Consider the following 130,243-nt stretch of genomic DNA (forward strand, 5'->3'; position numbering starts at 1 on the left):
CGGCTTAACAGTCAAGAGGCACAGGCCATTCTTCCAGAGGATCTGGTTCGAATGCCAATACCCACATGGCAACTCGTAACTGCCTATAACTTCAGTTTCAGGGGATCAGACACCTTCACACAAACATACATGCAAGCAAAACACCAATGTGCGTGAGAAAATTAGATAAGTTATTTTTAAAAATTAAAAGAGTTATAATACGGTTATGTTCAAGATACCACGGAAGTTACCCAGGTAATTTCTAGGAATTATGTCTTAGAGAGTGAGTGTGTGATTCTGAAGCTCCTTATCTGACATGAAAGTGTAGATAGCGGTTTACACAGGATTCCAAACATCAGAAACAGTACAATCAACATTGTAAACAATTGGTTTTGTATTTGATCATCTTTTGAAAAAGAAAATCAGGGATGATCTTCTACAATTCGCAGCCTGTGGTCTGATGGCTAGTGGTGTCACTCTATTTAAATACCCATCAAGAGTGGGGGCATCATGGCAGTCTCACTTCATTGTATGTTGGGCTGGCTTTAAACATCTGAGCTGCTGCTGTTCCAGTTGCTGTCATACCAAGGCATTGTTGGCCATCATTATATGGTATGTCAGCTAGTTTTTGTCAATTTGACACAAAGTAGAGTCACTTGTTAAGAGTGACTATTAGGAATATTTATTAAGAGTATCTATTTAGGAATCGCTTCCAAGAGGATTGGCCTGTACACAAGTCTGTGGGAGCATTTTCTTGATTAATGATTCATGTATGAGGCAGTCCACTGTGGGCATCATCCCTGTGATAACAAATGTTGTTCCACTGGGGTATCGCATCCCTCATAACAAAGTGGCTGGGGTGATATGGTCAGGCTGACAGGCGCCCTGTTAGCTTCTGATGTCAAGGTAGAACATAATTATAAAATGACAGAGATTATTTCAACACACAGTTTGGGCAAGGAGTCTCCTTGTCTGTGTAGCACACTGGCTAGAGCGATATCACCTATCTCCTTTTAATCTGGTCTGAAGTCAAACAAACAAACAAACAAAAACAAAACAAAAAAAAACATCTTTCAAAGCCTGAGACAAATTTGGGAATGCTGAAAGCATAGCTGGGCCTGTTCCAGCCTTTCTCTCTTATTAAGAATTGGGAAGAAGGGCCCTCCTTGGCAGCCTATGGTTTGTGGCTGTCTCCAGGCTAAGATCTAGGCTTCCTACCTATACTGCCCCCAGTGGCCTTTTAAGTAACTGCATCTGTCACTTAGAAAAATAGTCACTACTGAAAGGAGGCGTCTCTAGCTGCGTGTGGAAAACAACTCGATAGAACCTTGTAATTAGAAACACACAGTACAATGCCATTGTGACACGTTTTAACAATCTTTGTGTCATGATGTCTGCTGTATTTACATACCCCGAATGAATATAAAACAATGTAAATAAACAAAATCCTTTTTTTTTTTGCATGCTTTCATGTTCAATGGCGCTTCTTACAGTCTTCGTGCCCCTTTACATGACATCAATTCGTTGGTTATGTGTTATGCACTTTTTGGGGTGCATTTGAAGATTTTTGAACACACCCAATTAATTTTGTTTCACAAATATATTTCTTTATGTAGGAGCAGTCTTGTTTTACTACTTGGAGAGCTAGCCTTCGGGGAAATAATTTAGACTCTGCACATGAACACCCCTTGGTAAGAAAGGAAAAAAAAAAACATAAACAAAAGTAGCAACTCCTAAGTTTTAGAGAAAACTCTAGATGATCTGATAAGAAGCTAATGAGTACAGACTTCTTTATCCATTCACTTTTTTTTTTCTTTTTCTGTTTGATGTTGTACAGACATAGAGCTAGGCAATAAATTGTATCCCAATCATAGGATTTGAAAACATGAAAAACATTTGGAGCCAGGTGTGGTGGGAAACACCTGAAATCCACACCACTTAAGAGGCAGGGACAAGGGGAGCTCAAGTTCAAGCCCAGCCTCAGCTACTTAGCCAGTTCCAGCTCATACTGAGATCTAGTCTTAAACAAACAAACAAACAAACAAAAAAAAAAAAAACCAAAAAGTCAGACATGCTGGTGGCACTCTGGGGTGTGGAGCCAAGGCATGTGTCCTATGCTGCTGGCATCCAAGTACCCATGTCATCCCCTCTAGGTGTCAGTACTCTGAAAAATGCCAGAATTAATTCAGTTCATTTCTAGAAAATCCTACAATGGTAGCCACTTGCTTTTCCCAAAGAGAATCAGCATTTCATACTCAGTACCAAAGTTATAAGCAATTCCTAGATGTATTCAGAATCATGGATTCAACTGGATGTGATTTTTCAAGTCTCTCCACGTATGATGCCCACACCTTGAGGGTCAGGGCCGAGTTTGTAGATGTGCATTTGGATGGGTAAGTATCACCTGCCGTGCTGAGGATGGCACCATTGTCAGACCTCCTGGGGTGTAAATAGAAATGCTTGCTGATTCCTTACATATGTGATCCCCACAAATTGAGAATAACCCTGAAACATGGACCACAAAGAACATTTATAACTCACCGGCTCATAGTGAGAAGTATTGGAAAAGTGGAGCTGATAAGTTTCAAGTTTCTTCTCGGTATGACTTTGACAGCCTCAGAGACCTGGAGCCATGGTCAATTTAACTGCACTGCAGGCTTTCTTCTTGATCAGAATAGAGCTGGAGAAGGGAGTGAATCTGCCTGTGAGCAGACTGTGATAATGATGGAGCAAATTCATAGTGTCCATCATCCTCACAGCTTTGGTCTTCATGGACTTCCTGGCTCCTCGGCTGCTTTGCCTCATGCTTCATGTCTAAAAAGATCAAGTGCATCTTCCCCTCTGGGAATTCTCCACAACCTGAGAGAGTAGGAGGACCACGTTCATCATGGCACACATTTTGCTTTTCTCTGTGCCACTCTCTAATAAGTGTGAAGTTTCAGACAAACTAAGTATCACAATTATGGGAGGCTCCAAATGCCATAAACACTGTCTTCATGATAGGTATAGCTTTGGGATCCTGAGTGGACTTGGACCTCCAGCTCTGCATTCCAACTAAGAAACCTACTCAGCTGAGTACAGCAGCAGCCTCCTGCCTTTGACATTTTCCTCTGGAGAGTGATGGTAGAACTCACTGTGTGGGTTAGTACAGCCTTGGGAGAAAGAGCAAAAGAGATGGGGGAGGGCAGAGAGCAAGCTGTGTAGACAAGGGCAGAATAAATCTCTATTAATTTTTTTCCTCATCACTGACAAAAATGCTTGACAGAAACAACTTAAGATTGTGGTTCATTGTTTTGGGTCCCATCTGTTTTGGTGTGGAGGGCATGGTGACATGAATGGTCCAGCCCTTGGCATCAGAAGATTGTGGTGCGGCTTATTTACATTTTGATGGGTCAGAAACAGAGACAAGGCAAGAAGGAGAGCTAGGCTGTAATTCTCAATGTCTCCATTGACTTCACTTCTACCATCTTGGGCCACAATCTCCCAAAACTGCACCGTCAACTGGGAACCAAGTATTCAAACACACGGTATCATGGGGAGAGTGGGGAAGACTCTGTGACAAACATACCCATGTAGATTGAGGCCTTTGGAATTGATTGGTAGGGATTAGGTGGAGGAGTTTGAACATGTAAGCTGGGGAAGTCCTTGAATGTTGTAAGCAGAGTTTAATGGTTCATTTCTACTGAAAGCTAAGGTAACTGGAATGGCCACAGAAAGGTGAACAGCAAAAGCATGCGCACAAAGTTCTCAGAGGGAGGAAAAGACTCTTCTCTGGACTAGAGGTTGCTCATGTTACATTCTTCTTACCTTATCAAAATGTGAGTGAAGCTGAATTTAAAGGTAATGGAATAATTTATTTGACAAAGAAACTTTTAAGATGGCAGAACAGAATAATAACACCCCAAGTGGTACGTATGGGATTGCTCGTTGTACTTAGCTGGATTTATAATGACTGTTCATGGGGGGAAAGTGCAACAGAATTAGATATAATACATTTGCAACTTGTCAAGGAAATAAAAAGCTCCGATGTATTGAAAGTTGGGAGCTGGTAGACAAGCAAGGGGAAGGAGTACTGGGGGCATTAAAAGAAAAAATAAAGACATTTTTACTCTCCATGTTTGTGTCAAACAAGGTCAGGAATGATCAAACCTGATGGAGCTGATCTCATACCACTGTAGGAAAGCTACTCTGAGGGCCAGAGTCTAACTTACCAAGCATGTAATGAAAATGCAAGCATAGTTATAGGACCTTCAATAAAAGAGGAAGACCTGGACAAAGCGCGCTGTGACAACAGTACTCTGATCAAATAGGGTCACCTAGGGAAATATTTTCCAAACTTCAGCTATGTAGACACAGAGAAGCCGCTGTAAGCGGTAGTAAAATGGGGTCAGGTTACATCAGAACTGGCAGCAGAACTTGGCAGCATCCAAACAGAAAGCAAGAGTTGCAAGGTCATGGAAGCTTGCACCAAGGTTACAGAAGAGTACCAGTGAGGCCCAGTGATGTGTGGTAGGGTTAGAGTCTCTGTATGGAACTTCTCTGAGCGAGCTAAGTGTGACGCTGTAAGGATGAAGCCTACATTGCAGAGGAGACTACTGGATATCAGAGATGTTAAAATCTGTTAGGCATTCTGTCACAAAACCAAGATGACCAATAAGACGATCTAGAGGGAACTTACAGTAGACAAGCTAAGCTTTTGCTGGTATCTACTTTGACGCCAGCATAACTACATGTTCTCTGTTCCCCTGACTGGGCCTATTTCTGGAGTTTCGTCAGTTCCTCAAGTGCACACAGTGCTCTCACTGGGATCTTTGTCTGTTAGCTTCCCTCAGAGTACGTGAGGCCTCACCTCCTCTTTGTTTCAGAGAAACAGGGTCACTGCAGGAGTATACATCTTACTGCCCATATTCTGTCTTCTGTGGATGTCCACAGTGTTCCTCAGACCTCACAGTGAGTACTTTGTTCTGGGTTTCATGAAGAAATGAAGGAAATGCCTGTCTCCTGGACTCAGTATTAACTGATCCTGGATGTCATGCCAACAATCTCATAAGTAAGGCAAAGCCCCTTAAAGCCAGCCTTATTTTAGGTCTTCTCTCCATTGACCAGACTGGAGACCAGCCAGTGGTGACTGCACACACACACACACACACACACACACACACACACACACACACACCATGCCACAGTATAAACCATTCTCAGACTTTGACTTCCCCTTAGCTGTAGGCTCAATCCTGCTGTGTTTCCACATATAAAACTTCTTTTTATCTTCATCTAAGAAACAGAATCTTTGATAGACTTTTCTCCCTCTGATTACTACTACTGTAACTCTCCTTTTTCAAAGCCACTTTTTAAAAAGATGTAATCACAGAATCCTATTGACGTGTACTTTAAATGTATCAGCATTTTTTTTACTTTTTATATAGGATATAAACTAAGCATATCCAAAAATGTTGGGATTGAATTATGCCTCCAAAAACGATCTACTTGAGTCCTGAACTCTAATTACTCAGAATGGAGTACTACATCGAAACAGGGAAGTCCAGATAAAATGAACTCACTAGGGTAAATTATTTTACAAAAAAAAAAAAAAAAAGATGAAATTTGAACATAAACATGAGCAAAGAGAAATGCCATGTTGAGATGAAGAAAAAAAATTACAGTGATGCCTTGGCAAGGGCAGGCACCCAACAATGCTTAACAGCTCATTAGAAATCAGAGGGCTAAGACATAGAGCAATTTCACCTTGGCACTCCAAAGATGGAGCCCACCTGCTGACTTAACCTCGGAATTGTGAAGCAACCTGTCTCCCTCACTCAAACCACCCAGCTTCTGGTACTTTGTTATAGGATCTCTCAGACATAAAAATTATCTCTGTCCAATACTATGGTTTTGTTTTGGGTGTCGAGGATTGATGTTAGGGTCTTGCACACACCAGGCAAGTGCTCTAGCTCTGAGTTACATGCTCAGCTCATCTGTCGATAAGTTTGGTGGATATGACCACCCATCTCCGTACTGCCTCCCCCTCTCACTTGGTTATCATCAGCACACAGAGCATTTAATACATGAGTCTTTTGAGCTGTGGTTCCCAACCTGCGGATATCTAACATCCGGCATATCAGGTATTTCTATTAGGATTCATAACAGTAGCAAAATTACAGCTATGAAATAGCAACAAAGTAATTTTATGATTGGGTCACCACAACATGAGGAGCTGTGTCGAAGTGTCACAATGTTATGAAGGTCGAGCACCGTTGCTATCGAGGGACAGTCCTGAATCCACTTATCTCTACTCTATAGGTCTGAACTGTTCTTCTGGGTTTGGAGCCCTTTACACACTTACTTCTCTATTTCAGGCACCCACAGAATGTATCATTTATGTACATTGTTTTATGGTTTTGATTAAGCTCGAACCATTTCAACACACTAAATCACTACACGCTAGTTAAACATCACAGAAACTCTCTTGAACTCATCCAGGTCAGTGCCAGCTTCACAACTATGGACATTTTGGACTAGATAATTCCCGAGGGAGCTCTCTGGTATGTCACAGGATGTTTAACAGCATCCTTACCCTTGACCCACTAGATGTTAGTCACACATAATCTTTCAAGCACTTTACAAGTGTCTCCAGGTGCCGTGGAGTGACCTGAGAGCAAACTTGCTCCCCGTTGAAAGCCACGGTTTTAGGAACGCAAAAAGCACGCTTCTAGTATGCCCTAAAATCTAAACAGAGGAGTGAAAGATGCCCATGAATTAGGTGCCCGAGAAGTGTGCTGGTTTTGAAATACAGTGAATAATGTGCAGATGCTGGGAGCTGAAATCTAGAGATGAGGCAGGAGTGCTGGGAAGTCACATGGTAGAGAAGAACCCTAACCTTTGGATGTGGACCGGAAGTGATGCAGTGATCGAAGATGCGGTCTTGTGAACGAGAAGTCTGGACTGTCCATTACACAGCCGCGAGGAAGGCTTATGATCGGCTGGAGGAGGTTAGTGTCTACATCGAGGCAAGTTGCTACTCCTTTCCTCTATTCTTAATAATGCTTTGATACTCTTCCAACTTGACAAATTGTTTCTTTTTATAGAACTAAAGATCCAAATAAAATGAAAGAAAGTAGGGTGTTCTACTAATTGCTATGCTAGTGTGGAAGAACAAAGAAGTGACTGAGATGCAGGGGAGAAGCATGGTCCTTAAAGTGTAAAAAGAACAATTTGGATTCACATGTGCTTTGCGGCTGTGAAGTATTTTCTCACATGCCCTTGCCTTGATGCCCTTGGGAGGCGAGGTGGGACTCCTAAATGTCCCTTGACACAGTTCTCTTCTTCCTTTAACAGAGGAGTTCTGAATTTTTATTTTATTTTTTATTGGATATTTTATGTGTTTACATTTCAGATGCTATCCCCTTTCCCAGTTTCCCATTCACAAACTCCCCTATCCCATCCCTCTCCCCCTGCCTCTATGAGGGTGCTCCCCCACCCACCCACCCACTATCACTTCCTGCCCTGACATTCCCCTACACTGGGACATCAAGCCTTCACAGGACCAAGGGCCTCTCCTCCTATTGATGCCAGACAAGGCCATCCTCTGTTACATATGCGGCTGGAGCCATGGATCACTCCATGTGTACTCTTTGGTTGGTGGTTTAGTCCCTGGGAGCTCTGAGGGGTCTGGTTGGTTGATATTGTTGTTCTTCCTATGGGGTTACAAACCCCTTCAGCTCCTTCAATTCTTTCTCCAACTCCTCCATTGGGGTCCCCATGCTCAGTCCAATGATTGCTTGAGAGCATCCACATCTGTATTTGTCAGGATCTGGCAGAGTCTCTCAGGAGACAACTATAACAGGCTCCTGTCAGCAAGCACTTGTTTGCATCTGCAATAGTGTCTGGGTTTGGTGTGAATTTTTGTTTTTTGCATCAAGGTTTACAGATATGATAAGGATAGTGGCTATGATATGGGGACTAACTTCTGGCCAGATGAAACCTATGTGAAGTTATTTTTAGAGGGGGAAAGTAATTTCTTCTTGCTTGCTTCTCTTTTGCCAGGACTTGAGTGCAGACCTGGCAAAAGGGTAAGGAGCTATTTGGCCTGGACTGGAAACCCACACTGAAGATGGTCGATCAGGAAAGTAAAAGAAGCTTCTATAATACCAAAGAGCAGGAACCATTTGTTTGTTTGTTTGGTTGGTTGGTTTGGTTTTTTTGTTTGTTTGTTTGTTTGTTTTTGTTTTGTTTTGTTTTGTTTTGTTTTTTTTGACAAAGGAATGTATAAGAACAAATTTCTGTCTTGTAGACTTAGAGGCCTTTGCCACAACTAATCGATTCTGTCATTCCGAGTGATAATAACCATAAAGAATTGGTGAGTTCTAGTATGTTTCAATTCCTGTCCCACTGTGATTTGATAGATAGGAAATAGGAATTCCTTTTGAGACAGAGTCCCATGTGTGTCCCAGGTTGGCCTCAAATTTGCTAGGTAGCTAAAAATGACCTTGAATTTCTAATCCTTCAGTCTTTGCTTCTTGTGTGCTCTGTGTAAGGGCTTCCACGTCCAGTGTAAACTATGCTGACGAGTGAACCCAAGGCTTTGGGCATGCTCCACGAACACTCTACCAACTCAGCCACAGCCCAACCCTGAAATGTGGATTTCTAATAATTGTCCTACATCGACCCCCAATTACACTGCTTTCACCTTATCACTTTATTTTATGTTTTTGCTGTCTTAGGAATTGCTCCCAGGGCTTTGACCATGCTAGGCAAAGAGCCCTACACCCGAGCCAGTTATTACTGATATTTTTTCAACTCCTTAGAAACGATGTACAGTTCTTAGTTGTATAGCCACACAAAAGTAGACCGACAATGACTGCTTTCGGTAGGCTCTGTGTTGGCTATCCCCAACTGTGGAGCACCGTCCTAGTCCTATCTCTGATAGCTTTACTGTAGGCTTTATTTACAGAGGAGAGGCATTTCTGTGTTGGTTAGGATGAGGCTGCCTGTGACTCAGCAGAACTGAACCCAGATGTGCAGAAATTCAATGCAGTAGCTTCTGAGGGTGCTCCACCCATGAACAATCAGGAACAATCCTGTCTGGGTTGGTCCTCTGGCTTCTCTGGTTTTCTCCCTAAGGCTCAAAGTTGCAACTGTCATTTCGGATCTGATTCGGGCTACTCGAGGTTGGAAATAAAGTGTTGAGAATTTACTTGTAAATATTCACTGCAATGAGCCTGGTTCAAGGCCTCTGGCGTCTGCTGTACCATCAATACTGGATCAGACTCCTCTTGGTTATCCTGTTGTTGCCCTGTTGCCATGGAGATCCTGCAGCTCTGGATCTGCAGGACCGGCCCCTTCATACACTCCAGCAGTTCATAGATGAGGTAGATGTTGGCGTGGACCAACTTAGATAGAGCCCTGGATATAAGCCTGCATGGTTATATCCGCTTACGTGTGCACATGCATTTGCGCACATAGAAACACACACCAAATAACTACAAAAAAGGGTTGCTTTGGATCTGTATAGACTTATCAGCACTTCCATACCATCCAATATACAATAAAGATTGTGAAATATCTGTTTACATTAATGCAATAAAATATTACTGGTGTTTTTTATTTCTATTACCACATTCCTTTGTAAATAATAGAAGAACAAATGCTCTCTGCTATTTAAGAAGCTAAAGGAAAGTCAAATATGGATTTCTGACTTGTAGATAGCATTTGGTTATTAATCCTAGCTCTGCTTTCTTGGTTTGATAAAGACCTCAGTATTGATTTATTCAATGGAGTTGCTGATATGTACCACCTAAGGTAAACAGTGCAATACGAAACATTGCCCACTGCTTATTAAGAACCTGATGTCCCAGGCACAAGGCTGTTGTTGTCCATTGGCTGACAGGGTGGAAGAGCAGGGAAAAGATTCCAAACATCACTAAGCTGCTTCTGCCCCAGTGACAAATACATCGATGGTGCCAATTCCCCGAATATAATCTTCCGTAAGATAATAATCACCTGTGTCTTTCCTTAGCTATGGACTCAACTTTCTTGAGTCAGTTTGCTAGAAACCCATCCCAGCAGAGAAACACCAAAGGAACTTGTTCTGTAGTGTTCTCCCACGCCTGATTCAAGCTAGTCTCCATCTGATGGATGCTTACCAGGTCGGTATGGCTGCCTGCCAAGGTCTGGCATCTCCCTGGTAAAGACTGTAATCACCATATTCAAGTCTAGAGCTCCAGCCTGGGCAGGCAGTGTATCAGAGCTTCAAGAAAAAAAATCTCTTTTGTGAAGGCCTTGAAAATGCTGGCTGGAGAGGAAAGAAAAGATAAAAGCAAAAAATCACATAATCTAGGGACATAGTAAATATGTACAGCCTGTCCAACTCACCAGCTTGACTTGACCAATTAAAATTCCTCTTATGTAAATACTTAATAAATGATAAATAGGAGGATTGTATTTCCATGAGTTATAGTTCTCATTTAGGGGCACAGTTTCTTTTTTTTTTTAATTCAAATTTTTAATTTTTTTCTCCTTCACATTCAGCAGTCACCATCTGTTGCTGTATGTCTGAGGCCACATGCCCAGCTTCCTGTTTATAAACGAGCAAGCACTGTTTTCACTGAGTCAGCAGATTGTGTTCAGCACAGAAGTGCAATAAATTGTGTCAAGGCCCAGGAAGTCCAGGGGGCTTTGTGAATGGCCTAAGAATGTTGGGCCTTCCAGTGGAAGGGAACCAGATTTCACAGCAAGTGACTACTCAGCGAGTAGCTGGCAGTTTCTCACCTAGTTAAAGGCTGGAACACTGCCAAAGATCAACAAAGCCAGCCACTGTTTGATTAAGGTGTTAAAGACAGATTTTATGAAGGAGCAATTACAGCAATAGGGGAAAAAATGTTTGTATAGAAAGGCTGTGAGGGTTTTCTCCCTGTGTGGAGAGGAGACTCAGCAGCATTGACCATCTTCTAAGGTCTCAGTAATAAAAGAAAGTTCAGTTCCATCTGTTTCCACTAAGGAAACAACAATTTACAGAGTATAGGAAACAGGTTACTGACAGGAGCATGGGTGCCCCTGCCCCAAAGCAGCCATGATGGAATGACATCACTGCATGGGTGATGGCTTTGAAGAGATACTTCCTATTTCTTAGACATGGCAGCTCTGGTCTTCAAGCACACACTTGCTCCTGTGACAAGACACGATCACACCCACTTTTAGACTTCTGTGAGAAGGCTCCCAGTGTCCCACTCTGTTATCCCAATACACCACTACCTTATCTAGGTTCAAAGGGAGGACAGTCGCCGTTTCTTCATAAGGGAGGGGGAAGGGCATGCTGCAGAAGACCTTGTGACATTGAAGATGTCATTGTGGTCTGCATTAGTCACTTGTGCATCACTGTGTCCCAAACCTGACTGAAACAATTTCAGGGAGGAAAGATTAATTTTGGCTCACAGTTTCACAATAGAGTCTGAAGTGGAAATTTCTGGTTTCCTCGGAAACTCGGTTATGTCATATGATGTTTTGTAGGAACAGACAGGTAAAAAGATGTTTTGCTGAAGTAGACATGTGAGAAGATATGTGATGTTTAGAAAGGATATAAATATGACCCCACCGACAATGGGAGGAGACTCTGGCATGGCTCACCTTGCTCTGCCTCACTAGTCTTCACTAAGGATGCTCTGGCATGGGTTTGCCTTGCATTGTGTTGCTGGGTTCTCTTGTCATGACTTTGTAGAGAGTAACTTACCAAAGAACTGGCAGCTTCTTACCACTTAGGAGAACTCAGGGAAATTGGTGAAGCCTGGTAGTTTCTTCTGGATTGAATTGCCTGCCGTTCCTGATTTTTGACTGGTGGTTGTCAAGTGGACTGGACTGCAGCTGCTGATTTTTGTTGGTGTTTTGCTAGAGGACTGGACTGCTGACAACAAAGACTGGAATAGCCCCCAAAGAACTATTTCTAAACAGGTTTACTTCACCCATTTCTTATTAACCTTTCTTTTCCACTATCTCTGGTGGGTGGTGAGCTAGAAGGGAGGTTGAAGGGTTTAGAAACCCTTATTAGAGTAGACTTTTAGAAGTATAAGCAAGCCTACGGCAGTCTGTCATGAAGTGGGCAGCCTCATGTTTGGTGGCGGGAGCATGGGGTAGCATCTTGTTCACATGGTAGCTGGTAGAAGGCAGAGAGGGCTAGATGGAAACAAGGCCTAGGCTACACCCTCAACAAATCTACCTCTAGTGAACCACATCACAAGCTGGGTTCTACCTCCTGATGGCTGCATGACCTCCCGAAAATAGTTTTACATGCTGAACACTAAGCTTGTACATGCAGGGGACAGAAATGGGGTTCTAGTATCTCCTTCAAGGACCCACACTCAGTGACCTGACTTCCTTCTATTAGGCCCAGCCTCGTAAAGGTTCCACCCAGCAGCACCACAGGCTGAAGACTCTGGAGGGACCTTCGACATTATAGCTGGAAGAGCTGATGGCAGGAGGGACCAGGGTAGTTGCTTTTTCTGGCGGGTTCAATATGTATTTCCAGGGATTCTATAGGGTAAGTACAGGTCCTGATGGGGATTGCAGAGAAGCCAATAATGAAACAGCTTACTTAATGGCATTAACCACTGGGTCCACATAGCCTTTGAACAGTTCAGAAAATAAGTTTTGGCCCAAACTGATTAAAATAGAAATTGGTTCAAAGATGTTACTATACTTCATGGAAATGGGGGGGTCTGGGGGGAGGAATGTTTATATACATACATATATATGCATATATATACACATTCGTATATATATATGTATATATACACATTCATATAAACATGCATATATAATTATACATATACATACACACTCCATTATGGAGTACATACATGAATATTTGAGTTAATAGGATAATAAATAAAATTAATATCAATGAAGATCCTTTTATGAAAGCTTCATTTACTTCCTCCACACAATTACTGAGCTTCCCCTTAGTTCTCCTCCATCCTGCTCATTCTGAGTGATGCCACATGCTCCGCTGTGTTCCAGGTCACCCTCAGATCACTTCACTCTAGACAATGTCCTCTGGTGTTATACGAGGCCTACACCCAGGCAGGTTGGCACCGTGAGTTCCTCCAGCTTCCATTTACAGCGGAGCATCATGAAAGGGCAAGCAGTGGAATGTTGCTCTCTCCCCCTACAGCTTTCTGCAGGCCACTGGGCCAGTCTTCCTGCTGAGGGTCCCAGGCAGAGGCGCCTCAGAGAAGAAAACCTTTACTCCAACCATCTACCAGAACTGCCTCTGTTCAATGCCAAGACACAGGTCACATATGAGTCACCAGCTCCTCTGGAGCATGAACCCGTCCTGCAGAGATTACAGACAGATCAACTGAGGTGTGTCAGCTTCTCAGTCATAGAAAGAACCTAGCCTACAAGATTAAATGGGCCACATTGTGCAGATAGCAGTTTCCAGCCTTTTGATGCCGTTCTTTAATGTCTTTATTGAATTCCTCCTGAGGAAAAGAGAAGGGTTTCCTCACCACTTCTGATTTGCCCTTTACAGCTTTATGATCTGCTCTAATCTCAGAGCTTCTTTGCAGCCCCAGTGAGATTAGACAGGCAGGCTTGTCAAGACTATTTTTGTACTTTCTTCCCAGTCCCCTTTGTATGAGGACAAGGACAACTTCAGAAAGGCCAGCGTTGTTTGGTATAAAGATGCCATGTCAGAGTCAAAAGTAGGAGAAGAAATATTTTGAGCATAGAACTGTCACTCAAGTTGACCCACAAAACTAATTGCCTGTGACAAAGACCTGTGTCCCATGGAGAAGAGGCCCGGGGCTAAGCTTTGTGGAGTTGGGTGGGTGGTGCCAGGTAGCCTGGGAAGTGGTGGTGCCATCCTGCGGCTACCACAGATGAGACCAGAATCTAGGAAGTAATGTTAATATTTATTAAATACCTGTTAGGCAGACCTAGGCACAGCAGTGGATGTCAAGTAAATATTGTCTTTCTTAACCATGGCTTCTTTTTGTCGGTCCTCACAATGAAATGTCATTATCACAATAAGAAAATCAATATTATTACTTCCAGTTTATAGATAGCATCAATAGGTCATATGACCTACCCATGGTGATGCAGCTGGGGATGGGGTGTGGTAGAGCTGAAAATCCACATGTGAGTGTGAGTATGGGGGTGGGGGGGGCTAGATTGGCTGGCTAGTTTTCAGGACCTGCCTGTCTCTTCCCCCACTGCCCAACACCAAGGATACAAGCAAACACCACCATTCCTGGCTTTATGTGGATACCAAAGGTCAAACTGAGATGCTCTGGGGCAAGCACTTTCCCAACTGACCTATCTCATCAGCTCCCCTGTTTTTCCCTTGTGGTTCTGGGATTGAAGCAAGGATATCACACCTTTGAGGCAAGGACTACACCATCAACTACACATAGCCTCTGCCCTTGTCGCTGTGCTCTTGTCTTCCTGAGATCCTGTGGATGTGACAACAGCCTGAATAGCAAACACTGTTCTTCATTAAAGCACAAAACTTCAGTGGTTAAAAATCACTAGACATCAATGTGGGCAATGTGGTTGCTCTTGAGAAGCTTCTAGAATGCACTAGAAAGGAAATAGATAAAACATGGGATCATGTGATGTTTTTTGTATCAGTTAAGACTAAATTGAGCTGAAAGTTCGAAAGCATAAAAATATCTGTGGCTTGTGCAGTCCAGGTGAGTGGTCCAAAGCTGTCAGGGACCAGGTCCTGAGTCTTGTCTTATTGTATCGTTCTTGGTATAGTTTCTGTCTTCCCGGGGAAGTACAAAACAAGAGAAAATGGTTGCTGGGAAAGATAGCCATCCCACCTTACAACAGCCCAAGATCAAAGCTAATGTTTTCATCCTGTGTCTCATCTTCAGAAAGTAACCTGGCTTCTCAGTCCAAAACAAATACTAACCAGCAGCAGATGAATAACAAAAGGAGCCTTAAAAGAGTTGCAAATAAGACTCCATCCAGCCTGACCGAATCTTTTGACATCAAAAGACCCATCCTGAGCCTGGGCCACACCTTCTGGTGGCAGCCCACATAAAAGGAAGTAGAAGATGGAAGGTTTTGATTTTTGCCTGCTTGCCCTCACTCTTGCTGGTCAGTTCATCTATCCCATCCCCAAAGCATTCCTTTGAAGGTGTTAGAGCCTACACCTTTGAGATTCTAGGTAGACTGGCAATCGATGGTTCTCTAAGACAACCCTGGAACTCTGCATCAGAGTGACACTACTGAGACATCCAGTCTCTTTGCTGAACTTCTCCTGGATGCTTGGCCTTTACAACCATTATTGGACTACTCCAATTACAACCTGCAAGCCACTCTAATAAATCCCTTTTAACACACACACACACACACACAGATCGAGAGAGAGAGAGAGAGAGAGAGAGAGAGAGAGAGAGAGAGGCAGACAGACAGATACACACACACACAGACACCAACTTGAGATCTGATGGACCAAATATAAATATTTGGAATATATATATATCCAGTTATACATTTATATATATATCCCAGTTATACATTTCATTTCATCATTTCTGTTCTTTCAGAGAGCCCTGACTAATATATTCCTCTTGTATCTATTGCATTCTCAGCAGTGGAGTCAATTTCAGAGAAGTGCCATAGTGTGTTAATTCTTCTTGCTTCTAATATTAGTATGTTTTACCCATCTTATTCCCTGCATCCTTTCCAGGTTTACCTTATGTGGGAAGGACTGAAACTTCACCCTGACTTTTCTAGCCAGAGACACTATCAGAACGAAGGCTCAAGGGCGTAAAGGTATGAATCAAAGTGTGTTGGCTGAGTCTAAACCAGGAGTTGGTCCGAGAATGAGGCCAAAAGGACAGTAACTAATGGTTCTCAACCTGTGGATAGCGACTCCTCAGGGGTAGGATACCAGATTTCCTGCATATCAGGTATTTATATTATGATACATAACTAGTAAAATTACAGTTATAAAGTAGCAATAAAATAATTTTATGGATGAAGGTCACCACAACTTTCTCTGGATCTCAATTTTATTTAGTTTTCACTTGTTCAAGAAAGCAATTTCTATACCTAGTCAGGCAACACTGGCCCAAAGTATCAGGCAAGGTGGCACAGGTCTATAATCCCAGCATTTAGGAGGCTGAGGCAGGGGAATTATAATGTCAGTCTAGGCTTCATAATGGGACCCTGTATCGAAATTAAAAAAAAAAAAAGAAAGAAAACAAAAAATGGACCAAAGTAAGATTAAACCCAAACAATGGAATGGTGTCAAGACATAGGATAAGATGGCTGAACTATCCAATGGCAGAGGTCACTTCCAATGTAATCCATTGAATGGATTGGGCTGGTTCAGTTATGTATAATGCAGTGTTCCCTGGGACATTGCTTTGCTCTATCACAAAATTGCAAATGATAGGGAAATAGGAGGAGTAGTTGGGGGTGTTCTTATCTGATCCCAGAATCCTTTGAGGCTTTGGACTTTGTTCCCTGCCTGGAACACTCTCTGCCCCCTCCCTCAGTTGTTCACTGGACAACTCTACTTCATAAGCAGCCCTCCCGAGTAAAGCAAAGGTCACAACACGACCGACCTGAAGCAATCTGAATAGTCACATGAGTAAGTCTTTGTTAGTAGGGTGATTTATCCCTCCAGAAGGAGACAGTGGGTACCACGTCAGTTTCCATGAAAGTGTTAACAGATTTCCTAAAGGATGCAGGTTTCCAGCAGGACATCCGAAACCGGCTGCAGAATGAGGGTGTGCTGCGTGCAGTTCCATCTGCTTCAAATTATGTTTTCCAGGAGACAAAATACACAGCCCTCTGACTCCAAAAGTATGTGTTGGTCTTAGCCAAAAATACATTTGTTCTTGGATTCATAAAAATGCAGGCCATGTGAAATATGTGAGGAGCATGCACTCTCATGAAAAATAATAACCGAAGACAAGAAAAGATCTCTTTAAGAGCTTTACTGAGAAGTAGCAAAGATGGTTCGGCTTTGAGCACAGGTAGGGAAGCAGAATGGGAAATAAGAAAACTTTGCCCTTGGGGGAAAATGTATATGGACCACTCTCCTAACATCCCAGAAAGGCCCTGAACAGCCTTAGGTCAGGCTCTACCCACTCCTGCGTGGGGTGACTCATAAAGCCAGAGGCAAGACCTATCACAACTCTGGACTCTTGGTTTTGGTTTCTGTCTTAGTTGGGGTTTCTATTCCTGCACAAACATCATGACCAAGAAGCAAGTTGGGGAGGAATGGGTTTATTCAGCTTACACTTCCACATCATTGTTGATCACCAAAGGAAGTCAGGACTGGAACTCAAGCAGGTCAGGAAGCAGGAACTGATGCAGAGGCCATGGAGAGATGTTACTTACTGGCTTGCTTCCCCTGGCTCGATCAACTTGCTTTCTTATAGAACCCAGGACCACCAGCCCAGGGATGGCACTGCCCAAAATGGAGGCATTTCCTCAAGGGAGGCTCCTTTCTCTGTGATAACTCCAGCTTGTGTCAAGTTGGTACACAAAACCAGCCAGTACAATATATGTGAAGGGTTTTCAACATGTCTATGCTCAGGAGCCAGTTTGACTTTTCTTTTTCTCCAGTTCATAATGGGCCAATGCTCTTATAAAATTATAGTAGGAATGGATTACTAAAAACAAAGGAAATAAAAATAATATATAATGTGAGCCTCTATTCTGAAATTGCGCCAGATTCAACACACATAAAGTTATATTTGCAAATTGTAGCCAGAGGACATTTTGACAGAGTGACCATCAGAACAGGAGCCAAAGCAGAAATATATAGAAATATATGTCTTTCAGGGCTGCCTATACTATATGGTTTGGGTCCCACCATGTCCCAGAAGCAAGAAGAGAAGACCCTTGTAGAGGAACTGGCCAGGAGACACAAAATATAGAGGAGAAAGAATCTTCCAGAAAAGCCTCAAAGTAAAGAGAGGACAAAGGCCTAGCTCCAACTTCTTCATGACAAGACTCAAAGGCCAAAAGTACTTTGACTGAGGACACAACAGTGTCACCAAAGCCAAGATGAACAGCAGCTGCTATATGCAGGATCAGACAAGAAGCTGGTGACTGGTGACCACATACCTGCCTTCCCAGAGCATGTGTCCCAGAGAATATCCTCCTCACTCAACAGCAGCAAGCTCTCAGGTAACCTGTCTCTCTCTTCACCCATTGGATTCTCTGTGTCACAGGCAGGGATGAACTAGGCATGTTGTCAGGCCTCAGTTTACTAGCCTGGAAAAAACAATGCTTTTTCTGGGGATTGCTGAAAAGACAAAGTGGGTCAAGAGGGGCTCTGAGTTCATTTCTTTAGTTAGCTTGAGAGTCATTCCCACAATCCCACTGAGCCCAGGGAGGTACCTAGAAGTAGAAAACTAATTCTTTCTCTTTTGTACACTGGGGAATCGAATGTTCCAGAATTGGCTGGGCACAATCTAAGGATAATATGGCAAGTTTATCACCCCAACGGTAACCCGACATGGCTGGGAAAGGCAAAGTGAAGGTGATGTGTTTATTGCGTTTCTAATAATTTTATCCCTTCAACTGCTACAGGTGTAAAACCATGCTTAGAGACCCCTCCAAAAGGAAAGTTTAAAGGATAGCTACTTGACAACTCTAATGCCATCTGCAACCTCGATTCTCCCTCACCATGCAATACAGAAGAGGCAAACATATCTTCAAATTCCTGGGAACCAGGATGTGGACATGTTTGGAGAAAGGATCAATATCCAGATTAGATCATCGCCTAATGTCATTCATTCAGTTGGCATTCATTGAACACTGGTTCCACGCAAGGCATAGTTTTAAACTCAAAGAATTCAACCGTGTGAAAGGTGGAGATGGGTCCTAAGTTTGTACTTGAGTGGAGCAAGCCAACAGTACAGGAATTATTACTAAGTACTAACAAGAACTGTAGACTATATGAAGGACTCGCTGGGAATCCTGATGACAATGGAGGTGGAAGTATTTAACATACAGATATTATGCTAACGTGCAGAGAGAATGTGCCAGAGCCCTGATGGAACAGAAGAGATATTCTACATTCCAAAGCAAGACACTGTGTCCTCCATGACCTAAGTCTTCTTTAGCAAGCTCTAAACTCAAGGATCTACCTTTGTAATACCCAGTCAACATAAGCCATTGTTTTGGGTTGTATCAATGAATACAATGGTCATTTATTAGATTTATATTCTTTTTTATTACAATTGATTTAATCTACATTAAAAAAAATTCTTATCAGAGCCATAAGATGGCTCACAAGATCAAGATGATCCAAGCCTGATGCCCTGGGTTCAATTCCTGGCCTGCACATGAGCAGAAAACTGATGCCTTACTTCTTCATGTGTGATGTGGCACATCCTCTAACTCCAAACACACAATTATAAAGAATTGTTTGTTTGTTTGTTTGTTTTGAGACAGGGTTCTGTTGTGTAGCTTTGGCTGTCCTGGAACTTACTCTCTAGAACAGGCTAACCTCAATCTCAGATCTGCCTGCCTCTGCTTCCCTAGTGCTGGATCTAAAGGCCCAGCAACAAACAATTTGTAATGAATTTTTTTTTTTAATCTTTTTTGCCTAAGGCCTAACTAACAGCTACTCAGCTTTTAGGCTATATCGCCCAGTGCATATCTGGATCTTTTATCTCTCAGCTGCAGAATTAATATGTTTGATAGGAAGGAGTCCAAACTTGAAGCTGATTTCCAAAGAAGAGAGACAAAAGTTTCTGCCCTCCACTTCTCAGAGAAAGAGGCCTTGGGACAGAGAACTCTGCCAGACCGAAGACAGCAGTAACCTTATCCCATCATCCCATGAAGCACCTTCAGACTTTTCTTCTTAAAAAACAAACAAACAGGAACATTTGCTTAATTTCTCTCAAGTGTAAACTAAAATTTACAAAAACGTCTCTATAAGCAGAGAAACAAAGAGAATGGAGAGAAATGGGACCAGGTTTCCCTATTCTCAGGAAAGGACTGGGTAAAATGTCTCACCACCGAGTCTATATTTTTTTTTGGGGGGGGTGGAGAATTTTCCTCATGCTTTTCTATAATTTATAAGTCAGCTATATACAGGTAGGAAGGAATTGAATGCTTTCTTTCTTGGTTAAATTGTAAATAAACATTCATTTTCTTTACCAGTTTCTGTTTCCTGGCTACTTTTGAAATATGGAGAAACTGAGGTAGTGGGTTTGTGGGCCTGAGTGAGTATTGTAATACTTGGGGGAGATCACATGTATCCACAGAGCTTGGGACACTTACTAAAGTGCTTGAGCACTTGGAGTGGGGCGCCGGAGAGACGGTTCAGTAGGTAAGCATGCTGGGTGCTCTTCTCAAAAGATTGGAGTTGAGTTCCTGGCACCATGTCAGGTAGTTGACAATTGCCTGTAACTCCAGCCCCAGGGTATCGGACACCTTCTTCCAGCCTCTTCCAGCAACTGCACACACACACACATACACACACACACACACACACACACACACACACACACACACAAATCTATAAAAAAAAAATCTCAGAATGGAAGGTTCAAGAGCTTAGAATTTATACATACACATTTCATTTTATATGTTCTGATGTCCCCTCCACACACAGCACTAGATGCACAGTGAGCCATCTTTCTCTTTCGGGCTGAGAATTGGTGTTAACATGCAGTGCGTAAGCTCACTGGATGAAGAGCATTACTGAAGACATAGCCAAAGCTCCCTCTATCAGCCATACTGACATACTGAACAGAAATCTTCAGCAGAGGGACAGGGACCTGCATTTAATGATGCTTGGTACTTATGATCATGCATGTTTGCAAAGTACAATATAAGCGGCGCCATGACATGGGTATCTGGGAATCAGAACGTTTAGCTTGTAACCCTACATCTTCTTCAGCAAGCTATAAAACTATGGATTTACATTTGTAATATTCAAGCGACCTAATTTTTGAGTTGCATATTTATAAGCCAATGAACATTTATTATATTTGGATTGCTTTAAGTAGAGCTGATTTAATCTACATTAAAAAAGAAAAAGACATAAGTAAAAAAGAAAGAAAGAAAGAAAGAAACATTGTCTTCCAAATTAGTTTTGCTTCAGCTTCTAGATAGGGTCTTACTATGTAACCCAGCTGACCCAGAACTCATATGTAGACAAGGGTCATCCCTCTGCTTTGCAAGTGCTATAAAAGACACCATGCTTTGCTAACGACTTAATTTGGTGTGACACTGAGATACAAGCAAATGCTCAGGTTACTTGGGATTCTGAGAAGTTTTATGGACCCCCCCCCCCAAGGAACAAAAGAATCTGTTTCACCCATAGAATATTCAAGGCATAGTATGGTGGGATACAATGGGCCCATTCCACCATCTAATAATAACATTTATTACTATTAACCATTTAAAAATATGTGACAACCCGATTCTTATGCAATAGAGCAGTGGTTCCATGTCTGGAGACATCTTTGCTTGTCATGACTAGGCAGACATGCAAACTGCCATTTAGTGGATAAAGTTTGATAACATCATACAGTGCAGAGGACAGCTTCTTACAACATAGAATTTTGCAACCTACAATATAAACAGTGACCAGGCTGATAAACCCACATTAAAGTGCTCATCAGAGCGCTAAGCCCTATATTAAAAGGCACAAGGGAGCAGGAAAGAGTAAAGGGCCAAACAAAGGTGCCAGGGCTAGTTCCTGGGAGGCTCTGGAAACTTGAGGTTCTCACACGTCAACATGGTGTTGGTGGGGGACAAGGGAGAAGAACTATTTTTGCCTCTGTGCAGATCAGTTCCTGATGACATTGTCCTTGTCCCAGTTCTCTATGGGCAGACAAAGCAGGCTCTGGCATCAGCTTGATCTGCCTTCTGCTCCAGACTCAGACTATCAGAGTAGAAAAGCCCAGGGAGACCATGAGAGGAAAACAGGAGCTCCCAAGACAAGGTGACAGTGGGGTCATCCACAGTAGGATAGTGATTACCACAAAAATGTTTTGTGTTAGCCCATCTTCTCTCAGTACAACTGAATACCACAGACTAGATAATTTATGAAATGAAGTTCACATAGCTCATGGCTTTGAGCTATGGGCCAAAGTTCAATGATTGCAGCTATGAGGGCTTCCTGTTACATTATAACATGAAGAGACAGAACAAGCCAGAGAGAGGCTGCCTCAATATGGGAGCCACTTGGCTCTAATTTGTGAATACACTAATCCATTAATCCATGGATAAGTTAATTCATTAATAAGTGGCTGGCCCATGCAAATGCCCACCACACACACACACACACACACACACACACACACACACACACACACACAAAGGCTCTGCTTTCAAGTTCCATAAGTTGACTAGGGATTAAGCTCCAAATACATGAAATTTGAAGGACACACTGAAACCACAGCACTATGCCCCTGCGGCCCCTTCCCAAATTATGACTTTTTAGTATTCAAAATACATTCGTTTCCTACCAATAACACCCACGTTTTAAATCATCCCAGCATCAGCTCAGTAATCTAGATTCTCACTGGGATCAGCTATGAGTATGAGTATGACTCCAAGCATATTTGAGACAAACTTCTCACAGCCTATGAAATCTAGCTATCTACTTCCAAAACATGCAGAACAGGCATTCCCATTTCAGAAGAGACATGGTTTAGAGAGAGAAAGAGAGGGAGGGAGGGAGGGAGGGAGAGAGAGAGAGAGAGAGAGAGAGAGAGAGAGAGAGAGAGCGCTCAGGTAAATCTAGAACCCAACAGGAAAAGTCCACAGTATCAGCACTTCACAAGACTCTTCCTTGATTCCATACCCCAGTCCCTGAACTCATTGGTGTAATGGTTGGGTCCCCAGAACCTGGACAGCACCAGCCATATGGCTTTCCTGGGTTCAGTATATATTTCAGTTCTGGCAGGCTTGAGTGTTTTCTCCCCAACTCTTCCAGTCTGGTATTGCAGTGATAGCTACAGGTCAAGGGGTTGGACATGAGTCTTCCTGTAGCTCCACTAGGCATTAGCCTGGTGAGCGCTCTGGCCCAAGACAGGTTTCTTCTTGGGGCTTGTCCAAGACATTTTTTGAATTCTCCACGGCTCTTCCACTGATGTGCTTACAGAATTAAAACCACATGGACATCATCAAAATGTAGAGTTTATGTCCTCCAGCTTGGTGGAGGGTCCCCTGGAATCACATCTGGGACCTTTATAGAACTCAGGACTGAAATGAGAAAATAGAATTCTTTGGTACCTTTAGCAGCAAGCCCTTGGAGGGCACGAGGGGCCTCCCCTCCCCCCGAAAAAAAACCTACTCTGTTTTCTGAAGCCTTAGGCCTATGATGGGAAAGGCAACCTTTAGAGAAGATTTTGAGGTCCTGTCTGTTGGTCTAGCCTTAGTGAACAACACCCCTCTTGCCTTTCCTTAAAAGTGTGTTTTTCCCTGTCACATGGCCAGACTGAGACTGTTTTCTAAATGTTTCCACTCTGTCTTTTAACCATAAACTCAGCCCTTTTAGTCATTTTCTGAAAGCAATCAGAAGTAGTCATGCAACAGCCTGAATGCTTTGCTTATAAATTCCTTCTGTGCGATGTCAGTTCTGCATTCCAGAAAGTCCTACACCATGGACACTGTGCCTCCAAGCTTACTGTAGCAGATCCATGACAATGGTGGCCTTTGACCTGGTCCTAAGTCCTTGCTCTTTATTTCTGTCTTAGGCCTTCTCAGAATGACCTACACTGTTCATATTTCTATAGCCATTCCAGTGACAATTGTCAGAATCCAGACCATACCTCTGTTCAGAACATGTCTATCTGTAGTAGTCTCTTCCATAAAGAAAATGGCATATTCTTGGGAATTAGTAATCCCAAGATAATGGTAGGCAACATTCTTACTTTTCCAAATTCCTAGCTCTCAGGTTGCCAGACTCCTTGGACAGCAGAAGGCTATCAGTGTAACACATCCTTCAAGCAGCACATTCCTATCTGAGAATTTCCTCTTCTCTTCCTGCCACTCTAGAATTATGGCCAATATGACTTGTGAAGCCTCTCACCCCTTTCTCTAAGACAACTAAAGGACCTGCACTCTGTCCTGTTGGCCTGAACTCTCATCAGATCCCCTACTGTGCTCTTGATCCGGGGCATTTGGCCTGAAGAGTCCCCACCATGTTATCTGTATTTATGGATGTTCATGGCATTAACAATTCTTCTAATAAAATTCTTACTTGAAGGGACAGTGCTTGTCATTGTTACCCTTAAACCCTAGACTCGAGATCTTTCTACGATTCCATAAGAAATATCTACAGCCTCCCATCCAAGTTCTAACCAGGACTGACCTTGCTTAGCTTTCAAGATCAAACAAGATTTGGCTGAGAAAAGGAGATGTGGGTCTGATGGAAAGGAGAAGCATGGGAGGAGAGACTGGGAGGAGAGGAGGGAGGGGACACCACTGTAGTCTGGATGCAATATGAGAAAAGAAGGAAAGAAGGAAGGAAGAAAGGAAGGAAGGAAGGAAGGAAGGAAGGAAGAAAGGAGAAAGAAAAGAAATAGAAAGGAAAAGAAAGGAAGAAAGAAAGAAAGAAAGAAAGAAAGAAAAGGAAGAAAGGAAGGAAGGAAGGAAGGAAGGAAGGAAGGAAGGAAGAAAGGAAATTCTATGGCGTTTCAGACATTCCCTCTTCCTCCTGTCTTCTGAGCCCTTAAAGCTCCACTCTCAGCAATGCAGGCTTTATCTAGTCTGTTCCTTTAGATTTCATCATCCTGTGACCGTTACCCATTTCCCAAACTATTTTACATTTTCAGGTGTTTGCTGTCTAGATGCATTTTCAGTGGCTGTAACTGGACACCACAGACTGATGAAATTATAGACAATAACTTTTTAGTCAGCTTATGGTTCTGGGACCCTGGCAATTCAAGGTCAGGGAATCCTTACACAAATGAGCTCTTTCTTCAGAGTCCCAAGGTAGCACAAAGTGCTATCACGTGGTGTGGTAAAGTAAGCAAGCCAGAAAGGTCACTTTTAAAACAAAGGCACTTTTATAATAATTCACTGATTCATCATTTTTTTAATACTCTATTCATCAGAGCATAAGCCCTCAAGATTGTATCACTTCTCAAAGTATTCCTCCTCAGCATCATTTTCTCCTCATGTGGCCACACTGAGTTCCTTCTGCATACCTTTGCTCAGAGCTCCTGTTCTTGTCCAGATGAAAGCTCACCTAACAAGCATATTTTAGCTCACTTATTCTTCGAAGGTTCAATCTCCAAAACATAGTCTTATTTGAAATACTAAGGATTAAGACTTAACTGTGATTAGGGATAAAACAATTTAGCTGATAACAGGAACAATTCCCCAAACCGCTTGCATCATTAGACGTCAGTGTCTAGCAGTTGGTTCTGTATCAGATGCTTAATCATTTTTCAGTATTTTTTTTAAACATGTGGTGTGTGAAGATTAAGCGAGTTGAGCACCACCCTGGGGAACTTACTACCTGTCGTTGAACTCAAGGACATCTCAAAGAGTCACATCATTTACTTACAACCAGGAATAAAGCAAGAGGCCCTTGAGTCACACACAGACTGGGAGGAGCACAGTCATGTCACAGAGAAGAGCCTTTTCACAGCCATTCCCCTGTGTTTTTTGAAAACCACTTGGGGGATGATCCATTGGCAGATGAGGGAAACAAAGGCCAGCATGGACATCTAAGGACTCATGGGATTTAGCTTTCCATCGCTTACTAGCCAGCCCTGGGACTTTTCCTTCAGAACTGTTTGACCTGATCTGTTCCAGGAAGTGACTTCCAGAGAGCAAAATACTTGGCCAAGAAGCAGGAAGAGATGACATAATATTTTGACTCTAAGTTGTCCTGTACTGAAAAGGTTGTTTACAGATTTATGATTTGGTCAAAGAAACTTTAGTTTAAGTTGAAAGCAACCAGATGTTACAGCAGGCTTATCCTCTACTGAAAACTCTTCTAAGGAGTTTGCATATCATTACTCTTGCAAAGGCCAATGGGGTAAATGCAATTATTGTTCCTGTCTTATGGGTGAGGAATCAGAGGTACAAGGGGAAGGGGCAGCTTACCTTACAGCAAGGGAATGGTCTAGAAGGCACTTCTGAGAATTAACTAATGAAATTTGTAATAGCCTTTTCATTTGCTTTGGATTTTTTCCCCACTCCATGGTTTAAGAAAGGTCATTCTCACTGTAGTTCTAGGATTTCTAGGAGTTCCAGGATTGGGCAACTTTTTGGTTTCCTTAAACTATGTGTATGGTATTTTTGCATGTGAGTTAATTGAAATAAAGCAATCCAGACTTTCATGTATGTTTCATGTAGTTTTCACACTCAGACCTCATGAAACCCTGAAAGTGTAGGGCCATGAAAGGGAGTCTTGGTTTCGACTGAACCACTGACTGGAAAGCCCTGAGACCCAACAGGTGTCCATTGCTTGTAAGGAACGGACATCTATTCTGCCGCGCTCCCAGAATCCAGGCTCCTAACACGTGGCGTTGAACTCTATTGACCTGCACTGTTCAGTCACATTCAGGGCAATGCAGCCCCACCCAAAGAGCACAGATAGAGGGTGTGACTACAGGCCTCAGGCCCTAGAGAGATTTACATACTAATGAGATGCCTGATGGCCAGAGGGCAGAGCCAATTAAGCATTCTTCCCCAGCCCCTTCCCCTCTCTCCCTCCCTATTTAACTCAGGTCTGCCCTGTGTTTCACAGGGCTGCACATCCACATTCAACCATCATCCGTCATGCCAATAAAGCCCTTTTGGAAACCCATGGACTTTCTCGTGTCATTGGGGCCATGCTGTGAGGAACTGTGGAGAAGGTTTCTAATGAGCCGCTGTAGCCACAGCCACTTCCCCCTGGAGGAACTTTCAGCATTCCCAGCCACCCTACCCACATGAAAGGTATTTTTCTCTCTCATTTGATGGACAGATACATGAGGCTCAGTTCGAAGGGTAGGGACACGGAGAGCAGAGAGGTGGGCGATACAGATTTTTGGCTTATTTCTGCACTCTTCCATACAGCTGTCTAGAGGAAAGTTCTCTTTACGTTTAGGTTAGGATTTCTAGGTAATAGATGTCAGTTAGCTCTAAGCTTCAAGTAATAAAATAAGCAATTCATTCCTTTCCCAGAACTACAAGATCCCAAGGGATGGGCATTGTGACTAGTTATGCCCATGCTTTCTAGAATGCATGAGTCACGAGCAATTTTCTAGATTATTTTTTCTTTTTAGACAAAGTCTTACTGTGTACTTCTGTCTGCTCTAGAATTCACAGAGATCCACTTGCCGTTTTCTCCTGAGTGCTGATATTAAAGTTCTGGCTAGCATGGAATTTGCTATGTAAACCAAATTGCCCTGGAACTCACAGAGGTCCACCTGCCCCTGTCTCTAGAGTACTGGGATCAAAGACTGTCACAATGCCTAGCTATGATTCCAAACATTGTAATTCAGTGCCATTCTATTAAATCTGAAATATCAAATTAGCATCTAAGAAAATCTAAAAAAAAATGCTTGTGTCATAATTAACTGAATTATAAGCAAAAGCTATTAATTGATGAATTTGAATATATTCTGATGGAAATGATAACGTAGCAATTGCCATAACACAAAACAGTAACGAATAGAACAATTTCTACTGCAGAATATTTATCCAGTAAGAGATATCCAAGGGTTATTAACTGGTTTTATTAAATGTGTGTACTAAAAAAATATGACTCTTTGTTCTTCATTCTTTTCTTGTTTCTCTACTCATGGTAGATTTAAAGTTTATGTATTTGTAAGTTCTTTTACATTTTTATATATATTTAATTTTTTATCCATATGGATGTTTTAGCTTCAAGTGTGAGTGTGTGTGTGTGTGTGTGTGTGTGTGTGTGTGTGTAGTATCTGAGGAGACCAGAAGAGGCATTGGATCTCTTCAGAGAAACTGGAGTAACAAGTGACTGTGAGCTGTCCTGTGGCTGGGACGTCTCTTCACCTCCTGACATGTCCATTTACCAGTCAGCAAGAGCATGTTGAATAAGATACCGGATAAGTGGATATGGGTAGAGAGAGAAAGGTCTTTGTCTTCATGTCTTTATGGAAGACGTAAGTAACTAGTTTATATGTTTTACATGTTAGTCATGGGCTGCTTAGGGACAATGAATGCAAATAGTTTAGGACATAACTTCTCCATCAAAAAACATTGGCTCAAAACATTTTTTAAAGGTCTGTTAGCCAAAAGCAAGCAAGTTGGCTCAAAGATATGGTCAAATGACAGCGCAGTAGAGAGTGAGTACTTGCCCATTCAAAGCAGGTTCACTTGGTAGAGCACTGAATCCATCCTTAAGAAAAAGGAGATCCCAAGTGTCTCTGCGACAAGAACCATTCTGTTGAGTGGCTATGGGCCCAAGAGATGAATACCTAGCACTTCTAAAGCACATTGTCCCCTGTCTCGTCCCTGCTAATTAATCTGACAACTCTGTAATGTGCTAACTGCAATAAGCCAGGCCAGTTCTGTATGAACTCTACTCATATGGGTATCTTGAAGAATGAAATTCATAGAAATAGCAAGTAGGTGGTGGTTGCCAGGGAGCAGGAAGAGGGGACAGAGAGTTATTAATAGGTAGAAGACTTCAGTTTTACAAGAGTTCTGGAACTGAGTGCTAAGGACACAGCAGCACTAATGTACTTAACATCATGGAAATGTAAAGCAGGCTGCCATCCCAATGAATTATGGGATGGGCTGTGTCTTCTCTGCTTTCAAATGGGCTTAGATGTACAATTTAACTAAAAGAAGTAAAGATACATGTTTGCCTTCATTGGCAAGTGCTTTGATTGAAAGGAAACAGAGACAGAGAATGTTCTAGTGTTGTGCCCTAACCGCTGTGGTGGCAGTGAGCTCCTTACTACCTGCCTCAATGTTCTGGATTCTTGAATGAAAGATACACACACACATACACACACACGAGAGAGAGAGAGAGAGAGAGAGAGAGAGAGAGAGAGAGAGAGAGAGAGAGAACCTTTTGTTTAAAAACAGCTCAATGGTTGGTGCTTCCAAACTTCCACTTTGCTAATGCCGCCTCTGATACTCCTGAGTTATTACTAAAATCTATATTCCATCTTTGCTACCCGAGATCCAGTGGGGGGGGGGGCACTGGGACTGCTCCTCCCCGGCTCTTACATGATCAGTATGCCTCTTCTCCTGCCATTCTCAAGCCAGGATCTTATTCCTTTCATGGCATGGTGATTCTGTCTTTCTCTCTCTCTGGAGCTTCTTGCCCAGCGATCTGAAAAGTCCCATTTCTGTCTCCCTGTCCAGCCATTGGCTGCTGGTAACTTTATTTACCAATCAAAGCCAACTGGGGGCAAGGTCTCTCAGAGTCTTACAGTGCATGCAGACATGCACATTCCTGTGTAATTTCGAGAATGCACAACATTCTGGTTCTGTTACCTTCACACAACCAGAGCTAGGGTGGAGAGGAAAAAGCTTTACCCTTTCCTCTTCCTCTGCATCCAGTGTTTCTTGGATGAAGCCTTCAAGGGCCCATGTTTTAGATTCTTCTCTATCAGTGGATTTTGATGCATGAAGCTTTACTGTTTTGATTGAACTCAGAAAGTCAGACTTGGCGACAAGTACCCTTACCTACAGAGACAACTTGCTGGCCCTGTGGATAATGAGTAATTATCCACCTGTATCAGCTGGAATGAGATCAAGGATAATTATACCAGGAAACGAGTCTTAGAAATATTCTTTCACCCAATCTCCGCAGCTAAGCTTTTCTTGAAAATTACCGTCTCTTGTTCAAAAAGAGTTCTGAAGCTCACAGCTATTAATAGATCTGAAATCAATCCCTGAAGAAAACTTTCTTTTTAAAACGCCCAAAATCTTACTTTCTAATCCTTGCTAGATTGTGATTAGTTCCTAAAAATAAACCTGGCTGGGTGTGGTGACACTCACCTTTAATTCTAGTATGACCTCCAGGAGTTTGGTTTGCATAATGATTCCAGACCAGTCAGGGCTACACAGCGAGACTGTCTCAGAAAGAAGGAGGAGGAGGAGGAAGAAGAAGAAGAGGAGGAAGAGGAAGTGAAGGAAGAAAGAAAGACAGACCTAAACCAAAACAAAACAACTCACAAGCAACAAATAAGTACACACACACACACACACACACGTATATCAGAGAAATTAATATGTATTATGTCAACAATAATGAATTGTGATGTAACAAGTGGAAGCAAAGCTAAATACTAAGTTCAAAATATTTTTCCATTTACTGCTGATAAAGATTCTGGCTTCAGTGACACACATGGAAACATACGCATAAAATTTGAAAATACATTCAAATTAACATCTCATGCATGTCCATATACCTGTAATTTCTCTTCTCCTCTTGAAGGCACTTAAGGCAAATGAACTAACTTATCCCTGGATAGTTCCAGTAGACTGAACGGATGGTTATCTTGCCCACTATTCTCTTCTAAGGAGCACGCTTGCTTCCCTGCTCTGTGGGGTCAGTATTTCCTCCTACCACATAGGGAACCTTGAACTTTCAGAGCATATATTATTTATTCTGGTTGCTCACAGGTGTTGTGGGTCAGTGATTCAGAGAGGGCAGGAAATGATTGTTCGCTCGTCGTTGTCACACAAGGCCTGGAACTACTACTGGGAACTGCTGAAGGCTGGGGCCTAAAATCATGTGAAGTTCCATTAACTGCCACGTCTGCTGGCTTCAGATCATCATCTGCACATTAACTTTTTATGTGGTCTGAGTTTCCCCATGATGCAGAAGCTGGGGTGTTGAAGATCACGATCACAAAAGGAGAGTTTGCATGGCACAGTCACAGCCTCAAAAAATTACACATCACCGGTTCACAGTACTCTGTTAGTTGAGTTGAGGTCCCACAACCCCAGACTCAAGGGAAAGAGCGTCTCTTAGTGAGAGAGGTGTCAGGAACACTGTAGAAGAACATATGGGATGGAACGAGAACACCAATGTGGAGCCGTTGGAAGGCAGAGCTAGACTCAGGACCCAAGTGAAGCTGATGTACGTTTCCTACAGCACGATGGATGGATGGACCCAGGAGAAGAGAGTTTGGGTTAGCTTAGAGCAGTGGTTCTCAACCCGTGGGTCGCGACCCTTTGGGGGGGGATGATCCCCTGAGACCATCTGCATACCATCTGCATATCAGATATTTGCATTACAATTTCTTAACAGCAGCATATAAAGATATAAAAAAGTAACGAAAAATTTTACAATGGTGGGGGGGGGGTAACCGCAACTGTGTCTTACATCTGTACTGACCTCCTTAGGGTCACAGCATTAGGAAGGGTGAGAACCACTTGCTCAGGACTTTGAAAGCAAAGCAAGCTGAGTTGGAGAGCTCTTCCGGTAGCACAGCCCTGTCCCTCCCGCCCTGGCAAAGGGTGAGTGCTTAAGCGGAGGGAAGCATGAGAAGCACGAGTTCCGGTGGTCTTCACAACTACAGAGATTTCAATTAAAGTTCTCAAAGTGAGAACAAGATCCTGGGAGTGCTACAGCCCTGGTCCTCCTTGGGGCAGGTCCTGTTTGTAGTCTCGCCCTTTGGGTTGAATATCTCCCCCCTACCCCTGTTTCTATGGTGAATATTGACTCTTCCTCCTTAGCGGGAGCCTCTCAGCTGCTAGCACTGACTAATTTTATTGGTTATGGTTGAGGTTAATCTTCCTGGAAACAAAAGTCCTACTTGATTTTTCTATACATACTGCAACTCTGCTTGGTTTTATTTCTTCCTTTTTTTAAATATCCATTACCTCTGTGAGGTAGGGTTATACTTAAAAGATTTTCTCCAGTAATTTTTTTCACACCATTAAGGAACCATTAGGATTTTTAGGGTACTTGGGATTAGAAGTAACTGGAGGGTCCCGCTGCCGCTCAAATCTCTGTTCTATTCTTGGTGAAAAACTCTTAGTGTGCAGTTCAGAACCATTTAGAAGACGTCTTTTCTTGGCTTCCCACTGGTGCCTGCAATAGAAAGTATGGGCCCATTGCTCATGCCCATTTTCCCTGTCGCCTACAGTATGTGACAGGGTCTTGACCAGTGGGGACAATATGGGGTTAATCTGATTAACAGTCTCCTTTCTTGTTTCTGTACAGGAAAGCTTACAGATTAAATTTCAAATATGCCACACACTCTACTGAGGAGGGCGAAGAGGCAGGCCGGAAGCCAGAAGTGGATGCATGTGTGGTAGAAACAGCCAGGGAGCCAATTTTCCAGGGTTGGTCCCTTAGGAGAGAGGAGGAGCAGCTCTCTGTGGCCAGCTCACTGCACCCAGGCTGAGGCAGAACTCCTGGGCAGAAAGGAAAAGCAGTGTGTTTGAACTTCCGGCCACCTTTCAGTTTTGTGAGACTGAAAAACAAAAAACAAAACAAAACAAAAACGCCAACTGGGAAATAGTTTCATATTTCCCTATGAATATGACAATGAAGCTGAAGTTTAAGAGAAACTCTCGGGGACAGTGGGCCAGTTGCAGTCCTGCATCTACAGTTTGCACAGCTGCAAAAGGGAGTTTCTGTGTAGGCTCCAGAGCCAGAGGAGGCAGGCGGGGCCTGACATCAGCACCGCTTCTAAATATGAAGAGAGGTCCCACACCCTCTCCCAGGACTCACAGATCCCCTTACCACCACACCCTGGTTTTCCAGTCCCTCCTGGAAAGTGCCAGCCTTCTGCCTATGAAAGAGAAACCGTCTCTCTGGAAGGATGGAGCCTAGCATTTTGGGCCGGGATGGATGGACATATACATCCCTGCTTAGCTGATGTGGAGGCAGTTGAACAGACTTTGCGGTGGCTTGAGTTTTGGCATAGGACTTTTGTTTCCATCTTTGCTTTGAGCTGATTTAGGGAGTTTCTCTTTTTTTTAAGTAGGAATATATTTTAGATGTGTAAAGCCTGGGTACCAGACTCTTGGCCTGGTTGTTTCCAACAAACTTTGTTTTTTTTGTTTTTGTTTTTGTTTTTTTTGTTGTTTTTTGTTTTTTCGAGACAGGGTTTCTCTGTGTAGCCCTGGCTGTCCTGGAACTCACTCTGTAGACCAGGCTGGCCTCGAACTCAGAAATCCGCCTGCCTCTGCCTCCCAAGTGCTGGGATTATAGGCGTGCGCCACCATTGCCCGGCCTCCAACAAACTTTGAAAAACCACTTTGTTCTAGTTGTGCCAACTTATAGGCCACCCAAAATGTCCAGTTTCCAAAAAGGTCACCACTTGAGATGAAAAGATTAGATCCAAAACATATTTGTTGTAGATTTTCATAGCAAGTGGATATGAGTTCACTGGGATAATGTGATTCTAACTGGGAAGTGTGCACAGTGGTAGACTCACAGAACCTTATTAGTGGGTTGAGTGTACATTTGTCAGCCCAGGATCTTAGTTCCCATTCATTGCTTTTCTGTTATGTTTCTGGCTCTAATGTCAGTTATTGTATCTAATATTAGAAAATGATTTGATCTGTTAGACACTCCATTTCCTCTCTTGTAAAATGAAAAGGATAATTCCCGTCCCATCAGCAAGTTGTGATGTTGATATGAAAGTTAATCGTGCCAGACAAATGTTTTTAAATACTCAGGGATAGATAGATGGAGACGGCCAGGAAATGCCAAGTGGTGGAACCGCTTTAAAGGTGCTAAGGATGGGCCTAGTACAGGTGATTTCAAACTCCCCTGTCCTGTGGAGAAACAAAGCCCCATCTATGTAAGTTAAACGGGGCAAAGGAAAGATGCTAAACATCTGGACAGATACCATTGTTTCAGTAATTTGTATCATACCGGGCTCCGGACTGAGCACTGTAACACCTCCTTGTCTCTAGATCTTGCTCACTTCAGTTCACCCTCTTCTCGAATCACGTACGATAGGAGAAGCTGACTTACAAGTATAGTCCAGCGGCACCAGGAGAACCCTCTAACAGGGCCTCTAGCTATCAGCCATGTGAGTGAGCACAGAAAATAATTAGTTCACCCTAGTCTCTGCACGACTACCTCCCAGGTCAGCATCTTAGCAGCAATCTTAACAGAGCTCGTGAGTCACAACATCTTGCTACTGAAGTTGGGGTGGAAAGGTTAGACCTCTGGTGAGTGGGAACTTACTTTATGATTCATAGAGTCGGGGCTAATACATGCTTGTTGTGTTAAGCCACTCATATTGGGGATGGTTGGTTACTCAGAAATAACTAATACAGATAGCTCCGTGGCCTGATAGAAAAGACTCTATGTTAGGAATATGACCAGAGTGATACGGAATTTTTTTTTTAAGGAAAATAAAGGCTGGGCTATAACTTAGTTGAGAGAGTGATTTCCTAGTGTGCACAAAGGCCTGGGTCCAATCTCCAGCATGCCTGAAATCTCAGCATTCAGCAGGTAGAGGAAGGATCAGAAGTGCAAAGTTATCCTGGGCTACACAGTGTGTTGAAAGCCAGACTAAGATATATGAATCTCCATCTCTAAAAATGGGCGGTGGTTTGAATGAGAATGGCTCCCATTGGCTCATACAGTCAAATGCTTGGTCCCCAGCTGCTGAAACTGCTTGGGAAGGATGAGGAGGTGTGGCCTTATTGGAGGAGATGTGTCACTGCAAGTGGACTTGGTGGTTTCGAAAGCCCAAGCCTTTCCCTATTAGCTACCTCTGCCTCTTGCTTGTGGACCAGATGCAAGCTCTCAGCTTCTTCTCCAGTGCCATATCACCTGTCTGCTGCCCCACTTCCTGCCATGAAGGTCATGGACTCTAACCCTTTGGAGCCATGAGCTCCAAATTAAATGCTTTCTTTTATAAGTTTCCTTGATCATGGTGTTTTGTCACAACAATAGAAACTAAGGTAACTAAGACAGATTGGGTGGGGGAATTTGGGGAATTATCTAAAAACCAGAATGATCTCCATCCTAAAATCTGACAAAAATAACACTTTGGAAATACAGAAAAATTCCACTTAAAAATTCATAGGGAGCTGGGCGGTGATGGCACACGCCTTTAATCCCAGCACTTGGGAGGCAGAGGCAGGCGGATTTCTGAGTTCAAGGCCAGCCTGGTCTACAGAATGAGTTCCAGGGACAGCCAGGACTACACAGAGAAACCCTGTCTCAAAAAACAAAAAACAAAAAAACAAACAAAAAATTCATAGGGAAATGATATATGTGCTATGCATAAAAGTTCTAATTAGTTTTTTCAAAGAATACTAGAAAAATACATAGTTTCCCCAATTATTTATTTAAAATAATTTATTCAGTTAGTGGAAGGTGTTTTAATATTACTTTAAAAAGCCTCTATGTGATCATCTTGGGAAGACATCAAAAGATAGTAAAAAACCCTAACATTCCTTTCTAACATACACCTAAAAATTAAAAGATGTATAAAAGAAATCTGCTTATCTTGTGAAAGTAATTTTGTCAAACAAATGACACATGCTTACTTCATAATAAATAAACTTACTTAAAGGATTTGTACATTGCACAAAAAAGGGTAAATATAACCAGACATTGTTATTTGAACATTCTATCACTATGTGTATGTTATTTGACATTTTCTGAAGTCTTAGCAAACTCAGTACGACTGTACACATGCAGTAAAGAAAGAGATGACATCATTTGTAATACAATTGTGCTATAAAACAACTAGAATAACAAGCAAGAGTTTAGGGAGAGATGTTCGTATAAGACATAAATCAGACATTTGGGTATACACAAGCATATACTAGCGGTAGTTTAGAGATTTTCAGGTGTTTCACAAAGTTTCAAAATTAGTTTTACACTACTATTAATAGCATGAATTATATTTTTCTAAGATTTTCATGAGATAACATTTTCTTTAAAAACATAAATAAATGGATGTTTTATTGTTGAGATGATTAAATCCTAGGAATTACAAGTTTTCCTTGGTCAGATTTTTAAATTTCCTCTATTTTGTTGATGGCACGTTATCTGACAACTTCATTCATGCATTTTGTGCCTTCCATTTACTCTCTCTATTTTGCCGTCTTTAGTCTCCCTCCTACTTGTCTCAGAACAAGTCCCCTCCCCCACATCCATACTTTCTTTTGTTTGTGACGTATAGACTTTAACCAAAACAGTGTATATGGCTACAAGTTTGGACCTATCCGGGAGGCCTCATTACTTAGTATAAAACTGAAGGCAGTGACAGTTCTCCCCTGCCCCAGAATTCATCAGTTCAATGCCAATATTTCAGAAAGCAGGGGTCAGGTTCCATGAGCCCTTCTGCAGTTTGTGATTGGCTGTTGGCAGACCCAGTGCTGTGCCAGTCTAATGCAGGCAGCTTCAGCTGCTGTGTGGTCACATCTTCAATAGTTAGGGAAGTATTAGTTCTTATCCCTATCTGCAGCTCCTACATTCTTAAGCTCACCTTTCCATGGTGTTCCCTTACATCAGGCTGTATAAATGACATGGTTAGGGCTGGCAACTCAACTATCATTTATGTAAGCATCTTGAACAAGCATGGGTCTATGTGTTCATTGCCTGGAGATGGTTTTCTGATTAAGAAACCTTCTTAATATTTAGATATTTAGATTGCAGTGTGGTGCCATGTCAATTTATCTAAACAACAGTAATAAGTTCCCCCTGAGAGATGTTCCTCAAAATGCTAGGAATAGAGCTACCATATGACCATGTATGCCACTCACTGGTGTGTCCCACCATAGTGATTCTATATCCATCCTATTACAGAGACACTTGTTCATCCGTAGTCATCTTTGCTATATTCACAATAGCTATGAAATGAAATCAGTCTAGATGTCTATCAGTATATGAATAGGTAATGAGAATGTGGCACATTCTATTCATCTGTAAAAAAAAAAAAATGAAAATTTCAGATAAACAGACGGATCTGGAAATATACATTGAGTGAGGTAAGCCAGGCCTGGAGAGACAAATGCCACATGGTATCTACCCACATGTGTGTGGAGGCTACCTCAAATCTTGTTAACTTGCAGCACCCATAGAAGCCAGCATATTAGAAAGAGGTTGTTGGAAGGAAGGATGTCTTTAAGGAGAGAGATTGATAGAATTTAAGAGATCTTAACGTAGAGAGAAGACCCTAGAGGTGGAGGAATTCAAGCAGGTAAGCAAGTAGGAGGTCAGAGAGATGAGGGAGCAGGGAAGGAGGGAAGCAAAAAGCACATAAAAAGCCATCTGTAAGAAAATTTTAAAGGCCAGGCGGTGGTGGCGCACGCCTTTAATCCCAGCACTTGGGAGGCAGAGACAGGCGCATTTCTGAGTTTGAGGCCAGCCTGGTCTACAAAGTGAGTGCCAGGACAGCCAGGACTACACAGAGAAACCCTGTCTCGAAAAAAACCAAAAAAAAAAAAAAAAAAAGCTGCGTTAAAGCCGGGAGTGGCAGTGTACTCAGGAGGTAGAGGCGGTTGGCTCTCTGTTGAGTTCGAGGCCAGACTGGTCTAATATAATGAGTTCCAGGACAGCCAGTGCTATGTATAGGGACCTTGTAACAAAAACAAAACAAAACGACAATAACAACTGTGATGGTTTGTATATGCTTGGCCCAGGGAGTGCCACTATTAGGAGGTGTAGCCTTGTTAGAGTAGGTGTGTCACTGGCTGTCCGTGTTGTGGCTGTCTAAAAGCCAATCTTCTCCTAGCTGCCTTCTCATCCTTTGAGGGCCCTGAGTGAAGCAAAAAGAGAAAAGAAGAGTGAATTCACTTGCTCAGCTTGCACTGAGATATCTCCCTTCTTCTTTCCTTGGACATTGGTGATTTTGTTCTTAGACTTATGAATTTGCACTAGATCATGTGACTGGCTTTCCGTGTTCTCCAGCTTGAGATGGTAGATTATGGGACCCTAAGTTGCTTAAACCAAAATCAAACAGCCCATTTCCATAATATACTCCTTCACCTTCCCTACATGTATATCACTAGAGAAGTAGGGAATAAATCATGAATCTAGCTCCTATATTTTGCATCATCAATGTCTTTTTCTAGACTTATGTAAAATCTGAAGTGTTTTAATTATGAGAAAGCAGGGTTCCATTCACTACTAATGTTTTTATGTATTTCTTTTTCAAGTCATAAATTTTGTTATGAATCTTAAAATTTTTATTGAAAATAAAGTTATTTTCATACAATGTACTCTGATCATAATTTCGCCTCCCTCATCTCTTCCTAGATTCTCCCTACCTCCCCACCCTTCCAACTCATCCTTCATTTTCTCTCTCTTAAGAAAACAAACAGGCAAATAAAAAAGACAAACAAACAAGGTTAAAGCAAAACAAACAAACTAATGAATCAGAAGAAAAGAAAGAAAGCATGAGAAATACATACACTTGCAGAGACACATACAAACAAACCCCATAAAAAGACAAAATTAGAAAACAAAATGCACAAGCAAAAAACCAGTAAGGTTAAAAAACAAATTCCCAAACAAAGAAATAGGAGACAAAAATCCCTAAAAAACACCTTTGATTTCATTTTGTGTTGGCTATCACTCACTGCTGTGCATAGGGCCTGCCCTTAAGTGTGGCTTGTTTGCCAAGTGAGACTACCTTGGAGAAACTACTTTTCCCTTTGATAGTGGTTGTTAATGGGAGATATCTTTTGGTTGGGGATGGGAGCTCGTGTGTACTTCTGAATCTCAGAGCTGGGACCCATCTGGTTTGTATATGTACAGGCCTTATTCATGCTGCCACAGTCTCTGAATTCATGTATATGTCCCGTCCTGTCAGAAAGACACTGTTTTCTTGGTATCATCCATCCCCTTTGGCTCTTACTATCTTTCTACCTCTTTCTGCATAGTTCTCTGTGCCCTGAGGGGAGGGCATTTGTTTTTTCCAAGTTAGAAGAAATGGAATTCCCTACCACCAAAACAAACAATTAGTAAAACAAGGAAATGAGGAAGCAAGTATGCTAGCTATTAGAGCTTAACAGGATTCTGCAGAGCAACAGAACCAATAGGAAACACACACAGAAGCCAATAAGGCTTACCTCATCTTTTAAAGCATCTATACAGTCTTCAACATAAGTCTAGAAAAAGACATTGATGATGCAAAATATAGGAGCTAGATTCATATATCTATGTATATGTATATGCATATGTACATATCTACATATGCATATATTTTAATATAAAACATAAAGATAGAACATTAATGTACTAGAATATTTCTACATGTAACAATATTCAACTTTTCAGGGAGTAACATTGAATTGGTTATTAAATTATAAAAAAGTAAGTTCAATCCTTTTGGGTAGAACTTATTTTTGTGAAAGATGTGAGACTGTCTTAGGTTTGTTGCTTCATTTTTAGATCATCTAGAATAGTGTCACACAGTTGAGGTAGAGAAGGCTTGCGAGCATGTGTCTAAACCGTCTTGGCACTTTTGCCTCTGCAGAAGCATGTAACACCTAAAACCAAATCTCCCAATATGAGGAGGCTGACAAACAGTATTATGGAACATTAATGAATATTGTCAGTTTATATCATAAACTTAAACTCATGTATATGTATATATCTGTGCTTATCAGTTGGAAAGCATAAACAAAAAGAAAATGAAAGAAAGACAAATAATCACTTGGCAAGTAAACTACAAATAAATGGCTGTTATTACGTGCAGAAATGTCATTTCAAACACAAAGCAATACAAATTCAGAAAAGCAAGGTTTATTGTAGCCTGTCAACCTAATAGGAGTAGTGCTGATAGACAACAAGACAGTCATCCATGCTAGAAATATACATTCTTCCACTCTCTCCATGAGATAGTCTACTCACAGTTTGGAAACTTTAATGTATATGTGTTTTGATCTACGGCTTCTGTTTATTCTAAGGAAATTGTAGTGTAATAAATTACAGCATAATAAAATTGTGCTGCATAAAGATATTCTTAACATAATCAAAATGATAATTAAAAATAAATGTGAAAAACCTAGTGTGGTGGTTTGAATAAGAATGACCCCATAGGGTCCTATATTTGAATGTGTAGTCATCAGGGAATGACACTGCTTGAGAAGGATTAGGAGGTGTGGCCTTGTTGAAGTAGGTGTGGCCCTGTGGAAGGAAGTGTGTAACTGTGGGTGGACTTTCAGGTTTCAAAAGCCCACATCAAGCCCAGTGTTGCTCTCTTCTTGCTGCCTTCGGTTTTGGATGTAGAAGTCTCAGCTACTTCTCCTGCATCATGTCTGCTCGTGTACTTCCATGCTTTCACCAAGCAAACACCAATTAAATGTGTTATAAGAGTTGCTAAGTTCATGCTATGAAGTAGATATTTCTGGTTTCTTTGGAGACTCAGTTGTGTCATGTGATGTTTTTCTAGAAACTGTCTTATGAGAGGATGTTTTGCTGAAGCAGACAGACATGTGGGATGATGTTTTATTGAAGCAGACACATGAAAGAATGTGCTTTACTGAGAACCAACACATGGTATTTTCCTGGAAGCTGACTGGAAAAAGGGCATTTCATGTTTTGCTAGAGGGAATGCTTGAGAGGACATGGGATGCTTGGAGAGGGTATAAGGATAGCCCAACAGCCAGTGGAAGGCACTGGCATTGGATTGCCTTGCCACTCTTTGCTAGTCTTCATTGAGCTTTGCTGATGCTGGTCTTTGCTGACAATGCTGAGGTATTGGCTTGCTTTGCCTTCTTTGGTGATCATCATTTATCATGACTTTGTAGAAAGAAACACACTAAAGAACTTTTTGTGATATTCTGATGGCTTCTTGCTGCTTCTGTGGACTCGGAATGATTGGCTGAGCCTTGCAGTTTCTACTGGACTGAACTTCTGTTGTTGATTCATGAATGGTGTTTAAAAGTGAATGGAGCTGCTGCTGCTGCTGATTCCTGTGAACTGAACTGCTGGCATCCTGACAATGAAATTGGAATCACCCCAAAGAATTATTTGTAAACAGGTCCACATCCCCCTTTGTCCTATTAACCTCTCCTTTCCACTACTTCTGATGGGTGGTGGGCTAGAAGGGAGGTTAAAACATTTAAAAAGAAGGTCAAAAGATCTAAGCCTACAATAAGATCTCTTCACAACAATAGAACATTAATTAAGACATCTAATGAACTAGTGGAGAACTGAAATATAAGGCATGGGTGATCTTCAAGGCACCAATCATCTTCAAAGCTGAGTACTGTGTAGACATCTTAAAAGATGAAGTAGATACTGTTGACACAGATGTTTTTCTAACAATGTTGGGTGTCGTGACACATGCCTGTTAAGCCAGCATTCAGAAAGCAGAGGCAAGAAACCACTGAAAGTCTGAAGTTAGCCTAATATATATCTAAAATTACAGAGTAAGCCCTTGTTTCAGAAAAAATAATAATAAAGTAAATAATTATGGCTATAGCTACAAAAGACGGAAAATGTTCTAATACCTTGAAATATAATTAAAAGATTAAAGGCTATATGTCAAGCTATTACATGTTAGAAAGATTTATACTTTTTAAAATTGTACCTTTCTTGTTCTGTTGCTTTAATTTAGTAACTATATATATCTTTTCGAAGTGAAATATAAGGAAAAAAAGTCTTTGCAGAAGAGTACCTTTGTTTTATATGTAGCACAATAAATCTTTATCTTGCCATGCATTTTGATATAGACAGAAACCCAGGGCCAACTGTCTAGCTACTTGTGAAAACAAAAGAGGTCACTAACTTATGGGAATATCTCATTTTATCAATAGCCACAGAACCAAACCGCTTCATATCCTATCTTCTGAAGAGTCCACATGCAACAAAACCACTAATAACAACCTTAAACAGAGAGCCTGTCTGGAGCTCTGTGAGGCACACATGTGACACTGGGATGTGTCAGTGGCTGTGACTATGTAGTCTGTCTGAAATCAGTCACCACCAGCAGGAGAAAGACTCAGCCACCCAACCTCCATTAGTTGAGTTGCTATGGTTACACCAGGCTTAGTGCCAGGAAGTCCAATGACATCAGAGCCCATTAGCAAGAATTCAGCATAGACTTAGTAGTCCACATAGTATTTCAAGGCTACAGAGCCAAGAATCACTCAGTGATAGCTCCCCCCCCCCAACCCCCACCCCCACTGAATACACACAAAAGTCCACAGAACATGCCCTGTCTTCCTTCTGTTTAACTTCAGAGTCTTGTCTGGAGTCACAGTTGTACCCACCAGGGGGAAGTGGTGTGGGCTGTCAGTTCAGAGCTGGGTCCTGACAGGCCCACCACAGATGGGGCCCTGAGGTGGGGTCTTGAGCAAAGGTTTCACAGAGAAGTAGCACTGGGTCAGTTCCTCCTATCAGTTCCTAGTGAACTTGTGAGAGGGGATGCAGCTGTGCTTGGGCTGAGAGAGCCACGTGGCCATGGCCTGCTCATCTTTGGGAAGAGAACCAGGTTAGAGCATGTGAGTCCTGCCTTGCCCTAGGCTTCTCTGAATCCCCAGGGAAGTCACTTTTTGAAGAAGAATGAAAGGGACATTCAACCACCAGCAGCAATTGTCTCTTCCAATATGGATAATTAAACATTGCTTGATTTTTCAACAGAACACAGCAGTTAAGAACTCAAAGAACCAGGCTGGAGAGACGACTCAGTGGTTAAGAGCACTGACTGCTCTTCCAGAGGTCCTGAGTTCAAACCCCAGAAACCACACAGTGGCTCACGACCATCTGATGCCCTCTTGTGGGTATCTGAAGACAGCTATGGTGTCCTTACAAGAGGGACAGAGTGAGTGGGGGCTGGAGCAAGAGGGAGAAGGGAAGGGAGAAAAAAAGAACTCAAAGAACCAAATGGCTCAAGCTGAGGTCATAGTTCTAGCAGTGTCAAGACGTGTTCCTGGGCAGCAGACCCCATGCCAAGGTTCAGAGGGCATAAGATTTACTAAAGAGGGCCCCTGGAATGAGCTACTTATGGAGACTAAAGGAAAATCACAGGGTGAGGCATCATGGGAAGCAAGGCTGCTGTCAGTCTCATCAAAGCCAAACCATCCAAGGACTGGGAAGCTGAGATGGACCTTCAGGAGTTTATTCTAATGGAAGAATGTGTTGATCAATCAATGGGTGTGAGATGTCCTGGGAAATAAGCATGACCCTCTTCAGCTAAGATGAGTCTTGTACTTGTGGTCTTGTGGTCTGTCTTCTAGACATGCCCATTGGGTCTGAAGCCATATGGTCTTCCGTTTAGAAAGGTGATCCGAGCCGCTCATGGAAACATTTCTATAAGCTTACCATGAATAAGCCATGTTCCAAGTACCTGTCTACCACTCTAGATCAGTCAGCATCCTTGTGCCTTCCCACAATGATAAACAGTGGTTTTAGAAACCACACACCAAAGAAGTCCTTCCTTGGAATGTATTATTTCCATGGGTGTCCTGCTACAGTGATGAGAAAATAACTTAAAACAACCTGTAAAACATTTATTAAGTGCTTACTGAATGCCTGCCATTGCTCAAAGTGGTAGCTTTTATGTGACTACCATAAGCTTCATGAGATCAATAATGCTGTGGAAACTTTACAGTAGACTGGAAAGGAGGTCTGGACTATGCTTGCTTCCCCAGAGGCCCGGATTTCTAGCTAAAATGTCTAACCCAAAGGGCTCTCTATCACCCCATATTTCTTTTAAATATTAAACTAGAAAAGGCTCTATGAGGTGCTTTCTATAACACATTTGTCCAAGATGTCCTTTTTAGTGTAATTAAGTCACACTGATATAATGGGGGAAATATTTTGTCTCATATGAAAAATGGCATTTAAATGTCTTGGCTTCTGAAATTTGTTCTTAAATTCTCTATGTTCTCCAAGGCTCTGGGGAATGTATCTTCACATCTCCTCCTGCAGGACCAGAGCATTCACGTCAGGGAAGGACAGGGACCAAGAATCACTAGGCATTGCACTCGGGATGGGCTGTTCACTGGGAACAAAATTAGGGTTCATGAAGAAAGCTTAGGGTACAGAATATGCGATTCACAGGAAATAAGGGAAAGGTTACATTAATTTGAATCGTGTGTGTGTGTGTGTGTGTGTGTGTGTGTGTGTGTGAATTTACATGTGTTTAGGTACACATGTGTGTATTGGGGGCGGGGCAGTGTATTGGGGGCGGGGCAGTATACTTACGTTGACCTGTCAGCCTTGGGTATTGTTCCTCAGTGCTATCCATCCTGTTTTTGAAACAATCTTTCTCCCTGGCCTAGACGTCAGCAATCAAGCTAGGCTGACTGGCCAGAAAGCCCCAGAAATCCACCTATCTCCACAATGCTGGAATTGACAAGTGAGTCACCATAGGTAGCTTTTGTTTTGTGGGGGTTTAGAGGATTAAACTTAGCTTGCACAGCTTGCAATTTACCAGCTGAGCTATTTCTCCAGCCCTGTGAGAGACTGAATATTCTAATCCTCATAGCTGAAGCTGCACTGCAATGGTTAACAGATTACTCCATCTGAAGCCCAGAGTGTGTCACCCACTTCCCACCTCATATTTTTTTTTGGGGGGGGGTCGAGACAGGGTTTCTCTGTGTAGTCCTGGCTGTCCTGGAACTCAGTCTGTAGACCAGGCTGGCCTCGAACTCAGAAATCCACCTGCCTCTGCCTCCCAAGTGCTGGGATTAAAGGTGTGCACCACCACTGCCTGGCCCATCTCATCTTCTTAAAAGAGAGATGGTGATGGCTGTTTGCTGCTGACTTGCTCTTAGACCGGACAGTCTAGTCTTGCTCCAAACTAGCTAGCCTCACTCACTGCCTGGACCCCACACTATGCACTCACTTGTCTCCTAGCTTTTCTAACCCTCTGTTTACTTTACCATCAGAGCAGCTCAGGTGGAAGTCTATTTTATTTATATGGAAAGCTCCCTTTCTTCTAAACTATAAACCTTGTTGCTCCCCTGTCCCAGCCCAGCTCCTGACTTGCCACCCCTTGCCCACACCACCCCCCCCCCCCCATTAGCTGGGCCAGCTCCCTGAATGTTTTGCTTGAAGGTGAACTGTAGTTTCCAATTCTATTCGAAAGCTCAGAAGAGATTTCTGAGAACAGCTTCCACGTTTTCAATTGACCGTGCTAATAGCAGCCTCAAAGAAATCGCTTTTCTGAAAACATGAACCTCATTCAGAAAGTAAAGTGAGATTTTTTTTTTTCCACATTGCATATGGAATCAAAAACTGTGGGGGACTTTCCTGTGCCCATCAGGAGCTGCTCCCCAAAGCCCACTATGGAAATGCAAGACCGCCAGGGATCAGATGGAGAGACTGCAAAATGGACTCTGGGCTTCTAGACCTGGGAGAAACCCCAAGAAAGGCAGGAGAAAAGTCTTTCTCTCCAAAACAGTGTGAAAGGCAGGCCAAAATGGGCCCCTTACTGTTTATATAATTATAAGCTGTTCCTCCTGTCTGTAATGCTCAAGGGGCCTTGGAGCTGCTCAGGGTAAGACAGTATGAGAAAGCTGCAGAGTGAGGAAGTAAAAAGAAGACAGTGATTGGGGTTAGAAGGGGGCGAGGCCCTTCAGCTACAACGCTGCTGTCTGGCTTGTGCTAGACACCTGCTGAAGGCACCTCTAGCCATACTGCCCACTCTCCCCCTGGCACCTTCCCTGAGTGGCTGCTTGCAGTGGACTGGATCAGAAGCAAGCAACCCCCTGACTTCTGAACTGAGTCAGTGAGTGAAAGTATTTGGCAGGGGGATTGGAGGGGACCAGAAAGGAGGGCAAGATAAGAGTATCAGTTCCCCAATCCCTCCCACTCCTTCTCTCTGAGGTTGGCTGCCTCTTTCTATGAAGGTCACAGCTCCCAGCAGGTGACCATGTAGCTTAGCTCAGGAGAGTAGCTCTTCCTTTGTTCTCTCTGACAAGAGGGGTTGCAACAACTCCCTCTGTGGCTAGCCCATGTGACACCAAGCCATACTTACTTTTCCCAGCTCTGCTCCCATCTCTACCCACTCTCTTATTTTGGTGTGCCTCAACTACTCAATTTGGACTTTTCTTGTTTCCTGCTGCCACATTCAAGGTCTGGATCAAGGAATCTGAATTTCTCAGAGTCCCTCAGTGTAATCTTGAGGAGGAAGCTAACTTGGAAACTTACCTGGTCCACCTCCCTGAAGCTACATACTTGACAGCCTCGGGGACAACAGCCCCAGGGACAAGAGGCAGGATAGGAAAAGACACAAGCCTGTGACTAACCTGTGGGTGGAGTAGCTCCACTGTGCCTGCTTTACTGAGTTTGGGAAAGCAATGTCAAGACACTAGAAAATGAAGAAGGGCCTGGAACTTGTGGGGCAGAGGAATTCATGTGCCTGCTTTGACACAATGCAGTCTCTGCTGCTATTTTAGAAACAAGACTGTTATTTCAGGGAGAAGGCACAGGAGGAGCACTCTGCAGTGCCAGCCTGCCATCCTCCCCTTTTTCAGAGTTGACTTCTCCCTAGAATCCTGATAAGGAGGAAGTACCTCACGCTACTTCTGGCCACACTGATGGACACAAGGGGACAACTAGTCCAAGAAGAATGAAGCGAAAGTCCAGGCTGAAAAAAGGAGTTTCAATCTCTTGAGAATTTGGGCCAGGTGACCTTCAGTCATGCTTGCATGGTGGTATGTATGCCCTGAGTTATACAGAGCCATGGAGCACAGGATGGAGACAACCAGACCACCAGAGGCAGCAGCCATTTCAATCTATGAGGAAATCAAAATGAAGAACCTGGTGGCAGAAGCCAGTCCTCTGCCAAGGGGGAGAACAGGCCACCATGCCCACTCATGTTTCTCACACGTGGGTTCTTGTCTTAGTTTCTAATACTTCTTCAGGCCCTGCCATGCTTTTTCATGTTCTAAGAATAGCTGTAATTTTTTCCTTGGTCAACAAACATCTTTTTCTTGTGCTATACTAAGGACTGCATAAGAAGTAGAGAGGACAGGAATTCTTTTTCAGGAAAATTCACAAACAATACCTGTCCCTTTTCAGGAGATAGAAATTAATTCCACTCCTTCAAATGGACTGGACCAGCAACACCCTGTAACAACCAGAGGGGAAACAAAGGTGGTGGTGGTGGTGGTGGTGGTGGTGGTGGTGGTGGTGGTGGTGGTGGTGGTGGGAAATAATAACTTCAAAGTGGATAGGCCTGGGAAATGCCACTAATCAACTAGTTAAGGTAACAATGGTATCTTAGGTCACGTGGGTATCATTTACCTGGTATCATAGAATTCAAGCACTTGGTCTGTATGGTAGTTCCTCCTCAAATCCATTATCTCCAGTCCAATGATGAGAGTCTAGATCAAGGGACACTGTACAAAATAAGTGACCCGTACTATCTATTTAAAACACAGATAGAGACAGGATGACTAAGGAGAAGTAGCAACTAAAAGCAACAGGTATCTTGAGTTAGGTTTTAAAGTATAAAGGGAGCATTGGTAGGAAAATTGGTGAACTTCGAAGAACAAGGCACAGTCAGCTAATGATGCTGCACCAAGGATAGGGATGGGTATTTTGTTTTTAATAACAGCATCGTGCTTACAAACATGTTATGTTAGAACAAGCATGAGGGTGTCTTTGCAGCTGGGGCAAGTTCGAAATTATTTTTAAGGACTACTGAGGGGCACACTGACTCTCTAGAAGCATTAGAGAGCCAGCCAGTCTTGGCAGCTATGGAGGCTCAATTCACCCTATGGAACTGGTCCATCCAAGATGGCCACAGTTGTTGCAGGCTCACCCTCACATCACTGTACGCCATTCCCACCTCTGAGAACTCCACAGAGCTCCTGCTACTCCAACGCTGCTACTTGTCACCATAATAGCTTGCAGACTCCTCCTGCTTTTACCTGCCATCAGCTTCTGTGTTTAGAAACAACTTGCTCATTGGCTGGAAGGAGGCTGGGTCCTGGCACTTGCTTTTATCCCTGAGTGGCAGCTGGGCCTAGGAAAGAAGGGAGTCCCAAACATAGGAAGGGGCTTCCAACGCTGTGCCAGAATCAGGGGTGAATGTCTGTAGTGGTGAAAGAGGCAGCGACTAACTGGAACAGTCACAGCGGACATCTCAGAGGAAAGAGATTGAAGATAGACTGGTTTTCTGAAAATAAATTAGAATTGAAAATATAGGGACAGCATCTGGTCTTCACCCCTGTAAGAAGAGTCAGGGTTGTGACAAATGAAAATAATTGATCTATGTAAACATTACATTGGGAAAAAGCAGGCCATGGCATGTACACAGAAGACTTACACCTTGTCTCCTATTGCCCTTCGATCAGCTCTGCAAGCTATTTTCTGTCAGGGTCAGCTGATCACGTGTGAAATACAGTTTTAGGGTTTCTTAATTAACAATGTGAAATTAGCCTTAAGATGTCCAGGCTTGGATACCAGTCAAAATTTCAAATTTTCCTTCAAACCAAAGGACCCCCTCCAGGCCACTCCCATACAGTTTGGGCCTGAAGTCAAGACAGGCAAATCTCTCCTTGCTTACACTCCTCCCCAGATCATCCTGACTTCAGCTCCTTCACGGATGGAAGATAGAATTGGTAGACTGGGGAACAGAAAAGCTGCTTTCTGATTGGTGCTTCTGACAGGGCTTAGAATCTTTGATCTCCTTTGTAAATACTTCAGGCTATGTAAGAGCTCATGGCTCTCCTGAAACCATAACATCTTTCATCTATTAATTTCCATGTGGATGCATGTTCTCTTTGTAGAACCAGAGGGTAAGGGCACCTTCCACCCCCATCCAATTAATACCACACTGTGAAGAAGACATGTATCTGGGTGTTTGAAGATGGACCCCTAAAGGTCAGAGTGTGTCACAGAATCTTCTTAGGAAAAGGTAATTGTGGGAGTCTGGGCTGGACTAGGTGGGGAGAAGCAAGGAAGAAAAGGAAAGGAAAGGAAAGGGAAGGGAAGGGAAGGGAAGGGAAGGAAAGGAAAGGGAAAGGAAGGGAAAATCTTCCATTCCCCGCCTATCCCAGAATATCCTGTTCTTAAGCAGAAATCAGCCATTCTTCTGCTATTTCTCTCAGCGTATACTTATGATCTTCCCAGTCACCTGTTTAGAAATATTAGACTCATAATGACAGAATTGTAATTATTCAGTTATAGCCCTCCTATGGGGTGGGGGGGGGGAGCCATTTCAACCGATTTTCCATTCCCAGAACTTCAATTTTCAATGCTGAACAAAACTGTGCCAATTTTTTTTCATTTTATGCTTTCTTTGAGCCAGCACCAAATGGTAGACATTGTTTCCTCTTAATTGACTCCATCTGCAAACCAGACTGTTCCAGAGCCTCTGGAGGAGGGGGGAAAACTTTCTAAACTCTGTACTAATTACTTGATTAATCAATGCCCTCTGACATCTGGATCTCACACTGTCCTGGCTCTGGCAGGTGTGCTTGTGTACAAGAATGTGACTTACTGCTTTAAGTGTCTCTGCATCTCTTTCCAATATGGAAACAAACTGTCCATGTTTGGAGTCGCACGATTAGCAGGACAACGGGATGAGGAACAGATTCTGTGTTTGGCCAGGCTGGCAAGCCTAGTTCCAAAGAGCTTATGGCTGAACTAAAGCAGCAGCCAATAGGCTCGCTGAGCCAAGGACATCTGGCGCTTCCACAAAGAGCAGGCATTGACCAGTCAAGGGAGAGAGAAACCCACCTAATGGATGCAGATGTTCTTCAGCCTCCGCCTTGTGTGTGCTGTATGCAGTGCCACAGTCCTGAAGGGTGCTTGGGTTAGACTGGGGCTAAGAACAATTCTGAGTTACACCAGGATCAAACCAGCCCTGGATTAAGACTTCTTATCTTCCTCCTTCCTAACACAAACATGCTAGGAAGAGGAAATTTATGAGTGAAACACATGGAAACATGAGGGGAAGCACTTTTAGAAGGAGAGCAGAGAAGTGTTTTTAACATTAGGGTGACAGCCCTGGCAGGAATAGACACTGTGAGGAGACATTTGGGTCCCTCCTTTTAAACACCCTCAGCAACTGGACATTTACCCAGGAAGCTCACGCTGGGCAAAGGAAAAGGCTGAATCTGGAGCCAGTCAGAGGGGAGTATCCCTCCCAGAGATTCCCGATGGTTCTGACAATCCGTCAGACCAATTGTAGGAGAGACAGGTCCCATACACTATGCGGGGAGTGTCAATGCTGGGCAGTCACTCTTGGCTTCTTTTTAAGCCTACGTCCCATGGCAGGACCTAGGAGATGGACTGGTAAGACCATCTTGCTGGACCTAATTAGCCCACTGCAGGGAGGTGGCACAGTCCCACTTCTTAGGGCCTCCAGGGCCCAGGCTCGGACCCTAGACAGCACCAGAAACATTAGTTTCTATGACCAGCAGTGAGAGGCAAGAATTGAAATAAGACACAGTGGTTATCATTTTGGCCAAGTGTGCCATGTTGCCATTTGGTCTGGAGACTGTGAAATTGTTTCTGAAGGAGCAGTTAAAATTGGGCTGGGAGGGAAGCGACCCTTCAAGGAGCAGAGGGAGATGAGACCAAAAGCATTTATCGTAAAAGGTAGACCAGACGCAACAGGCTCTGCGCCTTGACTGACACTTACCAGCCTGACACTTAACCCCACATCTTGTGGTCCCCTCCCCCCATCTCATTTACCTTTTAATAGACGGTATAATAGTTTCCTTAAGCAAACAATGAATACATATTATTTGGCTGTGAGGTTTTGTTTTTTTTTTTTTTAAATATATCCTTTAAGTAAGAATGCCCACACATGACATTAACCAGAGTTTCAAAGATATTATGCACCCCCCATTCTGTTTTTAGAACACACTTTTTACCTAGGCTTAGTGATGAGTTTATTAATCCTCCACTGGGTACACAAGAAGCTGCTTCATGCTGGCTCACCTGGACATTTGTCTCAGCCATGCTGACATCTGGGACTGGATCCAGATGATTCTTTGGGGTAGGGGTTTGTTGACTATTTGGCCTCTACTGATTAAATGCAAAAAGCACACTTTTCTCCAACCATTTTCAAATGTCCCCTCATACAGATTTGTTCACAGCCCCATCATCCTGTAATGGAAACTCAGAAATCACTTTTGCTAAGAAGTGATGACCCCTCCCTTGGACTCAGGTAGTAAATTGTGGCGTAGTTTTACCACCACCACACGCTCCTCCTTCATTTTGCATCTGCATCTTTAGACTGTGGGTCAGACTCCTGCTTAATCCCCTACGTAGGCATGTTGACCACTCAAGCAGTGTCCAAATGCCAAAGAGACTTTTCCTCTCTCTCCCCTTCAAGGCTAAAGGCACATAAAGAGCGCCTAGGATACACACACACACTATATAGTCCTGGCTGGCTTTGAACTCACAGAGATCAAAGTCTTGGCGATCATACCATCAACTTTGACAGACTCCCATGAAGATGCCTGGAAGTCTCCAGTCTATGCCTTAGACCTGCACTCCCCCTTGCATTCCAGGGACAGACGGATATCCCCTGACGTCAGCAGTGGCAACCATCTCATGGTAACCAGATATTCACTTCAAGCAATAAGAATGTCTCAGAGTCAGCTTGCAGAACCAGTACCGGGATAAGGACCAACCAGGCCACACTCTGAGCAGGACTGCTTCTTTATGCAGACGTTTTGTTCCCTGCCTCAATTCTTCCTCTGTTAAAACCATGGAGACAGACTTGGGGGATGGGTGACACCCACCCCTTATCTGTTCTTCCCAGTGTAGCCGTGCTGATTAAATCTTTCTCTGTCTCCTGCTTGGTTTTTGGTTCTATCTTTATTGTTGTTTGATAGGTTGTTGTTGTTGTGCTCTATATCACAGGCTGGCCCAGAATTTTCCATGTAGCCTAGGCTGGCCTCAAAACTGCAGTGATCCTTCTGCCTCTGCCTTCCAAGGGCTGAGATTGCAGGCATGGGCCACCATACCCAGATGTGTTTATATCTTTTGTTGGTATACTGGGACAAGTATAAAGTCTAAGCTTTGTTGGGACTCTTATACCTGGGACTTTTGTCCTAAAACTGGTAGTCCCTTTATCCCTCAAACATGGGCTCCAGCTTTAAGAAAACCATTCGACAGGAAAAAGCAACAGACACCTACATGAAAAAGCTTGGTGTCCTATGGATTACAATACGTGAAGATTATCTTAGTATTTTAGTAAGCCCATTACTGTTTACCTGTAGTTACTCCTTCATCCTCCTATCTGCACAGCGGGCAGATAGGTGACCTCGGGAGACAGCGTCAGTCATGAGATCCCATTCAGTCAGTGGAAGGACACAAAGGATGCTGCTTGGTTTAGACAGTAAGAGATAAAAGTGCATAAAATGGAAGAAAGTCTTATGAGAAAATAACAAATACAAATAGAACAAGTCTCTCAAACAAGAAGCCACTGTGAGTGTGATTCTGCCTTGAATATGTCCACTCTGCTGGGCGCTTTGGCAGGCATCTCATAACCATAAAGAACCATAAAGAATGATTCAGCACACTTCAATTGCCTAAAACAAAAACCGGCAAAGACTACATAATGTATAAGTCAAGTTCAAGAGTTAAGGATATCTTTTTTGTTTACAGTTTCTTAAAACAAACTTTGTTTTAGGAAGGAAGAACAAAAGAAAAACAAATGACAGAGACCATGAGTGGCCCACAAACCTAACTAAAAACTTTACTGTGTTACTCTTCACAGAAAAATCTAAACCATTTGTGCAAGCCTCAGTCTAAATCATCTGTGCGTTTTCTGTACTTTGCAGCCCCAGGCATTCTTAGTATAAGTACTAAAAGGTTCATTTTACACTTACAGAAACTAATGTTGGCCAATGGTTTGAGTAAACAATTCAAATACAAATTTGTCATTATTTCCATTTATTGTAAAAAGATGCCAAACTGAGGCATCAAAAAAATAAAAAGCTTTTAACACACCTTTCTATACCTCAGCGCTTCAGATATTTCTTGATTTTACAAATCCTTCTGTAAACAATGCTTCTGGATGAAATACAATGTATTTAATGACTATCCTCAAAGGAGGTCAGTTTGCCCTGCGATCTGAACAAGGCATTTCCTGCATGAGGAAACCTACCCGAGGAGACTTTACAGAGGAAAATGATGACACATAAGTATTACATAAACAAACTCACTGAGGTAATAAAAGAGATCTTCTGTGGACAGCGAACTGGCACCTCCTGCTGACTCACCGAGAGGGTGAATCTCCCATGAAGGGCACCCAAACCTTCCTCCCTTAACTCCAAGCCCCAAATTCATGGCACTGCTTCCAATGGGCCCCCACTGCTCAGCAGTACCTTGTGCAGTTTAATTCTTGACAGAACCACACTTACTGAGAATGCCAGGTCCTGGAAAGGGACCATTGTGGAAGGCCTGGGACTACGGGGTACATCACTCACCAACAGCACCAGGCTGTGAGTGAGCCCTGTGTATAACTACACCTAATGGGCGGCCTTCCTTGGTCCTACCCGCATCCCTTCATCATAGCCCAGTGCCGATCTTAGTACCTATACACAGCAAGGTGATCAGACCAATCCCCCCAGGAAAGACAGAGACGGGGAAGGGGAGGAGAGAGGAAGAGAAGGAGAGAGATGAGGAAATGGAGAGGAGTGAAGGGGGAGAGGTAGGGGGAGGGGAGGAGAGAGAGTGAGTGTGAGGTGGTGTGGAAGGGGCTTCCCATTTATACCCAGTACTGGTTGTGTTTCAGTGCTGGGTTGGTTTGTCGACAAAGCTTGGCCATGTCAGGATCCAGGTTCACCCACGCCTCCCAAGGAGCACATCTCTCTACAGGCTCAGCTCCCAGAGGGGCGGGCCGATCATATGGTTGGGGCTGGAACATTCTGCTAGCAGGGCTACTGGAACTTCTAATAAGGGGTGTCACCGTGACCGTGGGGATGGCTCCACTCCTCTCTGCTTTAGAACTTGGCGATGGGGATTTGAGGTTTGTCTTTGGCTGGATAAGAGGTTTGGGCTTGTCCTCCTTTCGGCTCAGTAGCCAAACACACAGAGCCACCACAGTCGCTATCAGGAGGAGGAACACAGCAGCCAAAGGTATGATGACTATCAGAGGGTGACGGCTCATTTCTGGCTGCATGGCTCCCCCAGAAAGGGAGTCCCCCACTTTGGTGACAGCATATGGCCAAATTACCTTGGTGGGGGAGACCTTGGCATCTATGTTTGGCTCTCTGCCACTGAGGTGACCCCAGGAATCTGTCCCCTGCCATTTGCTCTGGGTCAGGTTCCCTGGAGTTTCTGTCTGTTTTATAATAGAAGCGCTAAGTTTTTTCTGAGAGAAAACAGAGGTCACAAGGGTCTCCACAGTGACAAATAAAGGCACATCTGGTGTAAATGTCTGTAAAGGTAAGGGGTCTGGTGGCACTATGGTAAAGGCCAGATAACCTGTTGCTGGCTGCACATGGTCTGCACTGAGCAAGAAGGTGAAGGAGTCATTTAGTGTATAGGTGCCTGTTAGATTAGCACATGGCTCAAGCACCAGCTGCCCTCGGTTGATGTCTGCCTGGGTGAACTGAGTGACCTCTTCCATCACAGGGCTGTCAACTGCCCTTCGAACAAGTCGTCCATGGACAGGGGGTTGTAGCACTTCAAACGTGGGGTCACTATTAGTCTTGTTAGCAAGCTCGGTTGCGTCTAGATCCTCCTTCCTAAGCTGGTGAGCCACTCTGTTGGTAATTTTCAGGTTTGATATAGCCCACAACAAAGGCTGCACTCTGATGCCCAGTGTCTGTTCTGTCAAGTTACACTCTGTGGTAAACAGTGAGAACCTCAGCTGATCTTCTGCGGCTGTGAGATTGGTCATGTGGTAAGAGAGTCTTCCAGAATCCAAATCCTCCTGCACAAAGCTGCTGACCACCTGGTTTTCAATCAGCAAGTGGCCACTCTGGAGGGGCTGTGTTATTCTGTAGATGATCTGGAGGCTCCTACCATTGGTCACTGCTGAAAGATGAGTACTGGTGATGGGGACAGTTGTCTGGCCTTGTGGGAGAATCAGGTCTGTGAGGTTCACAAGAGTGATGGCGATAGGGATGACATCCAGGTGGAAGAGCTTGTAGAGGGGTCGGTGTTCTCCATCAGTCACACTAAAGTAAAACACTCCAGAGGATGGGCTTCCATCTTGTATAAACCACACCTGAGCGTTATTGATGTCAGCCTGTGTAAAATGGTGAGCAGTGGCGTCTGGATCGTGAACCATTGCTAAAAAGCCATTGTTGGGATGACGAATGATCACGTATTGGATTTCATTTGGAGGACTGTCTATATCTTCTATGTTGAGGATTTCAGGGCCCACAACCAACCTACCGCCCTGCAGAACTGTCAACCGAAGCCCTTTGGTCTTTACCTCTGGAGGATGATCATTCACAGGGATGATGGTGATATTGAACATCTCCTCCAGAACATCAGCCTCTGGCTTGCTGGTGGACTTACTCTTTGGGTTTGGCCAAACAGCGAAGGTAAAATTATCAGCCAGTGATTCAGAGTCATCATGAAGATACGTGACTCCAAATGCATTAACTATGTGCTGGGAGAAGTAGGGTTTGCCTGTGGTAATGTTTCTCTCTCCAACCATAATAGTGCCATGGCGAGGAAGAGCCGTAACCTGGAACCAGATTTCGTGGGAAGAACGCTGAGGTTGCGGTAGCTGAAGTAAGAGGTTGGAAGCATCTAATTTAGATTGGTCAATGAGAACTTTATCTCCTTCCTTGACAGAGGCTCCTATGGAAACAAAGAACAAAGAGACATTTAATCAGACATTTAATGAAGGTCATAAACCTTTCTCTCCTAAGTATAGCTCTCAGAGGATTATTCTAAACACATAGGTTGTTCAAGTATCTGAATTAGCATACAAAATAAAATTTAAACACAAACACATTTCTATGGGAATCAATACAGAGGTCCTTCAAAAAAACCAAACCAAACCAAACCAAACTAACAATAGAACTACTATAGAAGTCAGCTATACACACTTGGGTATATACTTAAAGGATGACACTCAGCAGTCCACAGAGATACCTGCACATCTATATTGACTGTTGCACAATTCACAGTAGACAGGAAGTAATATCAGGCTAGATGTCCATCCATAGATGAATGACAAAGAAACTGTGGTACATATATACACTGGAATCTTACACTGCCATAAAGAGAAGAAGGGAAATGGTGATATTTTGGGGGAAAATGAGTGCAATTGGAGATGATTTTCTTAGGTTAAATTAGTGAAACTCAGAAAGACAAATGTCACATGTTTTACTTGCAGAACTGAGATTTACGTGTGTGTGTGTGTGTGTGTGTGTGTGTTTGTGTATGTGTGTGTACATGTGTATGTGTGCATGTTTATATGCGTTTGGAGGTCCTCACAGTTCAGAAGTGTCTTCCTGATGGGGCTGGGAATGATAACACTATCCAGGTGGCAGGAAGGCAGAGGTGGGAACTACACTGAGGGAAGAAAGGAAATGGCTAGAGCAGAGGTGGGACACAGGAAAGAGGAGGAACGGTAGTTGGGAAATGAATGCAAACAACCATTAAGTCAACATTTCAGGCAAGCGAGTTTTAAAACCTGTACATCCACGTATAAGATGTTACCTTCCTAACTTCCCCACGGCTGAAGCTCTCCTGCTCTAGAGACAGGCCCGGCTCTAGTAATTCTTTTCTACTCATCATTTTCATTTGTATCAACAACTTTCAGCCATGGGCATGATAAAGCTCCCAGTGAAGGCATAAAGAGACTCTTTAAAGCCAACTGGCTTTCCTTGCCAGTAGACTTACGATAGAGTAACTACCACTGGCTGTAACTGTGTCTGTCTTATTGCAGAGGATAAATGTGTAGCATGGACACAAAGGGAAAGACAGATTCCCACATTTTCCTCTCTTCTATAGACAGAACACTGGCCACAGCTTGTTGGCAGTACCTGTGTTTGCACGCAGCCGGCTCTGTCGGCCTGACTCATTCGTGTCATATGAAATGGTAATCCGGAAATCCTCAGGGCCCAGCTCCGCTGGAGGGGAGGATGCTGTGAATGAGAAGGAGTCTTCTGAGGCCCACCCTGTGTTCTCAAGGTCCACATGCTGGTAGAGTATTAGCCCTTCACTGACCTGGACAGAAGGAAGTACAGTTAGGACCAAGCTTCCGGAATGATACAACGGTCAACACACATTCTTTGTGGGGCTTTCTAGCCATCAAAGAGAAGCCTTGTGACTCTGAGATGGCCATTGCCCTGTTGTGCTTTTCTTATGGAAAGGATATACCAAACCCTCCTTACTTGACAGACAGTGTCAGCCATTATCGGCTCATATGACAGGTCTTAGGTAGTACTGTCCACTTCCTGTCCAACAGTCTGTGATCAAATCCTAGACATTATACAGTCTTATCTATACATACTTTAGGAAGTACTCATGCGATGTGACTTTCAGAAACATTACGATTTGGGAATATGGAGGAAGAAAACATGAACTCCTTATACTTTTTGTAATTATCTTATAACTTATTTCAAAATACAAAATTAAATACATTAAGTGATTCTCATTTTTCAACGAGCTTTAGGAAGGAGACACCACTCCCTTTTATGATGACCAGTACAGGCAGAATGAGGGCAAGGAACCCACCCACAAAAGCCTTGTACACTAAAAAAGAGGCCTTCTCCTGTGCTGACACACTGGTGTGTCCCCACCCTCCCAATTCCCATCTCTATCCCCATGACTCCCAACTTGGTCCTTCTTAGAACTTTTAACAAGGCTGTGATACAATCAATATTACATTAGAAGTGTATATACTTCCGAAGCTTAATTATTTTTACTCATTATCTGACAGTTTCACACATGTATATAATGCATTTCAATCATATTCTCTCTCTCTTGGTTTTTCAAGACTGGGATTCTCTGTGTAGCCCTGGCTGTCCTGGATCTCACTCTATAGTCCAGGCTGGCCTTTATCTCATAGATCTGCCTGCCTCTGTCTCCCAAGTGCTGGGATTAAAGTCATGAGCAACCATGCCCAGCTCCATTATCATCTTTTATCCCCTTCCACTCCCAGTGAACTCCTTGATCTTCCCAACAAACTTCCCTCCTACTCTGAGGTGTGTGTGGAGGGGGGATAGGGGGATGGGGAAAGAAAGGGGTATGGGGAGAGGGAGAGAGACACTCAGAGTTTAAGGCTTTTGCTTACTGGAGCATGGGTAACTTACCAGTGGCTACACCACTGAAGAAAATGACTCCTTCCCTCAGCATTGGTTTGAAATTTTAAAACTCTTCACAAGTAGCTTTTGTTTGAAGGGAAGATAAAGCATTTTTTTGGGTTTCTGTGATCAAACTTCTATCTCATAGCCTTGATTTCTATATGACCTCAAAGAATTGTCAAACGCTAAGGAGAAAGATTTGGCTCTCAGTAGGCCAGAGGTCCTACTGCGCTTTCTGCAATGGGCTACAGTTTCCAGCTGAGAGTCTGCTGGGAAGGTTAGAAAGATGAACATCTGGAGAACTCTGCCCTTCCTCCAATTTAGGGTGTGGCAATTAATCCCAATTGCAATTTGATAGGCTTTAGAATTACCATGGAGATAAATCTCTTTGATTTGTCTAAGAGGGATTTTCTAGATTAGGTCAATGGAGGTGCAAAAGCCTCCCTAAATGTTGGTGGCACCGTTCCACTTGCTGGGGTTTGGAAAAAGGAAGAAAAGCTCTGGACACCAGTGTTCACTTCTTTCTGCTTCCTGACTCTGTACCCCATGACTTCCTTCTCATGACCGACTGTTTCACCATGAACTGAAACTCCAAGTAAACCCTTCTTTTCTTAGGTTGCTTTTTGTCAGGCATTTGGGATAGCAATATGACAAGTAATGAATACACAAGGCTAATTGAGAGCAGAGCTGGGAACAGCCCAAGATTGCCTTGTTTATCTAGGAGCTTTGTCCTCAGTCCTTTTCTGGGGTTCCTTTGTCCACAACTGCCTGAATTCCTTCTCTTCTTCTGCCATGAAGAAAATAGATATTAATATAAAACTGGATGCAACAAAATGCAGTGGATTTTGAAACTTGGATTGGTCAGGCTAAAATTCAAATGTATATAGTACTAGTTTTCAGCTCTGCTTGTGCAAATCAGCTAGCTTCTCTAAGCCCTATTTTTATATTGAAATGTAAAATAATATCTTATTTGTGGATCTGTATTTCCCTTTCGTAGTGTGTTACCATTTCGGTGATCAAAATGCCAGGTCCTGGGCATTTCTAGGTCTTTCCACAGAGCATTCTACTTCCCACTAGTGGATTAATCACTGGGTTCTGATTTGGGTGAAAGGCTATACACAGTTTTTACACTGAATTGCAACATAATATTAAACAACCAGAGACTTCTAGCCCATGCTTCTTATGGTAAATATTTTCTAGGACATATCTGGAAAGCTCATTTCCAGTTACTTTATAAATATTTGTTTACCATCTAGAATAAACATTCAAATAAACACATGTTTAATGAGCAAATAATCTACATTGAAATTGCTTTACAACATTTACTTGTCAAGTATATATGCTTATAACTGTATATAGATAGAAATAAGGCAACTCGGCATGTTTCTTACATGTGTATGTATTGAACACCAACAGAGAAAATACCTAATTTTGATTAGAATTCTACAGCTAGCAGGCTCTGCAGTTTCATACCTAGTTCTATAAAACTCCCGAGTTCAAGCTAGCTATTTCCACAATCTAAGGGCTGCTTCCCCACTGTAGAACTGTGGAACACTGAGATTAGAGGCTATAAAGAAATTCATATGGCATGTTCTGCAACTCCAGGAGCCCAGGAATGGGGAGAGTCCACTACAAAGTGTGACCAGAGTAAATAAATGCCACTTCATTGTGTGGTCTGGCCAAGGCCACCAGTTATTAACCAGAACTTGTATTGATTTGCAGTGATTCTGAGGACTAACTCATCCGGCAGCCTGTGCTTATCATGACTTATGACTTAAAGAAAGGCAGTATTGGATGGATGACTACATGACAATACAATAATCTCCTCAGATGGAACAGTCTTCACATAACTCAGAGAAGTGTGATGCAAAATAAAACTGCTGAAAGAAAAATATAGGTGGAAAATGTCCACAAAGACAAGTAGGCCTGGATGCCACTGAACCAGCGAGTCCAAAGAGGCACACAATGGGTGGGTGGGCAGGAATGTAGATGACAGGAAGTCTGGTCCCTCTTACTCTGCAGATTCAAAGACAAAGCCTAGTGAGACATTAAGCTGATTTTACTCTCCATTAAATTATAACAAATTAATTTCCAGCCTTTGAGAAATGTGTCTATAATTCTCTAAAATATGTATATATTATGAAAGCAGTAAGTCCAGATTTGGGGAGAAGTAATTGGGCAAAATTAATAGCCCAGAATGGCTTTGTGATTTTTCTCAATGTGGTCCTGGAAAATTGTTATCTGTGCTGTGGAAGCAGCAGAGAACAAGACGGATGGCATCCGGCCCATAAAAGTACAATAGCTGAGATGCAATTACTGGCTTTGTCTAAAAGAAAAGAGGCTGACTGTCATAAACCTCAAAGCCAGCACACTTCGCTGTTTTAATGACTCTAAACTATCTCAACAAGCACTGGAATGAAAATCACTCAATTAGCTGTGAGCTTGACTTAGAAGCCATTAGTGTGTTTTGTGGAATTTGAAGCCTACTTTGTTCATGGGTCCTTGGAAATGGACAGTAACATCTCCAGTGTATAAGAGAGCTTTCATGGTTGTCTTCTCTGTGGGTGCCTATGCTTAATTTCTGTGGGTTAGTTTAACCACCTTAGGATTTGACATCGAAAAACAAAGTGGCCACTTGCTCTCTTGGTAGGCTGACATGGCGTGGAAAACATAGCAAACTTATACTGGGCTAAAAAACTAATGTTGGGCAATGACATCACAAATATTTCCTTAGAGTTATTTTGTCAAAGTATGTTACGCACAATGCAGCCAAGGTTTTTATAAGCTATTTTCTTTATAAGTACTGATTTTAAATGGTCGTTTCTTCACAAGCAAGAAAAGTGTATGTTTTACATGCAATTGATGCAGTACTTTTAATCTCCATCTTCGACCTCCCTGAAGGTAGAGAGCCAAGGACAAATTAATTCCCTCAGTTAAAGGGCGAAAGAGCACTCAGCCATCAACTGCCTACAATGTCCCTATTGAATGCTTTAGCAGGTCACTTGGCTAGAACTGACTCTTGAGAAGAAAAGCTGGTCTAGAAAGTCTACTGGTAATTAGCTATTTGTAAGTTACACAGGGCTAAATAGCTCTGAACTCTTTACATAGCTGAAATTACTTCCTGAGTGCTTCTCTCTCTCTCTCTCTCTCTCTCTCTCTCTCTCTCTCTCTCTCTCTCTCTCTCTCTTATTCTCCCCATCACATTGAAGAGGCCCCATAAATGTGTTAATCAGGATCCTCAGGGGGGATTTCAGAGGAAAGCTTCCCACTCCCTTGAACACACAGCCTCAGGCAAGGACAGACTGCTGCTTGACTAAGCAAACCCCAGTCCAAAAGAAAGGCCTCCTGTCCTCTCCTCCACCAACTCAACCTGTAACCACCATTTCTTTTACTTCCCAAATGTTCTAAAGCTGACTGATGGTAATATCTGAGCTGGCATAAAAGATGACTGGGAACTGACCAGGGTGCCATTTGATAGAAGTCATAAACTTCAGGCTGTGCCAACGCCCCCTGTCCATCTGCATGTGGAAAAGAAGGGAGTGTGTAGAAGAGGCAAGAAGGAAGGCTAATTTCTTTCTGTTCTTAAACCACACATAAAAATGTCCATTTCTGAATATATATGCTAACCAGGATTGGAATGTTTTCAGTGTTGTTTAATGTGTATACATGGTACAGTCTGTCTGTCTGTGTTTGTGTGTGTGTGTGAGAGAGAGAGAGAGAGAGAGAGAGAGAGAGAGAGAGAGAGAGAGAGAGAGAGACAGACAGACAGAGAGAGACAGAGAGAGAGAGATGAACACTAAAATACCAAAGTAAGCTATGACCCTGAAAGAACCAGAGTTCATATTTTGGTTTGTATTCTTCCTTGGATTTCTCTGTGCTCTTCCTCTTTTACCCACATTATTGACTTTCTTTATGAGGGTTTAGGTGGAAAGAAAGACAAGGTATTCAAAAGTGACAAACATAGATGTTAGAAAACCCTGAAACTCGTCAGCAGCAGCTCTCAGCTGCTCCCTTCCCTCCACCACATCCCTCTTGCCCTGACTGTCAGAACAAGTCCTTAGAGATGCCCATCCTCAGGTCTCTTTGTTCTTCCAGCCTGGGCTCTGGCCAGGAATGGAAACCTTGGTCTTTGCATGAGACCTCTTATATTTCCTTAGCTCTGTTCTCTCACCATCCCGAGGGAAATGTATTTGAGAACACCAGGGACTCTCTAAAGGAAACAATGAGTAGGTCATAGGTGAAGCAAATGCCATTCTCCTCTGACGACCTCATCTCCATTCATTAAATGACTGCTGCATATTAGGGCAAACACCAGCCAGTTCCAGTGTAGCAGAAAATTGCCTTCCCCTGGGAAACTCCTTTTAAATATGAGGAGTAGAAAGGGACTTTTCACATTTCCAAGAACAAAAGGCATCAGCTTCAAAACCCATCTAATTAGTGCTTGTAATCCTTAGGATGTCCGGTCACCTCAGCACCCATCTTGAATAGTTGGATCTTCTCAGTCATCTTGATGCTGTTTGCTGCTCTCCTCATTGAAATTCTTCAGTGTGGCCCACACTGGTAGTCACCTTAAGCAACTGCTCTGTGGTGTCCCCCTAGGGGACAGCTAATGTAGCCTATGTGACTGAGCCCACTGAAGCTCAGACCCGCCTGGACAGTGAGGGTAGGTCACATGACTACCTCTAAGTTTCCATGTGGCCTCCTGGAACAAGTACTTGTCTGATTTAATCTCACCCACTCAAACGCCCCCTTTGAAAAGGTGCTTAGATAACACTCTGGGTCCAATAGAAGCTTGGCCTCTGAGTCTACCTTTCTCCATGTGCTTCCTGACTCTGTATGTACATGGCCTTTGGGTATGCCAGGTACCCCTATGATGTATAAGTAATATAATATTTCTAGATTGTGTCTCTCCTGATCATTAGAAGAATGCTTTCCATCTCAATGAACCTCAATTAAGTGTGGGAAACATGCTATACACTTTACATCTATTACCCACTTAGCCATATTTAACCACTTAGGGGAAAGCCCCGGCTAATTTCACAGGAGCCTGACCTAGAATCCAGAGGCCTGGGCTCAGGTCCTGGCTCTGCTCTCAATAGGCTGTGTAACCATGTGAACACATGTGCTTTAGGTCTGAGTCTGCAGGCGGACAGGCACAATACAATACAAAGCTAAGAACAGTGCTTCATATATGTCGTACATGAATATGGTTTCAATAACCACTGCTATGACTCTTCCCATTTTAAATACAACAAATCAGGTTTAATGCCTATGTGATTTGCTGAGTCACAGAGGTAACCTAGATCTCCTGGTGTTATGCCAAGTCACTTCTGCACCGTCCCAATAGTTACCAGTAGGTCTCAGATATCTAAATTATAAAATATCTCCACATACCACACAACAAAGGCACCAGATGGCTGTTGTGTGGAAATTCTATGAACTACAAATACACCTGAAATGAGGTTTTAGGGAGAAAAAATTATTATATTAGGGGTGTGCCTTATGTACAAAGCCAGAAATACAGTCTTTTACACAACCTTCCAGATGGTAAAATATTTCTTCTTTGCCCTTTGATTTTTAAGTATCCAACCAAACCTCTGGAATGGCAGTCCATGTTCAGCAGAGGAAAGGAGGATGGGAGGGAAGAGCCCCCCCCCCATGTGTATCCCCTGATCTGTGGATTGGACAGGTTGTTTCCAAATTGGAGCCTGCCTCTGTTTCCATAGGGAACAACACCCTTGTTCAGCACTGAGCTCCCATAAGTATCTCTCCTGCTCTGCCTCATACCTGCCATTGCTGACATGTTTCCTAGATAACTCCTATCTGTTCACAAAGGCAGAAGAAATCAGAAGGGGCAGGGAAACATTAAAATCTGGAAGTAACTGAATTTTATTTAATCAAGTCTTTGCTTGCCTGGGACCTTATATTTTTTGGCTTGGTGTGTTAATTTCCTATTTACAAATATTTTCTATTTTAAAAGTGGTTTGTTTTCTTAGAAAAATGTACTGTGGCTTCCAGTATTATACACAGTTTTCAGTTTGCATGTTAGTGCACCATAGCAGTTAGAACACTGCTCCAAATATTCAATTTATCCACCACCCTGGTAACAAGCTACCTCGTGTGGTATGTGACTACAAATAACATTCTAGAACACAAGCTGCAGTTTCCCATGGTCCACCTCACACTGCCCTTTGCTGTCATCTGCATGTGACTAGCATGAGGCTGTTCCAATAACTAGATGCTGAAAGAATGAAGACATGAAAAACAGACCACAGGCAGCCCACAGTTGTCAGACAGTGCAAATGAGAAGGCAATTGGTTATCATAAGCCTCTGGGACTTAGGGATTTCTTGTTATTACAGCAAAAGCTACTGAGTTCTAGTTACTATATTCACTAACATTTATTTTCAATATATTGATCTTAATCTAAAATGCCACATATTTGCAATCAAAAGCTGTTGGAAATAATTGTCAAAATGTTTTGTTTTTTAAAAGAACCCAGGCTAGAGCCAGTATACTCTTATAGGAATCGCATCATTCTTGTTAGTATTCAAAAGGCAAACTGACCCTGGGTATGTGTTGATGCTTCTGGGTACATCTTAATTCCCTACACAATGGAGTTTTCATTTCAAGTTTTTGTCCTGTGTCCTGGAAAACCCTGCAAACGACAGACATTGTACTTCTTCTCTTCAGTGTTTTTCACTCGAAGCTTCCACTAGCCTCATGAGCCACTCTCTCAAGCTCGCACAGACAACTGAGAAGCTAGAGCCATGTCCACTCTCCTCACATCATACAGAAAGAGCTCAAAGGTTAAGAACTCTTTCTATTTCCTTAACACTTGACTTGAGATTTAAAAAAAATTCTTCAGTTACAAAAAAACTATAGCCAAATAAATTGTCAGACCCCGGTATTCTAGGACAGATTACCAACCAAAGGAATGCTTAAATTAAAGAATTATATTTGGGAACGTCATCTTTAGGAAATGAAATAACACATAAACAAACATGTTTTGGTTCACCTAATTCCTGGCTGGGAGACAAAAAAAAAAAAATTGAGTGCTTATTCATTTTAATAAGAAGATATGTAAACCAGCAAAATTACAAACATCCTGGGTGTAAATTACATATACATGCAATTATAATATATTACATAATGAGTACATGTCATGTTAGATATAAATATACACTTTGGATTTCATTTTAAAGGACCCCCTTACAAAGGTTTACTTATTTTTAAGTGCGTGTGTGCATGTGTGTGCAGTGCATGTGTAGTACATGTGAGTGTGTGTACATGCAGAATCCAAAAGAGAGGAAGTTAGGGAGCTCTTGGAGCTGGAGCTACAGAATGTGAACCACCCAACATGGTGAGACTTGAACTTGGGTATTCTGCAAGAGCAGTATTTACTTTCAATCGCTGAGCCATCTTTCCAGCTCTAAGTACTTTTGTTATTTGTTACTTTCAGAACTAGCATGGTATTTTCTGACATCTGTCTCATGTTGTGTTCCCTACAAAGAACCCCATTTTAAATGATGTAGGAGTTGCCTGGGCTGTGGCCCTTTGGTAGTTGGTTTAGCAGAATGAAGACAAACGAGAGTTCCTCTCCGCTCAGACTTGAATCCCCACTCAGTGACAGAAAATGGATGTCAGGACTCACCAGACATTGGGTAAAGATGGAAACGTCCTCTGTGTGGTTGTCCGAGTTTATCTTCAGCAGTCTCCCGAGTCTAGGGGACCTGACAACTGTGAATGTTACAGTTCTGTTTTCTGCTCTGTCATCATCATTGGTCACAGCTCTCAGGTCATGAGATGAAAGTGGCTTTGTGGAACCTAAAATTGAAATATGAATATAACTACAATGTACAAAAAGGGGGTCAGCTCCTCAGTCTTTCTAGACTTCTGAAAACTGCCTAGAGAGTGCATAGATATGAATGGGGGAGCTAGTGATGCCTGGGACATTTTCTCATGGGCATGATTTGCTTCTGAGCCACAAAAAAAAAAAAAAAAAAAAAAAAAAAAAAAAAAAAAAAAAAAAAGTGCTTCTTCTCCAGCTATGGCCTCGATTCTGTTTGGTTCTCTAGAGAAAAGAGTTCGTGCCAAATAAGGCCTCTATGGCTCAGCCCTGAGTATGTAAAAACTCTGATTGTGTGGTACTGGGAAGACAAGAGACTGTGGTTCCTAGGAGAGTGGGTGTTGGCTCCTAAGCAAACCCAAGGAGCCTCCCAGGCCTGTCTCCCAGGTCATGTGAATGCCAGGGTTTGGGGTATTGAACGATCATCCTCGGCTCATAGGATCTGAGTCCTATGAACTCTTCTCCTTTCTTTCAATTCCTACGATGAGGAATAGGTAGGCTTAATGCCATTTCCTCTCAGTCCTGCCTGAAGTGCAGGATTCAGGACAATGATTCTTTGTTGATGAACTGCTTATCTCTGGACCTACAGAGCTGCTTCTATAGCCTTGCAACAGAACTTTCCGGGAAATTCCCTCCAACACTCAAGATCAACATTCCTTGAAAAAGAGCCAAGCACAATTGGGTAAGCAAAAAGCCTACAGCCCAAGGCCACAGTATATTCCCACATGCCATCACTAAAGCTAAACAAACAAAATCTATGCTAAATTTTAATGTAAAAAACTCTTACAAAACCTTTTCTTGGAGAATAAATCACAGAGAAGGAAACAGAACACATGTCGATTACAAATATACAAATACCTACTATATATACATATGTGTATATACATATACACACTTATGCTATAATACATATTTGCAATAAGATAAGACAAAATGAAAAATCAAAAATATAATAAAAATATACTTTAAATCCATTAGTTCACACACACAAAAATTTTTATTTAGAAGTACAGTCCTTAGAGTAACCATGTTAAAAACTGATACATTTGGCAAAATATGGAAGCTATAAATTCTTAAAACATTCACACACTATGTATTCTAATAATTATTTGGCTTGCCATGCAAATTTTGTAAGCATCAAGCCAGGGCTGAGTACACAAAGGAGTCAAAGCAGAAACTTCCAAAGTCTGATGAACCACAGAGGAAATTCAAATGGTATGGTATGGACCAAATGTGAATAAAATTCTTAAAGGTTTGATTTCCTTTGGTTATTATTAACTTATGCCTGGCTGCAATACTTCCCCAAGTAAAGAGATTAAAACATGTAACAGCAACATTGCTACATAATTGGTGTGGCTACTAACCTATTAATGTGGCTACTAACCTATTAACTTGCTGTGCTTTGTCCGTGTGTGTGTGTGTGTGTGTGTGTGTGTGTGTGTGTGAAGCTTAGGAGACAAAATAAACATCTACCCTGTTTTCTCGGTCTTAGGGAAGAGACATTCTATAATAAAGACATCCTGGGATGCTGGCCTATACCTAAAGGAGATGGGAGGCTTGATAAAAGTTCTAGATTGAGGATCAGAATTGCCACATTGCCTGAAGGGCTTAAGACTCTTATTAAATATTAGACATTGAGAGTTCCCAAGCCTCCATATCTGACATTACCTGACAATGGGGATATCCAAAAGTTGTGGAGGTTTCAGGGTGTGGGGGTGTTTTGAGACAGGGTCTCTCTGTGTAGCCTTGGCTGTCCTGGAACTCACTGTGTAGACCAGGCTGGCCTCAAACTCAGAGATCCATCTGCCTCTGTCTCCCAAATGCTGAGATTAAAAGTATGAACCACCACTGTCTAAATAAAAGTTGTTTATTCATACACTATTTCATTTAAACTTTTTATAAAAACATAATGTGGTAATTAAAAATATAAACTGCTATAAATATATAAATACAAAGAAAGTATCAGTATCTGAATGCCCGGTCTGTAATAGGACTAGATTTTCTACTCCTGCAACAGCACTAAAACAAATTATACTTTCACAAAAACAATAGACTGTTCCCTGGTATTTTAAAAATCTAGAAGTTCTGAAGACACCGGTCTGCAACAGCTGACACTGAACGCACAACTTACATCACACCCTGAGGCAGGATGCAGCATGCCTCCTTGACCTTCATGGAACATCACACAGCAAGACAGAGATGGAGACTCTCAAGGAAGGATACAGAATATGGCATCTACTGTCACCTTCCAGCCTCACACAGTAACAGGGACAGAGTCCTCGGGTGACTGCTGAAGAAGCCATGCTGAACAAGGTTCAGGTGGGTCCCTGAAAGGGCACAATGTGACAAGAGCCACAGGAGTCGTGCTCATGTCTACATAACTCTGATATACAACTGGTGGCCCCTGCTACTTGGGAAAGCACAGGAAAATACAGGAAAACAGTCAGAAGAATGGGACCAGGTGGCCAATAAGGTCCACCTGTACTCTAGGACTTCCGATTCCACAGTTAAAAGACTTCAGTGACTATCAGTGCCACTAAGAGAAATAGATATGAAGATCCATCTTCCTTCCTCCTGGCCAAGAGCCAGAACAGGACACAAGGTAGGGTGGATACAGTGGTGACTAAGAATATCAACTGAGCTAACCGGCCAGGGAGGGTTAGTACAAGTGAGGTTGAGTTCTGGGAGTGATTGCTGGAGTCACACGGGGCTGGGTTGCAGCAGATGTAAGTAAGGCTTGCTAGGGAAAGAAACATTAGCAGGACAGTGGCCCACAATGCACACAAAGCAGTAAAGACTGTAAGTCTGACACAATCTTCTGAAAGTAAAGAAGGAATTTGGCCACTTTATTCCTTTCCGGCTTCATTGATTCAGTAAAATATCTACCAGACATTCAGAAGTGTCTAAGTTACAGGGTTCCTGTCTTTCCTTGAATACAACTGTCATCAATTATTAAGCCAGACTCTGCTGCACTAGATGAAAGGAATTTAATCTTTTGCAGCAGCCAGAATTACTCTAGTTTTGGAATTTTAAAAATAGATTACCATGTTTTTCTGATTACTGAGATGTAGCTGATCATTTATTTTCTAAAATGGCTTCCTAATTGCCTTGGGGGGAAATGATGGAAGCATCACACTTATTCAGAGAGAAAATGTACAGAGCATGAACAAAAAAGTTTTATAACAGAAGAATCATAGAGGACATATCCCTTGCTGCATTTTGAGAGTTTTTTTCCCCCCACAAACTCCAAAGCTGAGGACAACTGATGACGTCAAAATGAACAGTTAAAGGCTGGGGACATTGCTCAGGGGTAGAGGGCTGCCCTATTTTCAAACCTCAGCACTATCAGCACCACAATAAAAATTAACAAAAGCATCCCTGCAGTTACTGTGAAACAACCGCAAACAAAGTGTCATCTTCCTTGAAGTCCCTTATGGAGGTAGGATGCTCTCTCCAGCCCTCACTGCTGATCTGTAAACCCTCTTTATGTCACAGAACCCACCAACTCCCCAAGAACATATTACCTAGCTCACAAGCACAGAAATACTGGCATAGTGTCTAATCTGGTGGATCCAAACCTAGTTCCACTTTAAGGCCAACTAAAGTTTAAAAAAAAAAAATTAGACAAGATGGCTCAGTAATTCTGAGAACCCACATGGTAGCTCGCAGCCACCTGTAATCCCAGTTCCAGGGGACCTGATGTTCTCTGACCTCTGTAGGCACAGACATGCACCTGGTGCACAGCATATAAGCAGGCAGAACACTTATAAAATATAATAAGTAAATCTAAAGAAAAATGTTTTAATGAGCTAAGCCCATTTCAGAGACTCCCATTCAATTTCTGAGGGGCAGGCACAGGGGCTAGTTGGACCATAATTAATAAAATGACCATCGTCTTTTCTTATCTGTGTTTGGTGGCTAACATCTGCCCTTTTAAGTATGTTATCAAGCACAGGGCTGCTCTGGCTCTTCCCCCACATTCAGGCCATGTTGAGATGTTCTTGCTTCCTATGTTTGTATCTCAGTGCTTTTTGGGAAATAACAAGTTCCAGCTTGTTTTTTCCTCCTTTTTTTTTTTTTTTTTTTTTTTAATTGTCCTTGCCATTGGACACATTTTCTCTTTTCCTAAGGTTGTTAGCCAGAAGGGCTCACAGCTCCCTCTATATCAGTCCGGTCTAGAGTACAGGCAAACAGCCACTCAAAGCCAGTACTAACAGAAAACACTGGCAAGCCCGGGTGCTGCAGAGAATACAAGCAGTTTGAGAACGTAAAGGCAGACAGGGATGTGGCTCAGATGGTGCAGTGCTTACCTAGCATGCACAAGGCCCTGAGTTCAGTTCCCAGCACCATGTAAACTGGGCAGAGTGGTACAAGCTTCTAATGCCAGCACTGGAGAAGCAAAGGCAGGAAGATCAGAAATTCAAGGTCATCTACAGACAGTGGGTTCAAGGCCAGCCTGAGCTACAGGAGACATATCTCTAAATACACACATAATAGACATAAATACATAAATAAACAGTAACCTGGGGTTTGTAAAGACTTAGGAGAGAAGAGCAATGCACACTAACAGTACAGACAGCCCCTTCCATGATTCCTGCCTCTGCTCTGCAGCCTTCCTTTTCTTGGGAAGAGGCAGGGAAGGGACAGAAAGGTTGCAGAGCAAAGCTGTTTGCTGCTGTCAAGTTTCTGCTGAGAATTCTGTGGGGGTATCGGGCAGGCTTAATAGATGTTTCTAGAATCATTCTACAGTAAGAAACATCACTTTATGTCATACAAGTGGATTCTCTAATTGGTTAAGAAAACACTTACCCTCCCCCCAGCACCTGCCAAGCCTCTTACCTGGGAAGACGCTCAGTCCTCTGTTGACTTCTAAGCTAATGATCAGAGTTCGGGCAGTGATGCTGAAGATTTGTCGAGGTGCAACATTCAGACCGTCAGTAACCTGGAAATTAAAGCCACCTGACATTGCTCCTTCAAAAGAAGAACATACACTCTGGTCAATTTGATTATCCTGAAAAAGTCACCTACCTCCATTCTATCTCTTTCCATGGTCTCCTAAAAAATAAGCCAGAGAAATTCCAGAATGTGTTAATTACCCACTGAGCTTGCTGAATCGAGTGCCGTGAAACATTTGGATCCATAACAGACATCTATAGGACTGTGGTCCCACAGACTGCAGCACCCAAGAGATGTCATAGCCTGCTTACTTTGTGTAAGGAAGACTCATGATGTTTGCACACTGATGAAGTCATTTCTCAGACTGTGTCCCTGACTTCAAGGGATGTTTGATTGTATTATTGACAAGAAACAAAATGGAGACACATCTGTAAAGGTTATCATACAGATTCCCTTGACCTCTGACATATTAAAAACAAAGCACAGATGTTACCACTGAGAAATTTTTGAAAATTTAAAAAATACATATCACCTGTACTTTATTATTTTATCAATAAATTATGTAAATAATGTAATGGATGCCTATAACTACACAAATAGTTTTTGAGATATTGATAAAGCTTAATACTGAAAATTGGAACTTAAGGGAAGGGAATTTTTATCATCCTGCAACTAGTTAATAACAGTTATACTTTTAGCAAAATATGCAGAAGAGAGGGTGGGAAGATTGCAGCTCAGTCCTGCACAAAGAGCATAGACAATTAAGGAATCCTGAGAGCTGGAGAAACAGCCTTTCCCAGGGAAGAGCACACTAATTGGCTATCCAATACCAACTAGTCAACCCTGAAAACACATGTACATATATACACACACATGTGCATGGAACAATGGAAAAAAAGAGGCCCTGAGTTTGAAAGAGAGTTGGGAGGGGTATACGGGAGGTCTGGAAAGAAGGAAAGGGTAGGGATAAACTATATAATTATAACTGCAAAAAATAAAAGTAATTAACAAACAAAATCTATCTCAAATTAACCATACTCTAAGAGTGAAAGAGAAAGGAAGGGAAAAACCTGGCCTGGCCTTCATTAAGGACCTGCACAGAGACCCCCCACCCTCTGTCAGAGACTAATGATACCAGTAAAGTGGAAAATTAACTTATGGACATCACAGAAATGGAGATGGACCAGCATTGATCCAACTCCCCAGGGTGCTTTACCAGTCTGACTCACAAGACAAGGGCAAGATCTCTATGCAGGGAGACTGGTGGCCACATCCCTGTCACTCTTTGAGAATGTCTATCTAGCAGTAAATTAAAAGCCACAGGCCCTTAGTAGAATGCACTAGGTAAAAATGTATCTTTGTTGCCATTGGGGAATTAAGGCGGGAACCAAGGCTGTATGGCCAGACTGCAATTATGTGTGTGTACTCCCTCAATAACACAGATTGATTGACAGCAGGCGGGTTGATGCTTGACATGGTTTAAGCCTCAGATAAGCAAAGCTTAGCTTCCTCATTAGGAAGCCCCGAGTCCACAGAAGAATGTTTACAGGTGGTGAGTATTTTTTTAACCAACATATTCATAGGTCACCATTAAAGAACCGGAGAGAGGGAGAAAAAAAAGACACTGAGTGTCTAACTCCTAACAGGACCCATGACCAAATGTTTTGCATCTGCTTGCTTTCCTAGAAACAGCTTCTCTAAGTTGTATTATTTTTAAATTTTCAATGAAACACAAAATTAAAGAGAGAATGCTTCTACCACTAGGAATTCTGGGAGTACCTCATGAATCCAAAAGGATTATATCAGGACAAATACAGAGTGTTTCACACAGTGAGATCTAAGTGACTAAGACCAAAGGAAGACAAGGAAGGAAGCAGACACACAGGGTGACCTGTGGACTTTCTACAGCAGAGCTCTGTGTTTTCCCAAGGGTACTGCCAGGAGGGCAAGTGACAGAGACCTTGGCTGCCCACATCTTGGCTGTATCAAACGACTCAGGCTGTTGTCTGGACTGGCGAATTAGATTAAATCAGAGCACTTTGCAAATGTCAGATGCTAAATGAGATTAATTAAACTTCGCCTTTGTTTGGGGCTGGTGATGGGCAGATGTACAGCTGGTTTCAGCAAGTCATCTGCAGCTGGGCTCCGGCTGCTTTGAGAGTTATCAGCTGGTCTCAGTATCCATTTAGGGGATATAATGGATTGGTCCTTGCTATCCCGGCCTCTACCTTTCTTTTCTTTGTGCTTAGAAGTTATTTTCTCTATCTGCTAAAAGCAGATATTGACCTGGTAGCTGACAAGTCAATTAACCCTGAGAGCTAGCTGTTGTTTCCATCCTGGGCTTCTAATAGGAACCCTGGCCCACCCACCCGCCACACCCTTAAGGGTCAGGCCAAGCTGCATCTTTCTGTGACATAAGTTTTCTCATCCCAAAAATGGGGTCATGACTGTGTATGGCTTAGAGGCCTGAAGAGTGCTTGTGAAATGACATGTTCCGTGTACTGCACCTCCTGAGGGACGGAAGAGATTTAGGAGAATGCCAGAAGAAATCTAAGCCCTGGGCTCCAGTCTGTGACCACCACATGAGAGCATCCATATGCTAAATTGTTTTCAGATTCTTTGGGGAGTCTGTGTGCTAAGTGTATCATAGATAGTCAGGGTATCATTGCCTCTGAGTTTAGAAGGTATCTTATCTTTCTTTTCCTTATTATAGTCTCAAGTAATACAGTTTAAACCAACTGGGGGAAATAAAAAACTTGAGCTTTTAGGTCATGTGTTCCTGGGTCGCACTCCTTCCAGCTGCTGCCCACCCGGGTCCACTGACAAGGCCAGTCTCGTAGCAAAGCCAGGCCTCCCTGGCAGAGTTCCTGGGCCACCATTTTAGCAGAGTTCTAGCAAATGTTGTCACTATTGATTCGCTGATGACTAGTAGGAAGCAGAAAGGGCCTTCCAAGCAACATCAAGATCTCTCATGATGACAGACACATTCATTCATTCTCTTAAAGAGATGAGAACCACTTCCTTCAACAAAACTTGCTTTGTCTGCTAATGTATTCTCAGCATCTGGAGTGTTGCTACCTGGTACATAGTTGGTGTTTAGTAGTAAAAAAAAATATATTTCATTTGTTCAAAAGAGTTTTATTTACTAAGCATCTACTGTGTTCTAGTCACTGTCTGAGGGGCTGAGGATACCAGAAACTCTGCCCTTCCTTAGAAGGCTTGCGCTATCATGGGGAAGGGAGAATACAAACAGGCCTCAACTGTCCTCACAGCCAAAGCAAGGGTGGAGAGTCACCGAGAGATGCTGACAGTGAGTGGGAGGAGTGGGCTCTCATGGAAGGTCTGACCTTACATGCCCTTCTGAGTAAGCCTCAAGGGAGGCTCGGGCAGGCTCTAATGCTTTCATTAGCTCTCCTAAACATGTTGCTTTAAGAAAAACACAGACCTTGGGAAGTTTCTACATTCTGTGGTTTTCAGTCAGCAACTCTTAGGCTGACAGCCACATCCCTCGCTGCTCAGAACACATGTACTTGACACTGCTTTGCTCTGTGACTTACCAGAGTGCACAAACACGAGCTGACCCTCATCAATTTGAGCCTGAGTGAAGTTCTGGATGCTTCTGCCAGGAACGGACTTGAGAGCCAGGTGCCCGTTGCTGGGAGGAGTAACGAAGTAGACCAAGTCCTGAGGGGAAGAGTCCCCATCTTCTGCACACAGGTCCCCTCTGGTCAACTCAGTGACAGAATTCACCCACACCTTAAAGAGAAGAGAACCAATTCTAGGACATAGTCAGGACCGTGGACCCCATGTGAAAAGATGAAAAAACTAAACCAATTCACTTGAGTTTTTAAAGAATGGAGTTACATTTTACGCATATAGGTTCCTGCATGTATGTGTATGTTCCATGTACATGCCTGGCGCCCATGATTTAGATTAAAAGTATTAACTATTTACTCAAAATTAACTACTCAACCATGCATACTCACTGATGTAAATATCTAGCTATACAGTTACTGGTTATGAAGCATCTTGCATGCTGACATAAGCTACATACACCACATGGAACCTCAATTAATGCAGCACCTGCGTCCCTAGGTTGGCTTGGGGCTCGAAGTAGCTGATGGTGCCATCAGCTTTTAAACAGTCGAGGAGGAAGAATGCACATTGCACACTGTCTCAGGTGTCTCTCTTCAGGGAGATGCACTTTGTCTATTTTATAGACAAAGCCTCTCACTGGGACATGCATTAGGCTAGGCTGATGTCCAGAGGGCTCCAGGGATCTGCCCATCTTCACCTCTGAAGCACTGGGTTTACAAATACCACCACTGACTGGCTGACTGTTTTATGGGCATGCTGGGTACTGTACTCAAACCCCTCAATTCAACACTTAACCAAATTTACTGCTCACCCACCATGTGCCAGCAAATGTTTTGGATGTTAGCACTGTAGCAGTGAATGGAACAAAAGCAGTCATGTCTTTATGAAACCAGCACTTCAGCAGAGGGCACAAAAGAACACAGAAAGGAGGGAACAGGCATAATAGGAAATGAACCACAGTAGGGGGTTCTGGGATGCAGACTGTTAAAACAGGAGGCTTGTTGGAGAAAGGGCAATTGGGATAAAAGAGAAGCCATACACATATGTGCATATTCAGGAACAGAACGGAAAAAGAACATGGGACCTTGGAGTTAGATGGGGTAAGAGGAGTAGTGAAGAGGTCATTATGGCATGATAAAGAAGAAAAGGAGATGTCTCAGAACTTAAGAGATGTTCAAATATGCACTGTCAGAATGTCACCTTGTCCTGGAGGGCAGGGGGAGAATCCATGTATAGTCTTGACTTGTGTACACAATAGCCAACCCTCCTAGCCTTTACGTCATGATGGTCTGTAGAAGCAGGAGACCAGTCAGTGGGTGACTATGAGAAATCTACAATGAATTACAGAGGGGAGGCTTGAAGCCACAGCAGGAGAGGAAGTGGTCTGGGTCTGGGTATCTGCTAAAGGTGTTGAGGGATTAGACATGAGAGTTACAGAGGAAAGAAAGGCAGGGGGACTGATAGCACATTCGGAGCCTTGCCAGTGGGAAGAAAACATTCCCCACCATTGAACAGTAGACACTCTCATGGGGAGTGGATGGCGGGAGAGCAGGAGTTCACTGTTGCTTCTAAAATGATTTGGGTACTGAGTCTCATTGGATGGAATCAGATATCAGTTTCTATAATCTGAGAGTCACATGATGTGGTGAGTGCCCCTCCCCCATCTATTTGAATGTTTAATCTCCAGGGAGTGGAACTCTTTGATAGGATTAGGAGGATAAGGAGGTGTGGCCTTGTTGGAGGAAGTGTGTCACTAGAGGTGGGTTTTAAGGTTTCAAAAGCCATGTTCATCCCAGTGTCTCTCTGTCTATCTCTGTGTACCCCCCACCCCCCTCCCTGTGAGCCGGATGTAGCTTTCAGCTCCTTCTCAGCACCATGCTTGCTGCCATACTCCCTCTCATGATGATAATGGACTGAACCTCTGAAACTGTAAGCCAGCCTCCAGATTAAAACTTTGGTTCTGTAAGAGCGGCCTTGGTCATTGTGTCTCTTCATAGTGACTAAGACACATGACATAACACCAAAAATAAGGCTTTATCATTAACTCAATTTTCACACCTCTACCTGCAGTTGCTTCTTACAGAACACAGAGACACCATGTGCACACTCCTGAGTACATGCCCCATCTTTACTAGCAGACTAACACTGCATCTGCCTCTATGCTTTTTAGCAGAGAATCGAAAACTTCACTCCTAAACCATTAAATTGATATGCTGCATGCTCAAAAGGAACAATTTTTCCCAAAAAAAGGGGCACTTTTTCAGTGACAATTCATGTCCCATGTCGCTGAAATAAAGTTTCGACGGTAGTTCAGAAGGCATGTTGGGTTTTTTAAGTTTTCATATCAAACCTGATATTCAGACAATAAAAACAAAAAATCATTCAAATTATATCCAAAGTCCCACTACAGAGAGCAAGGGAAACCTCTTTTGTGAATAATCTAATTTTGTGAATGTTGGCATATGATCATAAATTATACATAAAAAATCCCTACATGTGTACATACATGCATAAACACACACACATACACACACACAAATCTGTGTTCAACTCTACAAAGCTTCTGTGGTGGTTTGAATAAAAATGGCCCTGTTAGCATTCTGTCTAAACCCCACCCCTACATATGCTCCTCCCCACAGTTACCTGGCAATAGCCAGGTAGGCCTGGCCCACTATAAAAGGAGCTGCTCGCCCCTTCCTAGAGCTCTCTCTCTTGCACTCTTGCTCTCTTGCCTCTTGCTTCTCCCTCCCCTTCTTCCCTTCCCTCTTCCCTTCCCCCTCTCTCCACATGCTCATGGCTGGCCTCTACTTCTCTACTCTCTCTCTCTGCCTTTCTTTGCCTCTACTACCTCTTAACCTCCCTCCCCATGCCCGGAATAAACTCTATTCTATACTATACTATTGTGTGGCTGGTTCATCGGGGGAAGGGATGTGTTTGCATAGGCCCACTGAGACATCCCCTTCCCCCATACCTCATCACATCCCCCATAGAACATATTCTCTTTATCTTTTTATAAACACATCAGACCCCATAGACTCATATGTTTGAATGCTTGATCCCCAGTTAGTGGAACTATTTGGGAAGTATTAGAAGGTGTGGCTCTGTCGGAGGAGGTGTGTCACCGAGCAGAGGCTTTGAAGTTTCAAGGGCCCACACTAGGCCTAGTTGCTCTCTCTGCCTACAATTTGCCAATCAGATGTCAGCCTTTAGCTACTGCTCCAGTGCCATGCCTGCCTACTGCCAGCCTCCCAGACATAATGGCCTTGGACTCACCCTCTAAAAGTATAAGCAAGCTCACAGTTAAATATTTTCTTTTGTTAGTTTCCTTGGTTATGATGTCTCTTGACAACAATACAAATGCAACTAAGGCAGTTCACTAGCTTGAAGAATAATAGCTCATGCCAATACAAACAGCACTGCTAAAAAGTCAAATTCTTGTGTTCAAACTATTTTTGTTCAAAACCATTGGATTTTGTTTTCATCTAATAATATAACCTTGTCCTCATCTCTTAATTTCCCTGAATTTTAATTTCTTCATCAGTAACAAGGAATAGTAGGAATATTATGTATGTTGTACTTAGCACCACCTCACCTGACATACAGTGAGTCTTCAGTAAATACTAGCTTGTGGTTGCCCAATTTCTTCAATGAGGTTTGGCTCTGGGGATAAGACTGTATTTGGCTGCTCTGCCATGTGCAAAGCCAGGTTCTTTTATGTGCTAAACAAGTGCTCCATCCCAAAGATGTGTATCTCAGCCCAAATGTAACTTTTAAAACTATTAGATTTTCTTATTTTTTTCTTATGTTATAGACATGCATACCACTATGTGTGCAGGTACCTGGGAGCTAGCAGACAGAATCTGATGCCCGAAGCTAGAGTTATACGTAGTCTTGAACTCGCAATGTGGAAGCTGGAGGCAAACTGTAGCCTGCAAGAGCAGAAAGTGTCCTCACCAGTAGGCCATCTTCTCAAGCCATTGTGTGTGTTGTTCTTTAGCATACTCTAAAGCCACCCCAGTTATGTTAATAGCACCAAGGCTATTTCCTATCACACATTGCATGTATTGCTTAATTTCACAGCATCCATCCGGGATAGGACATTTACCTGTTAACAACTTTAATTACTGACTGTTTCTCTCTCAGCTTAAGGACAACAACTTTTCAGTGTCTACTAGAAATACAAAATTAATGGCATGTTCAGGTTACAAGGATTTAGGCTTAATTTAACTTGTGGAAAAGCCATAGTTTCCATAAAATGTATAAATTGGCCTGTTTAACAGTACCCTGACCACCAGTTTCAAGCTTCACATTTTTTAAATCATTCCATGTGGCTTATTTTATTTCTTCAGGAATGAAAATTAATTGAGAATGTGCTACCATTTCCTTTCTGTAACTTGTAGACCCTAGCCATTTTTTTTTCCAGTCAGGAGCAGAGTATTTTCCACTGCAGTTCCTCTAAGACCAAACACTGTTTTCCCTTTTCACCTCTGGAATATGCCAACTTCTAAAACAAATGGGGAACCTGTCACTCAAAACAAAAGCACCTTCATTTCTATCTGCATCCTATTTGGTTCAGTTAGCAGTCCCATTGCTTCAAGGGCAGCTTAGGTTAGAGCCCAGCACAGGGTCACAGCAACTTCAAATATGTGGAGAGAAGAACAGGAAGGAGCTCAACCTTGAAGGCAGATTTAAAAGTGTTGTAAGGTTCAAAATGCAAGTGTCTGAGGACAAGACACACTTGCCTGCGGGGCAGTACATCAAAATTCACCCCTGCTTGTAAGAGGAAGAGAGGCTGACCTATGGGTAGACCTACTGTGTTACCAACTGTGTCTAGTCGTGACCCAATGTCATCCAAGTTGTGCTATCAACATTTAAAGACTCTGGCCTTTGTTTTAGGTTTCAGGGGAGTTGTATAGAGTACTTTGACTAGCTGCCCTGCTGTGTGGCACTCCCGGACTGCCACTGACTTTTGCAGCCTTCACTGCACCTGGTTTGCTCCTTCTATAAGTACTTGCCAAAAACAAACAAATAAGTTAGGAAGAGGGATAGGAGGTGTAACTCCAAGGGACAATTCTTGACTAGCACACACTGGGTCCTGGGTTCAATCCCCAGCACCATACAAAGCCAAGCTGAGCCTATTTTTAAAGTAAAAACAAGGCAAAGCATTATAGTATTATATTACAGTTTGTTTTTTTTTTTAAATAGGAAAATGAAGCCCCCTTGTGGCTAGAATTTTATGTGGCCTGTGTAAAAATCACTTAAACTCAAAAGCACTCTTAAGAATGGATTTCAGAGCAGAATACAAAGGAGTCACTAGGAATGGCCTAACTTTGAGTCTGGTGTGTCAAAACACTAATAAATAATTCCACTCAGGGCACCAAACACCCTTAGCGATGGACCTGCAAGGCCTGCGGTTTAAGGACCTGTTCCTGCAGGAGAGAGACATCACTTGAAACCCTAAGCCAGAGAAGTTAATGCTCAGACTCTGGCTCTGAATCCCCATCCAGAGTCCAGGATGCCATCAGGATTGAGTTCCCTCTACTCCCAGTGTCTTCTCCAAAGCAGACTGGGGTGGACATTCTTGCTATCTTCAGGCCCTGACAAAAGTAGGAGAAATAAGGCCATGTAAGATCGATCACCTGAAGGTTTTAATAAAAGGCAGATTGGAGAGAACATGAAATTCTGGTCAGGGAGACAGTTCAGTGGGAAAAGGTACCTGCTACCAAACCTGAGGATCTGAGTGTGCCCCCTGGGAACACATATGTGGAAGGAGAAACCAACTCCTTGCATGCTGTCCTGACATCAGTACTGTGTTTGGTGCACATGTGTGCCCTGCTACCCTAATCCCAAATAAATCAGTGTGATGTTTTTTTAAAACAATACCGTAAACCTGAAGGCCTTGTGGGAGACACATTTTTGCCTCTGTTTCCAGACCAGATTCTGTCTCTCCAAACTTTGTTATTTGGGCAAGTCATATCTACTGCCCATACCCCACCTAGTCTCTGTAGCCAGGCCCATGCAACAGTTATAGAAGTAACCTACTTCTAAGCCCACACTGGCCCTCGCATCATCTCTACCCTTAACTCATGGGAAGGCTCATACTTTGCCTACTTACTCAGGTCCCTGGCTCCTGTACTGTAGCTGTAAAGAGAGAAAGCAGCAGTGCTTCACCACTGTGATCAAGCTTCTACCTTAACTCTGCCATATCCTGAAGGTCTGTCTTCTGGTGGGACTGCCAGTATGTCTGTCTCTCTTGAAATCTTAGCCAAGAGTCTCCTGTGCTATAGATTCCTCATTTTCAAATAAAAAACGGTAAACGGTACCCTATAGAGTTGTTGAAGGCTTGCGTTACGTGCTGAGCCCAATACCAGGCACAGGATAAATATTTCAGCTAATAATATTAGCTACCATGTGACTAGAAAGTGGTCATTATCTTCATCACCAATTGCTCTGAAATAAAAAGAAGAAATGTTGCTGTGAGAAACAATCCCTTATATTTGGGAAGAACTATTCACACATCTTCTACTGGACAATGTACTTGATGGAGTAGCTGTTGTTTTAATTTAGTGTATATGCTGTTCATATTCACTTCCAGAAAAATGTTGACAGACCTGACAATCCTTTAATATTTTTAGGAATTGATTTATGAAACTCCCTGCAGTGGGGTCAATATGCTTGGTCATGCCATACTAATTTGCCATCATTACCAGCCAGTCTAGTGGGAAAGGGAGAAATAGTTTGAAAACAAAGATAACTGGGAGCAGAAAATCATAGCATATCTTAGATTCTGTGAACTGCCTTGAGCAGACTTTCTAAGAAAAGAAGGTCAATTCCTGGCTGCTGCTGCTTGGCTCTTTTTCTATTTGAAATTAAGTTGAGATTGATAATGGATACTATCATTGTGCTTTGAAATTTCAATGCACAAAACTACATTGTTCTAAAGCCTTTAGGCTTTAGGCAATTTTGTTCTCTCTCTCTCTCTCTCTCTCTCTCTCTCTCTCTCTCTCTCTCTCTCTCCTCTCTGTCTCTGAGTGCGTGTGTGTCTCTCTCCTCTCTCTCAGTGTGTGTGTGTGTGTGTGTGTGTTTGTCCCCTTAACTTTATACCCTTTACTTGGAATGGTTAATTCTTCTCTTTTGTTATTTTTCTTCCTTTGTGTCCATGACTTTGGATGAGCACAGCAGACCATAAAGTGAGATGGCCAGGTTTGGAAGAAGATACCTACTGTTCACCATGCCAGCCTGCTTTCTAGCTGGGAGGGGCAAACCTATGTGGAAGGGCAATGAGCAGGCAGGGTTAACTTGTCTGGCAGAGCTAGGACATTGAATAGGCATAAGGAAACTTCAAAGCTGAGGACAACAAGCAGGCTTCTCTGCCTGGAAGACAGACAACTCTTAATGCAGTAAAGAATTCTGGCAGTATTTGGCACAGAGAGTGCAGTTATTATAGGAGGTAGCAACTTTGTCATAACCCTATGGTATCCATTTCTGGGAGCTCAGGATTTAGCACTTTCAAGAGATGAACTCCTAGAACGTGACTCAACTCATACAAGGTCACATTTCAGGGCGAGACAATGGCTCAGTCAGTGAAGTGCATGCCATACAAATCTGAGGACCCGGCCAGGCGGTGGTGGCGCACACCTTTAATCCCAGCACTTGGGAGGCAGAGGCAGTCGGATTTCTGAGTTTGAGGCCAGCCTGGTCTACAGAGTGAGCTCCAGGACAGCCAGGGCTACACAGAGAAACCCTGTCTCGAAAATTAAAAAAAAAAACAAAAACAAAAACAAAAACAAAAAAAACCAAAACCAAGTCTGAGGACCCAAGCAATTTCCAGTACCCACGTACAAAGTCAAGTTTGTCTGGCTTTACCTGTAATCCCAACATTGGAGGTGGGAAGACAAAAGAATTCCTAGTGCTTATAGGCTCCCTAGCCTGGCCAGGGAACCGGGCTATACCAAGTGTGAGCTTTAGGACAGTGAAAGACTCTGCCTCAAAAATATGAGGTGGAGATATGGATGAAGAATCCCCAATGCTGACCTACATTCTATATACAGGTGCATATCCACACAAATGCACATATACATGTATATAGACAGACAGGCCAGGTGTTTCCAGAAACAGAAATAGTAATGGAGGGGGCATTTTTTTTCATCCATATAAACACATCTACCTTTGTTAGTTTCATTGCTTGCAGTGCCTTTTAATCACCCAAAGTAATTAACACATTTTACACACCACCTATGTGTATGTGTGTGTGTTAGGCATAAGATAATTTGGTATTACACATTCTATTTCATTTAACACATTTTTAAAATATTGGTCTGGTACCATAGGACCTGTAACCTCCAGATCATTCCCACTATTGGTAGCGGGTGTGGACTCTGAGCTCAGACTACCCAGGTTCAAATCCTACTTTTACTAATTTTGTCATTTGTCAAGTGACTTAAATCTTCCTTGCCTCAATATTTACTGCAACCCTCCTTTGATTACAAGAATCACGGAAAGAATTAAATGAGAAATAATTTCATCAGTTAAGTGATACATTTATAGCTAAGCCTGACTCACGAGGGGATGGAGGGGCATGGCTCGAAAATGCTGGCCGCAGCCCAATAGTATCTCTGGAAAACAAAAGAACAAAACTGCATCGTGCTGAGGGGTTTTTATGCTCAGAAACCAACCCTAAACACGGAGCTGATATTTATCATTCTTTTCCTCCCACCCATCGCCCTGGGTTTTTCATGCCAGGCTCACTTCAGGTTGATTACATTTGTTCTGGAATACTCCTTGGCCAGAAAGGCTCTTCCCCCTAATATGCATACAAACGGGTCATCCAAGCATACAATCCCTTTCTTTCCTCATAAGAGTTCACAGGAATGAACAGCAGATTCTTCTCCTGAGCAAGGTCCACTCGTAAGCCTGGCCCTTAGATGGTACCTGGCACTGTTAACGAGTCTGCTACACTGGCTCAAAATATTCCCCAAATGATAACTGGGGCTCACCATGTCTAAACTGTTGGTGCCATGTGGTCTGTGACAGACTCCTGCTTTTCTCCTGAGAGTCTGGGATTTGGGTTCTTACCAGGCAGAAGGTGCCTATCTACCTGACCAGTCCCTGAAAATATCTTGGCCACTTGGCAACTACTGAGCTCATAGTAGAAGCCATTTGCATGTGTTGTCACAACTCACTGGGCCAACTGACTGTTGACTTCACTGGGAAAGCACTCCAAGAGCTGACCCAGTTTCCACTGGGCTCCACCCAAGTGCTGCTTCCTTTTGCTGATTTTGCTTCATTCGTTTCCCCTAAAGAAATCTTAGCCATAGCATGCCAACCCCTCCTAGGAGAGGCCTTGGTTCCCCTTACACACATGCCTCCGTGAAAAAGTCCTGCCCTTGGAGAAAGCTTCCCTGTCTGCAATGTCCTCGCCCTCTGACCACAGTCATCCTGAATGGTGGAGAGAGACTGGGCTTCAAGGACAGTCTTCCTTTATGACTACACTGTGCTTTAGTGTTCCTGGTAGCTCCTTCAGAGGGCCATGAAGACAATAACAGTTACAGAAGGGACCAGGACTCAGGGAACATACAACAAATGTAAACTTTCCTAACAGTATTTAACCACTATTGACAGCCACAACTTCTTTCAGTAGCTAACGGGTCTCTTCTCAGATGACCCTGCCAAGCCACCTCTGTGGGAACCGCTACAGAAGAGCCTGTGTTGGGGAGAGAGGCAAATGTAACTGAACACAGGATGTCTAGAAGCTTGGCCAGTCAGTGCAAAGCATTCCAGGAGAGCGGGGTAAAGACTGCAAAGAAAAACGCAAACTAACAAGTTCCAAAAGCAGAAGCACTTTCCTCATGAAAAGCAGAAGTGAATAACTCACCAAGCTGTAAGGTAAATAAAGCTCTAAAAAAGCCTATGCTGTGATCCCACTGCCTCCAAACAAATAATAACAAATGTTAAAACTCCAGCCATTGTTAACAATGCAAGACTGGCTACCTGGCCTAGCCCGAGGTGGGCCCCTGGGCTGCCTGCACAGCAGATTAATTGGTCTTGGAATGCTTCATAAACTGAGGCCACGGTTTACTGCTTCCTATTTCATGGTTACTCCTTTCTTCCGGTTCTCTGTCACCTATCTGGCCACCACTGTCAACAAAGGGCCTTTCCTATTTGCTTCAGTGGTCATTCATAAATGGCGATATGCTATGCCATTCCATGGCATGCTGGGCTAGAAACTTACTGCTTAAACAATAAGCTAAAGTACTTGGTTAGCATGAGCAAGGCCCTGGGAACCCAACACCATTTAGACACCAGAAAACAACACCCTTTAAATTAAAAATAGTGGGTGTCTAAAATCCCTCCCCAAAACAGCACACTAAAGACAGTGTGAAGATTCTTGGAGCAGAAGTCAACAGAACTCACAGTGAATCCCTAACCAGGATCCTTGTTTTCCCCTGAGTTTTCATTGCCTAACCAGGACATGAAGACTACTTTTTAAAATGAGAAACTATATTAAAACTGTACATAGTAATATATGTCAAAGCATGTACACACTCAAGTAGTGTGTATACTGCTAAATATGCAATCCATGAATACAGTTTTGGTTTTGACTTTAAAATGGAATGTTATTAAATTACATAAATTTGTAAGATCCAATGTAATGATCAAGCCAGAATAACTGATTTTTTTATCTCCCTAAACATTTATCATAGTTATCATTTTGTTGGCAACTTTTAAACAACTCTCTCCCAGTTCTCTATACAAATATTTATTATAGAACAGTTAATCTATGTTAGTTGTCAAAACTAACACAGATGGAATCAAGACCCATACTTAAATTCAACCACATGGACAATCAGAGACGTTTACTCAGGATTTCCTATTCTCTAGCTGTGAATGTAATGAGCTTTGGAAACAAAGGGACAGAGGACCAGTGAAGAAGGACTCTGAAAGCCAGTCTAGGTTCCCACTGGAAAGAATGAAAGGCAGTATAAAGAAACAGGAAGAAAAAGCACTAAACAGTGGAACCTAACTATAGTTTGTTAAAACATTACGCCTTACAAGAGGTGAGGTCTCCTGCCTGGTCATGGGACCTTTTCTTTCAGGAGCTCTGACATCTTGATGCCTCTGACATGAGGCCTTCACTGGAGCTAGCCCCAGATCCAGGATCCAAAATTATGAGCTACACAAACCTACTTTCCCTCCAAATCACTTCAATAATTTCATGATAGCAACAGACACAGCCCAGCCTCAGGCCTGTGAATGTGGAGAGTGGGATTGTATTTGAAGGGATAAAGTTTGCCTTCCATGGTATTCAAAGCTAGTGTTCCCTGCTTAGACCAATTACAGATGCTCATCTCTAAGGACCACCTTTTTCTGTACTATTTTTAATTCTTTGAGAATTTCATATTTAGCACTTTCCAGTTCTTCTCCCTTCCCATCCGACTTTGAGAAAGCTACTGTTTCTTTTCCTTGTTCTTCCTCTTCCCCCTCCCCCCTCCTCCTCCTCTTCTTCTTTTTCTCCCCGCTCTTCTTCTTTTCCTTTCCCATTGAGTCCAGTTTTCACTGCCCAGCCAGTCTTCTGTTTTGTTTTGCTTTGTTTAGTTTTCGAGACAGGGTTTCTCTGTGTAGCCCTGGCTGTCCTGGAACTCACTCTGTAGACCAGGCTGGCCTTGAACTCAGAAATCCACCTGCCTCTGCCTCCCAAGTGCTGGGATTAAAGGTGTGCACCACCACTGCCCAGCTAGTCTTGTGGCAGAGCCTGCCCTAGTGTATAGTTAGCCTGGGGGCACATCATTAAAGATAAACTAACTCTCCTCCCAATAACTATCAAATGTCAATAATTCTTCAGCTAATTGTGGGATTACAAGTCTGCCTTCCCTATGTATATTGGGATTTTGTCTAGCTGAAGCTTTCAAAAGTCTTGTGCAAGCTGTCATAATTGCTATGTTCATATGTGCATCTGTCCTGTCATGCCTGAAAAATACTGTTTTCTTCATGTTATCAATCACCCCTGGCTCTTATAATCTTCCTGACGCCTCTTCCAAAAGGATCTCTGAGCCTTGAGAGAATGATATATTGTGTTCTGAGTGAAAATGACCCCCATAGGTTCATAAGGAAAGGCATTATTAGGAGGTATGGTCTTGTTGGAGTAGGGGTGGCTTTCTTGGAGGGAGTATGTCACTAGGGGTAGTCTGTAGGATTTCAGAAGCTCAAGACAGGCCCGGTGGCTTATTCTCTCTTCCTGCTGCCTTCATATCAGGATGTAGAGCTCATCTTGATTGTTGAAGTAGAACTCAGCTCTTTCTCTAGCACCAGGTGTACCTGCATCCTGCATACCACGATGTTTCCTGCCATGATGATAATGAACTAAACCTCAAAACTATAAGCTATCCTCAATTAAATGTTTTCCTTTATAAGAGTTGCTGTGGTCATGGTGTGTGTCTCTTCACAACAATAAAACCCTAATTAAGACAGAAGTTGGTACCAGAGACTTTCGTATTACTATGATAAACTCGACCATGCTTTTGTTTGGAGGAAGTGGACTCTGGGATTTAGGATTAGAAAAGCAGTTGAATGCTTTAAGTGGGATTAACGGGCCATCCTAAGTAAGAACACAAAGACGGTGGTGCTGAGGGTGATTTGAACTGTGGGTCTGGCTCAAGAGGTTTCTGAGCAAAAGAATATTAGTATGGGGCCTAGAGACTATTCTTGTGATATTTTGGAAAAAACCAACCAACCAACCAACCAACCAAACAACCAACCAAACAAAAAACCCTACTTTTTGCCCTTGTCTGAAAAGTCTGCTTGAGGCTAATTTGAAGAGTATTAGATTATTTGTGTTGGCAGAGAAGATTTCAAAATGGCCTGGTACTGACTTTGTTGTATGGTTATTGGAGTTCACTCTAATAAAGATCTATACTGAAAAGGAGCAAGCTAAGCAAGGAAAAATACAGTGTACAATTCAAGGAAAAGGGGGGCACCAGGAAGTGGAATGAACATAAATCCTGTGTTCAAGGAGATAAACAGAATAACAAAAAGACTGATGCTAAGTAGAATAAAGGGAGTGTGACCTCAGGGCAAGGTCCAGTTAAGCTTCCAGTTTGTGAAAAGGAATAGAGAATAGCTCCAGGTGGAGAAGGGTAGAAGAAAAAGGAACCTGTTGTGGATTGACTCTAATAGTATTGGTGTTAATTTGGCACCTGAAAAGACACAGAAACCCGCATGTCTGCGCTGAAGGTCCCTGCCACTAGTTGGTTCTGATTGGGAAATAAAGTTCCCATTGGTCAATGGCTGGGCAGGAAGACAGAGGTGGGACTTTTAGGATTCCTGGGGGAAAAAAAAAAAAAAAAAAAAATGGAGAAGAGGAAGGATTTTGAGATGAGCCTGATCTACAGAGAGAGTTCCAGAACAGCCAAGTTTAGGCAGTGAAGGACACAAATGAAAACGGAAAGATGGTGAATATGTACTTGAGTTCCAGAACAAGCAAGTAGTAGAACTTGGAAGCTTCGGCCACATGGTTCTGGCTTTAGAGTCAAGGATAGAAAAAAAAGGTATGTGAGAATTTTGATTTCTTAGTAAAAACACAGAAATTTTATGGGAATGTGTTTTTGTTTTAATCCCAGGTGTGGGGCTACGGGGCTGCTTCACAGCAGGTGACTGTGATTTGCTTCATGCTTTAGTAAACGAATAGCTCTTCCAGCTGCAGATAGTATCTACATCTGTGTGGCATTTGGAATTCTGGGAGCTTTTCAGAGGATATATAAATGCTAGAGCCTCTGGTTGGCTGGTTGGTGGTTAGATGGTGTTGGTTGCAGTTTGTCACACAGTTGTGTGCAAAGAAAGGAAGAAATTAGATATGCTAATGAGAAGATCAACCTTGCTCCTAGGTTACTTGACAACCCTAATCAGCAGGAAGTAGTCTACTTATACCCTTGCCCTCTTTCTCCTCTATCCGTTTTTTTCTCTCCTACCTAGTGTTAGGGGTTAAAAGGGAATAAGGACGGGTGGAGAAGGGTAGAAGAAAAAAGGAACCTGTTGTGGATTGGCTCTAATATTATTTGTGTTAATTTGGCACCTGAAAACACACAGAAACCTGCATGTCTGCGTTGAAGGTCCCTGCCACTAGTTGGTTCTGATTGGGAAATAAAGTTCCCATTGGTCAATGGCTGGGCAGGAAGACAGAGGTGGGACTTTTAGGATTCCTGGGCAAAAAAAAAAAAAAAAAAATGGAGAAGAGGAAGAAAGGATTCAGCCATGAAAAGGGGTAGGAGATGGACCATGCTGGGAAAGTACAGGAGGGTGAGGCAGCCAAAATGTAAGTGCAAGGGGAAAGTGGCCCCAGCAGGGCTGCCCAGCAGGGTCCAGGGCAGCAATGATAAAGGAAGTATTAACTCAGAAAAATCAGAGAGGGCTGTGTTAGCCACAGAGAGGCTTAGAAGTGCCCAGCCACTGCGTTGCTAAGGGCATATTAAGTAAGTGTGTGTGTGTGTGTGTGTGTGTGTGTGTGATATTTGTGAATCCAAAACACTTGGGAGGGTGCAGAGTAGGCATGCACACCTGCTGGGAGTTTGGAGCATATTAACAATTTACCACATCAGGAACCCACATAGTAGCCAAAAGTCTGGTTACTGAAAGGAGTTATGGACTCTTTCTCCAAGATTAAGGAAAGCTACTGAGGCCAGGCATATGTCAGGGTTGTTTCTGCATGGAGGCCAAGAGAGGCCACTGTGTGAAACTGTGAAGGTGAAGCCTGGGTTGCCTTGGAGACTCTAAGATGTTGGAGATGCCAGAGCCCTGTGATGGCTGCCAAGGAAAGCTACTCACAGAAATGGAACCAGTCCAAGAGAGAGAAGCTGCTGCTGTTAACAAAGCTGAAAGGAGTTGAAGATCTGAAGAACATTTTGACATCAGATGTGGAGATGCAGAGTTTGGAGTTTGCCCAGCTGGTTTTTGGTTTTGTTGTGGTCCAGTATTTCCTCACTAGGCTCTCTTTCATCCATTTTGGAATGGTAATTTAATGTCCTGTGATATTGGCAGTATGTAATCTGCTTTTTTCATTTTGATTTTACAGAGAATTACAGCTAAGAGATTACGAGAGTCTCAGAAGAGACTGAACTTCTGCACAAGTTTGATTCCATTATAGACTATGAGGACCTTTAGAAGTTGGACTTTGCATTATGACATGGTTACAAGCCTATAGGAGCCAGGGGGTAGAATATGGTAGTTTGAATAAAAATGCACCCCAAATGTTTATAGGGAGTGCCAGTATTGAGAGATAGATTTATTGGAGTAGGTGTGGCTTTGTTGGAGGAAATGCATTACTGGGGAGAACTTTGAGATCTCAGAACCTTAAGCCACGTCTAATGGATTACACTCACTTCCTGCTGCCTTGAGATCAAGACATTAAACTCTCAGCTCCTTCTCCAGCACCATTCTGCCTGCATGCCACCATGCTTCCTGCCATGACAATAATGGACTAAATCTTTAAACTGTAAGCCAACCCCAATTAAATTGTTCTTTTATAAGAGCTGCCACAGTCATGGTGTCTGTTCACAGCAATTTATACAACTAAGACACAGGGTCACACATCCAACAGTTTTGACTTTTATCATATATGCCTTCTGCAAACCTTACTCTCTTAACCACTGTGTTACCAGCCTAGGGAGACCTGGCCATGTGCAGATACCTCCCTAGCCTACCACAAAAGACCATGTCTCAGCAAGAACACTGTGAGTGGCACCAGCTCAAGAAATGCAGAAAACCAGGCCAGTAAGATGGCTCAGTAGGCACTTGCCACCAAGCCTGAGGACTTGAACTAGAGTCCTGAAACCTACCTGGTGAAAGGAAGGAACTAGCTTCTACAAGTTGTTCTCTAACCTCCACAAATGTGCCATACTGTGTGTATATATGTAAACAATACACACACATACACACACACCAAGTCAAATACGTGTTTAAAAAAAGTAAAAGGAAATACAGAAAGTATTGCCTCCCGACAGTATCCAAGAGGATATTGATAAGTATAGGTAATAATTCTTTGTCATAGTGGAGACACGCTACCATAGGTACATGGCCATACATTTGCCTTACTGTTTTACAATAGCAATGATATAAATAAGAATCAGTTTGGTTGTCCTGGAGTTCTTATGTCAAATCAAAAGCATGCAGCACTCACCTGGAGGACTTTATTGGCTGTTACTACTGGAGCCTCATCATTTATAGACTCAACCATCACAAATAGAGTCTGAGGCAGACTCTGTTTCCCAAGCTCAGAGCTGTTTGCCAAGATGGTGAGAGTGTCGAGAAACTCCTCACTGCCATTATGAACATAGTAAATCAACTCCTGCTCCACCTGAAACCAACAAAAGCACCAACCAGCTGAAACTCAAACCCAAACAGTGACAGAGCTGCTAAAAAAAGAAGAAACCCCAGCTTAAGAATCCCTAAAGCACAGAAGCGAGTCTGAGTGAGCATCAGAGAGGAACTGTGGTGGATAACTCACATGTCATCCTAGAAATAAGTGACATACCACTTCACCCTAGGAATAGGTTTAAGGAAAAAATGCAATGCAGTGTAGTAATGAGAATGCTGGGTTGGTAGCAGAATTCTTGAGTTTAAATCCCGCTTCTAACAGTAACGTGTACTGAGTGTGCATGACCCAGCCTTCCTACTAATGGGGCAGCACGATAAACTTTCAAGTTCTACTTGCTTATTTAAAGTGACTAAGTTATGACAGTTTTGATTGTTTTATTTGACAATTTAAACTGTTAGATTTAGGTTCCTCTGAGGTTTCATTTCTCTTCCTTGGAAACATATGGATCAGGGTAACTATTAAGTTTGCCTAAACATATTTTCTGAACTAAGAAGGCATTGTTTCCTTAATTGTTCTCTGTGTCTGAGGTTATGTATGATTGAGTTTTAATTAACTTGACACAGCCTAGATTTACCTTGAAAATAGAGTCTCAGTGGGGAATTGTCTCCACTGGGTTGGCCTTTGGGCATGTCTTTGAGGGGTCTCAATCAAGTTTATTAATGTAGGAAGACCCGACCCACTGTGGGTAGCACCATTCCCTAGGCAGGGAGTTCTAGACTACTTAAGAGTTGAGAAACAGAGCTAAACATAGGCAAGTAAGCAAGTAACATGCATGTATTTATTTATTTCTGCTTTTGATTATGTATGTGATACAACTTCCTGTCAACTCTCCTGCTATAATGCACTATAACCTGGAGTTGTAAACTGAAATAAACCCCTTTCTCTCTAAATCACTTTTTGTTGGGGTATTTTATCATAGCAACAGAAATGTAAGTAGGGTGGCCTGCTACCTCCGAATCTTGAGCCCTCACCTTCATAATAAATCGTGTGTCTCTAATGCTAGTATATATCTCCTAATTGCAATCAAATTATTCTACCATGGAAGAACTATTTCACGGTAATAAAGCAAATGTAAATATTTACTTTTATCCCAGTTAGATTCCAGCTATTTGATTTCAATTCTGAAATAGCCACTGGATGATTTAGTTATTCCTCTTTGATTTGAAGTAACAAAAATCTGATCAAATTCCTTTCCTCTTGACTGTACTGGGAACACTGGTGAATACAGTTCAGACCAGAGAGCCGAGAATGCTCAAGCCAGATGGGAATTTAGCTTCAGTGAGTCTGTGACCCAAACACAATGGTGAGAACTCCCAACACCCCAAAGGAGTTGCAGGAATCCAGAACAAGTCTCTGGGGCTGTGTTTGTTTTGACAAAATTTAGCCAAAAATTTTAGCAGTTCAGCTTTGCCCATTCCTGTGGTGCACTTCCTTTAAGCAAAGTCTTTTGATCTTACAGGAGTGTTTCTGACAAGGGTTGAAAAGTTCAGTTAGGGTTTCAAGGGAAAATCACAGCCACTCATGTACAGGCGCTATGAGAGTTTCTTTGGAGCTCTGTGGATAGAAGATTCGAGGTAGCAGGCCTAACCTCACATTCCTGGAATATGCTGTGTTAAGACACTTGTGAACAAACAAGGCGAGGGACTGACCACAGATGAGAGACCTCAGAAGGGAGAGCACTTTAGGGACATGGACAGCGTTCACTTCTAGGACACTTTTCCTGGAGAAACACATCTCTTCACCAAATCACGCCCTTTAATGAGGCATTTGTTCCAAAACCACATACCAGTTCACGATACTGGCTGAAAGCTGAGAAAATAGGTGTGTCTATCCCTACCTTTCAAAACTCAGTAAAATATTTGCTTTTCTGGCTTATTTTTTTTCTATAGTACTAATCTTCATTCAACATGTTATGAATTTCACATGTTTCTTGTCTCTCTACCTCCCTCTTCCCCTCACCTGGGGAGAAACCGCCACACAGATGGGAGAATGGTCTGATTAGTTCACTACTTGTCTTCACCTAGGTCTAGAAGCCTAGGTCTAGAGTATCTAGACACAAGATATTCACAAACGTATTATTTAACAAATGAACCCAGGGACTTTCCACTAAGACACTGAAGGCTACAGATACATGGGATTTTTGTCACTTTAAGTGAAAATGACAATATCTCAAAACCTAGAGACTACAGGTATTATATATAAAGAGACAGTATGAGGAACCTGCTGGCAAACAGGTTCATGTGACCTTGCCACATGTCTATAAACAGGCTGCTGGATAACGCAGATGCCCCAGGGAACACATGTATCCACACACAGATTTCAACCAACAGTATTCTTATGAGCACAGCCAGTCACTGACTTGACTGAGGCAGGACTCAGTACATGGCATAAAGGGTATTTGATTCAACTTACACCAAAGCAGAAGGTTGCCAATGCTGGGCTTCCCAGCCTTTGAGATGGAAGCCATGACTGAACAAAGCATAAGACCAAAGCAAAGAACCATTCATAACGTGGGTAAACATTCATCTTCCCCGGGACATAGGGAGGAGCTGCTTGCTGCTTTCCTACCCTCTGCATCCTGTTCCTTCATGGCTTCCTAGTGGTATCTGTGTAGCCTCCCTGACAGTTGATATGGACAGAGGTAGGAACCCTCCAAATGGAGCCTCAAACAATCTGCCCTCTTCAGCCTGTGGAGTACACCTCAGCTATCTACACAGTCACCATCTCTCAGCTCCACATCCTTGGCTAAGCTGCTCCTCTAACTTGCACTGCCTTTTTCTGGTTCCTAATCTGTTTCTTCCAAACTCTTTATCTAACTCATCAAAGTCTAGATTAAACATTGTCCCTTTGCAAAGAGTTGTTTATGATCTCCCTGCTCTCCCATTAGACTTGGATCTGTCAATTCTGTACTCCTACAACACTACTACTGTGAAATACAACGTGAGAGACAAGAAGAGAGCATCCTCATCAAAGATGAAGTGTCTGGCTCCTTGATAGCATTTCTTGAGGTGAAGAAATGTTTCAGTTACCATGGTAACACACAGTAACTCAAACAGAGCAAGCCTTTAGAAACTAGATTTGAATCCATTAAGAATCCCATAACGCGGATTTTCAAATTTTTATTTAATTTTACATGTTTTCCTGGTATATATGTCTGTGTAGCACTTGCATGCCTGATAGCCATGTCAGGCTAGATGACATGATTTGCTAGATCCTTTAACTAGATTTGCAGATGGTTGTGAGCCACCATGTGGATGTTGGGAACTGAACCTGGGTCCCCTGGAAGCGTAATCAGTGCTCAGTTCTGCTGAACCAACTCTTCGGTCTCCAACTTGGAATTCTTAAAGGTAAACCAAAGCAACACTCATGTATTTTTAGCAGAAGAGGCAAAGCCAGGCAAAGATGGTGGGAGGTTGTTTGTGGTTTCCAACCCAAAGAGTCTATATTTCCAGGGAATACTGCAGGCCAATTTTCAAAGTTAAAAGAAAATGGTGGAAACCATTCATTTACTCATGATAAGAAAGCAACGTCTAACAATAAGACCAAACAAAGAACCAGATAGCAACCTTGAGTTGACTTTGGTTATTTCATCTGTTCACATCTGGGTGCCAGAGGACCAGTTGTATCCAGCTTGAGGATTACCGGGACTGAGCCACTCTGGACACCCGTGGTCCATGTTTAGCATATGGTATGTTCTCGGTGAAACACCTAGTGATTGGATGAATGCAGACATGAATGAAAAATGTTTGCTAAAAGATGAGTCAGCTGAGTGTCCCTGGAATCAATGAGAGGGACAGGGCACTCATATAGAGGTGGACAGTCAGGATGAAAATCAATACGGTGTACAGGCAAGTCAGAAGACTAGGAGAATGTAACAAAAAAGACAAAGTTCAAGGAAATCTGACAACTCCTCTTTCAAATATTTATAGGATCTGTGCGGGATGGTTTTCTCCAGGGATAATCCCTCACACTGCATTCTCAAGAGAGGCAGGATCTAATAGAAATTTCTAAATTCAGGTCAGTGAAAAGAAATGTTGAAGTGTTTTTAACTACAAAGGCCTCTCTCAAGAAGTCGTAAGTATATTATTACTGAAGATGGTTAGGCAATGTTAACACGGTCTCTACAGGGATGCAACAGACAGGCTACTAGCATCTTCTGGGAAGATGGACTCTAAAATCCCATCACTGACAAAGCCTGTGAGTCTAAATGATAAAGAACCTGTTCTAGCCAGCCCCCCTCTGGCACAACATATTCAAACATATTAACTGAGATTTATTACCTCTTTCCTGGAAAATTTCATTAGCTTTACTCTTGGAAACTTGGAACTTTCAACATAACCGTGCTTTGGTGGATTGAGGAGAACAAATTCACAGTCAAGACTCTCAAAGTACTTGCTTGGAATTTGGAGGTGGTCCTGAAGAAGTGCTTTGGAGCCCCCTTCTTGAACTGTGAGATTCTGCACCTGTAGAGGTATCCACTTAGGGATGATATCCAAAAGCATCTCCACTCTCCTTACAACCTGGGAGTCCTTTGTCACATCTAGCGTGAACTGATCCTTCTGTTGGCCAGGAGCTGTCTGGACATAGAGGACATTGCCATCATCAATATCCTGCTGGGTGAAGCGCAGAGCAGGCTTTGCATCTGCACCCATGGTACCATCTTCTGCTGTGGTTTTTTGGAGGTATCCATGTACCGGTGGAGTTCTGAGGATGAACACAGCCTCTGAAGGAATATCTTCTTCATTCCCAGCCTTGTGTTCACAAACACAACACACAGAGAGAAGAAAAAAAGCATATGAAGAACTGTAAGAGTCGATCAAAGCCATTGACAAACCAATGACTTCTCTTAATATCAGCAAGTGGCTTAAGTTACAAGCAGGGTTGTTATACAGTTTCAGGTCAGGTCTGATCTGGGGCCCAGGCCAATATTTGTAATACCAGCCCTGCTTACAAAAAATAAATAAATATTTAAAAATTAATAGTCAACAGCACTTGATCAGCTATGAAGTACCTGCATGCAGCACTAAAAACCCCGAGTAGTCTAAAAATTTAGGTTAAAAAAAAATAAACATTCTAAGGAGAGGGCTGGGGGCTTGCCTAGCATCTAGCGTTTGCAGGGCCATGAATTTCATCCTTGGTGAGGATTATAAAGAACCAAAGGTGGCGGAAGAAAGGAGAGTTGACACAGTAACATCTCACAACTGTAGAGGAAAGGGCCCTTTTTTTTAAGTTTTGTTCTCACTCGCTCAGCACTTCCTACGCGTTTTCATTGCACTGATTCAGCAAAGACCATCTCAGAACACTACTTGCAACTCATTTCATCACCGGGGTGAACACGCCCCCTTGTGGTGAAATGCATTAATTCTGCAGCGTGGAAAAGAATTGTGAAAAGCTGGTGCCTTCCATTCCCTTCATGAAGGCTCACTACTCACCAAGCTGATTCTAGCTCAAACTCATCATCTCCGATATGAGTGGTTGCACTTGGAAGCCTGCCTCAAGTCCCCAAGGCAAAGACAGAACAGCCTGCATGTGTGGGCAGCTGTCAAAAGTACAGCTTGCCCATCCTATACTCTTCAGGAAAATTCCCTAAACAATCACAGCCTGGTCACACTGACCACAAGACTACGCTCACTAGAAGTTTCAAGGTAGAAGCCTGAGGGAAATTTGTGGCTCTGCTCTCACCCTGGCATTACTCTACTGGTCAAGATCAGTTCTATCCATGTTTCAAGGCCACATCTAGAAGTCAAGAAAGAGACTACACAATGCTGGCTTAGCTGTCTGGGGAATCCTTTTTATGTCTGCTACTACTTCCTCCCATTATAGATTAACCCATGTCAAATGAAATGTTGCTAGTGCTGCCGTTAAGACCAAATAAAAATAAAGAACGCTTAATTTATCATAATATACCCTTCCCTCACTAAGTCCTAGTTCATACTACACATGGGCATACACGTGACTGTCTATGGAAACACAGTGTTAAAATAAGGCAGAACATTGTGCAGATTTTATTTCCAACTGTCCAAAAACTGGTAGAATCAAACTAAAAACCTCCTAACCTTTCATCTCAGTGGCACATAAATATGTACATAAGTGTGTGCACATACACATACATTAGAACTATACCCAGTACCAAGAAACACAGTGAGAAAGACAGAGAGACAGACAGACAGATACAAACACACACACACACACACAGAGAGAGAGAGAGAGAGAGAGAGAGAGAGAGAAACAAAGACAGAGACACAGAGACAGAGAGACAGAGAGACAGAGACAGATAATCAGAGAGACAGAGAGGTTGCTCTCAGAACCAAACAAACGGATTACAAGCCCCTACTAGTCTAAGCCAGCAAGAATGCTCAAGGCTTTGAATGCTCAAGGCTTTGGATATCACCTACCTCAATCTTTTCTCTACTCAGTTTTATTGCTTTTCCTTCTTCAACTATAAGGCTCCTGCTGTGCAGAATCGGAGTGTAATGTTGGTGACCCTCCAAGGACACTTGGACCCAGATGCTCGTATCTAGGTAGGTATCTTTAACTTTCACTGTCAGGTTAAAGATATCGAAGTTGCCATCGCCGTTGTACCTATAAATCACATGTCCCTGCTTTAGGTCATGTTGGGAAAATGAATGAAAGGCAGAATTGTTGACCAGGAGTCTGCCATGTTTCGGGGGTTGCACAACGTGGAATTCAAACTCATAGTCTGTTCTGACATCTTGGTTTGTGGTGACGCTCAGGTTGGCTGTTGTTAGAAAGTTGTCCCTGCCTCTGTGCACAAGCAGCCCTGTGTTGTTGACTATGTGGACATAGGCCTCTGACACACTGACCTCGAAAAGGGATGATGTGTAATGGACACCATCAGTCACGAACAGCAGGAACCGAGCAGAGTCTGGACCGCGGTGCCTGAAGAGCACACGCCCTTCCTGTAGGTCCTCTTGTCTGAACCGGTAGAGCTTCTGAGTCGGGTCGGTGGCGTTCACCAAATCTCCATTTGGTATGCCATGGCGAGTGTAGAGCAACTGGCCATCATCAAAGTCTATGTCAGGGTCATGGTAGCAGAGGTCTGCTAGTGTCAGTAAGCGCTGGCTGTCCCGCACGACATGAAAGATCTTATCCACCACACGCACTGGCTTCTCGTCATTCTTCAACTCAACAGAAACGCCGACTTTGATTTCTGTAGACATGTGCTCAGACTCAAGACTTCTGACCCCTCCCTGTTGGCCCAGACCTGTGGCAGAGGCCAGAAGGAAGAATTCATCCCATCGGGTCTCAGAGTCATCATGAACATAGATCAGCCTCTCACTCAGTATGTCTTCATCTGTGAATCCAGTGGTGGCCCTGTTGTCCTTTCCCAGAGAAGCAGAAGAGCTGACCAGTTTCAATTCCCCGTGTTGAGGACTCTTGGTGACTTTATACTGGAAGACACGATTGTCCAATGTTTGAACAAATAATTCTGATTTTGTAATCATTGTCCATTCTCCCTCTTTTACACACAATCCAGTGTTTGTTACAGTGATATGTGTCTTATCTGCTTTAAGGTTTATCCTGAAGGTATGATCTTTGGATTCTATGTGTTTTACAACAATTGAGAAACTAAAAGAATCCTGTGAGTCTTCCCGGGGCCTCCCCTGAGGCTCATAGCTTACCTTAGAGTCTGTTACGTTTTTTTGACTGAACATTGAACCAGTTTTAAGAACCTTATTGCCAAGTAGCAGTTTTCCTTTCTTAGGTGGAAGCAGTAGTTTGAAATACAGTTTCTTCTCATCTCCTTCCACACTCCCTGTTGCAGCCCGCAGATGACCAGAATCCAATACTTCCTTGTTTGCGTTGCTAACCTCCAGAGGAATATTTTTCAGAAGTGTCAGTTTCAGCCACTGCACAATCACAGGAAACAGGAGCTCCTTGCTTACCCTCCCCTCTACGTTGACTTTAAATTTAAAGTGGTCCGTAACATTTTCTTGCTGCAATCCCTTGAATGAACTATAGTATCGGACCCGACTCCGGTCAACAGAATGCTGAGAAAAGGCCCTAACTGGTTTCCATTCTCCATTGGATCCTTGATGCTGAATTTGGCCAAACTGAGGTGGATGTGTGATGTCATAGAGAGTGTCCAGCTCATGTTGTCCACCATTCACCTTCACGGACAAGTTGCTCCGTGTGATGAGAATGGTGCCACCTTGTGGTACCACCACGCCAGTCCTATCAGCCACTTCAAAGTCCCAAGGGACAGCCGTGACCCTCAACACCACAGTATTGCTAACCAGCTCACCATCAGTTGCTCTCAGAACAATCCGAGAGTTTTGATGACCCCTGTGCACATAGAAAATGTTGCCATCTTGTAAATCCATGTCTGTAAAACCACTGATGGCTCTCCCGGGGTCCTTGGCACTTTCTAAAAACCCAGCCTCTGAATTGAAATTGTTAAGAACTGAAAACCTGAGATGCTGAGTGTCTGTGTCGGGGTCTAACACCTGTATCACGCTGGGCGTTAGTCGTTGCTTAGTGTTCTCAAAGAGAAGCAGGTGTCCTTCTGGGAGCTTAAGGTATGGGGGGTCATTCACTGGAAGGACAGTAATGTCAAAAACATGTGGAACAGGACCCTGCAGCTGGGGTGGCATTGCCTGCTTGCTACTAGAAAAAACCCAAAACGTAAAAGAATCTGTAGGCTCCTCCGAACCATCATGGACATACCACACTTTCCCATGCCTCAAATCTGACAAAGTAAAAGTCCTCTCCATTTCCTGTGCAGGCCAAACATCTATTTGAAGAAACCCGTGAGCTGGCATTTCCTGTATCTTAAACAGTATCTGAGAATAATTGATACCCAGATCCATGAAGCCTACATCCACTTCTATATGCCTTTGTCCCAGTAAAGCTCGTCCACCTTCTTGGACTTCCAGCTTATTCAAAACCAAAAAACTGCCACTTTGATTTTTCAGAGGAGAACTGGCAGTGGAAGGGGATGGCTCTGGCAGAAGCAAGTCTTCCCCTGCCACAGAGGGATCTATACTGCGGACACCCTCACTTGTGCACCCAGTGGAAATGTCTCTGGAAACAAGAGCATCCCGTAAGGCTCTCTTTTCCAAATTGGCTTCTAGGGCTCGAAGGCATCCTTTCAGAGACATGCCTCGAACAGATTTCCCAGGCACAGACACAAGTGCTAAGCCGCGCACTGTTTCCCACATCCTGTCATCCAGGCCACCCACGAACAGGGGGCCTTCGGATACAAAGGCTTGGCTTAGCAGAGGCAGCCTTCCCCTTTCCCTGTGCTCATCCACCATGAGGTCCACATGCCTCCCCGTGACCCTGAGTTGAACAATGTGCCACTTGTTGTCACTAACCAAGCTGAACGATGAAAGTTGAGTTTTTGTTCTGCCTCTTCCTACATGAGCCTTCAGTAGACCCTCACGGATTTCCAAGGCAACAAAATCTTTTCCTCTACCTGACTGAAATAAAAGCAAAGCTTGTGGTGTTCCGGTTTGCACAGAAAATCTCAAGATTCCTTCCCTGTGTACCTTCCACTCTGGAAAGGTGACATATGACCTAGAGCTGAAAAAGCTAATAGCCTCATCCTTCCCAGCAAAAAACTCATCGTTACACCCCAGTGACACCTCATAAACCTTCTTAAAGCCAGGGTAAGACCTAAGGGACGTAAGGATCTCTCTCTGGTTAAACACCACATCCTCCATGCAGCCACGGAAGTTGGGGGTCTTTCTGTCCAGGTAAGGGACACTGAGCCCCCCACGACCTCCGACATAGATTCCATGGTGAAAGGTAAAGTTGTGCATCCCACCAGCCAGCTGGCCAGTTGTCTCATAATGCTTGTCAATGGCTAAGAAAACATTATCTTTGCCATAATGCAGTTCCACCGAATGCCAAACCAAATCGTCCACACGAAGTCTTTGCTCAGAAAGGAGGGTCTGTTCACCTGTACCCACGTTTACTTTCACCTGAAAGAGACAACAGCCATTATTAATGAAGCCCATCAAGGTGTTCGTCCCTTGTACTCTTGGGGAACCGGTTGCTATGGACTGATCCCTACTAAAACTCATGGTGAGGCTTAAATCCCCAACCCAGCAGCGTCGAGAGGTGCTGAGGCCTCAAGGAAGCCATTAGGTTGTTAAGAGGGGTTAATGCTATGTCCTTCTGGAGAGTGGGTTCTCTTACCGAATGGACTGGGAAGTAAGAGGGGGTTGTTAGAAAGCAGGTAATATTTAAGACAGGCAAGAAAAAAAAAAAAACCAGAGACAATCCTACCTTGCATACATGACATGTCATCTTATTCTACACTTTATTCTAGTGAGGAAAAGATCGGTCTCACTTTCTGTTAAAATATGCTTACATGTTTTAAAGATTTTTTAAAAAGCATACCTGTAATATTCCTGACAGAAGTTCTATCAGGCAATAGTCAATCTTCCCGGCTGCAAGGAAGAGTAAGCCTTGTGGCTTGCTGGTTTGAAATCTTAACTGAAGCGACAGCTCGGGGGAAACCTCTGTGGTGCTGAGCACTACGTAGCTTTCACCATAAAAAGATGCTATGGGGAAGAAAGCACAAGTCAGAACATGTGCTGCTCAATGACTATGCTTTATACTTCCTCTCTCTTCACAGACTGACCCTGCTGATGAAAGCTGCCTTCCCAAAGGCCACTCCTGCTTCCTAGGGCACCCCATGGACCCAGCATGACGTCAAGTTCTGTCTCAGGTTTAGCTTCCCACGGAACCTAACTGGTACTAGAAGTGGCTTAAGATAGTGACTCTGGGAGGGATTTGATGCTGAACCACCCTCAACTGAGATGACAATGGATGAGTGTCGCTGTTGACAAGTGGTGCCCAGGAAACCCTGGCGGGGATGCCTAAGTCCCACTGGTTATGAACTGGGATGGCATAGTAATGGCAGAGTGCAAATGTAACCACGAGAACAATGGAACTGGGTACTGACTGACAAGCTTGAAGTTTTATAAAATGATAAACTGGGAGAGGTCAGTGTCTTTCTCGTTTCTCACAGCAGAAGGGCAGAAGAAACTAAGATTCATACCAAAATCACTGGAATAGCCAATATCAAAAAGTCTCAACTAAACAAGCTCACTCTGATGAAGCAAAGGCTCTGGTGGGATAAAAACAGAACACTGCTGTGTGAAACTGGAAATCTGCATCAGTGCAGTAGAGCATCTTGACTCCTAAAACCCCTTGGAGCCCTCTGAGCCCACAGGTACAGGTTATTCTTTTATTAAGGGCAGACGTTTGCAGAAGCCTTTCTTCACAAGGTATCACAGGACCCCATTGTTCCTGCCAGCAGCCAGATCAAAAGCAAAGGGCAAGTCACAACCCAGCCTGCCCAGGGTCATGATTGGCTGGATATAGATAAGGCACATGCAAAGAGGGTGTCCATATGATTACCTTGGATGCTTCCCCCAGCTCCTCCCCTCTCTCCACAATTTCCCTGCGAAGTCCTGACTGTCCTGGAACTAGTTCTATAGACCAAACTCTGAGATCCGCTTGCCTCTGCCTCCTGGTTGTTGGGACTAAAGTGTATGCCACCATGCCAGGCTTAAGAGAGGGGTCTCTTTAACTGTCTCATACCATGTGTTGCAGTTTAACATTTATTACAGTCAGGGAAGCAATAGAAACTCCACTGTAGTACCTTAAATTCAATACTACATACCAATGTAGGAGAAGTTTAATTCGAAAGAAAAAGAATATGGCAGCATGATGCCTCCAAGAAAATATATAATTTTCTAACACTAGATTCTAAGGAAAAAAACAGTAATGAAATGCCCAATAAATGATTTATTAAAAATGATAAGGAAACTAAATAAAATTTAAAAATACAGACAAATGAGCAAGACCAAAAAGATAATACCTCATGTTAGTAAGAAACTGAGCAAAAGAGAATGTAGTCTATATGCACACAATAGCGTTTGATTCAGTAATAAAGAACAAAACTGTGCTATATGTAGGAAAATGGACGGAATGGAGATCTTCATGTTAAGTGAAATAAGCCAGACTCAGGGAAACTAATGCTGTCTGTTGGCTCTTATGTGCAAAGTTTAGAATGTAGACATAGACATATGATATGAAAGTGGGAGAGAAAGTGGGGAGAAGAAGGGTACCATGAGAAAGAGGGAACACAGGGAGGAAAGAATATAAGAAAATACACAATACACATGTGTGACAATTTCAAATTAAACCCACTATTTTATAAAAAAAGAACACATACTAGTAAAGAGACAAAACATTTAAAAATATCTAAAACATAAAAAAGAAATTCAGCAAAGAAACAGGGATCTTGAAAGGGAACCAAACAGGAATCTTGGAAATGCAGAGTTCAACAAGTCATTTAAAAATTATAGTCAGAAGCCTCTACAAAAAACTAGATCAATAGAGAAAGAAGAGCTGAACTTGAAGACAAGTCTTTTGAAAGATATCTACCAGATAAGGAAGAAGACTGAAGGAGAAGGAGATAGGGGGATAATGAAGAAAGCCTTTAAGAACTTTGGGACATCATTAAACATACAAAGGTTGCTTCCCAGGAGGGCCTAGAGGAAAAGAAACGCAGAAAGGCATACAAAGTCAGTTAAAGGACATAATGGATAAAAGCATCCACGGGAAAGATGTGGATGTCCAGATATAGGAGAGTCAAATGACCCAAACAGATGTGTCCAAAAAAGATGCTCATACCAACTTACTATGGTCAAACTGTCAAAGTCATAAGACAAAGAGAATTCTAAAACCCCAAAGCAAGAAGCTTCCAAGTCATATTTAAAGGAAAGTTCATTAGACCAAAAGATTTATTTTTTAGCAGAGTCTCACTATGTAGCCCAGGCTGGCCTTGAATTCAAGACCCTGCTTCAACTCCCTAAGTGCTCAGATTGCAGGCATGTACCACCATGTCTAGTTGCCAAACAGCAGACACAGCAGAAGCAGCCCTTGTCAACTGAGCAAAATCACCAAATCACAAAGATGAATGAGAGGAATAATGGAGTGAATAGAACTCAAAACAAATAGAAAAATTAATACATTTATCAAGAGTAAGGCCTTACATACATATAAAAACCTTGAGTGCTGATGAATTAAATCCCACAATTAAAAGATAATGCCTGGCTGGACGGATTAAAAAATAAAATAAAACCCGACAATATGGTACCTATGAGAAACTGACTTCACTGGTGAGAGACACGCAGGTTGGAAATGAAAGCATGAAAACATATCCCACAGAAGCCAAAAATAACCAGAAATAGCTACTCTTCAATGAGACACAATATATTTAAAGACAAAAACTGCAAAAAGAAATCAAGAAGGTCAGAATATAAAGACCAAAGAATCAATGAACCAGGACCATGTAACAGAGCCAGAAGTCTCAGAAGGCTAAAGGCATTTTCCAGCAAGCCAGCTGACCCAAGTTCAGATTGATCTTGTGACCTACAGACTCAACTTCAAGTGTTGTCCTATGACTTCCATATGCACACCATGATCTATTTCTCTCTCTCTCTCTCTCTCTCTCTCTCTCTCTCTCTCACTCACTCACTCATACACACACACACACACACACACACACACCTTTTAAAAATTTAAAGACTATAAACAATTGTAAGTACATATGAACCTGTGAAGCAGCACAGAATTCCATAAAACGGTCATTAATAGAGCTAAGGAAAAGGATTAGATCCAATACAACATCAGTAGGAGAACTCAACAACACACTTTTCCCACTGGATAGATCATCTAGATAGAAAAGCAACAAACATAACTACACCATACTCTAAATCAAATGGCTTCAGTAAGTATGACAATACATTATAATAGAAGATTGCTTACATGCTAACAGACTGGACCTTTTGTTGGATCTCACAGCCAGAGTTAGTAGCTTAAGACTGTAACCAACCTGTTTTTTTTTTTTTAACATGCTTTTAAGAGAAAATGAAACAACCAACCTTACTGCCTTGTATTTCCACATAAACAGCTTTTAAAAGCAAAACTAATGCACAGCTATAGCTTAGATCGTGTGCTCTTCCATGCTCGTAAAGCAGAGTGATGCAGTGCGTTATGATAATTCTTTGCTGGAAACAGAAACAGAGGCTAACAGCATCTTTATAGACTAGACATCCACTATAAATGCTGAATGCAGCATACGGTTATTGTTTGATAAACAATAAAGTTTGTTATCTGGGTCAGTTGGAGTCAACTGGAGTCAATGACTTAATCCCTTATAGAAGTCTGTTGAAGATTTCTATGAAGTATTCCTTATTCCTTCCCTATATGATGTTTTATGTGCTAGTCAATAAACACAGAGCAAAGCCCTTTGTTAGGGACACTTACACACAGAGAGACAGACAGATAAAGAGACACAGACAAACATACAGGGACAGAAAGACATACGCATGGTGGGTAAAGGGTAAGGTGTGTGTGGGGGGGTGGGGGGGCAGGCACAAGGATAGGGACAGATTTACCAGACAGCTCTCAGGAAGGCATGGTTCAGACTCATGCAATACACAGAAAGAAGGAAGAAAGACACAGGGAGAGAAAAGAACAGAATTCAAATCTGGGCTCTCCTTTGGTTAAATGACACCAAGGGAAAGTGTTCTGAATTTCTTTCCTAAATGTATCACTGACACATTATTGGTGACTTTGAGCTCATTATTAAAGTGTTTAAACCGACCACAGGCAAGCATCTTCAGAACATTTCACCCAGAACCATAGAATACACGTTTTTTCCCTCAGCACATAGAACTTTCTTAATAGATTACGTATTAGGTTCAAAATAAATCTCAACAAACTCAAGTCAGAATTATGTCAGTATCTTTTCACATCACCAGGGAAACACAACTAGAAATGAACAAGAACAACAACAACCTTCAGAAGCTATGTAAATTCACTGAGAATCAACCAGATGCTACTGAACATACCATGGGTCATTAAAGAAATCAAAGGAAATCAAAACTTTCTTGAAAGAAGTGTGAATGGAAATAACCTACCAAAACTTCTGGGACACAGGAAAAGCAGACAAAATGTGTTTCAGAATAAATGAAAGTTCTAAAACATGCAACCAAATGATACATCTCAAGGACTCAGAGAGGTAAGAGTAAGTAAATAAACCCCCCAATAGCCAGATGAAAGAAATAACTAAGATCAAAAAAGAAATAATACAGAGACTAAAAACAGAAATAAGATCAATGAAACAAAGAAGTTTTAAATGACAAACAAAAACAATAAAATACATAAAAATACATATAATCAAGGAAGTAAAAGAAAAATTAGAAGACATCAATGAAAGAAATAGAAAAAGACACAAAGAAGGAAGGCATTCCATGTGCATGAACTGGAATAATTCATATTACAAAAATGTCTACATGATTTAAGTGATTTTTCAGATTCAAGGCAATCTTTATCAAAATGCCAATGATATTCTTCAAAGCATAAAAAAATCTTAAATTTTATATTAAATACCAAAGACATCACAATACCTGATTTCAAAGCAAACTACAGTGCCACAGTAACCAAACATCATATCATGGCATTGGCATACAGACAGACACAATGACCAATGGAATATAGTAGGCACTCCAGAAATAAATTGATTCTCAATAAAGGCCTCAAAAACATGCACTGGAGAGAGAGAGAGAGAGAGAGAGAGAGAGAGAGAGAGAGAGAGAGAGAGAGAGAGAGAGAGATTGAGAGAGGGAGAAACAGACAGACAGACAGACAGACAGACAGACAGAGAGGGGCTTGATTCCAACCTCTGTCTCTCACCTTTGTACAAACTCAGAATCATCAAAGTCCCAAATGCAAGACCTAAAATATCTCAAACTATTAGAAAAAAATAAAGAGGGAAATACTGCAAATATCTCATTGATATAGAAAGGACTCCAAAAGCACATAAAATCAGCAAAGGAAACAATCCACAGAGGCAAAGGGACTACTTAAAGGGCAAGAGAAGATATTTGCATACTACTCCTCTGACAAGGGACTGGTATTCAAATACACAAGGAACCCAATGGCTCAACATTGAAAGAAACAAATTCCTATTAACGATCTGAACACGCTTCTCAAAAGAAAGACACGTGGCCTATAGATGCACGGAAATGTTTGAGGTCATTAGTGACAGGAAATTCCAACTCAAAACTAGGGCATCATCTCACCGCAGTCAGAATGACTATTATAAAAAACAATAATAAGTTCTGCTAATTATATGCAGAAGTAAAGGAACTTTTGTACACTGTTAACAGAAACGTAAATTAGGCCACTCAATATGGAGATCCCTTGAAACAGTAAAATAGGTCTACCAGGAGACCCAGCCTTTCCATTTCTGAGCAAATATCCACAGAAGCGTGAGGAAAACAAGGAATGAGTTACATCTATGTCCTCATTTTCTACTTACAGTAATTAAATGATAAAAATCAGCAGCAGACAAATGGGTAAGTGAAATTAGATAAACTGTAGATAACAGATAGATATCAATTATATCTATCAACTACAGATGATTAACAGAGACAATACTTAGATATATAGTACGTTACTATTCATTACTATTCAGTAATAAAACTAATTACAGCAAAATGGGTGGAGCCAGAAAACATTATGTTAGTGCAGTAAGCAGATATGTTCTCTCTCATGTGCGGGAGGTTTTTGTTGTTTTGTTTGTTCGGTCATTCTTAACGTAGGAAAGAGAGGACTAGAAGCTGGGAGGGAGGAAGGAGGGTAAAAGGAGGCTGAGAGTGATCAGGACAAATTGTTTGTACCTATAACACGCACAACTAATATGTAGTGAACAAAAATAGACTCAAAAACTCAATGTCAGCAAATACATTAATAAGTAAAGTCAATGCTAGAACATAGAGTTAATATCATTAAGATGAAGCATGCAATCACAAACCTCCCAGCCTGCTGAGTTTATTCTCCTGAATGCGCCCCCTACCCCCCCACACACACACACATCCTTACTTCTGACAGGCTTGGAGGTTGAATTGTTAAGTGTTCAAAGGCAGGAAATGTTTTCTAAACCATAAGATCAACTGCTGAGATGATTAAATGACATTCATATTCATAAACACTATCCTTATATATTCCCACGTTTCACCTTTCTGGCACTGATCAATTCCAGTCCCAGCTAGTGGTCAGAAAATTCCATCGCCTCCAGAGAAAAACAAGGAAGTTGAGTGTACCACTTCTGGTCTGACAGTCAGAGGCCACCTGATATCCTCAATCACCCCATCTTTTCAACCCCTAATACAGGCCTCGTAATAACAGTAAGAACAAACAGGAAAACAAGTGAAGTCAGTTTCTGGAAGGGAAAGGAGAAGACCTCTGGTGAAGGCAAGGACATGACGCCAGTATCTGATCAGGTTGAACAGAAACTGAAGATGCTGTTCTAGTCCTGTGTGTGACATTCGGGCTTAGATGCTAAATCTAACTTGCGTTTGGTACTAAGGTAGCTAAGACACAGTGCTCCTAGACGGCAAATATTTATGGTGGCCTGTGATTTCTCTTAAAAGGCAATTTTCATTCTCCGTATTTACCTTAGAATTGACTACAAGTCTTTCTTCCAAACTCTTTCTAGCTTTCTGTTTGATTTTGGTTTTGGGTTTATTTTGGGTTGGGTTTGGGTTTGGCTTACTATTTATTGAGTGCTTACATGTGCCAAGTATTGTCAGGAACAGAAGGTAAAGACTTAATTTAACAGCTCACTGCTTATCAGAATTAAAAATGTGCCCAGAAAAAAAGAGTGTCCTTAAATGGTAGAATTTATAGGAAGGAAGCTGGTTTGGGTAAGCAAGGGAATGAGAGAGGGGACAATCAAAGGAAAATGTGTTTTTTCCAGTCCACAGCGGAGCCCAGGAATTCTCTTTGGTAGGAAGATTCAAAGATAAACGCAGGAGATTGTTGTCTTACTTTTCTGTTGCAAAGATAAAATACCCAAGGAAAACAACTTAAGGAAAAAAGGGTTTATTTAATTTTTCTTACAGTTCTAGATAGATACATCCCATCCTGGCAAAGAGAACATAACAACAAGCAAGGGCAGACGCTGTGGTGGCAGGATCAGGAAGCGAGCTGGTTACACAGCACCCACACTCAGAATGCAGGGGGAAAGGAAGTAAGGCCAGGCTAGTAAGCTTCAAGGCCCGCCCCAAGCAGCACACTTCCTCCAGAGAGGCTCCACCTCCTAAAGTTTCCACAACTTTCCCAAACAGCGCCTCCATCTGGGGACCAAGTGTCCAAACTCAGGAAGCCTATTGGGGAGGTCGTGGGGCATTTCACATCCAAACACAACTACTAAGCAAGCAATCATGATCGCTATCAGTTAGACCGCAGCTGAATCACTCAGCCTGGTTGAAGGACTAGGCTTCAACTATGCAGTGTGGGGACTATGCAGTGTGGGGGTTCGGGCAAGACCTAGAAGATGATGGTACAGGAGGAAAGGCAGGGGAAAATGATCACTTTGAGATGCGATCACACAAGGCACTGAAGGTCGTGTCCAGCTAAGTGCAGGATGAAGGGGATCGGTATAGTCGAGGCTGCAGCAACCTGAAGGGTGAGTTGGCCAACAGATGGGGAGGGGCGCCTTCTCCGATGGGAGGCCTGTTTCTGGGCATTTAAAGGGCCTTTACAACATGAGTGACTGGCTGTTCCTTTAATGGCTTTTATAAATCTCTACTCTTTAAAAAATCTGTGTCACTGATTGTTATCTGGCCCCAGTAACCTGCTACCCAGAATGAAATGTAAAATTTGGAGATCAAAAATCTTTGTAAGTCAGACCACTGCCTACTTCTCAAGGTATAGAACAATTCCCAGCACAGTTAGACTACTTAATAAATGACTGCCTTGGGAATCAGGACTCTATCAAAAGAGGCTGAGAAAGAATCAGTTAGGGAAATGACACCATCAGACTGTGACTCAGAAGGTACTGAAACACGGGCTTGAAGGGATGCCAAGAAACAGAAGTGAGTGAGCTCAAGAGATAGCTAAAGGGTATGATCATGGATAGAGAAAGGAGAAACTGAAAGGCAATCCTTATGAACGTTTAGATTTTGAGTTTGGTTGAAACTTACTGAGATGGAACCCTGGGATGAGAAGACTTTATACTTTGAGTTGTTGGCACACATACAACTTTGGGGAGCAAATGAATGACTTGCCAGCTAGGTAGGTTCCTGCTAAGAAAGCTTCCAAGTAGAAGGGTCAACACTGGCAGGCCTGTGAAGAAGGCCTGTAAACAATGGGAAGCATTAGATAGCTTTCAGTTAGTTGTAGGGAGACAGATCTGTTCTGTATCTTAGAGAAATGGGTCTGGCGGCTCTGTGAACTAGGATATAAATTAATTAAAAAATGTATTTAGAAAAAAACATTTCAGACCTATTTGCTGTCATTGAAAATCAGAATCACTTTTCTATAGTTTTAGTATCTGGGGCAATGTTACATTCTATCTTTTAACATACGGTTGTCCTTTGAAACGCATTCCATTGGCATCATAGGTGTCAAAATTTGTCTTTAAAACTGAAATCAGAAAACAAAACAAAGAGTTCTCTGGCATCATCCAAACTCCTAAGACAAAGTTCTTAGAAGAGTCCTGCACTGGAAAACACCTCATACTCAGGCTGTGTGATTTAAGCTCATTAAACAAGTAGAGATGGCTCAACGGGTAAGAATACTGACTGCTCTTCCAGAGGTCCTGAGTGCAATTCCCAGCAACCACATGATGGCTCACAACCATCTGTAATGGAATCGGATGTCCTCTTCTGGTGTGTCTAAGGACAGCAACAGTGTACTCGCATATATGAAATAAATAAATAAATGTAAAAACAAAAAAAGCGGGGGGGGGGGGGATTTGCCCTGAAGATCCTTCTTAACAATCTCTAGTGTTTTTAAATTGTATGGATGCTGTGTGCACATCAAGTTCAAGTGGATTATTTATTCAAGAGACAGCTAACTTTAACCACCTCCTCAGAAGAAAAAGATAGGAAATAACTTAGCACAAACATCCTAAATATCGCATGCAGTCTCCCAGCAGATTAACACAAAACCCTGCTCCATTTCGTTTTAAGTCACAGTAGAAAAATCAATGAACCAAAATTTGCTCTACGGCTATAGGATGAGAGGCTGACCAGATGCTCAGTGAACTGCAAAGGGCAACTCTGGCACCAAGCCCCTGTGATAACTGTGTTGCTGATACTGTCAGAGGAAGACAGAGCAGAGGGCAGCAAGTTCAGATACACTAAAAAAATCTTCAGGGCCTGCTGGGTTGATCTAGGTCAAGCAATCTACAGCCCTTCAGCTCTTTGCAGACCAAACCCCTGTAGGCTCCCACTTCTCCGTTTCACCCAAATATTTGCTTTTGTGCAACTGCTCTAGGTTAAGGTCTTCAGGTTACCCAGGCAAAACCAACTCCAGTCTCACCTTCTCTCAGTGAAGATTCTTGTGTCTGGCACTGCTCTGGGGGCTGCTCTTCCTGAAGTCTCAGAGACAAATAGTCCCCACTGAATAAATGAATGAAGTAGTCCGGGTCTCAGCCTGCCCTAGTTGAGCCACCAGCTCCCTCTGCTGTGCCACAGAGCCTATGCCAAGTTACACATGCTCTGCTTTGGTATCTGCTACCCAGAAAGTCTTTGAAGCTTCCTCCTTAGACATGCCTGTCCATTCTGGAGCCAGGTTTCTTTCCCTAGAGTGACAGTGCTCACGATCTGAAGTTGACAGGTCTCCCTCCTCTTCAGTGGCACCTGACTTCTAATGCCCAGAATTCTATGATCCTTATCTATCTTTCCTGAACCCATGGTTGGGCTTCAGTTGTTTCAACTATGAGGAACCAGCACTCTGAACCACTAGCTGCTTAATAAAATCTGAATCTGTGCACCAGTTTTGAGGCACCAACCCCAAAGGAATGCCAGGATATTTACTGCAGAGCCAAAGGAGTATGTGAGGACTTCTGAGGGAGTTGTCATCCAAAAAGGAAACAACAAAGGTGAATTCAGTTTGTCTGTTTAAAGCTGGCTGAAAGTCTGTCTCCTTCAACACGTGAAATGGCTGTTCACCTCTTGATGCACAAGCAAAGAGAGAAGTCCACAATGTGGAACGCCAACTGTGGGAGCCCTCTTTGTGGAATGCCGACTGTGGGAGCCCTCTCTCTCTCCTCTTTTTGGCATGCACTTACACCGAAGGCAGGCTTGCCTGGTTAACTAGCTTCATCAATTACATTATCTCACTGTAAGTAAACACATCCTTAAAAAAGATCAAGCATGCCTTGGTTTGGATGTGGGCTGTACCCCAATGGTTCATGCACCGGGAGCCTGGTCTCTGCTATGCCAAAAAGAGGTGCCAGTCGCTTTAAAAGGAAGTGTGACTAGTGGGAGGCTATCTGGTTACTTAAGGCTTCACTCCCAGAAGAGGTTACCCTTGTTAGCTCAGGAACCCTTGTTAGTTAGTTCTCGGGAGAAAAGGGCTATAAAATGCAAGACTATCCCCATGGACATTTTCTGGCTCCCTTTGCCCTGGCTCCTGGCATGATACCAACTGCCCCGATTTCCTCACTAGACCATCACTAAAGTCCTGAACTAAATAAACCTCTTTTCTTTAAAGCAAATTCAACCTTGGGTGTTTTCTTAGAGCTAATTAATACAAGGTGTTTTAAAAGTTCTTGCAAACAACTCAAGGGTAAAGATACATTTAAAAACATTGTAAGGAACTACAAGGCCAAGCAACAGGTCACTCCTTCCGCACACACACTCCTCCCGCACCCCCCCCCCCAACTTTTCTTCTTGGACAAGCATCCAGTCAGCTTTGTTTGAATGCAAAAGCAACAGTTGACAAGAAGGTAGAGTTAGAAAAACTGAAAACAAAACAAAAAATAAACCACTGGTAATATGGTATATCCTGTTACCTTCAGAAACTGGCCAATAACAACAGTCTGACTTACAAAGAGAAATAGCTGAGCCCGGTGCACTAAAAGTACCTTTTCTAGACAATATCTATTGCCAGACAAAGGTGGCTTCTGCTATGGTGACTTGTCACCCTGAATCCTTCAAAAACCTTGGACAATTCAATTGTTCAAGAAAACACCCTGAATTACACAAGGAGACGGGGTGGTGGTGGTGGGGGGAACTAAACTCAAATTACACACTTGGTAACTCAGGAAAATATTCTCAGGGCTCGAGGGATGGCTCAGCAGTTACAAGCATGAACAGATCTTTCAGGGGATCTGGGCTCAATTCCCAGCATCTACATGGTGGCTTCCAACTGTAAATCCAGTTCTAGGGGATCCAATTCCCTCTTCTGGCCTCTTCCAACACCAGACACACATGTGGTAAACAGACATACATACAGGCAAAACACCCACAGCCACATCTGTGCAGTATGGTAAATGACCTGTAGAGAATTGAACCTGACTGGAATGGGAAGGGAAAGAAGGGAAGACAGACAGACTGACACAAAGAAAGAAAGCTGGGATCAGATCGCTGGAGCTCTCGATTACAGAAACCATGGCTCGCAGAAGCTCAGCACATTTGTTATATAGAGCTGAATGGAGAGACACAGTTTTTGCAGATAGCTGAGCAAGGAGCCAGAGCTATCACATACCTACAAACAAGGAGGCGGGGTTTGTGGTATCCAGCTGGATCAAGAAGATGGGTTTAGCTAATCTCAGCAGGAACAGAATGTGTAGGGGAGCAGTCTTCTGGCCAAAACTGGGTGGGGGGTGTTATGGCTGACATCTCTCATAGCATCAATATCCACACATGGACTAGAGGAAGGCTTTGCCATTTCCCTCTTAGCCTCGTCACAGGGATACGGGAAGGCTTTGCCATCCCTGTATAGATCTGAGGCTCTGGGGTTCTTGACATGGGGAAAGCCAGGGCTTCCTCTTCTCTCAACAGCCCATACATGTAAAAATAAAAGAATAATAATTAAACTATTCTCCCAAGCATCACAAAATAGTTTTCACAGGATTTGAGCTTACAATATTTGTCATGCTGTCCTGATAGCCTGAAGAACATACATATTAAAGTGTATGCTGCCGGATTCTTTATTCAACAAAGCCACACTTCTAACGAAGAAGAAGAGGAAGAGGAAGAGGAAGAGGAAGAGGAAGAGGAAGAGGAAGAGGATCTGTCTCCTACCCACACTAACTGCATACAAGAGGAGGATCGGGGATAAATGAATGGGAATGGCAGGAAATGGGTGTTTATTGAGCATTCTCGATCTGCTAAGCAGTTGTTCTAGTTAAGCCTCTTGGAAGACATTATTACCATGGTAAATTTACAGAGGCAAAAAGCAAAGCCCAGCGAAGTAACTGAGAACAGAAGATAGCCCTTGGGTTTGAAGCTCTCCCTTGACTTGCTGGCTGACTCTTAATCTATAAACTTCTCTTTGTCCCTATACCATTACTGGCTCCCTGTCTGAAGCCATCTGGGTTTTTCCAAAGGCCACTCACTGCCCTTTGGAATCTCCTCTTAGACACCTGCTCCTTCAGTCAGTCACAGAAGCCACAGGCCTCCGGCCCTTTGCCACACCCACCCTTGGAATCAGTCGTGAAAGAATAGGGCAGCCTTCAGATGAGGACCCAGGAAAAGTGAAGGAGGATGAAGAAGGTGTAGAGCTTTTCCAAGGAGCCTGCTCACCACCTGAACAAGTGGAAGGATGAGGCGCCTTCAAGGACCTAGGTGACCCCGGGAGCGTTACTCTAAAGCGGCCAAATGACGTCACCACGCTGTAAGCAGCGATGCTGTTCGGCCGCCCCGAAAATAAATTTAAATCTAGAGAATGTCATCCAAATACTATGCACATGCAACACCTATGATTTAGCATTTTTCCTGTTAAACAAACAAACCAACCAACCAACCAAAGTCACCTGGAAGTCTTTTTTGAATTGATGTTGGGAAGGCCTAGGAAGTGCAGCTCAATCATAAAAGTCTAAAGAACCATGTGCTTAGGAATCTGGAGGGAGGCAAAAAGCCATGGGGGAAAAAAAAACACTGTATTTGAGCTCAGAAAAGTTAAGGTCCCCTATGGTGCAGGGACAAGAAACTAGGGGTCAAAGAATATCCCAGGTGAATAGAAGATCCCCCAACGCACTGCAAGTCACATGAGACCAAATAGCTCCAGACCCAAATTAAAAAATTGCAGCCGGGCTGCCCGCAGGAGTTGGCCATTCTGCTGGTCAGATGGCCGACTTTAAAACGCGGAATCTCGGAGATCACCGGGAGGAGGTGGGGCACAGGCTGGGGCTGGGAGTTGGAAGTAGGCGGCCGCGGGCAAGCCTGTGAGCAGGGCCGCGTCGCATCCTCCCGTCTGCCCAGCTCGGGGACGTGGGGCCTGAGCGCGCCTGGGGGCCTGAGGGCCGCGCGCCCCGCTTGCTCCCGCTCGGCCTGCACGCCCGGCTCGCTCAGCCTCCGACCCGATCCCCGCTCCCGCCGGCCGCCCGCCCTCTCCCGCGCAGCACAGCCAGACTCGGCCCGCCCCGGGACGGGGAAGGGAAGTTGGGGCGCGTACCTCCGAGGCCCCCGCGCGGCCCGCAGAGCCCCAGGAAGGCGGCGAGCAACAGGAGGCCGCGGGCCCCGGGCCGCCCCATCCCGCCGCGCCGTCTCCGGGGCCCGCGCCGAGCTCTACCTGCGCGCCCCAGAGCCTGGCGAAGGGGCGGCGCCCCGTGCGGCCCGACGGGGCGGGGCACTTCTGCGACCTGCAGCTGTTGCGCGGCATCAGAGGGGGCTAGACTGGGGGCTCCAAGGCCAGGCAGGCGACAAACAGGACCCAGAGTCAGTGTCCCTTTCCTCTGCTGGCAGAATTGGAGCTTATTGTGCCTGAGTAGAGGGGGAGCTGGGCCAGCAGTCTGAGGAGGTGGAAGGCAGGACCTTGAAACAACCTGTCCCCCCTTGACTACAGCACACCTCAGGAGGACAGTGGGTTTTTCTCAGCCTTATGCTAAAGCGGGCCTTCTGTGTAATGTTTGTGTGTGTTGGGTGAGCAGAACACGGAAAGAAGGAAGCCTGTTGTCATTTCTTTGCAAACGTGAGCCTTAGCTTTATTTCTTTTAAAGTTCAGTCCCTGAGTTACTCCTTTGAAGTTTTGGAGCAACTACCTGTCAGAATAAGGCCTAAGATTTTATGTGTCATTATCACTTCTTACCTTGGGAGTCATGATTATAAGCCACAGAGAGGTGAAGCCCCCATACAAGTAGAGTTCAAGGAGATAGTTTGACCAGAGGATTCCAGGGCTCTCCAAAAACAGCTTCCCTGGGCTACATTGCAAGGCTCGGGGTTGTCAAAATGCCAGTTCTCCAGCTACCAGAATAGTCAATGTTAGTCCTGCTTTGTTCTTAGCAAAATTAACGATGACTTCATTTCCCATTCGTCCCCCTTTTTAGTTCTGTAATAAAGTGCTTTTTAAGCAGAGAATCACATTTTGACCTTTTCTGCAGCCGAAAATCTGTGAGGCCACTGTTCTACTTCTAAAAAAGAAAATATATTTTGTCTACCCAGCAGCCTTCCATGATCCTGGGAACCGCGCCCTCCTCTAGAGAAACTGTACTCTGCCTGCCTCACCGTGTGTGGGAAATAGGAGTTGGCACCCACTTCTAAGAATCCCCTCTGTCACGTGATGGCCTGGGGGCGGGGTACTCATGACTGGAGTAGGGCCAGCCAATTTCTAATCTGAAGATTCCCGCTGAATGCATCTAAGGAAGAGGGCCTGCAACTCTCCAGAGGGGAGGCAGGGAAACTATGGATAGCTCTGACTTTTCTAATAAGCTAGCGCACAAAACGAAGACAGACATAGATAAGGGTTGTAACGCCCCCTGGGATCTACCACTTCCAAGAGCCATCCCTGAAACCTGCTGTACCTTAGTCCTTTCCGGGATGTTTTTGCATAAACCATTCACGCCCACTTTAACTGAATCTACCCTGAGATAAGTGTCATACTTCACTTATAACCAAAAGCAACCTGTCAGCTTGAGCCCAAGCATCAGGAACTTGGGACTGTGCCTGTGTATTGGTGGCCTTCCTGTTTGGTGGCCTTTCTGTCACAGAACAAGTCTTCTGACAAAAACAGAATTCCCTTAATACACCTCACAGATGCAAAGAAGGTAAAGAAGACGGAAGGCCCAAGAGAGGATGCTCAAATTCCAGTCAGAAGGAGGAACTAAATAGTCATGGAAGGCAGAGGGAAGAAGGGACCTGGGTGAGAGAAGAGAGGGAAATTGGGGGTACAGAATCAGGTATGGGGTGTAGGCTTAGATTTTTTAAAACCTACTTTCAATAAGGGTTCTCAAGGAGGGTAAAGGCTGCTTTAGTGGTTTCAGTCCGTGGTCAGCTGGTTCTACCCATTTTAGACCTAAAGTGAAGCAGAAAATGATGGTGGAGGGGCAAGGTAGAGAGAGCTGTTCTTTTCATGGTGGCCAGGGAGCAGAGAGCACAGAAGAGTCTGAAGATAAAGTATACCTTCAAAGACACTCCCACTAACCCACTTCCTTCTGTTGGGACCCACATCCTAAGAACCCATTCAGCTACAAACTGATCGATGGATTAACCCCTTGTGAGCCAATGCCAATAGTGTAACCAGCTGAGGACAAAGCCTTCAACACATGAGTCTGTGGGCTGGAGTGGGGTGTAGTGGGAAATACTTTGTTTCCAAACCTTGTCAGCAAGACATATATTTGCAAGCCTGGAGACAAGCAGCAGATTTCTGATTGGCTTATCCGGGAGGCGGAATTCTACCCCGGCCTCTCTATACTGGTCCACATCCAGTTCTTTTGTGTCTTCTCTCCCCCAAACTGTGCACTTTGTCAGTGTTACCTGATCAAGCCAATCCACAGAATAAGCAGCCAAATGGGGATCCAGCCGTTAAGAATTACAATTTCTAGATCCTGTGAAAACCTGCTACTTTTACCACTCTGGTTTTCCATCATTTACAGCAGAGTGTAAACAAAAGACAACCCAGACCTTTGTTTCTTTCCTCTTAAGACCGCACCAAATCTCTGGTCCTCCAGGCTTTAGCTTTCTGTGGTGGTTTGAAGGAAAAATGGCTAGGGAGTGGCGCTATTAGGAGGTGTGGCCTGGTTGAAGTAGGCGTGGTCTTCTTAGAGGAAGTGTGTCACCTGGGGTGGGCTTTGAGGTTTCAGAAGTTCATCCCAGTGCCTCACTCTTCCTTCTTGCTGCCTGAGGATCTGCATGTAGAACTCCCAGCCCCTCTCCAGCACCATGTCTGCCTGTACCAGCTATGCTTCCTGCCATGATAATAATGGACTAAACCTCTGAACTGTAAACCAGCCTCCCCGCCCCAATTAAACATTTTCTTTTGTAAGAGTTGTCATAGTGTTTCTTCACAGCAATAGAACCCTAACCAAGATACTTTCTAAATGTTACATCCGGAATGTAAATCAATGTTAGCCCAGGCTGACTCTGTCCTACCAAAGCACCGAGGATACAATTTGTGATTGTGTCTGACACAACTGAGAGGGTTAGTTCAGCTCAGGCTCTTTGGGTGTGTAGAATCTGTGTCAGTCCAAAAACACAAACAGCCTCCCAAAGAGGCCTTAACAGTCACCAATGTCTTCCAGAAGGGCTTCTATGCAATTGTCATCTCTAAGAACATGGTTTGGTATCTAGAAAGACCTCTTATGAAATACAAGCTGGGGCACTAATAACTGGCATGGGTGTAGGACCTTAGATAAGTCACTTCTGAGTCCTATTTATCTCCTTGTCTAAACTGAAGATTCTATAAGGCTTATACTATAGCCTCATAGACTCACGATTAAATATTGAACATTGTATGTGGTTCCTGGTAAGATTTCACCAGGTACCACTATACCTCGGAGCCCAGACTCATAGGGCTCCAGCCTCTAAGCCTCCCTGGCCTTATCTTTAGAATAGAGGACTATTTTATTTTCCTTCTATAGGTTTAGCATATGCACAACTGAAATCTCATCCTGTTACCATGGTTAGACAGCAGCGTCCTCTGACCACTCGCAGTAGTGCTGATTTTCTTGAACTAAGTGTGATGTGGGAGCTACAGCTCCGGTCCCAGATGTGTAGCCAGTCACATACCACACCAGCTTGTTCCCTCCTCCTAAAAGATGAAAGGCATTGATTAAATAAATTCCCTCCAGGCTCAACATTTTATGAATCTAATTAGTTATCACTGGTATTGGGACCGCTGCACCATTTAATAAAGCCCTTTTAATTAGGACATAGGGAAACATGAAATGCTTGAATTTCTTTACACGAGCCAAGGAAGTGACGGCTAATAAACTTGGAGCTTTTAATTTAGAGAAAATGGTTAAAATGTCGAAGAGAGAAGAGAGGATGATCTCCCTGTAGAATGCCCCTTGTTTCTTTGTTTTAAAATGAATTCTAATCCATCGTTTGTATCCTTCCCAGAGGGAATGCAGAGTCTCCAGCCAATTCAGGGGTCTCTAAAATGAGGAGAGATTAAAACATTTACTTTTTTTTAAAATGAGAAACCATTGTTTATGATGACTTTAAGTCTGTTGCTTTAGCATCTACCCAAGAAATCAACCCACATCAAGGTCATTCTAATGCAGCCGTTCCAACTCACGACTGTTTCAGGCTAGAACGAGTGCTCCAACCAGCTCCTCAGAGAACATTTTAAGACAGCTGCTTTGAGCAGAAAGAAGAAATGTTTTCCAAGTAGAAAGATGTCAATATTTTCTGCTCTTCCTTACCTGTGGAAAGAACAGACTGTCCTAACAGATAACTACAGATAGTAAGGTGGAAGCTGCGGCCTATCTAATGGCAGAGAAGGGAGCCTGGAAAACCAGAGGTCATTCTGTTGTGCAGCAGACTAAGTTCATGCAACTCCCTTCTCCCCTAAGCCCAAAGGGAGCTCTCTGCAAATGATGGCTGCCAGAAGGATTAACAACACAGCTGGGAAGTTCTCTGGCAGTGCTGGGAGCTGTATCCTAGGGAGCCTATTTTTATTCACCCCAGATAGAGTAGCCCATGAGAGATTAAAGAAGGGATTCCATTCAATCCCAGTTGACTGAGTCAAAGAGCAGATCAAGGCTCCTTAAGGAGAAAGGGTCCGCACAAGGAAGCCTTCATCCAGGAAGGATGACTCATGAGCACTACCTGGATCCCCACGAAGGCTTTCCTTCTCACAGTGTGTTGTGATACATGTTTAATCCCGACCCAGGGTTTCTACCCCACCTTAAACCATTTAAACTCCTGGATGAAAGACACACACACCTTTGTATTTACAATAAGCCTTAAATAACCCAAGACCTGGACAGCTGCCTACCCTCTGTGCTATTAGAATCTACTTTCCTGTTAATAACCCCAAATTATTACTTACTATGTTTCATCTGGGCTGCTCTGAACTCCAAGTGGCCAGCCCACAGAGGTACATTTTCCTTACTCCTAACCGATGGCAGCTTCGTCTTCTTCTTCTTCTTCCCCCTGCCCTTTCTTCTCTCTCCTTGTCGTGGTTCCTCTCCCATCCCAAGTCCTCGAAACCTAAGCACCACCTATGCCTCTTCTGTCCAGATATTGGCTGTTGGCATCTTTATTTACCAATCAGAAGGAAGTTGAGGGCAGGGTCACAGAGCTATGTGCAGACACCAAGTCTTGGGGCCTGCACTTAGCATTGCAATAGGTAGCAAAAGACCAAATCCCAACACAGTGGTTGTTTAGTGTTTGTATGACCTTGGCATTATGACTCTTGTGAGTTTTTTGAAGTGCCCCGTCCTCACACACATATCCTTGCAGGAAGCAGCTGCAGAACAAGGCAATCCTCTCATTTAGGGAAGTGTGTGTGCACTCCAAACTCTGATTATACGGGTGAGAAGAGCCTTAAACCCAAGCAACACGATTCACCAAAGCAAGTTGCTTAGCCTTCAAGAATCAGTTTTGCTGCCCGAAACAGGTGATGTCGTAAGGTTAAGTGAGATCATCCAAATGGTATGCTTGACACGTGGTGTCTTAGTTAGGATACTAGTGCTATGACGAAATACCATGACCAAAGCAACTACGTGAGGAAAAGATTTGTTTTGCTCACATTTTACTATAAATCATTGAGATCAGTGAGGGCAGGAATCACACAGAGCAGGAACCCAGAGGCAGGAGCTGATGCAGAGGCCATGGAGGGGCTTTGCACCCCCCCCATGGCTTCCTCATCTTGCTTTCTTATAGAACCCAGGACCACCAGCCCAGGGTGGACCCACCCATATGAGCTGCCCCCTCCCCCAATACACACATCAATAACTAATTAAGAAAAATGCCTTACAGATGAATCTTAGGGATACATTTTCTCAGTTGAGTCTCCCTGGTCTCAGATGACTCTAGCTTGTGTCAGGTTGGCATGGAGTTAGCTGGTAACAAGCAGCATTTTGACAGTTAATGGTTCCTGGTCCCTTTAAGCAAAGCAAGATACCTCTTGTGTAAATAATACCATTCAGAGGCTGGAGAGAAAGCTCTGTTCTACAGCTTCCTTTCTGTAGCCATCATGAAAATGTGACCAAAACACTCTGACCAAAGCAACCGAAGAGAGGAAAGGGTTTGTGTCATCTTACAGGTTAGAGTACATCACAGAAATCCAGGCAGGAATTCAAAGCAGGAGCCTGAAGACATGCCTGCTTGCTATGCCATGCAACATCACCTCAATCATAACCAAAGAAGTCCTGCAAAAACATGGACGAGGACTGCTTGCGAACTCACGCTTAGGCTCACACTCATCTACCCTTCACGTATAGCACAGGAGCATCAGCCCAGAGCACAGTCCCACCTACAATGAGCTGGGATCATCTGCATCAATTAATAAGACAATCCCCATTGCAGACATGCCCACGGGCCAGTCTGATCTAGGCAATTCCTCAACGAAGGCTTTCCTCTTAGACAACTCTCGACTAGTCAATAGACTGTGTCAAATTGATATTTAAAGCTAACCAGGACTGTCATGAAGTAATTGCCTCATAAGCCTTAGGCAGGACCCGAGCAGAGACAGGAGGCCCCGTTGCTGGAGTAAACTCCAGGCCAGTAAAAGACCCCCAGCTCAAAGATATGGCTGTCATTTGTAAAGATGATACTTAGGGTTGCTCCTTGGCTTCCATATACATTTGCACACGTGTGCACACATGCCCACAAACATATACATGAGCACACACACTCATGAGCACATGAACACACATATATAAAAACGTAAAAAGTCACACTTTTCAAAGACATTTAAATACAAAGAGGAAAGTGTGTAGCTGCCTGTGGTCACGGACCAACCGGGTTCTCCTGAAAGTGGGGCTGGAAATGAAGAAAGGGATGGAAGTCGAGAGAAAGATGAAGCCAAGACAAAGTTCTCTGATCAAGGCTTGAAGTTTAATGTTCAGCTCTTCACTTTAAGGGGAAAGCCCCACCGAACCCCTTCTTGTTTCAGCCGGAGATGGCGGGGGAACCCATCCTTGGTCACTGCTGGAGGTGTCTCAAACCAAGCTTAGTATTCTTGAGTCATTCAAGAATTCTTGAATTCTTCTAAGTTCCTGTAGCAGGCTGTACGTGCAGCCAAGGTGGGTAACTTCACCTAGGTCCTATTATTTGGTCTATTGTGGTAAACCAGGTCTTTCAGGCCTGCTCAAGGCTGGGGCGGGGACACAAAAATGGAGTTCCAAATGTGGAAAGACCTAGGCATTTACATATTTAAAAATATTACCCCACCACTGAGCTTCCTTGCCTGAAACAGAACCACACTGAAAGCTGAGTCCTAGGCAGGTTCTGACCCCACCCCACCCCCCAGTTTATACTATTCATGAGGGGATTCTTTCTCCCAGTCTCCAGGACACTCAAAAGTTCTGGACTTTGTTTCATCACCCCATATAGATGGTTTCCTGGAAGAACTAAGTCTTCTCTAGATGCTGGCAGAAGAAGCAGTGTGCTTCCCCTGGCACACAGGCAGGAGCAGATTCTCTGTGATGGAGACTGAGGCATTTATGCACATGAACTCAGCTCATAGGTGGGTCTTTCACCCTTGGCTAGGTCCATTTTAGTCTAGCAGTAAGGTCCTTGCCACCTTCCTTGGGTCAGCTTTAATTATGTTTCACAACAAACACCTTTGACGATAACGATGATGGCAGTGACAGTGATGGCAGTGACAGTGATGGTGGTGACAGTGATGATGATAGTGATGGTGGTGATGATGGTGATGGTGGTCATGATGTTCTCTGTCCTGTCATTCCTAGACATTATCCTTTGTTGTAGTAATTATTTAAAAATGGCCACTGGTCAAACCGACTGTCTAAGCTGCGGCGGCTCTGCCTAGCTCAGCCACCATGTTCTGTGGCCAGAGGCCATGTGTGTGCCACAGCTAGAAATGGCCAGCCAGAAACACCAGCCCTGCCACCCATGAGATGCCAGCGTGGGAGATGGCTTTGCCAGTCTTCCACGCTGTCCCCGCAAGGCTGGGCATTTCTCAGACCATCCCACCATCCATGCAGACCCAGTAAGAAAATAAAACTTTAATGCTTAAATCTTAATCAAAGGCTTTATAAATTTAGTAATGCTCAATAACAATATGCCCACCCAAAGAGAATTGTTTCCTAAGTAGCTAACCTAAATATAAGTTGTTACCCGTGACTGCTCTCCATACCTGCGTGGCTCTCCACTGCTCCTACATCTCTGCTCTCCTTAGCTCCTCCTCTTCCTCTCCTTACTCCTCCTCTTCCTCTCCTTACTCCTCCTCTTCCTCTCCTTACTCCTCCCACTTAAGTTCCTCCTACACTCCCCCACGTCATCGTAATCTCTTTTGATTTGAAGAGAAATCTGTTTTGGTCCCTCTGCGTCTGCTCTGGCTTTGTTCCTTGGCTCTCAAAGGGATTCAAGGAGGAAGAACATAGACAGAACTCACTGCAGCTTTTATAACCTAAAAGGTGTAAACTTCGATCAGAATGAGATTCACAGATGCAAAAACAACTACCTGCTTGGTTGGCTACTAAAGGACTGCTCATAAAGAGAAAATTAAAACACATCAAATTATTATTTCAGCCCCTTCTTGGTATAGGAAGATGTTTTTATTTTTTAAAAAGATTTATTTTAGTGTGTGTGTGTGTGTGTGTGTGTGTGTACCACCTGTGTGTAAGTAACCACAAAGGTCAGAAGGGATCTGGAGCTACAGGCACAGATCCGTCAACATCCATCATGGGTGCTGGGAATCAAGCTTGGGTCCTCTGCAAGGGCAACAAGTGTCCCCCACTGTTTTTAACCCCCTCCAGGACAATCCTTTACTTAAGAAGGACTAGTCTCTTTTCCAGCCACTTTTAGGTTCTGGAGTTCATATCCATGATGTGTCATCTGGCAACATCGTGAACTTTGGTTTCAACTTACCCAGGGGACAGGGTCAGGGGCTTTAAGTTTCCTCAGAAAAGCAGCATGTAGAGACAAAGGAGAAGGAGGTCAGCAATCGTCTGGTGTATGTGTGTGTGTGACAGACAGACAGACAGAGACAGAGAGACAGAGAGAGAGACACACACACAGAGACACACACACAGAGAGACACAGAGACACAGACACAGACACAGAGACAGAGACTGAACACTGACTGGAAGCTGATGGTATGTCATACACCTGAGGAATTTGACTGCAGAAGGCTTCACTCCTCACCTGATTATCACTTTTTCTTGCACTGCCAGCAGGGAATAGCTTCCCACTGAAGGAATGCAAAAAAAAAAAAAAAAAAAAGTTGCTATCATATGGCTTTATGGCATGATAGACATCAAACCACTTCTGACATTCCCAAGGCTTTAGTCCATAAAAGGAGGTAATCCCCAGGGTCCCTGCCAGTTCTGACATTCCACAATGACTTGAATCACTGGGTTATTGCACCTAAACTTTTACAGAGCCCTTGCAGTAGCCCAGAGCACATAAAGACGACTCTTGTCATAGCCAAGATAGGGACTCTCATAATCTTCCCGTATTGGTAAATTCTCAGGGTCAGACACCCTATCTCCTGTCCACATTGTCTCAGAATTGAGTCTCTTCCAGGCCACTGGCTGGAATGTGGAACCAGATACCATACGTGACGAGAATCCTCATAGATAGTCTGAATGGCGGGCTGTTCCCCACAAATCCACTCTTGAGAATTTCATGGAGATCCCACACAGAAGCCCTGTGCCGAGTCACAAAGCTCTCATGTGGCTTATGGCCATTAAATCCGTGAGCTTCTCAGTAGTGGGAAAACCAGACATTGTCTCCAGCATCCTCCCCCTGTTAAATAGCCTGGGGTTCAGACAAGACCAACAGGCACCAGGCCTCATTAGGGAAAGAAGCATTTCTGCTGAATGTGCATCCGAACACAAAGCCGCCTTCTGGTTAAAGAAACGTAAGAAGCTACTCGAAACTATTTGGGGCTTTCTTGGAAATACAGAGCAGATTCGAAATTGTTGAGCTCTACTTTCCAAAGAACCATTTATCCCCGTTTTGCTTTCCCCTTCGACAACCCACACGTATGACTAAGTCCTACTTTCTCCCTGCAATTGTGTGAGAGGAGATGAGTTCCAGAGAGAACAACCCTCTGTCATACCCTACCCCTCCTGTCCGCCCCCACCCCACTCCTGCCCCAGCCCCAGCTACCAGAGTTTGCACCCAGACATTTCTGAAGCCTGCTGGCGGTTCCACAACCCTGCGCCCCGCCTGCTTGTGATCCATGTGTCTCTGGTGCCACCTGCAGGAAGTAGAAACAACCACGCTGTGTCCCTATCCCTGAGGTAGTCCTGAATGGAGAGAGAACAAGATAAGTTAGGAAGAAGTCTGTTATGAATGATCAGCAGTGCAGAAAGATTTCATGAGAGGCGGAACAAGAGAAAGAGGAAGACAGCTAATGCTATTTGAAGGATAGAGCCTTCCTGGATGAGAGCAGCATTCTTACCTCGGCCAGAGACTGAAACGTCATGCCCAGAATGGACAGGCTGCTAAGAGGAGGAAAGACCAGGTGTAGGGACAGCTTCAGAGAGTTGGGATTTGACAAGTAGGGGTGGGGTTAGCTTTTAAGGTAAAGAGAGCTTAAGATTGGGAAAGAATTAGAACTTGTCTGAGAAAAATGAGGAAGAGAGAGGAGAGGGAGGGAAGGAGGGAAGGAGGGAGGGAGAGAGAGAGAGAGAGAGAGAGAGAGAGAGAGAGAGAGAGTTCTCTCTGCCCGGGGGGGGGGGTGTCTGGACGCCACCTATACACTGGCAGGGCAAAGTCCAGGACAGGGTGTCCACAGTCTACCCACTTCTTTCTGGGGTGGCAGACCTGTGTGCCAGACTGAGAAGCGTGAAGCAGTGTCTGGGACAGATAGATTCCGCAGGGCTCCAGCCCCGCTGGGAATGCTGGGAGTGTTACAGCTCTTAAGAGAGGAATAAAGAGGTTTGGGTGGCCTGCATGGAGCAGGTAGCCGGGGTCCCGGGGCCCACAACAGCTGCAGCTGCAGGGGCAGCAGTGTAAGTTACTGCTGTGGCTGTGATGTGAGCCTCTGTCTGCAGCTAGAGCCTGGCCAGTCAGGAGGGTCCAAGTGCTTCCAGAGAGAGTCCTTCCCCAAGTGTTACAGTTCAGTAAAGACAGCTACTCTCAGATCCTTGGTGAAATAACTTGTACGCGTTACTCCATTTGGACAGAGATTGTATGAACCTTGGGCAGTGAGATGGGATTGGGAGGGGGTGAATGTTTTCTATCGGCGGAGTTTGGGATGTTGGTGATGCTGTTTGGGTAGGGAAGGGGAAGGACTCCAAGTGTTGCATTACTTGACTGACTGCCCGTGGTCCTCTCACTTGGTGGTTGTGGTTCTCTGTTCCAGAGCAGGTATTAGAGGCTGGAGGGGCAGCTCCGCTCCTGCCGTCTCAGTTCTCTGGGATTCCCTGGGTTTGAACACACCCCACCTTCCCAGTTCATATGCCTGTCTTGTGCAGCCCATGTGCCCGACATGAAAAAAAAAAAAAAACTATTAAAAATTAAAGACCAACACGAACGTATCCCATAGACGAGGCAGCGCTGGCAAGCACCTGCTTGTGAAGTGCAGAGAAGAAGAAACTATTTTCCATAAACAGCCAGGTGAATTTAAAGGCCGGAGGGACAATGTCGTGCTGAATATCTCTGCAGTTAAGAGATGAGGGGAAGTCAGCCCTACCTGTGTTAGACCTGCAGCTTATCCCTCCTGGGGTAGCTTAACATTTGCAGGGGCTCTGAAAGATGCTCAGAAGGTACCGCTGGCTCATCTCACCGTGGTCAGGGCTTTGCAGAGATGCAGGCTAACTGATGTCTGTTGCTGCTTCCCATGCCCATTTAGAAACAGCATCCTCCGCAGCCTGCTCTGCTTTTCTCCACTGTACCTGTCACCAATGATTTCCATGTGCTCTCTTTCCTGTGTGCCTCACTCGGCTCTAACGTGAATTTCTTGCAGCAACAAATTGGTGTGGCAACTGCAGTGTCTCCATTGCCTGTAACAGGGCTTAGGCCATAGTTTGTCCCAAAACAATATTTATTGAGTGGATGGATGAACAAATACTCTATTAATCCAATGTCTGATTTGTGAAATTTTGGGATTTGTGGAATTTTGGTAAACCTTTATGATTAAATTATAGAGATGTTCTAAGAGGATAGTAGTAACATGTCTCTTTCCTTTTCGGAGAATCAATCCATCTGAACTGAAGGGCATATGAGAAATATTAATAATTAAAAGCAGAAACAAATATATATTGTGACATCAGTAAAATATTCTGAAGATGAAGAAACTAAAAATAAAAAGTCTGCCTGCCTGCCTTCCTTTTTCCTTCTTTCCTTCTTTTCTTCCTTCCATCCTTCCATGAAAAAAAAAATTGGGACAGGATCTTATGCATCCTGGGCTGAGTTTGAACTGCCTACATAACTGAGCATAAGCTCAAACCTCTGGTCCCCTGTCCCACCTCCCATCTGGGACCACAGGTATTCAGCACCATGCCCAGTTGATATGGTGCAGGCACTGAGCCCAGAGCTTCCTGCACCCTAGGCATGCACCCTATCAGTTGAGATATGTCTCCAGCCTAGAACTTAAGGTCTTCTGGTTCTAAAGTCTATCATATTTATTGATCTCAGTGTACCTCCTATCATTTTAAGAAAGAAACACATTTTGATAAGGGTCGTCTCCATCGCCTCCTCTATCTCCAAGACCATCTCCCACCAGCTCCAGCCTCCCCTCCTGCCTCTGTCTTTGTCATGATCACCCTTTGCCACTCCAATGGGACATGTCTGTTCCTATCGACTGCCTTTGTTATACTTAGGCCGCTGGCCCTCCTTGAAACCCTTTCCCCATCTTGGGGTGGTAGTGTCTAGCCTCCACCTCCAGGGTTCATAATTGATTAGTCTGTTCTGCCAAGTCCATGTCTTCTGAGCCATCTCTGTCACCTTGGAGCCCGGACCTGCCAGAACCTCTCGTCTCCTTCTTGGCTTGAGGTGGAAATGACGTCTATGCTGGTTCATTTCAGCTGTCAACTTGGCATCACCTGAGAAGGGATTCTCACTCGAGGGATTGCCTGGACTGCCAAACGAACAAATAAGCAAGTAGGCCCTTAGGTATTTATTTCTCTCTGCCCTGGCATGAAATGGGATGTTATTGCTTGCTTGAGTTAGTGCCCTGGCTTCCCTGCCACCGGTGGATCTCTGTGTTCCAGGCAGCCTGACCCACAGAAAGAGCCCCAGGACTATCAGGGCTTTACTGAAAAACAGTGTGTGTGTGTATGTGTGTGTGTGTGTGTGTGTTGGGGGAGGGGTACTTTCAAAAGTATGCACTTTTCTTCAGACACTTCTATAGTGTTTCATTCACCACACTTTTCTTCAGACACTTCTACAGTGTTTCATTCACCACACTTTTCTTCAGACACTTCTACAGTGTTTCATTCACTTGGTGACTCTCTGGGGTAAATATTATTAATCGCTCTGTTTTCAGACTCTGAGAGCCCTGCGATTCTTACACTACAGACTCACTTGCTTACACAATATCCTCTTTAAGGTCAGTCCCTCATTTTAAATGGGCACATCCCTCAGCACAGTGGCCGATGCAAAAGTCCAAATGACCAAAACCCTCAGTGTAAAGTCAGTTTACAAAACGCCTTGCTTCCTGTGGTCTGAACTCTTGGAGGAAGACTCTGAAAGACACAGAGAGCAGAAAGTGAGCTCCAACAGGATGTGACCTCATATCATATTCAACAGCCCTTATCAGAGCTCTCCCCCCGCCCCATCTGGGAAATTACTGGAGACTTTCATCTTTTTAAAGCTTTGCCCATTGACTTTTGGATAAACAAGAATCTTGAGAAAAGAGATGTTTGAATCTTATAACAACAGAATAACTGATACGAAAGTCGGAAATACAACACACAAATGATTGTCAGTCAAGGGCAATTCCTCCTCCCCAGAGGATAATTAGCAACTGGAGATTATTTACTGTTATGGATGCTGGCTTTTAGTGGTCAGATATATTGCTAAATGCTCTGCAATGGATAAGACAGAGCCTTCATCACAAGAATGATATCTGGTCTGAGATGTTAGGATATTTTTTCCTTCAGGAACCCTGATACTCCTACATCTCTACAGCTGGAAATCCGGATGGGGGAATACTGAGCAGGCCCGCCCTCTAGTGGAAAGTGTGAATAGTGCAGCTGAATATTGTCTTTCCCTGCAAGAGTTAGTATGTCTTACCCTTTCTGGGCGCTGTCCTTCTCTTCCCCACCCCACCCCCCCCCGACCCTCAAACACACAATCACACATTTACTAAAGCATGAAGCATAGGCTTTCCATGCTGTCTACCGTATCAGCATGGCTACCTGTACAACTCTAGCCAGCAAAGTGGCAACTTCCTTGTTCTCCTTAGAATAGCATTTTGAGCCACACCCTGTAGCTGACCCATCTCACCACTGACTTCATCCCGGTCCACTGAAGAATGTGAGCAGGTCCGGTGGATGGTTTTCCATCAACTTGCACTGCCTCAGAATTTATGTTCAAAGTCAGCCTTGAGAAAGAACAGCTCATGCGCAGCTTTCATTCTGCCAGTAACTCCATCTGCAGAGCAAATCAAGGCATTCAGCACCATTTACCACCTGCACAGGCTAAGGTTATTGTACCTTCTTAAGATCACATGTGTTGCAGAAAGACCAAGGCATGCTGATTCTAGTTCAAATCATTTACCCATTTTCTCAAGCTTGCTCTCTTAAGTGTTAATTCAGCTCGGAACATTTATTCTAAATTAGCCTGGACCTTTGCATGAGAAGTTATCCAATAAGCAAGCTCTCATACAGGTTAGTCCACACTGCAGCCTTTGGACTCCATGCATCCCTCAATAGCTATGAATATGTTCCCACACATCTGTAGATGACATCAAACCACGATATCAAAAGTTGGACACCTCCACTAACATCAGGGCTTAAATCTAAGATTCTTTCAGGTGTCGGAGAGGAGCAAGAAATATCTCAAGCACTCCAGAAACTAAAAGCTAAGGTTGAAGAATTCACAGTGCCATCTTAAAAAAATAATATACCATATGGGCTGGAGATGAAGCTTGACAGTAGAGAAGGTGCTTAGCATTCATAAGGCCATGGGTTTAGTGTCCAGCAAGCAAAACGACGACTACGATGACTACGACGAC

The 130,243-nt window shown here is 43.3% G+C and overlaps 1 protein-coding gene across 1 annotated transcript; it reads right to left on the minus strand.

Moving 5' to 3' along the window:
• Nucleotides 1–53,344: 53,344 nt before the first annotated feature.
• On the minus strand, nt 53,345–115,296 carry LOC117723693 (chondroitin sulfate proteoglycan 4-like). Its single transcript, XM_034523246.2, has 10 exons — nt 115,157–115,296; nt 101,060–101,223; nt 97,087–100,638; nt 94,972–95,442; nt 90,494–90,670; nt 74,286–74,484; nt 70,672–70,803; nt 65,638–65,810; nt 56,722–56,905; nt 53,345–55,528 (listed from the first exon to the last, which is right to left on the minus strand). The coding sequence occupies exons 1-10, from the start codon at nt 115,233–115,235 to the stop codon at nt 53,478–53,480; spliced, it is 7,182 nt and encodes a 2,393-aa protein (XP_034379137.1). The 5' UTR covers nt 115,236–115,296; the 3' UTR covers nt 53,345–53,477.
• Between the last annotated feature and the right edge of the window lie 14,947 nt (nt 115,297–130,243).

The sequence above is a fragment of the Arvicanthis niloticus genome, chromosome 19 (assembly GCF_011762505.2).
Source record: "Arvicanthis niloticus isolate mArvNil1 chromosome 19, mArvNil1.pat.X, whole genome shotgun sequence".
NCBI classification, from domain to species: Eukaryota; Metazoa; Chordata; class Mammalia; order Rodentia; family Muridae; genus Arvicanthis; species Arvicanthis niloticus.

Bases quoted from the DNA above. Each gene is read 5' to 3' on its own strand.
- LOC117723693 (XM_034523246.2), bottom strand. From the start codon at position 115,235: ATGGGGCGGCCCGGGGCCCGCGGCCTCCTGTTGCTCGCCGCCTTCCTG. The intron at 100,639-101,059 runs GTATGCTTTTTA...TGTCTCTTTCAG, and splicing joins TTCTGTCAGGAATATTACAG to GTGAAAGTAAACGTGGGTAC. The intron at 56,906-65,637 runs GTGAGTCCTGAC...CCTTCTGTCCAG, and splicing joins CCATCTTTACCCAATGTCTG to GTCAGTGAAGGGCTAATACT.